Source organism: Myodes glareolus, chromosome 6 (assembly GCF_982192425.1).
Source record: "Myodes glareolus chromosome 6, mMyoGla1.1, whole genome shotgun sequence".
In the NCBI taxonomy this organism is placed as follows: Eukaryota; Metazoa; Chordata; class Mammalia; order Rodentia; family Cricetidae; genus Myodes; species Myodes glareolus.
Genome location: NC_142031.1, coordinates 75,207,171 through 75,351,349, shown reverse-complemented (window position 1 = coordinate 75,351,349; position 144,179 = coordinate 75,207,171). Strand labels below are relative to the sequence as shown.

Here is a 144,179-nt window from a genome sequence, read left to right as displayed (position 1 = left end):
TAGCTCTCTGTACCGAAGTTGAGGTTATTTTGTATAACCAAATGTATCTATATTTGCAAGATTTGCATAAAACAGCGAGCCAGGATTTTCCAAATGATGAATCATAAAATCAGCCCTGAGTTAAAGAGCCTTTCAAAATGTGCAATAAACCACTGGGCTTAAATGTAACACGGTGTTAGAAGTCCACTGAAGTGGCTTCATGCTTTTTATATTACAATTATCAGGTTCAAGAACCTAGTCCTCACTGGGTTTTGATGCCATTCTTATGAAGAAGAATATCCAGATTTATTGAATAGGCTATTAGAATATTTTTGTTTTCCAGTTGTATATTTGTCCAAAACTAGAATCTCCCCACTGACTTTAGATGAAAGTAAACATTGCAAAGATCGCATACACATGTGATATGAGATGACAACTCTCTCCTATTAAGATAGGAAACAATACCCCTTTTTGTTAAATTGTTTTCTTTGGGAAAGAGGGTTATTTTTCAGGGAATGCTTTTATGTAATACTTTTTTGGGTTTTTTTTTTTGAGACAGGGTTTCCCTGTAGTTTTGAAGCCTCTCCTGGAACTACCGCTTGTAGACCATACTGGCCTGGAACTCATAGAGATCCACTTTTTCTGCCTCCCAAGTGCTGAGATTAAAGGCATGTGCCAACACCACCCAGTTTATTTAGAATATCTTAAGTTTATTGTAGTTATTTTGTAATGAATATTTTTAAAATGTATGTCTTTATCATAAACTATAGAATATTGATAAAAATAGCTCATGAAACTAAAGTTCCTTGGGGTCCTCTATCATATTAGCTGATGTAAGGACCACTGTAAAGTGAAAAAAGGCAACATCATATAAAACAGTCACAAAAATGGATTGAAAGATCTTCGAGGCTTAGACATCATCATCTTCACTGTAATTATGTATTTCTTACCCACCTACTAAATGTAAGTTTGTCCTTCGGTATGCAGACATATTTCTTTATAATGTAACAGTTGACATTCTTCTCTGGCAGGTGGCAGTCAAGACAACCGATTGAAGCTATCGTCCAAACTCCGAAGCTTAGATGATATAGAATCTTACTCCTGGCCTTGTTGGCAGAGGGTACTCCTGTTTGTGCATTCTCTTTCCTTCTCTCCCCTTCATGCGCTGTCTCCCCATGCACGGCAGGGGCTGTCCCTGTTCTCTAAAGTCTGTCAGACTCAGTGAAGATTTGATCACTCCAACACAGGTATCCAATGCAAAGGTGCACCAAGTTTCAGCCACCATCCATGTTGCCTGAGAACATTCAGCCAGCTTCACAGATACAGCTCTTAGGATATGCCGCACACTGAGCTGGGAGTGAAAGAATGAAGCAGCTCCTTTCCTTGAGGAACCTGCAGTCTAGTGGAGATGTGTGTATTTTGCATGAAGTACAAAAAAATAATAAGGTGCTGTGCAAATCTCGGGAAAGCTTGGGAGGATGGAATCCTGGGCGGAAACCTGGAAAGATTGTGAGAGAAAGTAACCTTTGAGGGTACAAGAATAGCTCAGTGGTAGAGCACTTACCGACATGTTCGAATCAGTGGCTTGATCTCCAGCACCACCGTCCAAATGTCTCACCCCCCAAATTTAAGTAGAAATACAAAAGATGGCTCTGTGGCCATGGGTACAAGGATTAGAATAAGAAACAACATAGAATATATGGATAATAATATATTCCATTGAGTCTTAATTTGATTAGAATGTTTTTAAACATTGTGGTATTTTCAGTTATATTTATTTTAGATCGGAATGCTATGATCTCATAGAAAGACTAATTGTATTAAAAACAAAAATTAAAATTTTTATTTAAAACCTCAAATATAATCTTCACTGATTCCAGGAGTAATTTAGTATCCCATACAGAAATTTTAATTCTTTTAAGATACTGAGCTTAGTACTTGTGCAAAGTACTTGGTGCACAGAAATCTAAAAACAATATTTTGTTCAGAAATTTGTAAAATGATATTAGAAATATATTATTTCATCCCTTCAGACACTTAATAAATATGTACTAAGTGTATATTACCTTACAGAATCTAGAACCTAGGATTCAAAAGATAAATGTCACCCTTCTTCAGAGAGCACACTGCATAGCGGGCAGGCTAGCTGACTTTTAGACACTGGCCACAGCCTCAATGCCAAGTCCAGAGGAATAGTAAGAAGATAGGATATGTCTTCTTCCTACTGGGAATGGTTTGAATTGACAGGAAAGAGGGTGAGAGTATAGAGATCATAGAAGTGGCATCAGGAAAGGTTCAGAGAGGGGAAGTAGTAAGGAACATTTGAGAGGCAGTGGGTAGACTCATGTTGCTGCAATGGAATTTGTCAATGGAACACACAGAAGAAATTGTTATGCAGGCTGGGAACCCTGGAAACATCATGCTAGAAGCTTGAGCTTCATCCTCTTGGCAATGCACAAAGACTAAATATAAAAGCCAAGAAAAGAAATACTATTTTCTACACTTAAGAAGGATGCTGGTGGCTTATAAAAGAGAGATTCTTTTGATTTAAAGTAATGGGTCTCTCACACATAAAATTACTATTTGTTTCGCTTCAAAGAATATACTCTCCCATTCAACCCATTTCCTGTGGACATTTTTTATTAATTGATGTATTATACTCTATCAATTACGTGGTAGAAGCATTTCAAGTGTGTTTTAATGTGAATCACATTTCCCAAGAGCCTTCTGTGTTCTAGAGTCCTTGATGGCACAAAGTCCAAGCCTGTGGTACCCCAGAACTCTCTTCTGGTGTAGCTTTGTGTTACTCACACCAAGGTATACCATGGGAGCCAAAGCCTGCAGAACTTCTGTGAGGCCAATGAGGATATAGATAGATAGGTAGATGATAGATAGATAGATAGATAGATAGATAGATAGATAGATAGATAGATAATAGATAGATGATAGATAGATAGATAGATAGATAGATAGATAGATAGATAGATAGATAGATGATAGATAGATAGACAGACAGACATGCAGATAAGAGAGGAGGAAAAAAACACAGTACCAGTCTAGAGCATAAAGAGGTCTGAATGAAGTAGATGGAGATTTGCCTTCCATACAAGTAGGACTCAGGGACTGTGCAGCAAAAAACACATCTACAATTGAAATCATGTCAGGATGGCCTTATTTTATCCATTTTGTTTAGATGCAGTTAAGGAAGAAATGTCTTTCACGTGAGAAGTTTGAGCCAAGTCCCTCAGAGTTACTTGCCAGTGATGTCATTCTGCCTTAAGGCCACACAGACACAAAGCCTACTTATTTTTAAATGTCACGTATCTGAATGGACATAAATGGAGTGGGAAAGAGCACATGCCTCTGAGCCAGGAGTCTTGGGTACAGTTTTCTACACCACCATTCAAATAGCATTGGGGCTGTGTGAACTTGGGAATGCGGAGTCTCTCAGAGGTGTCCTCACTCATCTGTAAAATGGGGCAATAACATTTTCTTCGTAGTAGTATTAGCTGGATTGACAATGTATTTTGTCACTGTGCAAAGTCAGGTCCTCAAAAGACTGAAGGAAACACAAACACTACACTGCAAAATTCACAATCTGTATGTGGATCGTAATAAGGAACAGAGGCTTGTTCTCATCTTCTGAGCGTGACTTCTCCTGACCTCACTAGCTAAGGATTGACCCCCAGGGTCTTGTGCTTGCTTGGCAAGAGATCTACCCAATCCCTCAGCATAACTTCTCAACCTCGTTATGCTCCGTTGAAGTGAAAATTGTAGTATTTTGGGCCACTTCAAAAGAGTAAAGCCATTTTGTCTGAATAATAAATTGTAATTAAGTCCCCAGATGATTTTAGGAAAAGTGTTTCTGTAACAATGGGGTCAGTTGTGACTGAAAACTGCTGGTATTCCAGGGAGAAATCTGATTTTCTCTTCTATAAATTTAGATGAATCTAGATCAAAACTCCTTCATTCCATTGGTTTTATCCTAATATGTAATTTTCTCTCCCCAGATACAAAGACTTGAATTTATCTCCTTTCCTGTTCTTATTTTCTTGGTGCCTTTGTACATTTCTGAAGCCAAGCAATATGAACAACACGGTATTCTGTCGCTTCCTAACCGTCAAGCTCAAACAGCTCAACCAAAATCCAAGGGAGTTCTGGCTCAAAGAGACTACTAAAGGTAAGATATTTTCCTACAATTTGGAAAAGAAAATACCAAAATGAGAATTCAAATAGGTTTGAAACTCAGATGACTGGGAACTTAAATTTACTTGTGTATCTGTCAAAGGAAGGGAAAGGCATTTTGATTTGTCTGGTGTGGGGTGGGAAGGAAAGGAAAGAAAGGAAACTTAAAACACTTCACCTCTGTGAGAAATTCACCTTCCAAGCGATGAACAAGTTGTGCTACATACAGAGTGTCATTCACAAACTAAAGGCAAACTGATATCTGATCAACTCTGGGCAGCGTTTTCAATACCGGGTGTGAATGTTCTTGAAGAAGGAGGTCATACATATACTCCAGCCATGCCTCAAATCCAGACAGAAATTCAGGACTGCAGCAATGTGACTCCCTCCCTCATTTCACCAACAGATACATTCAAGAATCTATTTCCTGCTTATCTTTACTTCAAGACAAGACATAAAAGTAGTGAAAACAATCACAACAAAGTGAACAACAGTACCGATGAATGATGTCAGATTTAAAAGGGGAAAAGAAGGGGGGATGGATGAAAAGGAGATAGTAGTTAAGAACTGAAAATTGTCATGAGAAAATAAAAATAGGTAGGTGAAATCATTAGCAACAGTAAGGATAGACAAGCAAGATTCTGGAGTGGAGGAAGTAGAAATGAAGCAACAATAGTCTTGAATAACTAGATATTCCTAAGCAAAACATTAAGTCTGGCCCCACCTCTTCAGGCTAGGTATAAAGGTCAGTACAAAGTGGGCCAGAGAACTCACTCAGCCACTCAGGGAAACATTTCAAGACACTGACACAGGCAAAAGCTTTCTGAGTGGGACTCGAAAAGTAGCAGGAATTGACAAATGGGATTACATGAAATTAAAAAGCTTCTAAACAGCAATGGATACAATTAATTGAAGAAAGAAAATGTCTACAGAATGGAAGAAAATCTTTGTCAGCTATTCGTTTGACATTGGTTCATATTTATAATATGTAGAGAACTAAATATGAAATGCCAAAATAACATACAATGAAATCAATGAATAAATAAACTCATATTAAATAGACATTTCTCAAAGGAAGTACAAACAGCCAATAAGTATGTGAAACGATGATCAACATGTTCATCCCTCAGAGAAATGCAAATTAAAACTGCTTTGAGGTTTCATCTCCCCCCAGTCAGAACAGATCATCATCATCAACAACATCTGCCAACTAGCAAGTCCAAGATAAAACAATGCTCTATAGTGAGCCCATCAGCACCACAGGCAGTGCTGGTCAAAGGGGTCACAGACTGGGAAAAGTGGGGAGTAGTGGGAAAGATCGACTTAGCAGAGAGACGGGTCCATAGAATAGAAAGTGTGAGGTGTGGGGGCGGGGGAACACAGACATTTCAGAGAGAGGCAGGGCATAGTGAAGTGAAGCCACTGTAAAACCTTCCATCAGAATGCTACAGTGACATTAGGCTCATGCCGGTGCATCAAGAAAACAAACTGGAAGCTCGAGGTGACTGCAGCCACCACAGGACAAGCTAAGAGAGCCTCCGAGGATGGAAACACGAAAGCTCTTAAGTCATGAGGAGTTTTTTTTGGTGAAAAGAGAGAAAGTAAATTGGATTGTGGATTTGAACCAAGTGGGATTTAAGCCAATTTGCCTTAAGGTAGAATTTCCCCAAGGTTGTCTGTATTTAAACACAGCGTCTACTATTACTTGTGTGATTGATTTGTTTAAGATGTAGACCCTCTCTCTATGAAATAGCTTATTTTAAGAGGAAATTAACAACCTAAACAGCAATATCAGTGTCATGTGCTGGTTGTGTTTTTTTCTTTTCCTCATACACATTAAAATAAACATTTTGCAAAATGGAATCACTTAAAATTCCCGCATGCCATTGTTTCTTTGTATGCATTAGAGGTGAGATGCTTGTAGGCTATGAGGAAGGTAGAACTCTTGTCTGGCTTCTGCAGTGGTAAGAAGTCTCTGACAGACCTAATGGAGGCAAGAAATACAGTAGAACTATGGACAGAGTACTATGTCTGCAATGGGGCCGTGACTGGACTGAGGGGAGGGAGGAGAGGAGAAAGGTTTCTTGGATCTCCTAGAAAGCATAGACAGGATCGATTGCTTCTGCACCCTTTCTAATCAAAGCAATTCACAAAGATGGTCTGATTCCAGACACAAACAATTAGACTCTACCTCCCAATGGAGAAACAAAAACCTTTGGGTCACATTTAGTCTACCACAGTTTCCATAACCAGATGCTAAAGGCTCAGGATAGATGAGCACAGCATCAGCAGCATAATTGACAGGGTTCTAGTAACTTGAGATGCCATTTCTGCACTCCTTTGAAGACATACCCTGCTTTATAGAATTAGGTAATGAAGAAAGGGGGAATTGCTGCAGTTTTACTCTCTGACCAGCTGAGAATGCCAGTCTCAGATCTTGCCTCACATGTCTGCTCACACAGCTCCTAGGCATTACCTTATCTGTGTAAGGTAGAAGACCATACTTAGATTATATATGGAAAGAACTGACTAATGATCAATTTATATTATTTCAATATAAATAAAACACAAAATACCTTATTTTATTCTTAAAGATGCTCACTGGGATCAACCACTCCAGCCATCTGAGCAAACACAATCAGTAGAGTAGCAGCTGTGCCTTATCGTCGAGCTGGAGGGAGGACTCAGACTTCACTTATTAATTTCTAAGCATAGAATTAATTAATATGATAGTATTTCACTGAAAACTAATAGTATGATATTGGCACCTCAAAAGTATAGAAATGATGGCAGTGTCAACATTCCAGTAGCAAATGTTTAAGAAGCAGTGGAAAGTTCCCAAGTCTACCTAACGCAATAAAAGGTTTTATTTTAAAAACTTCATTTCTAGTTTGGAAATGATATTTTCCCTGATTATGTTTTCAAAGTCTATACATTCAAAATTCCTTTTAAAAAAAATTTCTCTGTACCATTTCGTACACAATGTTAAGCTAATTTTATGTGCTACGACATAGCTCTAACCCTCTGCCTGGTGGTCTTGAGGATGAACTCTGTATGGCATGTTTCATCTTTGTTGCTCTCCGTTAAACTCTTTCAGCGAAGGGTAGTGGAGGTGGAGAACAAGGCTGGAGAAGGAAGGGCATATTCCTTCTTTGTTTCCTTCTTGAACCTGTTTTCCCCACCTGCTGTCATCTGTCTCTCTCTGTTGTTGTGGTTCTTCAGGCACTGGCAGTTGATGGGATTTTCTTTGTTTTCTGACATTTATTAAAAGCCTCATCACAGTTCCTCAGAGACATCAGTACCAAATGAGCAGTGCCCTCTCCTCAGAGGCTCAATGTTCCTTCAAGAATTGAAGACAGCAGGAATAGGTAAATAGTGATTTAGTTTCAGAGATCAGAGCTGCACATCACAGGGGCTCCATGTGTCCATCTCCAAGCTTTGGACTCTAGCACTTTCTGTCTTCCATCCTACAAGGTGTAACTGGTTCCCCAGCTGCACCCTGCGTGCTTCTGTAGTGATCGCCTTTTACTTTTAGTGCTTGTAATAAATCAGTGATAAAAGCATCCTGCTTTCAAAATAGTTATGGCTCTGTCTTATTATTGGATCTTAACAAATATGTATTATTTACTACATGAAATACATTCTTAATAAGTCAAAAATAACAGTATGGAATTAAGAGCTAACAGAAGGCAGAAGTGAGAAAGGCACATATCTGACTGATCTTCAATCAAAATGCCAAGGGTATATAGTGTAGAATAACCTCAATAAGAAGTATTGGGAAAATTCTAGTGGAAGAAAAAATAAATTTATGTGTTATATACTAAAACATGTAATTAAAATTGATTAAAAATACAAATATAGTCTTAAAAATTTGTATGGATTTTTTTTATTTTATGTGTATAGCTGCATTCATTTGTGCATCCCCTGTATGCAGTGTCCACAGAGGCCAGAAGAGTAGTGGAGACGCTGGAACTTGAGTTTCAGATGGGTACTAGCTGCTACGTAGGTGCTGGTAATTGAACCTGGGTCCTCTAGAAGAGCAGCCAACACTTTTCACTGTTGAGCCATATATCCACACCTTGAAGCTTTAATAGCACTGTAAAAATACTAAGGGAATACTTTGAAATTGATATGATTATGATTTGATGTTGATATGATTTGGGATATGCACCCCAAAACACAGGGGAAAATAGGTAAATTGAATTGCAGCAAGCTAAAACCCATTTGCATAGGAAACAACCAACAGAATAAAGACAATCTATGTACAGAAAGAAAAAAATTACAACCCGTATGTCTGATAAGCAATCATTCCTCAAAGTATGTCTGGAGCTCAACAATCTCACTTACAAGAAAATATGTGATCCTATTAAATGTGGGCAAGAGACTTGGCATTTCTCAAAGGGGTGAGGGCATACATGATTAACAGAAAGAGAGTTCAACAGCATTAATCATGGACATTCAAGTTCAAGCTCAAGAAGATAGAATATCACACTTTTTAAAATAGTTATTATGGAAAACAAACAGTATTAACCAATGGTAAGAACACAGGACCAAGGGACCCTATGTATTTTAGCACTCCCCCATTTGTAGCATCACTATGTGCAATAGACAAGACATGACATCAAGACACAAATGAAGAAAATGTGAACACACACACACACACACACACATCACAATGAAGTACCATTCAGACATAAAAGAGAAGTCAAGCCTGTCATTCACTAAAGATGGATGACCTCTGTTGTTACTTTAATTGGCTGCCTAAACCTGGGAAAGTGAGTCTAAAACTGAGGCAGAATAAAGTCTCATGCAACCGGCAACTTTATTCAGATCATCAGACAATATTTACTCTATGGGTTAAGCATTTATTCCCTGCACTAGGGAGGCAGAAACAGTCATATCATTGTGAATTTGAGGCCAGTTTGGTCTAGAAAGGGAGTTCCAGGACAGGGCTGTTACACAGGAACCCTGTATCAAAAACAAAACAAAATTAAAACCAAACAACAACAAAATATCAAACAATTCCCCTAAATAGTGTCACCCCAGTAAAGTATGCAATCAATCATAAAGACAAGCTTCATGTAGCAAAAACATGCTTCCCACAGAGGCACATGAATAACAAAAGTTGAAGTAAATTCATTTCAATCCCCTATACCTGGGAGGAGCACAAAAACCCATTCTAAGAACAATTCTGTGATTTGAAGTAACTGAGGTCATTAGACTCTTCTCTTGCTTTCCTAGAGTTTTCACAGAAGTACTCAGACTTCCCCTCATACAGCATCATTTATGAACCATTATCTGACAACCATCCAGGACATTATGTTAACTGAAAGAAGCCATAGACAAAGAGATATACCCTGTCTAATCTCACTTCTTTGAGGCATCTAAAAACACCAGTTTTCAATGAGATCAAATTATTACTAAAGAATGCAAAATGTCTGATGCTCAGGCTAGGATATGGTGGGGAAAGAGAACATGCTGACAGAGGGTTCAGAGTTTTAGTTCAGTGCAATGAACTTAGTCTGCCTCCATACCGCAAGTGCTGCAAATGATGATACCCAAATTTACAAACTGCTAAGATAGTAGATCATAAACATTTTTAGTGTAAATTATGTGAATGAATGAGCATGGAACTGAGTCTCATGTAGTGATTTCATAATGTAGAAGCACGTTAAAACCCAATGTTATATAATGTAGAAGCACGTTAAAACCCAATGTTATATTCTGAATAAACTACTTTTATTTGATAACTATTCCCTATTAAAGATAGAAGGATGTGATTAAAAAAATCCAGAAGTGTTCTACGATTAGATAGACTGTAACATTAAAATCACACACAACACATGAAAATAGACTTTATAATATTGATATCTGTGGTTAATCTGCTTATTATTTTCACAAATATAAATACAGGATAAATAGAATACATATAAAAACCAGGAAAATATTAGACTATAATTTCAAGTAAGTTTTTTCTAACAAATATAGCAGAAAATTCATATATATAATTTTTATATGCTAATAAGTCAAGCAAGGGCTTACAGAAGAAAAAAATTCAGACTTCAGGGAACTGAGGTTGAGGCCTTGCTGGAGTGTGTGGAGTGCGAGACACAGATTTGTTATGGTTCCAAGGCGATTAGATCTACCATTTGGGGCTTTTTTGGCCTACTATTCCTGTGGGATGCAGCAGGGGTACAGGAGAGGGTGAGTGGTACTGTGTGTATTGAATGATGTCTTTTGCAGACAGAATCCTTCTCCTTGACTGAGGGGCTCTTAATAGTAAATGCAGTTGGCCATGCAAGAAAACCAGCTATAGGTGTTAGCCATGGGTGTCATTGGCTTCAAAGGTGCTAAGAGGAGCCTCAGGATAGAGAAAGTGGAGGGAGTACTAAGAGAGTTTTATGAAAAGTTCCATAATAACTTGCACATAAATAGACCCATGAGAAGACAAACAAGAACATGATCACCTCTGCTGTCCCAGGGGAACACATCTGAATGACTGCGTACTCACAGGAGAGACTTGTCTGCCATTGGATATCCATCTGCACTCCTGAAAGTTTATGCAACTTTAACATGTTATCTCCTAAAAGTAAAAGTAAACCATATGTTTAATTCATATTTTGCTGCTTTTTACAGTTTCTAAAAGCCTTTCCTAGCCATGATTCCCTTTGGGACTAAACAAGAAATCAAGGAAGTAACCACTGCAGGCGCTGAGTTAAATATATATTTGCAGATGGAGAAAATGGGCCTCAGAAAGTTCACATAACCAGTATGTTATGTTTGAAAAGGTAAAGCTTACATTTGTCAAAGTACATTTTGCCATATCAGCCTATTTTGTGCCAAAGGGTAGCACTAGATTGGTTGAGTTGCAGAATCCAGAATGTGTGTGACCAGATATCTACTTCTCTCCCTCTAGAAGGGTTTTCAGAATTTTCTCTTTAAATATCTGAGACCCTTGAAAGAGCATTGAATTCCTTTACACAGATAAGATTTAAGTTTCTGGGAAAAAAAATTGATCATTGACTTTCTGTTTTATATTGCAGCTCCAGCTAACACTTCTTTAATTTTGTTTGCTTATAATCCCATGAAAATATATATTGAAGAACATTCATGGTTTCTTAGGAATGGGAACATGAGGGGCCAGCAAAGGATGTCTCACAGTCTGTGGGGAGTGGTCAGGAACAGCAACAGGGTGTAATGGACCCGAGAGTGTGAGTGACAAATGACAACACACATCCTAAATGGGGAATCTATTACCGTGGTGGGAAATACTTTAAAATGCTGCACTAATTCTTGGGTCTCCCTTGCCCTTATGAGTAAAACAGGGAAGTTGAAGAGGATGACTCTTTATCTAGCTCTTGCTGGGTGAGGACTGACACTCTCAGTAAGTAAGCTACACTGCTACTTTTGATTTGTATTATGTGGATGACTATTCTGGAGAGTTAAAATGTGTACCATTTGATGTGTGTCTCTAAGATGAACCACAGAGACCACTTCAACTTCTTAATGATGAGAGTGGCTCAGCAGGAGTAAAGTGACTTCTCCAGTAGTTTGGTATAACCTATAAGAAATTATGTTTTCAATGAGTTAGGACATGCTAACACATGTGAGCTAATGCCCATACTTTCCTGAGGCCAATGCATTTATTCTGTTACTCCTAGAAATGACTGTTGGTTATCTGAGGAAGACTTGAATGTCAAGATGTGACAGTTGGCATAGATATACCGTCTCTGTACATACAAAACTAAAACGTAATGGAACTGCTCTATGTGTGTGGCTTATTGACTTGCTTAGATGACATCATCTTTGTTTTACCAAAACATTGTCTTACAAAAAAATGAAACCATCTAGATAACCATGGACCACCCTTGTCCCCAAAATTTAATAAATGTGATTACTATGAAACATTCATTACATATTATATACATGATTTTGTCCCTACAGTCTTTTTAACATGTAATTTTTTGCTGTATACAAAAAAGTGTGATAATAGTTGGACATGAAATAGACACAGTCTTTATAAACTAATTTATAGGCATACAGAGAAGGAAATTGGTAAAGCCAATTAAATACAGTCTATCAAGTGTGGGCCGCTTTGGGAAGGACACAGGATGGATCCTGGACAAAGATGTAATGTTAGATAGTATGTTGTGGAAGAAGATATGGAGGCTCAAAAGTGTGGTGAATGAGGACTTACTTAGTCATGCTTGGCATGAACTGAGATTAAGAGTGGTTGAAACAATATGTGTAAAGACCTAGTGGTAACAAAGACCATTGTAAGTTGAGGAAACTCAAGCTAAATGCACATGAATATTGAACTGGAAATGACTGAGGATAAGGGATAATGGTCATATTATGCTCACTATTCACAACCATCTGAAGGCAGTTGGACTTATTCCTTTAAGTCAGTAGAGTAATTAATATGTTAAGTCAAGGGCATAATTAGACTTGTTTTATAAAGTTGATGTTGCATTCAGTGTGGAAGTAGATTACCAGAAAACATAGCATATGCAACTGTTACACAGCACGGTACTCATTTTCTTTCTATTACTGTAACATAGCATCACCACAAGCAACTTAGGGAGAAAAGGGATTGCTTAGCTTATACATCTGAGATTTCATTTAGACTTCCCATGCCACAGTCCATCATCAAGGGAAGCCAGGGTAGCACTCCAAGAAGGAAGCTGGAGGCAGGAACTGAAACAGAAGTCTGAAAAAGTACTGCTCACTCACTTGCTCCCATGGATTACTGCTTCTTTATAGATCCCAGGACCACCCACCTAAGGTGGTACCGCCCACAGTGATCTGAGCCCTTTCACAATTTTTAATTTAAAAAATGCCCTAGAGATACCCTACAAGCCAGTCTGATAGAGGTCATTCTTCAACTGAGTTCTTCTCTTCCTAGGTGACTTGAGTTTGTGTCAGATTGAAAATGAATGAACCAGCCCAAGTAGAAACAAATAATGACCTGAAAGATGTGTCAAAGTCATCAAAAGATAAAGCCTGGAAATATTGTTTCTGATTAGAAAAAATTGAACCTCTTCAAGAAGGTGGCATCCAGTCAGGTAAGGTGAAACAGTATTACCAACATTTGGTAAGGTGCAAATTTGAGATCAGTCTTAGCTACATAGCAAATAACAGGTAAGCCAGCTTTATGATTCAAGACCTTATCTCAAATAGATAGGTAGGTAGTAGGTAGGTAGGTAGGCAGGTAGGTAGGTGGATGGATGGATAGATAGATGATAGATAGATAGATAGATAGATAGATAGATAGATAGAGATGATTGATGGATAGTATCCAGATAAGTATATAGGTAGATGGTTGATAGAGAAAGAGAGATGGTGGATAAATATAATAAGAAAAAGAAAGAAAGATTAGGGAGGGAAACAACATCTGAGATTTGTCTTATATATGTGAGAAAGTTGGAGGTTATTATATCTGTCCTGGGAGAATGACATCAGTGAAAATAAAATACCAAAAAAATGTTTGGGAATGGTGAATAAATATGATTTCAGTGCAGTGACATATATTATGTTGAGTGACAGAAACTATATCTCAGAATTTCAGTGTAGTAATATATATGCTGAGTGATAGAAACTTTATCTCAGAATGTAACCTGGAGCTGTATGGAAGAAAATATAATAGAAAGTCAGAGACAATTTTTTTCTCATATTTGCAAGTTCGGACTTTTGAGAATTAGAAAGATATGATGCATAGTAAAAATAAAGACATCAAAATGTTGAATGTTTCTAAAGCCATTATAAACATTGGATAGACACTGATGAAGAAATGATGAAGTAGTTGGGTGGGTGAGAAAGTAGTGCCACAGTCGTCCTGTTGTGACACAGGGGCCAATGCTTTATGCCTGTGGGGCTGCGGGCTGGCAATCTGCTCCTGCCCACACTTCAGTCAACAGTGTTCTCAGATATAAAACAGACTGGCCTTTGAGTTCTTAGGAGACCAATGTAGTTGTCCAATACTAAGACCAGAAAATGAATTTCTATGCTTTCAAAATACAGAGGACAGAAAAATTTACTAAGAGCAAACTAATTTTGTTTTTATGCATAATAAATCAAAATTTAATGTTTGAAATTCTATGTTGATTTTAAGGGAGAATATAAAATTCCTCTTTGTCTTTCAGAGTCTTAGATTATTGGGTAAACTATTTTGACTATACATGTAAAGAAGACTATATATCTCAAAAATTTAAAAGTTAATACTTTCTTCAATTATGAGAGCTTTGAAAAATATTGAATATTGGAATTATTTATATTTAATTAAAAATTTTTCCCTTTAGCTTTCATAGAAAAAAAGAGGGGAGAGTAGAAGAAGCACAGTAATTTCAGAGATATCACAGTGGCTCAAACTTGGCTTTTCAAACATATAATGTTTAATGTTTACCTATTGCCTCCAAGAGGGTTCCTTTCTGGGGACCGGTGACTTCTCATTGGCTGCTGAATGGGCGTACTCAAGGGGTGACATGGAGGGAAAATTTGTCATTCAGCTGGAGATTTGATGTCCCAACTAAAATATTTCTGCATTGCTTCATAAATAGAATTGTATCTACTAAGAATAAAGTCAATAATTAATTCTAGAGTTAATATATTATTATAAACTATTCAATGTCATTGAGATTAAATAAATATTTTAAATATTAGTTATAAATACTATTGTGAAAACCACAAAAAGCTTCTCATGAAGCTGCTTAAATATATTTTAAAAACTTCAAAGCATGATAAATTTTAGTAAGGAGAGATTTTTGTATTCATGACTAATTGTAAATAAGAACAAAATGAGCTCATTACTTTGCTATGCCCCATTTTTATTAGGTAAGAGAAGATATGCAATTTATGTAATAACTTGTATACACTTGGTAAAAGTGTATGAATGAATCATAGTGATTTTTTTTCGGATTTAACAGAAAGGTGGGACAGACATTAGAATTTGTCTTGGTGGGTATGATTCTAGTCTGGAAGGCTTCCTCATCTTTTTGGTTGGTACTTAGTGTTTAAAGTTTTTATTTACGTAGGTGTGAACTTTTTAATACTTTATAATTTTTTTAATAAAAATAATTTTTTATTATTTGGAGAGTCTCAAAAATTCTAGTTTTAAGGTATAGTTTTTAATCAAAGTATTTTCATTAGTTTTTATTAAGCCTATTAAACAGAGAAAGACCTGGGGGGCTCAGCATTGGGTCATCTTAACTGAAGTCTTAGCAGAGGCACGGTTGTGAATTAGCAGTCAGATGGCATCCATTCTAAGTGTTAGTGTTGCTCATATAAAAAAGACACTAGAGAAAAGGAGAGAAATCACCCCTTACATTTTATTCTCTAACAACAGGGAAAGTTAGAAATAGGGCTTTTCAAGTCTCATTCATTTGAGACAATAGTTCCATCTAGTGGACATTTGACTTAGAAACAAACCCTTGAATCCAAACACTAGTTTTCTCCCCTAAAGAAAATAAAATAGAGAATAGTAAATTTATAAAGAAGAAGGTAGACATCTAGAGGATTAACAGAAAAACAGAAAGATTTATCTATAAATAAAAGATTTCATGTATTTAGGGATGAACTTTTACATTATTTATTTAGGAATGATAGTTACAGATTTGTCTAATTTTGTAACTAAAAAGAGCCAAGCCACACAAAAGGCCTGGTGGGACTGTGGCCAGAAACAAACCAACTTGTTTAAAAAGTGTCTTGTCTAAAATGTTAGTGACTGAGTTATTTATTCATTACTCACTCCGACATTGTTTACTGTTAATGTGTGGCAATGAGTGTGCTTTAGTGGAGTGATTCAAGTGGAGCTCTTGCTGTGGAAACTTGACAATAATCCAAAGTGAGCCATGGGGACGATAAAAAGAAAAGAGAAAAGCACTCCACCTCAGGTAACCACCGCTCTTTGAAGCAGCCAATTGGCTCAGATGTTTAAGTCAAACATCAGCCATGCCAAAGATTCCAAACTGCTAGCCCAGTTGAAATCCGTATTGGTTCTGTTGAATGTTTGATGTAGGTGGGTCTTATTTCTATTTGTTGCTTTTATTGGTTAATAAAGAAACTGCCTTGGCCCTTTGATAGGACAGAACATAGGAGTAGACAGAACATAATGCTAGGAAGAAGGCAGTGAGGCAGTCGCCATGACTCTCCTCTCCGAGACAGTCGCAGGTTAGAATTCTCCTGGTAAGCCACCACCTTGTGGTGCGACACAGATTATTAGAAATGGGTTAATCAAGATGTGAGAGTTAGCCAATAAGAGGCTGAAACTAATGGGCCAAGCAGTGTTTAAATGAATACAGTTTCCGTGTAATTATTTCAGGTAAAGCTAGCCGGGCGGGCGGCGAGAAGCAGCCCACCATTCGTACTACAAATGTTGGTTCTACACTATCCCCAAAAGTGGACTGAAAGACTGTAGTACAACTAGAGTACTGGAAATATAGAACTCTACAGTGACTATTTTTTGTGGGCATCTGAATCCGCTGTCAGTAAACTTGAAACCTAATCCTTCTATGAATGGTTCTATGAAACAGATTCAGAATTATTTTTATTCTGAAAGATCAATGGTTGGTCAGATTATTTACTTCTATTTTGTTTCAAAACAAAAATGTTTGCACAAGACAAAATTTTAAAAGCCTACAGTCTGAGTTCTCATGGCAAGATCTGGAAGAGACGTGATGGTTCCTGATTACATTGCTGCACAAAGATGACTCAAGCCACAGTTTGCAACCTGACCAGAGCCGCCATCCTAGCTTAAGGGAAAAATCACTGCATCTGTTTTGCATATGCTGGGACCAATCTAGCCTGGGTTTAGGCTTATGAGCTACTATGTCTCTAAGGATTCCTATAGCTTCAGGCTGACAAAAATGCCAGCTTGCAATTCTAACCAGTGACATGATCCCTGAATGTCTTTCCTGTAGGCTCCAAGAGTTAAGCCTTGTCTTTTCACTTGAATGGACAGTGTATTAACTAAATGTCTTTGTTGTTAGTCGGTATTTTTCCACATATGAACTGCAAAGTAACTGTGTCATGAATACTCCTGAATTCAGAAAACATCTCATGAACTGATTCTGGTTAAAGAGAAAAACTTTGAGAACAGAATGCTATAGATTAAAAAATTAGAAGGTGACGTGAATCTATGTAAGCAAGTAGAATAAAATCCCCAAGAACCAGTAAAGCAAAGACAGAGAACAAAACCCAGATGTGGCAATGGGGTGAAGAAAACTCTTTGGTTCACAGAAAAATCTAGTGGTTTTAATAAGTGGTAATTTAGAAATCCTACTTAGTACTAATGCTAATGGCTAGAAATTGCTCGTCTACAGGCCAGGGAAGACACTGGGGATCAAATCCCAGGGCCTCACACAGGCTAGTCAAGTATTCTACCATGAAGCTTACTCTGTCCCTCATACCAGCTTCTTTTATGGCTATTTCACTCATTAGAGAATTTTATTGAGCCGTTTTGGGGAGGAGAGATTGTTTTGAGACAGGGTCTCACTGTACATCTCTGGCTGAACTGGAATTCACAGGCCTCCTGCCTTTGCTCCCAAGTGCTGGAATTAATAGTAGATATGAATCATCTTGTCCAGTGTGCTGGCTAGTATTGTGTCAACTTGACACTAACTGGAGTCATCTGAAAGGGGGAAACCTCAATTAAGAAAATTCCTTCATTAGATCCAGCTGTAGAGCATTTTCTTAATTAGTGATTGATGGAGAAGGGCTGAGGCCATTATGGCTGGTACCATCGCTGGGATGGTGGTCTTAGGTTCTATGGGTTGCAAGCTGAGAAATTCATGAGGAGCAAGCCAGTAAGCAGCACTCCTCCATGCCCTCTGCATCAGCTCCTGCCTCCTGTCCTGTTTGAGTTACCGTCCTGACTTCCTTCAACAATGAATACAGATGTAGAAGCATACGTCAAATAAATTTGTTCCTCCCCAGGTTGCTGTTGGTCATCGTGTTTCGTCGCAGCAATTGTAGCCCTCACTAGGATGCTAGCTAGGACTGGATTTACTTTTTACTTATTATTGTAGGTCAGATCTGCTGTGGCACACATGTGGAGCTCAGACAACTTGGGTGTGTGTGGGGGGGGGAGGAGTTGATCTCTACTGCTTTTTTTGTTTTGGTTTGGTATTGGTTTTTTGAGACAGGGTTTCTCTGTGTAACAGCCCAGGCTCTCTTGGAACTTGCTTGAAGGACAGGCTGGCCTCAAACTCACAAAGATCTGACTGCCTCTGCCTCTGAATGCTGGTATTAAAGGCATGCGCCACCACCCTCCTGCTCTTCCACTTTTATGTGGGTTCTCAGGTTGATCTCAGGTTTCCAGACTTTCTTGGTAAGTCTTACTTGCTGAGCCATCTTGCCTGCCCATGTCTATTGTTTTTGTTGCCGTTGTGAATTAGATCCTCTCTTTAGCTTCCCTTTGAACAGCTGGTTGCTCATGCATAGAAATACCCTGAGTGGACTCCAACTTCGTATTTAGTCGCTTTATTGAATTTTTTTAAGTTCCATGAGTTTTTTTGGTTGAGGATTTAGTGTTCTTACATGAGCAAGGATAATATTTCTTCTCTCTTTTCAATTTAAGTGGATTTTATTCATTTTTCTTGTCTATTGCTTCTGTTGGACTTCTAGTATGCTGTGAACAGAAGTAGTATGCGTGGGAATGCTTACCTTGTGTAGAAACCTCATTTTGGACCAGGCAAGGCTTCAGCTGCTCCAGTGAATGCAATGTTTGCTGTGATCTTCAGCAAAGATCCGTGTCTGTTGAGATGATGATATGTTTTTATCTTTTATTTTTGGAATATTGCACTGATTTACTTGTGATCAAGGAAAAAGAACTGGCGCTTATTCAGGAAAATCATGTCAAATACTTTCTTAACCTGGGTTTTTGACAGACAGGTGGCATCCTTTGTCTATTTGCTTATTTCTCTATCTTCCTTCTTTGCTTTCTTCCATGTGAATTAAGTCTCTATTATGGCCCAGGCACTGTGTGGTGGTGAGAGAAATGAAGTCTAGTAAAAAAAAAAAAGTTGTTCTGCTCCAGATCTGCCAGTATAAATCACTGAAAGAGCCAGGAGAGTTTGATGCAGTGGTTAAATTTCTTCACACTGTGTTCTAGAACCCTGTGAACAGAGAAAGAAAGGGTGGGGACAAACATGTAGTGAAGGGCTGATCAAAGGGAAAACGTGATTGAGTTTGATGTCTTTGAAGGAGGAATTCACTTGTTTATTCAATCAATAGATATTTACTGTGGACCTGCTATGCACATGACTCCCCTCGAGCAGGCCACCTTACTGCATTGTAACTGGTCTCTCCCTTTCAACAGGCTTCCCTTTCCAGAAGCAAACTTATGACTAACGTGCTGAAATAGATTTGACTGTGAATGAGAAAATGTTAAAATTCAGCATTTTTCTACTAAAGACAAAGGCTTTAAGAAAAAGATTACTCAAGTCTCCTGTGCCATTCTACAGTGTTTTTGAGCTGTGAGTAATAACAGAACATACAGTAAGTCACTTCCCTAGTTAAGGGGCAGGTAAGGTTCACTCTTAAGGATTTGTGTCAATAAAGCTTTGGAATAATGTTAGTCAGGGTTCTCTAGAGGAACAGAACTGATTGAATGAATACATACTAAAAGAATTTATTAAATAAACACACTAAGTTAGGAGCAACAAGTTTGGCTTATCTGAGAGGCTGCAAACCTTGGAGTACCCCAACCTTGTGGGTGCCTTAGCAGTCCCAATCTGAGCCTGGAAACCTGGGGATTTCCTGGAGAGGCATGGTCCTTAGTCAATGCTGGAAGCCTAGACTAACAACCCAGTGATCCTGTTATTTACAGCAGCAACACGGTAAATCTACTCAATTCAACAGTAAAACGGAAGTCCAGGCAGGCAAGATGAAAGGGCAGTGGAGGAGAAGGCAAACGATCTTCCTTCGGCCGTGCTATTTTATCTGGATTGCTAACAGTGGGTGCTGTCCTCATTTGGGGGCAGGGTATTTTTCCACGTGGGGCAAGGCAACAAAGGAGTTCTTCGGTTGGGGCTTCTGCTAGGTGATTCCACTTTCAGGCAAGCTGGTATCACACCCATCATCCCGGGGATGGAGGGCGGTGTTGTCAATGCAGATCTGCAACCTTTCACACTGAGTTTCTAATCCAGATTCTGTGCTATGGCCTGAGAATTCACAATTCTAGAAAGCCTCCAGCTGGGGCTGCTACTGCTGGTGATCACGTTGAAACCAGCATTTGTAAATATGAATGATGTGCTTCCTTACAGTGAAGAACTCACACTGAAATGACAAAACTGTGGCTTGTGGTGAAGTTCCTAAGTTGGCATCGGACCTCTCTGCTACTAAGAAAGACAGGCAGCTTGGCCCAGACAACCTACCTAGGATGTCCTGTGCAGAGTGACAAGTAAGATGCAGCAGTGTTTCAAACCTGGCTCGTAGATGCAGAAAGTTGACTGTAGTGTTAGGCAAGCCTGGTTAGGCTATGCCAGGTAAATGGAAGATGTAGAAATATAAACTGGCTTCCGTTTTCCATTAAATAATGTCAAGATTCTCGGTGGTGAGTTTGAAGGCCTGCATGTTCCCCAACATGAATCACTTTGAAATTTGTCTTTGGACACAATACATTTGAAGAACACAGTAAGTTGGGAACAAGGACAAAAGGATCAGGAAGAATAGACTTCCTGGTGATGTAATAAGTGGTCTGAGAGCCATATGGATTCTTTTTAAATCAAAAGAATCACCACAAGTCAGCAAGCTACCCTGGGCCACGCATTATTTAAGCACCTCTTGATTAAATGGCTTACGTAGCTCCAAATGAATCACCGAGTTCACTGGAAGCAGAGCTGACTCTTTCAGCTGTTCCTCCTGTTTTGACTGCCAAATACACCTCTTCAGTGAACAAGTTTTACCCAATGAAATACCAGGCAGTCCAGGACTTATAAACTGTCTGGTTGAAGGAGTTTCTAATATTTATCTCTGAGTAACCAACTTTTCTGGCAGTCTACATTACTCATAAGTTGTTCTAATAATATAAATAATCCACAAGCTAATTTGGGAAAACAGTAAGTGATGGGTCATACTTCAAGTGGAATCAGTTTCCTACAACACAGTGATTCTGAAAGGGAGCACAGTGGTTCTGAAAATAAAACTGCGTAGGCACTGCATAAATAACATAGGAAAACATTACAGAATCTGATTAGGGATGCTGTTGGAAGTGGCTGTGCGAGGAGGGTGGAGTTCACCCTTCAAGTTTCTTTAAGAGGAAGGTTGGAACTATTGAGTTAGCGCTCAGCTCCTCTCATTAAAAGGGACTTAAATGAAGACTCCTGACTGAGAAAGGAAAGCTAGGCAGGCTGGGTGAAGGAGGCTTCTGCTAACAAGCCTGGTATGGGGGCTCACACAGAGAAGCAGCACAATTGATTCCCTTTGTTGTTTTCACGTGGATGGATGTATAGGAGAGAAGGCCCTGATGGGTTAGTTAAGGATATCCCTAGAAAAGGAGCCAGATGGTGTAAGAAAGCCTAGCCCAGATCAATGTGACATGGTCTCTGCAGCACCCTTTAGTATGGCTCTCACTGGGAGAAAAAAGAAATCTGTTTGTTCCCCTTGTGGTTATGTGGTGTGAACGTCTTGAATGTGCCCATATAAATGCAAAAGGCTAAGACCAATGCAGAGCATTATTTGATTGTGCACACAAAGGGCCTTCAATTAGCCCTCCTCCAGGATGTCAGGATTTTGATGGTGCCATTGTTTACTCCACATATAAGCCAAGTTAGGTAGTCACAAATTACAGACGAACTGCTGAAAAAGATTGACTAGAGTTCTTTTATGCCCATACTGTGAGTTCAACAGCTTTGAGTACCTAACAGCTGTGTTTTCCAAACATGGAGGGTCACCTGGTCCCAGTGGTTCATTCCCCCATTTACTTTGCCTTTAGAGGGTACACTCATTGGTTTTTATAGTGGAGTCCAAGGCCAAAGTTATAGTTAAACGTGAATATTCCTGATTACAGAACCATTCTCATGATGCCGAGGATAACATGTCCAGATGTCCAGATTTGATTCTCACTTTTAGAACAAACATCTTAGAAACACCTCAGAACCAGAAAAACTGAGTCTAGAGACAAGGTGACAGCAGGGTGAGGGTCCCATGACCAGAAGTGATATAGGCCGTGTGGCATTGGCAGCTCACCTTTGTAACTGCTTAATGTTTGTGGCCTTGAAGACATTCCTTAATAACATTGGAAAGAATAACAAAGGAGGACAACTGACTTCTCAAAAATCTTAGTTATTGACACTGAAGCTATACCAACTCTTCAGATTTTCCAAATCAAGAATTTTGCTGCATAATTGATTGACCTCTGTAATTCAACTTTTCTCCCTAACCCCAGGTCACTGTTTTCCAAATTTCACTGAGCTGATGCCAATTTATTTATCTGATCCTAGTGGCTTTGCTGGGGATATATAGTGCAACCCTCCCATGAATTTCTCTTGTGCTTTCATTTCAATTGTATTTAAAGGCATAACTGATTTTCAAGGTTGTTTATTTAAATTGTTGAAGAGTCTTCAATACTATTGCCAATACTAGGAAACCTGCATGATTCTTTTTCTAGAAGAAACATGCTAAGCCATAAAAGTAATGGAATGATGCCCAGGAGTAGGCTTCTTAAGATCAGGACATTGCTACCAATTTTGTTCTAAGTCTTGACCAACATAAACATCAGATCCTCTACTTCTGAGGTGTTTCCAAGATGTTGTTTGCTCTAAAAGTGAGAATCAAATCTGGACATGATTTCCTCGGCCTCATCTCATTAGAATGGTCCTGTTATCAGAAATATTCACGTTTGAATATATGTTTGGTCTTGGCCTCAGCTGTGAAAAACCAATGAGTGTACCCTCTAAAGACAAAATAAATGGGGAATTAACCACTGGGACCAGGCGACCCTCCTTGTTTGGAAAGCACAACTGTTAAGAATCCAAAATTATTTAATTCTATGACCATCACCACCATCAAAATATAAGCCAGAAGATAGGGTGGGTTCAAATCTGAGGTACGAGAAGTAAGATTTTGCAAATAAAAATAAAGGAATAAGAAGAAAACAAATCTTTTACAATAAAGCCTACTTGTCCTCTTGGTGTGAATCCAGGATCTTCCTAATCTTTCCTTCTTCTTTTCTTAGCCTTCCCATCTAGTCTATCTCCATTCTTTTGAAACCTTTCTGGCAGGGACTGGCAGGGACTTCAGTTACCACACTGGGCTAGGATTCAGGTAAGAAAATTTTCATTATCCTTCTTCTTTCAGATCTTTCCAGACTTACTCTTAATCCTGCTACAGCCTGCCTGGAGGAAGCCCTCTTCCCACTCTCTGTCTATTCCCTGGGTCTCAACCTCTTGATTCACATTCAGGGTATCCCAGTCTTCTCCAATTACCTTTCAGCCTTTTGTCCTACATCATCTCTACCCTTTTATATCACCCAACTACCAGTAGAAGCACACTTTATCAGAGACCCCACAATCACCACACTTGTCTAGAATCCAGAGTGGTCAACAACACCCAAACAATGGAACAGCCATCCAACAAAGACAAAATAATATATTGAAACACCAAGGAACACCTCAAACATCATATTTTCAGACGCCTTGATCCCAGAGCAAAAGTACAAACATGAATAGCCAAAAAATGATACCACCTCCATAAGCCAGTAATCCTACTGCAATAGAACATTAAAAATGAAATTTCAGTAAAATACAAGATAATATATTCAAAACAGTAATTACCAATATTTTCAAAGATCTTTAAAAGTATATGAACAAATGCCTCAATGCAGACCATGAAAATGCAGTGGAATGAAACTGTGAAAGTGTTCCAAGACACGAAAGTAGAAATAAAATCACTAAAGAAATGCAAAATGAAAATGAAAAACTCAAGATGTAAGCAAAAACCTCACCAACAGATTATAAGATATGAAAGAAAAAATTTCAGGATCTGAAGACAAAATATAAGAAATGGGTAACTCACTCAAAGAAAATGTTAAATCTAAAAACAAACAAGAAAGCAAGCAAACAAAAAAAAATATCCAGTACAAAACATCCTGGAACCTTAGGGTACTGTGAAAAGACCAAGCCTACAAATAACAGGGATAGAAGAAGGAAAAGAAACCCAAGTCAAAGGCACAGAAAACATTTTTTAACAAAATTATAGATGAGAACGTCCCCAATCTAAAGAAACAGGTGCCTATTGAGGTACAAGAAGTATATAGAACATCAAGTAGACAGGTCCAGAAGAAAGCTCCTAACCACATGTAAAAATCAAAGCACTAAATGTATAGAACATAAAGGATATTAAAAGCTACAATGTGAAAAAACAAGTCACATACAAAGGCAGGGCCATTAGAGTAACACCAACCTTTTGAATGCAGACTGTTAAAACCAAAGAGCCTGGTCATAGGTTCTCCAAGCTCTGAAAGACCACAGATGACAGCCTACAACACCCAGCAAAACTGGCAATCAAAACTGATAGGAAAAGAAAAACATTCAACAATAAAAGCAAATCTAAGTACTTTCTACTTACCAACCCAACTCTACAGAAGTCTTGGAAGAAAAACTTTATTCTAAGGGGTTAGTCACACCCAGGAAGACACAGGAATAAATAATCTAAGAACAGTAAATGCAAAAGAAAAGTAAAATACATCATAGCAAAAAATAAATAACAGGAATGAAAAAAAAACACTGTTTACTAATAACTCTCGATGTTAATGGTCTCAATGCCCCAATAAAAAGACAGAGTAACAGACTGGATCAGAAATCCATCTTTTTGCTGTCCAGGAAACATATCTCACCATCAAGGATACACATCACCCTAGTTTAAAAGTATGAAAAACAGTATTCTGAGCATAGAGACCCAAGTGGGAATTAGATATAGCTACTTCAATATCTGAAAATATAGACTTCAAATAAAAGCTAATCAAAAGAGATAGAAAGGATATGATATACTTCTTAAACAAAAAATCCACTGAGAAGATGTTATAATTCTAAACATTTATTTATCAAAGACAGAAGTGTCCATGTTCATAAAAGAAATACTACTCCAGCTAAAATTTTAGACTGGCCCTTACACAGTGATAGTGGGAGACATTAATACACTTCTGTTGCCAATAAGCAAGTTATCCAGACAAAAACTAAACATAGAAACGCTAGAGTTATGGTTTATTTGAATGCTCACCTTTATAGACCTGGAAGAAGGAGGGAGGACCTTGGACTTCCCATGGGGCAGGGAAACCTTACTGCTCTTAGGACTAGAGAGGGAGGGGGAAGTGGGGAGGGGAAGGGAAAAGGGAGACGGGGTGGAGGTGGAAATTTTTAATAAATAAATAAATAACAATACTTCACAAAAAGAAAAAGAAATGCTTGAGTTGTGTGATATCATAAATCAAATGGACCTAGTAGATCCCTTCAGAACATTTCACCTAAATACTAAAGAGTTACTTTCTTTTCAGCAACTCATGGAACTTTCTCCAAAACTGAGCATGTATTAGGACACAAAATAAGTCTCAACAGATATTTAAAAAAATTAAAATAACACACTGTATCCCATCAGACTACCTTGGTTTAAAGATGGACATCAAGAGTAGAAACAGCAACAACAACAAAAAAAAACCTGTGCAAACTCACAGAAACTGAACAATTCACAAGTGAATCAAAATTGGATCAAGACAAAAATCAAAAAAGAAATAAAGAATGTTTTAGACTTGAATGAAAATAAATATAAAACATTTCCAAACCTATAAGACACAATGAAGGTAATTCTAAGAGGTAAGTTCATTGAACTAAGGGCCTACATCAAAAACAAAATAAAACAGAAAAACAAAAAAAGCTAGAGAAATATTATATTAGTAACTTAATGAAGCATCTGAAAGTTAAAAAAAATGAGAATAAATAATACCCCAAAAGAATACACAGGAAAAAAAGTAATCCAAGTCAGGATTGACACTAATTAAACAATACAAACAATATTTTAAAAATCAATGAAATAAAAATTTAATTTTTGAGAAAATTAATGACAAATGCTAACCCAAATTAACCTAGCTAGTCATACATAGAAGATCCAAATTTTTAAAATGAGAGGTGAAAAGGAGAACATTACAACAGACATCAAGGAGATTCAGAGAATCAAAGGACATACTTTGAAATCTGTATTCTACGAAACTAGAAAACCAAAAAGAAGTGGGTGAATTTCTTGATATACAAAAGCTACCAAAGTTAAATCAAGATGAAATAAGCAATTTAAACAGATCTATGACCATTGGTGAAATAGAAACAGTAATTAAAAAAAATCTCCCAACCAAAAACAGCCCAGGGCTACATGGATGCAGTGTGGAACTGTGCCAGACCTTCAAAGAAGAATTAATGTCAATATTACTCAAATTATTCTCTAAAATAGAAATTGAAGCAACATTTCCTAATTCTTTTTTAAAAGCCACTATTTCCCCGATACCAAAACCACACCAAACAAAAAAAGAGACTTATAGATCAGCATTTCTTCTGAACATAGCTACAGAAATTCTCAATAAAATACTTGCAAACCAAATCTAATAACACATCAAAAAGATGATCAACTTGACTTCATTCCAGAGATGAAGGGATGGCTCAATATATGTAAATCAATAAACTTAATTCACCATGTAAGCAAATTAAATGACAAAAACCATACTATCATCTCATTATATGCTTAAAAGCCCCTGGACAATGTAATATCCCTTCATGATAAAAATCCTGGAGAAATGAGGAATACGAGGGACATACCTCAACATAATAAAGACAATTTGCAGCAAACCCAGCACCAAAATCAAATGAACAGGAGAAACTCATTTCCACCAACTCAGGAACAAAACAAGGATGTCCACTCTCTCTGTACTTATTTGATATGATACTTGAAATAGTTACCTTACAAGGTTGAGAAGGCCGAGGTACAGAGTGTTCTTTGCTTCATATGTGTGAGGTTCCCATGAGGATGTACAATGTGAGTATATGTTGTATTTATGTGATCAATATCATAGATACATATTGCTACACATACATATATATGCACATAATAGGTGTAGTATCTATAAACAGAACATGCAAATGTGTATGCCAATTATATATGTAGGTGGGAGTGTGTGATGTGTGGGTATATGGTGAGAAATGGTTCCTCTCCTAAGGAATCACAAAGACGAGGAGTATAACTGGTTAGTTCGTTCAGTTTGACACAGATTAGAGTCACCTGGGAAGAGGGAACCTCAATTCAAAAAGTACCTCCATCACATTGGTCTGTGGATATATCTTCGGGGAGTTTTCACGTTTCATGATCATGGGAGGGCATAGCCCATTGTGAGTAGTGCCATCCATGATCAGGTGGTCCTGGGTTTTATTAGAAAGCAAACTGAACAAGCCAGAAAGCAAACAAACTGAGCGAGGCAGAAAGCAGAATTTCTCCATGTTCACTACTTCAGTTCCTTCGTCAAGGTTCTTATCTTGAGATCCTGCTCTGGCTTCTCTAAATGAACTGTTACCTGTAAACTTGATAAACCCCTTTCCTCCCCAACTTGCTTTGGATCAGTGCTTTATCATAGCAGCAGAGAAGTAAACTTAATAGAGCGTTCCTCACGCAGTATTCTCTCTTAGAGCAGAAGATGGGGAAATGAATACTATGAAAGGGAAACTGGTCACACGAAATGAGTCCTAAAATAACTGAAAAGTAGAGATTATAGCAACCTTTTTTTTTTCTTTTGAACCCTGTAACTTGGGTGCAAGCAATTGGGCAGAGGAAGAAGCCTCAGGGCAGCTGCATCTTTAATGCTAGAGAATGGCTCTCTAGGAACTAGAATCATGCAGATCTCAGGAGGATGAGTGAGAGATGGCAGAAACAAACAAACAAGAAAAAGCAGCAACAGGACCCGAAGTTGGGCTGACAACTTATTCTGCCCTCCCCTCTGAATATGGATCCATTCACATGTAGTTCAGGAAGCAGGCAGCAGGGCCACTTAAAAGAAAATAAGAGGGTATGTAAGTCGTGACAGCTAGATTCAATATTACCCTGCAATATCTATTTCCTACCACTGTGGAACAATCTTTGTGCACTGTAAACACGTGTTGCTCTCATTGTTAATAAAAAAAAAAACTGATTGGCCGCTAGCTAGGCAGGATTTGGGAGGCAGAGAGAATGCTGGGGAAAGCGCAAAGTCTGAGAGTCTCCAGCCAGATGCTGAGGAAGCAGGAGCTGTAGAAAATAAGGTTAGAAGTCATGAACCATGTTGTAGAACTTAGATAAGACGTAAGACGAAACTTTAATTATTCTATATGGTATGCAGCATTTTCTCTAATTTCATTTCAAAATTGTCCTCTATGATAGAACTTAATGAACACCAAGTGGACCATTACAGTGAACAGAACTTTCTGAAGTGTCCTAGAAAGCAGAGCTGTGACATTCACACACCGAGACTGCCCTCTGTGTTCATTGTTGAATCTTGGCTCCGTCACCTATTTGTCCTGGGTCTCTGGGAAGATTACGGATCCTCTGTAAGCTTCATATTGATCACCCATCACCAGAACATAATTATACTTCTCTTGGTGGTGTTGGAGCTCAGTGAATACACTACAAAACAGAAAACAAAGCCTAAAGCAAACAAAGCAGAGTGAAGCCAGCAAGGAGGAGGCAAAGCTGACCTATGCCCCAGGTGATACCAGACCTGCAGTTTCCTTCTAAACTCACACTGCAACCAAAACAAAGGAAACACATGCTTTCCTTCATGTGATGTCTTCAAGCCAAAGATCAAATTCTCCAGGATCACCAGACTCTTGAAGTGTGCCTACTTTCATGTTTCCTTCCCCAGACAGGCGTCATGACCTCCTTTCCTTTCAAAGCAACACAGCTATTCCTCACTAATGTCCACAAAGTCTCTGTGAAAATAAAATAGAGCCACAGATATGAGGATATGAACCTTATTATGATCCCAAGCAGAGAAGTCTCCAGACATGCTGCTGGGGGAGAGTGATTTAGGAAGATTGAGGGATTAAAATCTCTCTGGAACAGTTAAATTCTTCATAAAGGGTTCTCTTTTCACACTTGTAGGTCAGTCCCTCACACTGGGAGAAAAAAGAAATTAGTTCTTATTAACTTAGGCTATTCTCCCTCAAGGTCAACACTGATGCATTCTTGTTAGTGTTCAGAACCTTGTTAATTGGTAATAGCATGGGGTCAAGTTGGATAGTGAAACCATGTTTTATTGCTGCAGGCATTCGTTACTGGCCTGTGGAGTGTTTTCTTGTGTGTACATTTTTTATTCTATAAGCACATCTTATTTCATAGACTTAATTTAAAGAGAAACAGACCTTACAAAGAATTTTTTTAACAATGTGAAGAAATGGAATTCCAATACGCAATATACCTTCTTAGAGATGACAGTTGCTTTCTTGAAATACTTGAAGGGACACTAGCCCACTCTAGCTAACACGTGGCTTCAAACAGACCCATTTCTGGGGGCTCCCGTATGGCAGACCCTGCCCTTCTCTCCCATTCCCTCTGCCTTGCTAAAATTTATTAGATTATATTCCTGAAGCTAGCCCCCAAGATCTAGTTTCTTATTTGACCAGTCCCTGCTCTTGAGGCTGTCCACCGAAGCAATGAAATACTGAATCAAGGTATTAAAGTTCAGCAATCAAAAGTCTCCTTTGGCTCACTTAATTAACTTGCCAAATTATAATTAACACCAACATGGGGTTTCCCATTTTACCTTGATAAACCGTCATTTGCATATGGGCCTTGTCTGCCTCCTCTATCAAGTGGCAGTCCTTTGTCCTCCAGGACAAATACCCCTGCCCCATTTCCCTTGCTCCCTTCCCCTTCTCTCTTGTCCTCTGTCTCTGATCTTTGTTTCTTATTCCCTGTTCTCTGTCCCTTTCGGGCAAATAAATCTCCTTTATGCTAAAAATTTGGTCTTGGGGGTCCTGAGCCAATACTTTGCTTTCAATACAAGAAGTAACACCCAAGGATGACTTGCCTTTCTGAAAAATGGCAGCATAAACAAGGGGCTTGGAAACTAATGTGGCAGGATCATTCTGCTTTTCTTAAGAGTTAAAGTTACAGCATACACAAAGCTCAAATGGAAAATACGGAAAATGCTTAGTTTCCTGAGACTTTTCTTTTTAACCTCATTATGCAGTGTGTACCCACAAAGTAAAACAAAATTTGTTTGAGTTAGACAAGCTGTGTAATTTTGGAAGGGAAGTTAGACAGATCCGGTTGTTTTATTTGCACATGCCCTGGATGTTCCCAGCTTTCTTTAAGTTCAGCTAAAAGTGTGAGCTATTTCCAGATCTCACACGCTTGTCATGAACACTCATTCTTACAAACAAGAACTCCTTCAGAAGTCTGATCGATCACTTTGTAACTCAACTGCAATAGGACTTAGGTGTGTGTGTGTGTGTGTGTGTGTGTGTGTGGTATATATTATTTTCAAGTTAATTAGGTTCAAGAAGTCATCGTTAAGTTTTCTTAAACCATTGCTCAAATCCACAAGATGTCAATGAGAAAGAACCTCAGTGCATGTATCTGGCAAATCTCGCTAACTACATGTAGACAGAAGGAGGCCATAGCCATCCTGTCGGGGCATTACCCTTTCATAATTCATCTTATATAGAGACGAAAGAGGCTCATAACTTCTGACAACCTTAAAAATGATCCATTGGAGGACAGTTTCATGTTTATCATTTTATTCAGTTCGGGTCACCCATTTAATCAGGGGAGTCTATAGGTCTTTTGATTGTCTGTTCAAAATCATTAGTTTCAAATTCAGTAATAATGAACATATGACCTAGTCCAACTGTCAAGCCGACGAAGAACTCAGTTAGCAACTATGAAAAAAGGCTTTCTAACAGACACTATATAATGTATTATTAATTTTTTGAGATGGAAGATTGGCTGATGTCACATTTGTGTTGCAACTCAGATTGGTCTCCAACTCATTGCAATCCTCCTGCCTCTACTTTTCCATGGAATTACAGGAATGTTCCACCTTTCCTGTCTTAATATCTGTTATTCTAAATCAGCGCATAATGTCAGAGTGCCGTAGCTGGAGTCAGGTAAGTCCTGGCACCATCTTCGCAAACTCATCAGCATTTAGTTGAACAGAGTTTTGAGGAGTGGTGTGTCGTATAAGCAGCTGCCCCGTTTCATTTGTGGAGAAAAGCTCAGCTTGGTTACAGAGTGTCTTGCTGCTCTGTTGTGTTTCAGGGGTCCTTATTTTTCCTGTATGTAGGCCACAGGGAAGATATCCACGAACAGGTCTCAGAGGAGAACGTTGGCAGCTGTCCTGCAGAAGCAAAGTGGCCACCGCTGAGAGTCCACAGCTCTGCTTAGCTAATGTGCACATCTATTGGTTGAATTTCCATTCTGAGGAGAAACCTATAAAAGACAGTAAGAAAATGATTCAGATTAAATTTTATTTTTCTTCTGGCTTAGGGATAAATAACATAAATTTCTGGGTTGACAAAAAAGAAGGAGAGATATTTTACTCATGATCTCTACACACACTTATTCAGAAGCCAAAAGGTGGATATAGACGGTCATCGTTTCAAGTACTAACATATGCTTATCACTGAGGCAATCATTTATGGTCTAATACTAATTATGAATGGAGAGGAACAGTCTACACTAGAATTCTCATTATCTCTGGCATTGCAGTGGCTTGGGCGTTTGCTTGTAAAAGTAAGTCATTTCTACTGTTATCAGTCAGTCCCAAGTCCCACCCCCTCCAAAGAAAAAGCACTTGCCAAGTGTTTCCCTAGTACCTGCCTGCAGTCTAGCAGTTGAGAGGCAGGAGGATGGTCTAGACCAACTGGCACTACGTAGCAATATTCTGTCACAAAAAAAATAAAGAATAGATAAAATGGTGCTGACAGTATTATAAACGCCACAGAAAATGCCATAATTCATAACATTTGTTAGTGCAGTACAAAGACCAAGATAAAAGTGTTGACCTAGTTTCACAGGCTTTGAATAGAACAGCAGAAGTGAGCATGACGAAGTAGATAGAACCAGGGGTTTACACGTGGCGACAGGAAAGAGGAATAAAGATGATGTCATTAAAGAAAGACAAGAACCTGCACCCAGTAACTGTTGGAAACAGATGCAGTGGTCCACAGCCAAGCACTGGGCTGAGCTACTGGAGTCCAGTTGAAGAGAGAGAGGAGGGATCATATAAGCAAAAAGGCTCAAGATCATGTTGGGGAAAACCACAGAGACAGCCAGTCTGAGTTAGTGGGAGCTCACGGACTCTGGACTGACAGCTGGGGAACCTGCATGGGACTGAAGTAGGTCTTCTGAATGTGGGTGACAGTTATGTGGCTTTGTCCATTTGAGGGACCCTGGCAGTGGGACCAGGATTTATTCTGGATGCATGAACTGGATTTTGGGAGCCCATTCTCTATGGTGGGATACCTTGCCCAGTCTTGTTACAAGTGTGGCAGGGCGGTGGTGGAACACTTGGTCCAGCTTCATCTTGCTATGCTAGACTTTGTTTCCTCCCCAAGGGAGGCCTTACCCCCGCTAAGGAGTGGATAAGGTTGGGATGGGGGAAGTAAGGCGACAGGAGAAGAGGAGGTACCCACTGGGGTTGGTATGTAAAATAAAAAAATATTAAAAAAGCAAATGTCTCATTTATTTATGATAACATAAATGTATTGAATATTTATATTTGATATCCTGCTTTTGGAATATCGAAGACACGAGAATCTAACATCTTTGTAAATAACAAGCAAAAGACTGTGAAGAAAAGGTCAGCTTTTTCCATCTAAAGAAACATCTCTTTGAAACAGATAAAAATCTTTGCAGAAGACCTCAACCAATCAAAATGCAGAGAACAAGTGATGATGTGGTACCTGGTTCCTGTATCTAGGATTTAGTGATCCTAGCAGAAGAGGGGGTGGAAAAGCATGTAAGAGTCAGCGGAACAGTGAGTTTTCTGTGAGACTGTGTCCTAGAAATATCAGAGGTTATCCCCATGAAGTCTCATCAGATGGTTGCCTAAAATTGACCTGAACAAAGATGATACCAATGCCAGGCTACCATAGAAGGAGGAAAGTTCATGGAGCCACAACTCTAGGCAAAGAACTATAGGCAACAAAGGTATGCTGAGAATGGGAGAAATAGCCTTCTCCAGAAAAAAACCCCCAATAGGTTTTCTGATACCAAATGGTCAGCCTTGAAATCATATAAAATGATTAGCATGATATAGACTTAGCAGGTTATATTTATATATTTGGAAATATATAAACAATATATTATATATAAATATATATTCCTAAACATATGAATACATTTACATATTTATAAATTACTGTTATATATTATACACAGAGGAAGATGTAACAACGGTTAAAAATATAGGCCATGAATTTGAAAGGAAATGAGAGGGTACATGGGAAAAATTAAAAAGAGGAAAAGGAGAAGAGGAAATGATGTATTTATATCCTAATTTTTCAAAAAGATTTAGAAACAGGTTTCAGAAAAGTGTGGCCATAATAAAGAAGCTAATGGAAAAGGTGCCATTTTAGCGAGGAGGAGTGAGTGATTATACACTCCTTCAGAAAGAGGATGCAGAAATGTTATTATTACACACTCCGTAATGAGGAACAAGATACATGTGGCTATATGATATCACAACATTTCTTATTAAAGTAAATCATAATAATGAAGAAATCAAAATTAGAAGCTCTCTGTACATTGAGAAGATAAATAACTTTAACACTGAAGCATAGTTTACCCATGTAACTGGGAGTGTTAGGACCAAATACACTAATGGCTCCTGGCTGCAGGTGCCTTTTGTCATTTGGCCAGAGCTTTTGTGAGCTAGGTAGAGCTAAAATTTTTATCATCTTGCTTTGGAAAGTGGATGCGTCCATGAAATAAGGCACAGCATAATAGGAATTTGAAAAAAAAGTCAAACCTTTTTTTTTCCTGAAGGGAAGGAAGAGTTTTCCCCAAACCTAGTCAAGTTTTCCCAAACCTCCTTCCCATTTGAGGTGCAATAATATACATATTGCTTTCTTTTCAAAAAGTCTTTAGTTTCTACTTAAGAGAATATGAGCAATTTGCTAATCTAAGTAACTAATTATATGTCATACCATTTATCCATCTGTCTGCCTTTATCATCAGTTTATATTCTGTCATATATTATCGATTACCTATCATCTGTCTATAGTATCTATTAGTTACTTATTGTTCATGTATTTATTATCTCTCCATCTATTACCAACTATCATTTATCATCACATCTATCTACCTGTTATTTATCATCTATTTACTGTTCATCTATTATCAAGCATCTACCAATCACCTATCATCATATCTATTACTAACACACCTATCATCTATTACCTTTCATGTAGCTATCTAATCCTGTGTATCTGTCAATATATCTGTCATCTTCACCTCTTTATCTACATATCAATCTAAAATCTATCAGCTATCTATACACTATATATCATCTATCACCTCCTATCAATGATCTATTATCTATCTTTCTAATATCTATCTTTCATCTATCTGTATGTATCATGTATCTGCCCATCTACTATCTATCAATTTATAATATGTCTATCCATCTGACATATACCTATCACCTATATATTCTCCATCATCTACCATTCACCCATACATCCATCTTCTGTCATACAGTATCTTTTAATCCATTCTCTATCCACCTAGCATCTATTAATCCATTATCTATTCACCTATCACCTATTTATCATCTGTCTATTATATATAATCACTATCTGTATTTATTCATCTACTGGGTGCATGTATGTAGTTGTTTACAATCAATGTTTAAAGAGGAATATATTTCTTACTTTTGTATTTATATATACTTAAATATTTCTTTAGCAAATTCACTACATTTATTGATAAGTCGAACTTTTGATAGATTTTCTATTTTAATTACTAGTAGAATAATAAAATATATTTTATAAGGAAAACTATCCCCAATAATATATCTGGTGCCTGTCTTTTGAGGTTCTTATGTAGTCTATTTGCAAGGTTCCTCTCCTTGTCAGATATCCTGCCATAAATGATAACTGTGGGGGGCTAGCTTTATGTAGATTTGAATATGAGGAGAAAGGTTTCTTTTACTGAGTGACTACTTTCACACCAGGGCCCTACAATGTGGGAAGAACTCATCCAGTTACCAATACAGAAAGAAATTATGCTTAATAAATGATTAATACACTGTTGGGATATTTGAGAATGAATCCCACTAGGGAAAGGGAGAACGCTATAGCTTCACAAGGGTTTTACAGAAATGACAGTGACTATTCAAAAGACAGGTATTCCTGAAGCTCTGTAAATTGGGTTCTGTAGGAGGAGGCTGTTTGTTTGTCCCATCCACCCAAAACCAAAATAACCACACAGATGCCATGCCATATTATTTAAAACACTGCTTGGCCTATTAGCTCTCACTTCTTATTGGCTAACTCTTATATCTTAATTTAACCCATCTCCATTAATCTGTGCATCAGCACAAGGTCGTGGCATACCAGCAAATTTCAACTTGTCTATCTCCAGCAGCAGCTCCATGGCTTCTCTGTGACTCCACCTCCTTTCTCCCAGCATTCAGTTTATTTTTCCCCACCTAGCCCTGTTCCCCTATAGCTCTGCTATAGGCCCAAAGCAGTTCCTTTATTAACCAATGATATTCACAGCATAGAGAGGGGAATCCCACATCAGGTTTCCTCACTGGGTTCCTCCCATGAGTTTAGTCTAGAGACCAGTCAGCTGTACTTTTACTGTATAGTCCTATGGGCTTGTAGTACCAAACAAATCCCTGATACACAAATGTGGACCCCAAAGACCCTGTCTAAATGTCTCTAAACCTTCTTCAGGATACATTCAGTCTCTGCAAAACTCAGGGTCCTGCAGGAGACATTGTCTGTGGGGTGGTGAAGGTTGGAGGGAGAAATCAGATTGTGCCAGATGCACTCTCTTAAAACCCACAGGTAAGAGCATTATGGTAGCCTAGAGGGTACCTGTGGGCTCATGCCAAGGCAGAGAACTGACTTAGAAAGAACATACTAAATCTGCTCTGGCTCATCCCAGGAATGTTTATCAAGGTGAAGAAAGGACTATAACAGTTTCTAAGCACAGTTTATAAAAAAGTGTGCAGCTCTCTATTTGTTCTTGAACCTGACAATGATTGTTTCAAAATTCTACTGGTACTGAACTTTCACCATTCATCACTTATTTCCCTTTTGCAATGTAAGAAGCATTTCCAGGTAATATGGCAGCCTACAGGAATCTCTACGTGACCCAGTGAAGGGAAAGAGTCAAACTGAGAGACAAAATGACTCTCTTCAAAAACAGAGAGTTGAAAGTTCACAAAGGTAGTAATAGGATATTTTTAAAGTACAAAGAAAATGAAAGATATTATCCAGGGAACAAGCCAGTTGGGTGATTCCCCTGAGCAGACAGAGAAGCAGAAGTCTCCTCCAAAAGGTCAGCCAGGACTGCTATTTAGAAAGATACTGATAGTCCTATTCTCAGGGCAAGCCCTGGGCCTCAACAGCCTCAAAGTCAAATTGTAGGTTCTAGTGACACGGAGATCTCTGTAATATGTAAGAATCTCATTTTGTCACTCAGTATGGCTTGGAGAACAGGGGTCAGGTACCATCAGCAGCAAGGACCTATTGTTTAAAACAGCTGCCCTGGTGACATTAGCACACAGAAATATCACAAGACCCCAGAAACCTGAATTTAATTTGCCACAGGGTAGTAGACAGCCTCTGAAGGTTGTTGTGAAATGTTGGAGGATAGATGTTGCCAAGGGTAAAGTACCTATCTCTGCTGTAGGCTTTCAGGAGCAGATCCCATGAATGGCAATCACCCTGAAGTCTGATAGTCCTGAGACTGAGGTCAGGCAACAACAAGAGCCATCTACTTCTGATCACTGCTGTAGAACCTGAAACCTCTGAAGCCCAACAGTCTGCTTGACATTCACAGCTGCATCATTCCCTCAGGGCAACTGCACCCTTAGAAAGACTTGGAAGTACAAACACAAGTCCCCTCAACAATGACAGCCCTGGAAAGACTAAATATCATGTGAAGAGTAGTTAAACAAAGGATAAATAGCAGGAAATTCATCACATCCCACATAGCAAATCAACCCCTGATATAGACAGGCCAGAAGGAACAGATCAAACAGTAATCCAGCCACACAGACACAACCACACAGTTATAGAAATTAGTAAATATTTCCCCAAAAAATCTTAAGTGTAAATAATCTCACCTCATCGAATCAAGAGACCCAGTCTGGATGACTGAAGTACAAAACTAGATGCAATCATCTCTTGTCTCCAAGAGACAATGCTTTCTGGTAAGGACATCACAGACTGAGAAGCAGAGGATGCAAGGTAATATATCAAGCTACAAAAGAGAAAGAAAGACAAAACTCTACACAAACTAAACAAAGGAAAGAGAGAGAAGACCCAAATCAATAAAATCACACATCAAAGAGGGCATATTACAACAGATGCCAGTGAAATCTAGAGGATTTCCAACATTATTTCAAGGACATATTTTAAAAACTTAAGTAGATCCAAACAAACAACAAGTTTGAAGCAGTAACAAAAGACCTAATTATAAAAAGAGATGCAGGACTGGATGGATTGATAGCAAATTCTACAAAAACATTTAAAAAAGAGCTAACACTAGTATTTTCCATACTGTTTGGGAAACAGAAAGGGAAGGCACACTACCAAAGTCATTCAGTGAAGCTCATATAACCCCAACATCCAAACAGAATAAGAACAAAAGAAAGCATATAATAAGCTATAGTCATATTTCCTTCATGAATGTAGATGCACAAATTCTCAATACATTCTCAGGAATTCAATAACACATTAAGAAGATCATATAACAGGACCAAATAGGCTTCATCCCAGGAATACAAGACTGATTCCACACACAAATCAATAAATCTAAAAAAACTTTAAGTCAGAGATCGCATGATCCAGAAAATACATTTAATCAAAGTCAACATCCGTTTATGATAAAAGACCCAAAGACAGTAATAATAGAATGAATATACCTCAATATAATAATGGCATTTTCAACAAACCTATAGTCATCCGAAGGGAAGGAAGAAATCCTGATGGGGAAGAGTGGCCAATAGAATACATTATGACAAACAAGTCAAAGGAAGGACGAGAAAGCACATCAGAATGAGGGAGGGGAACAAATAAGAAAACATAATGAAATGTATGTTTTAAAATGCCACAGCGAAACCCATTACCTTTCATACTAAATTCAAAAATAAAATTTTAAATGTAGCCTTGTTTGTAAATAAGAACAAAATAAGACATATGAAGTTGTTTCCATATAAATAGCTAAGATATTTTTTAAAACCCTATAATTTTCATAACTGGAAGAATTATAATGGAAGACATTGGGATAAAAATTATTACCTTTATTACTTCCATTATTCAGAAGTCAAAAATAATAATAAACTTATCAGCAACCAGGAACAGGAAATTAATAGCAACAGTATTGGCTGATCTTTAAGTTATACATGCAATTAATAGTACACAAAATATTCACTTTTTTGTAGAGCAACCACAAGACCAAATTTTCAGACTTCTAGAAATATATCTATAGAAAACAATCATTGTATTAAAAAAGATACTTTAGAAGCAAAATCATAGATTCAATTTACATGTGAATCTAATTGACCCCCATAATCGCAGAGTAGCACTATTAGGAGAGGTGGTTTTGTTGGAGTGGGTATGGCATTGTGGGAAGAAGTGTGTCACTGTGGGGGCAGACATTAAGGTTTCTTGTGCTTAGGATACTGCCCAGGGTGTCAGTCAACTTCCTGTTGCCTGCAAGATGTAGGACTGTCAGCTACTTCTGCAGCACTACATTGGCCTGCATGCTGCCGTGTTCCCCACCGTGATGATAATGGACTGAACCTCTGAAACTGTAAGCAAGCTAACCCAATTAAATGTTTTCCTTATAAGATGTGCTGTGGTCAAGATGTCTCTTCACAGCAGCATAAACCTAAGTAAGACAGAAATTAGTATCAGAGACTGCAATATTCCTATGATAGGCCTGACCATAATTCTGTTTGGAGTAATACGAACTTTGGGAGCTTGGGTTAGGAAAACAGTGGAATGTGTTAAAAACTCCATAATGGGCCATACTAGTAGCAGCATGAAACACAGTGGTGCTGAATGTGATTTGATGAACTGTGGGGGTTACCTCAAGAGGTTTCGGAGAAGAATAATTATAGTATGTTGCCTAGAGATTGTTACTGTGATGTTTTGGCAAAGAAAGTGGCTGCCTTTTGCCCTTGTCTGAAGAGTCTGCCTGAGGCTGAGGTGAAGAGTTTTGGATTAATTCCATTGACATATGAAATATCAAAACAGCCTAGTATAGACCCTGTCATATGGCTTTTAGTGGTGACTCTAATGAAGATTTATAATGTAAAGAAGTAAACTGAGCAGGGTAAATTACAAAATGTAAATTTTGAGGAGAAAAAGAACACTAGGAAGTGGAATGGAGCTAAATCTATGTTCAAGGAAAAAAAGAACACTAGGAAGTGGAATGGAGCTAAATCTATGTTCAAGGAGATAAATGGATTAAGAAATAGAATAAAGGGAACAGTGACTTCAGGGCAAGAGCCCACCCTGCTAAATTTCTAACTTGTGAGAAAAAAAAAAAACTAAAGAAAAGCTAAAAGCCAGGCGGGATATACCTTTAATTCCAGCACTGGGAAGGCAAGAACTGGAAGAGTTTGAGGCCAGCCTGATCTAAACAGCAAATTCAAAGACAGTCAAATTTAGGCACTAAGAAAAACAAGCTGGTGACATTTTAGAATTGAAATTGTAATTGAAGTAATTGAACAATTATGTTCCAGTGCCAGGAATCATCAGAACTTGGCAACTTTAGCCATATGGGTCTGGCTTTAGAGTTAAGGATAGAAGAAAAGAGTTATGGAATAAAGCCACTGAGATCAGGCATGTGTCAGGGGTATCCCTGAATCTTCATGGCCCAGTGGAGCCATTGTGTGAAGCTGTGAAGGTGAAGCCTAGATTACCTTGAGGACCCCAAAATATTAGAGATGCCAGAGTCATGGGATGTCTGCTGAGGAAAACTGCTATCAGAAAATGGAACCAGCATAAAGGAAAGAAGTGTGTTGCTGTCAGCAAAGGTGGAAGGAATTGGAGAAGCAGAGATTGGAGTCTCCCCAACTGGTTTTCAGTCTTGATTTAGTCCAGTATTTCCTCACTATGCCCTCTTCCCTATATATTGAAATGGCGAGGCATATCTAGTGTCATTATATGTTGGAAGTATGTTATCTGCTTTTTGATTTTTATTTTGCAGGGGATTACAGTCAAGAGATTGCATGAGTCTCAGAAGAGATTTTGGACTTTGAAAAAAGTTTTGACCTGTTTTAGACAATGGGGATTTTTGAAGTAAAACCAAATGCATTTTGCATTATGATATTCTTGGAAATTTATGGAGGCCCGGGATTGTAATGTGGTAGTTTGAATGTAATTGAACCCCAATGTAATGGTCTGCTCTGTTCTTTTACGAAACAAGCCACACCCACTCCCTCCCCAATCTGCTGAGACAAGCTGATCTTCAGCTACCAGCCTGAGTCCCCTTCCTTTTTGCTCTTTCTCTCTTGAAGAGACAGCTTCTATCTCTCCCTTCTTCCCACTTCTCCCCTTTCCCCTTCTGTTTCTCTCTTTCTCTCTCCTTTTCTGTCTCTCTTTCTCTCTCTGCCTCCCTCTCTGCTCTTTCCCTTTCTCTTCTTCCCTTCCATAACCCACTAAATAAATATTCAACTCCACTCTGCATGGTGCGGCTATTTGTCTTTGTCTCTCACCCGCTGGGGCAGTGGCTCCCTTGTGGCCCACTGCAGCCACTTGGGGAATTGCACTGTCCCTGCCTGGGACTGGCTGTTCTTGGGACCCATTGCCCATGCCTGCTGCCACTTCGGGGGACCTGGGACCTGCGGTGTGGTCTCATGGCCCGCTGCCCACTGCACCACTTGGGGGTCTGATGTAGGAGTCTCCTCTGTGTGCTGTGATTACCATTAATGAATAAAGAAACAGCCTTGTCCTGTTGATAGGGCAGAACTTAGGTAGGTGGGGAGGAATGGACTGAATTCTGGGAGAAAAAAAGTGTGGAGTCAGGAGACACCACGGATCTGCCCTTGGAGATAGACATACTTTGCTGGTAGGCCACAACCTTGTGGTGATATACAGATTAATAGAAATGGATTAAATTAAGGTGTAAGAGTTAGCCAATAAGAAGCTAGAGCTAATGGGCCAAGCAGTGATTTAATTAATACAGTTTCTGTGTGATTATTTTGGTTCTTGACGACCAGGACAAACAAGCAGCTCCTTTCTCCAAGAGGAATCCCCAGAATTTTACTTTTACCATTACACCTATAATCTCATAGTTAGTGGCAGTGTTAGGAGGTAGGGCTTTGTTTGGGTGGTTATGACCTTGTTGGAGGAAGTTTGCCTATATGAGGGTGAGCTCCAGGTTTGCTATGCTCAGGATACTGCCCAGTGTGTGACTCTCAGCTACTCCTACAACACCACATCTGCCTACATGCCACCATACTCCCTGCAAAGACAAAATGGACTGACCCTCTGAACTGCAAGCAAGCCACCATCAATTTTTCTTTGTAAGAGTTGTCATGGTCATGGTATCTCTTCACAGCAACAGAAACTTAACCAAGACACTATGTATCTATTAATGGGCAAATGAGTTTTGTACAGGATAGAATATTATTAAATCATGACATAATAAAACCCTGTTGTCTATAACAGAATGGATAGAACTGAAGGTTGTTTTGTTAAGTGAAATGAGCCAAACACAAAAAAACAAATACAAGATGTTCTCTTTTACATATGAAATGCTTAACTCTTTCATCTCAAAACAGAAGAGAATATGGTAGTAATCACTAGGTGCTAAGAAGGGTGGCTAGCATTTGGGAGAATATAGGAAAGTGGATAGTGGATATCAAAACACAGAACTGTGGGTGACCAGAACACACAAGAACTTCTTACATCTCGTGAAGAGCTAGAATATCTCAAGGATTTCATATAATGAGAAATAGTAAGTGTACAGAGAGCTAACCATTCTGATTGATCAGTGCGAGCCACACGTGTGCAGAAATCCCACACTGTGCCTCATATATAGTTACATACTTGTTAAGAAAAAGAAATAAAAAACAAAATAGTCACACATCTAGGGGTCATTCCTGATTACAGAAGTAAAATACTTTAAGTAGTTGTCACATTAAAAAAATAAATACATGAATACTAAGAAGTGATTTTTGTTTATATGTTATCAGAAGGTATTTAATTTTTTCACTCACTTTTTCTTCCATCATTTTATTCCTAGTAATTCCAATATAAACATGTATTTAACATATAAATTTGTTAGTCAGATGCTAAACAAGGACTACTATCATTAAACAATCACATGTTTGTGATGGCCAGTTTTAATTGTCACTTAACACAATCTAGAATGTAACTGGGAAGGGACTCTCAGTAAGGAACTGTCTGGGTTAGGTTGGGTTGTAGGTGTGTCAGTGAGAGATTTTCATATTTAGGTTAATTGTGATGAAAAAAGCCACTCTGCACGTGAACAGTACCATTTCATGGGCTGGGTCCTGGAGAGAATGAAAGAGAGAGATCAGTCCAGTGTTTTAAAACTATGAGTCAAATAAATCCTTTCTCCCTTAAGTTCCTTTGATCAGGGTACTTTATCACAGCAACAGGGATGAAACTAAGACGATGTATAATTAAAAGATTTAAACCTATGATTTCTTAGTAATCATCACCGTTACATTTTTATATGAACATTCTAAACAACTGAGTTAAAATTAAAAGTCTAAAGGGACTCCCAGCTAAATGAACCAAAGCACAGCAAGATGCCCTAGTAAAGATAATGAAAGCATAGGAATCATTGTGATGAGGACAAGTTCAGAGACTTGCTGAATACAACCTAAGCTGAGCTATGAAACAGCTACAGAGTAGAAGGGGGCAGTAGGAACATGAACAATTAATTCTGAGTAAGGAATTTATCTAGTATCCCCAACCCACAAAGAGTCATCCTCCTGCTGTATCCAGACACAGTCAGTGACAGGGCTGTGGGGAACAGAGAATGACAAGCTTCAACAGCAGCTATCCTGAGAGGCTCTGTGGGCATTTCATACATGAGTTAGGGAGTGATATGTTTACTAATATTATATACAGTTCTGTGTCTTTTCTTCGTGATAGTCTAAACATCAGATAAAGAAAACACAATGCTTTCTGTTTGTGTTCTATAGTGGCTTTTATGCCCTCCTTTGGAGCAATTGTGTTGTTTGTAGAATGAGTTTATTACTCTTAATCATAATAAAAAAATTAGAAAAAGGCATAACGCATACTGTGAGTGCATAGGAATTATTGAAAATTAAACATTACCTAAATAAGAACTCCCATTCTCCTTTTTAGCATTTCTGATATAGTGATGGGAGTGGGATTTCAAAGACATTGTCGATTGAAATTGAAATCACAAGGTTTGCAATCCTGTGTGTAAAAGAATCTAAATTTAGTGCTAAATTGCACTGTGAAATTAAAATGATACTAAAATTCTCCACTGCTCATTTCCTTACATATGAGGTAGTATAAAGCAAACTTATGCTAGAGTATTGCTGAGAAGATTAAAAGAAACAATGTTATAAAACCACTGAAGTTGGCACATTACAGGTTTTTTTTCTTTACTGTAGTATTATCCTTGTAGACACTGTTATGTTACAAGTTTATGAACCAAAAGCTAACTATATTTTCTTAGGCAGCTATGTCAGTAGACCTTATATGACCAATAAGTTTCATTTTACATGTTTTATTTAGATAACAAATATCACAACCAATTCATATTTTATGTGATTATTATTTTCTGTGACTTTGGCTTTTGATGACTTTGATAGCAATGTGTAAATGATTGGCTGGTGAATTCTCTATTGTATTGTATCGTCTAGTGGCTAAAACTGTAGCACATGGAGATAATGGCTTATTTTCATTACAGATCAATAGAAAGTGAAAAATTATACCATGTCACATTTCAATGTCTTTCAAAACTATAGACATTATGCAATAGTCCTGTCTTAGAAATATGTCTTTCTAATTAATTTCTCCATTAAAAAGAAACCCAAAATTTTATTGGTGATATTTGTAATCTATCTGTAGTAGAAAACAAAACAAATCAAAATTCTAGTTAGTTGTCTGAAATATACCTGGATATTTTACTAGAGAATCCCCATTTTTTAATGTTTCCTAGCATTCACATGATGTTTTGGCAAAGAATGTGACTACATTCTACCTGTGTCTTGAGAACTTGAGTGAAGTTGAATTTAAAGACAATGGACTAATTTGTTTAGTTGAGGAAGGAAATATGAGCAAGCTTGCAGTTTCACATACAGAGTGCAGGCAAAGAAACAGCTCTGATTTTTCAGAAGAACAGCTCCACTGATAAGAAAGATGGCACTCGGAATTAGAACCAATATAAAATGTGACTTCAAAATAAGACCCACTCATTAAAGGTTCCAATTTATTACAATTCAAATTTACATGAAAGGAGAAAGCCTGAACTGAGAACATCCAAAGGAGTTAGTGGAAACGCAACAGAGAGCTTTGCCAGGCTCAGAGCACAGAAGCTGATGTAACTGTGGTCTAATTGCCCCAGGTTACATCTATTGATGGCAGCAGAGCTTGGCAATGTAATCCACACAGTGTTGGGTTAGAGGCAGGAAAGACAGGTTGCAAATGTCATGGAGTTCTGCTCCATTCTGTGGTTTCAGAGAGCAGCTGAGGTCGGGCAATGTGTGGCAGGATCAAAGTCCCTGCAAGCAGGTCTTCAGAGACCATTTGGTAAAGCTGTGAAGGTAGAGCCAAGGTGGCCACAGAGACTCTAAATATTGGAGATGCCAAGAACATAGGATATTTGTCACAGAGACCTGTGGGCATGTATTGATACTGGGCCAAGAGAGAGGCAATGTGCACTGCAGATATCAGAGCAGGAGGGGTGGAGTATGTTAACAACTAAAATTATCTCAACTTGGAATTCAATGTGATAGCATTTCAAGTACAAGTTAAAGCTACAGAGCTTCTCTTGAGGCTTCTAGAAAAATACACATCTCTGAAAATGAACACTAGAAGGCTTTAAATGGATGAGAATAGCGGAGGGACTCTACTTATAATTCCATTCAAAATACCCACTCCTGGAAGACCTAAAGGTACTGTTCAAACAAGCAGAAAGTAGGGCTGATTCTAGAGAGAAGGGGAGACCAGTAAAGCAAAGAAAAATGAGCCTGACAGGCATTTTCTAAAGGGTGAAGCAGTCCCACACCCGTTTGGATTCAAAGGGTTATTTGAGCGGGAAAAACATACAGAACACCATCCTATATGACATCCAAGAAAGGAGTCTAGTCACTGGAGCAAGAGAGAGAATGGAGGAATTCCACTGCTTTTTAAAGAAAAAGAGACCATGCCCCAGTAGACTGTTATCTCAACGGCTATTGACTGAAGGAGCAGAAGGAGCTTCTGCATCACTTCCCCATTTTGTTTAAGTAAGAGAGTTCTAAACCTACTACAGAATTATATACAATAAGAACAAATATCCTATTCTAACTAGCTTAAGACTTGTATAATAAATAACTTGGCTAAGTCAAGAGAAGAAAGTAACTAAATTTATCTAGTCTTCAACCCCATCAAAGATCTGAGAAGGGAAATAATATTACCTGAGTAATTAGGATGTGCAATCAAACAACTTCCAAAACATGCCACAAATCACAGAGACAACTGATTACCTGGGCAATCATCCAAAGTCATGGTTGCAGCATTGAAGCAACCATCTTTGGCTAAGGCCTAGAATAACTAACAGATTATTTTTAAAGGCAAGAAAATTTTCAAAACCATCTTACCTCGTCTTGGCAAGATTTGACAGTTCTGCTTATCCATTTCTGGATACTATGTATTTTGTCAGTAGTTGAGCAATGGGCAGTTCCTTGCCCAGAGGCTGGTTTTGCCAAGAAGACAAGCTCCAAGTAGAGTGTCTTTGGTGCTCAACAATCTCTCAGAAAGCCGTGACATTTTAAAACAAGGTTTCCTGGGCACTGCCGTTGGTACAAACTCCAGCTATGAAGCATTTGTGGGCCCAGATGTTTGTGTGCCCACTCGGGGTCGGGAGCAAAGTAACTGAAACCATGCCTGTGGCTGGATGCTCCCTGCCTACCAGGAATCAGGTCCACTAGGCATGCTCAAGTGGGAGAGCCTGGCTGATTCTCACCGACATACACAGAGATGTTTCCAGGCTGCATAGTGCTCTCTGCCTGGTAGATTTGGCTGTAACTCAGATGAAAAGCTCATTCTCAGAGTTAAATTGCTGTGTGTGACTCCTACCTGGAGGAGGGGGGGAAAAAGTCACGCAGTTTTAAAATGCCGGTTTTCTGGGCTATGCTCCTACCACAACCTCTGTCTCTTGTGGGAGACAGAGAATTTGGATGGGGTTTTGTGAGTAAAGTGCTACAGCTTGCTTGATGGCAATGTGAACTGCTGTGTGCCTGGAACTGTATGCGACTCATGGGCACCAAATTGCTCTGAGGCTGGAGCGGCTCTGCCATGCTGAACTGTGTTGACCTCAGGCAGGAACTATTATAATTATCATAATAACAGCACAGTTAAGGTTTAGACTGGGAAGGGAACAGACACTATCATATTACCCCTACATGGCAGAAGCTAAAGTTTTTAAGAAGCACTTATCATTTTAAGAAGTGCTCCTGGATAGCAAAGAATTAAAGATTCACAATAGGACAGATTCAGACATAAAATACCTCTAAATGGGTCACACTGTTGAATAAAGGTGCGTAGTAGGCTTAAAAGAGAAAAAAATAAGGAGTATAGAAAGTCATAAAATAAAGTTAATGTTTTTTAAAAAAATGGTAAAGTCTTAAAAGAGACAGAGTACAGATAGTCATAGATTTAAAAAAAGCCACGTAAAAATGGAAAATTCACAGAGAGTCTGGATTCTGTGTTTTTTTGTGTTTTCTTTGAATTTTTGACTGTAAAGGAGCTAAGTACAGAGACACATTTCATTGTATGGACTAAGCTAATCCAGCATGTATATTATAAAGGTATTATTACTTCAGAATTTGGGTCTAAGGATATGATGCTTTGGAAAAGAGGTTCTTTTGTTTTCATAGAAGATGAGAACCCATGGATTGCTTCCAGACCAATAATATGGTTTCATGGACCCCGCCCTCCTGAAAGGTTGCTGTGAACACCTTCAGAAAATTACTTCACTGAACTGGTGACAGAGATGAACCTACCACATAGGATATACCATGAAAGACCTGATTAACAGCACCCCCATTCAGCACAAAGCAGTTTGGAAAGAAAAAACTGCACCCATATTCCCAAATATTGTTTATAAATGTTCTTTTACATTTAAAGGGGGATATGATATAGATATGGATAATTTGCATTGGTATGGATTTTGCTTTAGTGATATAAATTTAAGGTCAATTTTGTTATGTGTATATGTATTTCTGATCTTGTTAATGGATAATCATCAATAATAGAAAAGCTTTTAGTCATGTTAGTTAGATTTTTAGATATATAGAGATATATTTCAGTTAGGTAGGCATTCTTCATATCTTTCAAAGACTATGGAATACGGCATTTAATGTTTTAATAACTTAAGGCTTTTAATGACAATGAGACACGTCTGCTCCTGGAAGCACCAATCTACTTCAAGAAGAAGAGGGGCATCGAAGAGGCTCCTTATGGAGTTTGATAGATATTTGGGCAAGACACTGCTCTTGCCTGGACTGTTGCATAAGCTGGACACAGAGAACCTGCAGAGAGAGGACTGCTGAACTTGCCTAAAGGTGAGATGATCCTTCAGGGTTCCTGCTTCATGAAAGAGTCTGCAAGACATTCTGCAGGATACAGAAGAAAATGACTAAACTATCTTTGAAATTTCCAACTTGATGGAAATTTCTGCTGGATACTATGGGCCTGTAGGCTGAAGATGGATGTCCCAATGGTACAAAAAACTCTGGGTGACTGTACAGGCAGCAAGATGTCTCTGTCAATTCTAGAGTTTTGAAAGATGCTTGTTTCTTGTTTATTTAAGTAATATTATATCATTCTGGAGTCTTTGATGGAGTTGAAGAATTGATAGTTACACTTTTCCTTTGTTAAGATAAAAGATAAAATAGATCTAAATATTGTAACTGCAATCGTTGCTTGATACCTGTTATATGTCATTTTACTATGTTAAAGCCTTCCTTTTTGTTTAAACAGAAAAAGGGGAAATGGTATAGGAGGCCCTTCTGTATTTGTGTTGGTTGCTTTCATTGGTTGAATAAAGAGACTGCCTTGGCCTTTTTATAGGGTGGCCCTTAAGTGGGTGGAATAGACAGAACAGAATGCTGGGAAGAAGGGCAGAGTGGCAGACACCATGATTCTCCTGCCCAAGATGGACACTGGTTAGACTCATGCTGGTAATCCACAGTCAAGTGGTGATACACATTAATGGAGATGGGTTAATCAAGATGTGAGAGTTAGCCAAAAACAGCCTAGAGCTAATGGGCCAGGCAGTAATTTAATTTAATACAATTTCTGTGTCATTATTTCGGGGGTTAAGCTAGCCAGGCGGTCGGGAGCTGGGCGGCCAGGATGAAAAGCAGGTCCGCGTCCTCCTACAACAATTTTCAGTCTTGAGTATTTTGCATTCAGTATTTTTCCTACTTTACCACGTGCCTTGTGGTTACATGTGGAGGAAGCATTGTGTGAGATGGGTACCATGGGCATCTGGCAGAACACAACAGACTGTTTCCTTAGAATCTGGCATCACATCTCAAGGGAATACCGTTCTGAGCTTTGGGGTACCTTTGTATGCCAACGACATTTGAAACATCTGCTTTGCTGGGCTTGGTGATGCACACCTGAAATGCTGGCTCTTAGGACACAACAGTAGCGGGAATTCAAGCTTGTCCTTAGCTAAAGAGTGAGTTTGAAGCTATTAGTCTACCTGAGACCACATCTCAAAACAAAATGAACAAGAGTCTGCCTTGACTCCTCTTGGGCTGCGGGTGTGCACTTGTCCTTTGGGGTAGAATTAGAGTGCTGTTGATGTTACTGGGTATGGCTCCACTTTATGTTTTCATTTCTAACTCTGACTTTGAGCCTGGAATAGGAGCAGAAGAGAGAACCAAGGCACACGTTTCTTTCATCATGTCAACATTGTCTGGAGGAGTTCACACCAGACCACCAAATTAGAAGTGTGTGTGTGTGTGACAGACCTTCACAGGAAGTCCTCCCTAGTACAAACAAATATTGAATAAGCCTCCCCCAAAATCCCACTCGTATGTAAACATGAAAGAATGCCCATTAAAGCTGTGCTCTTACCACGTGCCTTTTGCTGTACATGTGGAGGAGTCTGGTTAAGAGCATTCCACTGATAGTCTGGCTGTGGGAAAAATAAAGCATTGTTACAGAAATACAGACTTCAAAAAAGGCATCGTAGCACATTAAGATATAATTATACAGTGTGGATTTTATTAAGCAGTCAACAGTCAACACACAGAAAAAGTCATCTTGATACAAACCTTTGCCAATCTTCCTCATCTCATCCCCTTACCTCAGCCCCCCTGCACATGCCTGGCTAGAGTTCCTGCAACTTGGAAGTTATACATTTTCTGTCTCTTTCCTCCTCTCCCTCCCTTCTTTCCCTCTTCCCTCTCTTGCTTTTTTTCTTTTCTTTTTTCTTTCCTTTCCTTTTCTTCCCCCTCCAACCTCTCTCTTTTCAATCTTGATTAATTTTTGTCAACTTGACATAAAGTAGGATCACCAGGGAGGAGGGAACCTAACTGAGGCATATTGCTTCTATCAGCATGATCTTTATGCATACCTATGGGGCATTAACAATTGATGTGGGAGGACCTAGATTACTGTGCACAGTGCCACCCCTGGGCAGTTGGTCCTGGTATAAGGAAGCAGACTGTGCAAGCCTTGGGGAGCAAGCAGCATTCCTTCAGGGTCTCAGCTTTAGTTCCTGCATCCAGGTTCCTGCTTTATGCTCCTACTGTGGCTTCCTCTAATGATGAACTGTGATGCAGACATGAAAGTCAAATAAACCCTTTCCTCCCAGAGTTGATTTCAGTCAGTGTTTTATCATAGAAAGAGACAATATCTACAACATCCCCTCTTCCACCCCCTTCTCTGTTCCCTACTCTCTCTGTCATGAAATGATGTGTTTGGATCTTTGAAGAAGTATAAACATCTTTGAAATCTCACAATCTCATGCAAATCAAATAAAACATATTGCTGTCAATAAATACCTTTTTTAATACCTTCATTTGCAGGCAATAAGAAAGCCATGAACAAAAAATACAAATTTAATATTTTCTAATGGATTGTGAAAGAGTCCACAGATATCTTGGGAATTCAGCAAGCAGTTCAGTAGGCAAAGCAGGACAAAGCTTCCCTCGCGCCGAGACTTTAAAGAAGGTAGTCTCTATATTATACAGCAGTTACACTAAACAGATTAGATTTTTTTCTCACTTAAAATTTCCTCCTAAGTTTACATTTAAGTGTTGGCTCTCAGGGAATAAGCCAGCGGCATTAAATAAATTATACTTTTTTATGTTAGCTAGTTTTATATCAACTTGACACAAGCTGTAGTCATCTAAAAGGAGGGAACATCAATTCAGAAATTGCTTGCCTAAGATCTGGCTGTAGGCCATTTTAATTAATGTATTGTGGGTGGGGCCACTCCTGGGATAGTAGCCCTGGGTTCTATAAGAAAGCAGGCTGAGCAAGCCAAGAGGAGCAGGCCAGTAAGCAATACTCCCCCATGGCCTCTGCATCAGCTCCTACTTCCATGTTCCTCCCCAGTTTGAGCTCCTGCTTTGGTTTCCCTTAATGGATTGTCATTCAGAATATATAAATCAAGTAAACCCTTTCTTTGCCAACTCACTTTTGGTCATGTTGTATCACCACAGCAGGACACTCACTGTCCTAAACTGCCAAGAGAGTCCCAAGTCACCGTCTTTGCATTTAGCTTCCTGGAGTGAAGCGTCACAGCTCTTCTAGTTCAGAGGGTTGGTCTAATTTTCTGCTCATACTTACATGACATCCTTTTTTTCCCATTATCCCACAGATAATGCAGGCCTTGGACTCAATTATTTAGTTCTATTCTAAATATAAGGCAAGGAAAATTAGCCAGTTTGGAGAATTCACAAGGTGGCCACAACAGCAATCTGTAGTGAGCAGCAAATACAAAACTCAGTGGAAAAGCCCAACTATCCTAGTTTATTTAGTTCAGTTACCAGGAAAGGCAGCCTTCATCAAGGCCTAACCCACCTCACTCCTCAGACACCCAGGCTCTAAGCTCCTTTGGCCCATGAAAGAGCTACAAGAGGAAATGAGATCAGTTCTAATTCTTTATTTTCTCCTTTATTTTAAGATGTCTCAAGTAACACATAGGATAAGTGATGTACACCCTGGCTTGATATTCAAGGAGAGCTGCCAAAATGAGGTAATAAAGTGTAATCTTACCAACATTATTAGATGCGATTTAATTCAGGCTTAGATATAAATAAATGATTCTTTTAAAACTCACCTTCAGACTTTGTTACACTGATTTCATACAACAGAATACTGCTTCAAACGTAAGCCTTTACATTACCTTCATCAAATATTGGCCTTTTTTTGATAAATTTATGATCTGGAGTTCCTTGCCTCTTCTAACCAACAGGGATAGTTTACTACACCATAGGACATGAATTCTTCCTTCTTCCTGTTAATGAAGGCTTGACAGAAGCAGCCAGCCATCTCCACTCCTACATGAAGTTGAATTATTCTTGTACCTTGTATTTCACAAAACTATCCGATTTCTCAAACTGTAGAACTCCTTTTCCTTATGTTTCCCACAAACTTAATTTACTTCTACATCCTTGTAAGAAAGGTTTTAAAAGAATGATGGCTGAGGTTGAAAAGCCCTAGAGGTGTATGGTAAAGATGGATGAGCAGGAGGGCCAGTAACAAAAACAGAGTAGATGTGACTAACAACTGGCCACATCAGGGAAAGATGTGGGTCCAAAAGGAGACATCACTAAATTCCAGTGCCCTTCTGCCATTGAATAGACTTCATCAGCTCCCACAAGAGAAGGATTTTAGTTATGTTTTCACACAAAAGTACCAAGGTTTCAGGTAACTGGGAGAAAATAATTTATCTAAGTGCTTTGCTAGGAAAACCCCACTTCCAATATCAGAGTTGGGGCATGGTTACAGACATTGTTCATAAAACTTTTGGGCAGGGAGAGTTTTCTGGTCATTCCCTGATGCAGAAAATATATGACCATTCCATACGGATGTACACTCTGCCCAAGCTGGCAAAGCAGAGAAGAATCAAATACGGTGACCATAGGGGTGAATATTTTGCTCCTCAGGACAGCAAGAGTGCTCTGGTACTAACTCATTCAGGTTGACAGGCCAAATCCATTCCACTCACTATTCTGGCAGACACAGCTGCAAAGGAGAATTTAGTGAGCTACTTTTTCTTGAATCTTCCAAAAAAAAATTCCTTTTAACTGGAAAGGTCAAAACTCCTGTGCATGTACCTAGAAATATTCAGAGTAATTCAACACCAGTTTATAACCAAAGAGTGCATCACAGTTGTTTGATTTGGCAATATTTAGTTTGTTCATCTTATATGTAAAAATGTACTTTGGGTGGTATCATATGCAATAATTGAGAATGGCCTGTATAAATAGGTTTGTTTAAGAAATTAGAGTTCAGTTTGATATCTTTTATTTAATCTACTCATATCCCGATGTCTACAGGTTCAGTGTCCCAAGGATAACTATAGTGGACATGGACCAGGGGAACATTGCAAATAAGAGGTTAGGTAAAAGAGGTGCTCTTATTTAATGTCCACCAACAGACATTCCTATAACCTCCTATGCCAGAAGAGGAAGTCTCACTCAGTCCCATGTTCCCATGGATGCTGTACTGGCTCTGTGGTTTTTGGTACTCATGGGATCTGCAGATGGAAAACCAGGCCACAGTTACAGGCTGAGAGACACATCTGGAGAGAGCAATAGTGTCAGCTTACTGCAAGTAAGTAAAACTGAGAAGTCTCACTGACACTTGCTATATACAACCAGTCTTTGTTTACATTTGAATGTTTAGTCTAATCTATCGTAATACTTGGTCAAAACAATAATTGTCAATAAGAACTTAGGTGTGATAGAAATGTCTCATGAAATAAGTCTTGTACAAGATGGCACTATCATTAAGGAAATTGGGAATACTTGAGAACACCTAAGAACTGCATTTCTCAGGTGCTTGTGGGTTTGTGAAGGGATCTGTATTTGCTGGAACCTATTCTGACACACCCTGTACACCTGTGATATACTCTGAGAGGCACATGGGTTCCATGACCTCTGCAATTCCCAAGTGCTATCTATTCACTGACATTTTTAGGAATAGTGAAAACGTGGATGGTTCTGAACCATCTACTGCATTACTAGAAAAAGATTTCATTTGGACCATGGGAAACGTGGGGAAAAAAACTTGTAGATTAAAGACTAGAGGATTTGTGTATGGGCCAAAATACCCATTTTAGTTGCTTGTTTTTTAGTTTTCCTTTCTCTATTTGACAAAATTTTATATACAGAAAAAAGATATTACCTACCAGGGGATTTAAAATTATTAATTCCCAAGTTGATTTTGACCCAGCTATGAGTGACCTGTTCACTCAGAAGTCCAAGGGTGGGTGTGTTGTCAGCAATGATGCCAACTGAAAGGGACTGCCCTGTCTGTGATATGTTGATTTTACCTTGAAATTCCCAAAGGCAAGTTAGAAAGTCAGATAACTTTAAGTGTTGTACAAATTTGTCAGGTCATACCATTCTCTCTTAGTAAATCTAGTTGGATATAAACACAGACACTTCCACCACTTGCTAAATGAAATTGGAATTGGTCAGCGTGCCATTGAGACTCTCTCTGTGTGTTTGCAAAGTATGGTATGTGTTGACACGGGACAGCAGCTGCTCTGTGACATTCTGTACAGTCAGCACCGTCTCCATGCCTCTCTGCAGCACAGCACGATCTCCACCTGATAGATGAGGATGCTGGGACACAGACAGCTATGTTGCTCAGAGCCACACTGCTTTGCTTTATGTCTTCACACTGTTTAAGGCCCAACTTCATCTTGCAGAGTCAACAGCCTGGGATCCTTCCTACCTGATACACCCAAAGGGAGCTGGCTTTTGATATCTTAGTCAAACCATTGACAACCTACATCCCATGTTCTGCATCCCCACAAAGTATGATCAATACACTTAATAAGACCAAATCATCTCCTGCACCTTTTTATAAATTCTATTATTATTTTACAACAATGAATGAGACATTAAAAGTGTTTGGCTACCAGAGCTTGAAAGAAAAATTCTGCTAAACTTAAAATATTACATCTGAGGATGTTTCTTTGCTTATGAGCAAAATTATGCCATATTGTACTTAGAAAATTGATTGTTTTATTGACATTAATAAAAAGTTACAAATGTCATGGGAATAAAAGTTATTTGTTGGCCATTCTCCTTAATGTTAAATAGATGGATATTTGCTCTTGACTGGACCAGAGCTCCGTAACAGGAAGTACATCAGCAAACCTCAACACTGAGTTATTATCAATCTGAATTTAATATAATAGGCATAAAATATGTAAGGAAAAAATAATTTGTGTTCAAACAAAAAGAATTAAAGTAGCTTCACATGTAAGAAATAAATGAGAGAGTAATTTGTTCACTAAGAACACTTAGAATTTTTCACCCATTGCTGTTACTTATTAGAATGAATAAATGATTTTCATAAAATTATCTAATTATATTTTGATCCCCTTTAACTTAATTTTTTCTTTATTGCATAAAATAATTTTGAATTTCTTAGAAATGGTTCTGCCAAAATAACTCACATGTAAAATTGAGAATTTTATGTCTGTCTTGGAGAAAGTGTCAAGAAAGCAAAATTTAACTCACAATCTACTGTGAATTAAGAAGGAAAGAAAGATAACATTTTAACTTTTCTTAAAAGACTTAAACATTTTGAAGCTAAATGGCCATCTTAGCAGGTGTCACACCAATTCCCTCCTGACTGGAAGGCATGGCACAGCCTTTCAAGTAAAATGCTCTAGCTATTCTAAGTATAAATCACATTATTGAAGGTGTGTGTGTGTGTGTGTGTGTGTGTGTGTGTGTGTGTGTGTGAAGATATCAAGATAGAAAGAAAGTCATGAGAGGAGAGAAAGAAATCTTATGGGAAAAAACGTTAAGGTAGAAAGAATACGGAACAAATACAAGGAACATGAGAGGAAGAGAGTATTTGAGAGGAGAGGAGCATCTGAGAGGAAGGGAGAATCTGAGAGGAGGGGAGTATCTGAGAGGAGGAAAGCATCTGAGAGGAGGAACATATCTGAGGAGGAAGAATATCAGGAAGTAGAAGAAAGGTGAAGGAGCTGCAGACATAGATTTATTTATGAAAATATAATGAAATCCTTTACATTGTATGTTAGCTTCAAAATTATTTGAAAGGTGACATTAACTACATATTCTTTAATTAACATCAGTATTTACTCATTACAGGAGTTTCCTGAGTCTACTCTTTATATATTTTATTACACATACCTTGCTTATTTAATACACTGTTCATGAAACCCACTTCCTTGAAAGTGTACCAGTTCCATTAACTCTGGAAATCCACCGAAGAAAATCTGGGATTTTTCTATTCGTGTGCATTTAGAAATATGTGTGTCTTGGAAGGCAGACACATTCCAGCACAACTCTTCAAAGAAAAGGGCTTCAGAACAATTTGCCTGTATTTGCATAGTATGTACTTAAACTCTCAAATCTACCAAGATAAATATTATAAGAAAAAGACCAGAAGAACTCTTATTTCTTAAATAGAGTGTCATGGGTAATTCTTTAATACACTTTAGTTAAAAGGAATGTCTAGTAGTTTTTATCTCCTTATAAGAATGTATGGAAATTATTTCATCCCCAGTAATAACCTCTTAAAATACCGGGTGACAATCCCCAGAATTCTAAAGGGCTTGCGGTTTAAAAAAAAATAAAATAAAATAGAACACACATATGTTTGGCAAAGGTTCTTTGTTCTATACCTGAGAATTCAGTCTGTCTAACACGGAGTAAGAACTTATTTTTCCTTTCTGATATTTTAATTATTTTTTTAAAAGATACTATCTGTGCTTTTCCAGACTAAAGCTTTCTTAATCTCTGTTCATGAATAATTCCCCATGGTAGATACAGAGATACCTATGATTATAATTTTATCTTTGGTTGTTAGAAGAGCCAGTTTACAAACCTTTATTTTTGAGCACACATTAGGAGCTCAAAAGTAGAGCCACACAGATAGTTTTTAAAATTTGTCTTTACTTATTATTTTGTTCCATCATCCTTCATGGACCAGTGGCCAAAGTCAGGCGCTGCTATGGTGGAGTAAGTCAATTGTATCCATGAAGAGCTTTAATGTCTGAACACTATTTCAAGTTCTAAAACAGAGCTAGCTGGCAATAGCTCCTAAGTGAAGCACAGAATTCTGCACACCACACACATTTTATGTGGCACTTGGTGATGTGTCCATTAGAGCTGTTCAGTTAGGAAATAAATGGTTAAAATGTAAATTAGGGTCATTAGCAATAGAGCCATCCAAACACATCCAAAATAACATCTTTGCTCTTATGAGCCATTGTATACCTGCCACTGTCTGCATCAAACCCAAACTAAACTACGTACCCAGATACTTGTCCTTGCAGGGGAAAGAAGGATCGAACTTTACATTTCAATTTGTAGATCCTCTATTTCCTCACAAAGTTCACTTGGTGAGCTGGAAAGAGGCTGAGGTAGTGGATGGATGAAACAGACATCTGTCAGCAAACTGTTGATCATCTACCCAGAGAGGGGAGGAGCTGAGCTAGCCTGATGGCCGGTGAGTCCTTCAGTAAGAACTCTTTTCCAAGCTACTCTTACTGTGACTTGCAGAAGGACTCAGCAGTGGGATAGGAGTCTGTCTCTAAGTCTGAAGATCTGAATTCAATGCACAGTGGAAGGAGAAAACCAACTTTTTCTGATTTACACACAAACCATGTAACATATGTGTTTGCACATCTACATACAAATAAATAAATGGCACTAAATTAAAAAAAAAAGGCAAATGTCTACACTTACTGCAAAGCCAACCAGAGGCCAGCAGCTACAGTGGAATGGCCCTACTGCTACCATTCTCTGAAAAGGGCTAGAGTTTAAAGTGTTGTAGAAATACACTATATCTATGTGAGACTCTCGAGACTCATTGCTGACAGAATCTCACACCAGGGCAACGCAGTTGCCACTCTCTTGACTGAGTGATCTTGGGTGAAGCCCCTCAACCCATCTAAAGTTCAATTTCCTCTTTTATGAATTCATCTATGAACAGTGGAACTGAAGAAGCCCATCTCCATTTTTCCTATTTGGTTTTCAAATTGAATCACTCTAACTAAATAAGAAAATCCTTCCTACCATTTCAATCGAAAGACAGACAGATCTGTCCAAAGGAACATGAACAGCAAGCCCTGTGCTCTCCCATGATCACTCCACTTCCTGCCTCTGCCTCTTACCTGGTGCTTGTGACTTTCCACCTTTGTTCTCATCTCCGCACGGCTGCACCTGCCTGTACACTTCCTGGAGCCCTCAGAAAGTGAAGCGCTCCCGATTGTCAAGGCATCCTGAAGAGCCTGTGGTAAAAATGAAGCCCACTGTTGATAGGAGGTTTACAATGACCTTAGCAATTATTTCATAATTGGTACAACTCCCTCCAGTACAAGAGGAAGCATTTCTTTTTAATGCTCACTACATGGCTAGCTAGCGTTTTTTTTCCTTTTGGTTTTCTGCATATGTGCATACTTTCCAAATCTCTGTCTTCCCATAATGATGTGTGTGTTATTCAACCTCCACTATGTTGAAGGGGATTACTATGTTGGCCTTCCTGTCACCTAGCTAAAGAAAGAAAAAAAGCAAGAGTCTTCTGCAGAGTCTCTTTTTCCCTCCAGTACATGTTCTATCTCTGTAATCTTTCTATTTGGGGGCATCAGAGAGAGCAGACATAGCCTCCGTGGACAGGTCTCCAGAGCCTCTGAATCCACAGGTCTAACACGGGACCTAAGAACACTGCCGTTTAACCACACCATGTCCCCAAGGCAATCCATACCACATGGCCAATTGTACAGCCACTGCCTCTAGGCCCTGCTGCATTTCTCTTCTGTTCTGGCATTTTCAAGCACTCTATTCCTTGGCCTAGCCAGCCATATTTGTGATTTATCAAAGCACTTATTCATGATGGTGTGGGATGGTATGTGCTATACCTTTAAGAGGCAAATAGAACTTGTTTTTGCTAGTGACTTCTCATCCTATATCACCAGCCTTATGCTCATACTTAGATTAAGCAGGAACATAAACTCTTGTTTAGAGACTTACAATTCACAATGAGTTTAAAAAAAATGATGCTGTTGTGACAGACATTCCCATCCGTGAGTGTCCTCAGCACCACATTTTGACAGCTTATTTGTTAGTCAAGAGAGTACTCCAGGCATAGAAAGGGTTCATCTCAGAGGTCTATGACTTCACTTCCTCTGTGCACAGCTTGCAGAACTTCAGTGAGGTTAATGCATGACCTTGGCGGCAGAGCACTCTCCCCACCACTACACAGTATGGTCATAAAGCAGGCAGGAAAAGCCAGCTTGTAGTATTGAACAGATGTTGCCAGACTTGGAATTCCCTAATAGCATGTCTTGGAACTACACATACCACCCAGCCTGACAGAGTGTACATTTCAGAACTTTTCAGGAGAAACAACTTATTTTTTTCTTCCTCCAGGAGGAAATTAGAGAAAGAACAAAGTTGTTCAAAAGTTGGGTTTTGCCTTAATTTACTAATTTATTTACAATGGTATTAGGAATCCTTACAAGTGTGAAACAGAAGTGGCACTCGATCCTTTTGTGACATGCACAAGCTACACAATTCTAGGAAATATCAGGAGAGCCGAACATAATTTCATGCTGTGTAAGTGATAGTAGAGAGGATTCAGAGAGGGTTTCGCAAATGAATGGCAATGATCGATCAAATGTGCCAATTCAGTGCCCAGGACCCACATCTAGACAACTTCTGCAGATACCTTATTTTAATTTCCTGGTTTACCCCTCAATGCTATTCAGGAAATTTTAAAATGAGTCATGCATGAAACGTGAGTTGAATCAACATTTGTTGGTGCTTTCCAACTTCCTTAAACCTGTTCTAGATTAGTCATTTTCACTCTCAGTTCTGATACACTAAATGATCCCTGTATTCCCAAAATGATTAGGTGGCAGACAGTTCAATTTTGCACAGGATGGCGCTAGCTGACTAGTCTCAATTCTCACTCTGGGTAAGTATCTAACAATTCTGTAAGAACTTGGTATTGGCAAAATCCTGGGGTATTTTCTTCCAAGTAAATGAACTGAGTTGAATATAAGCACACATTTGAAAAGTTTATATTAATTACTTGTGTTACTGTCTCTTCCTGTTTTCATTCTTAACCTTGTGTCTATTGTGAATGAGTGAGTTAGCAAGAAGCTAAAGGTTGACTCTTATTCATGCTCTGAGGGATACTCAAATATCTCCATATTTATTATAATAGTAAAAAAAAAGAAAGAAAGAAAAGCATTCATCACCAAATACAAACACATGACCTTTTAGGAGCCCTGGAGCTTAGTTGGTAGCACTCACATCAGCCTATTCCCTATTCTATAACTCTAGCTTCAGGGGACCTAGTGCCTTCTTCTGGAACCTGAGGGCAGTTCAAACACATGGAGCACATAAAAACAGAAAGGCACACACATATAAATAAAAATAAACAAGCAATTTAGTCCAATAGTAGTAACTGCAATATTAATAATGTGTATCTCATTAGATACTAATACATGTACTAAATGAGTAAGAAAAATCTCAGAAATCATCACTTTATATCTAAGCTTTTAAGGAACAGTTTCAGTTAAGCAGTGTGGGATGAAATCTCTTGAGGTTTGAAGCATTCTTTTATATTTATCACGATTAATCATGAGCAATAAATTATTCATTATGTTAATGTGATGCTTGTTAAATGATGATTCTCAGGCCTAAAACTGATTATTGCATATGTTGTTTACTTACTAATCTATTCATTTAAGAACTTTGTGTGACAAAGGCCCTGTTCTAGACACTCAGGAAACTTCAGTGACCAAAGCAGAAAAAGTCTGGGCTACATGATGGCTGGCTTCTACCAAGCCTCCTCCATGAGGATGCATAGGAAAACTGTATATAGCTACTTTGCTATGTGAATAGCTAATATATAATATGTTTTATGTTTTTAACCAAAAACTTTATTTATCTTCTACTTTAAAAAGAAGCAAGACATATTTATGAGCCCTTAATATGTCCTATAGTCACACATTGTATTTACTGTGGCCACCAGGGTTCCTACTATGCCCAAACCTAACTCAAGGAGCTTACAATCAATGGTGGATCAATAGAGCAGAGATGATAAATGATAAGTGTACATTATTATGTACTGAGTAGCAATAATAAATGCAAAAAAAATCAAAGATTGTATCTGGAATGAGGGCATATAATTTTAATTGAGATGTGAAGAAAAAATTCTTTGGAAAAGTTATAATTGCGTAAAGACATGACTTTTGTTAAATTATTTTTTCTTAATGAGGTTTTATGTTTCTAGGTACCAAATTATAAAGTTATTTTTTTCCTTAGAGATATACCTGCCTGGCCTGGAGCTAGCTATGGAGATCAGGCTGGCCTTGAACCTGAAGCACGTCCTCGTGCTTCGGCCTTCCTGAGGTTAGAGCTGTGCACCATAACTGCCTATTTCTTTGAATTTAAAAATGTTCTGTCAACCACAATCACCAATAGCAAATACTAATGTGCATATGGAAATGAAACAAAATAGAAAACTCTTGTCTGTTTATATGCACAGGGCTTTTGTTTTGTTTTTGTTTTGTTTGGATTTGGGGGCTTTTCGTTTAGTTTTGAGGCTTTCATATGACAGAAATGAACTTTTTTGCATTCGTATGGCAAAATGAGCTAGAATTTCACATGTAACTGCAGTTATCCTACGTCCTCTGATTTCTGAGGAGTAATTTTTCCAGTAAAGGATAAAAAGAAAAAGATACAGAATTAATTGCCCTAAAACTTTGTGTCTGAACACTTTCTTTTTCTCTGAAGGATGAAATGCTGATTGAAAGTCTTTCTTTATTTTCCTGTTTTTTTTTTCTTGAAGAATGACTCGTGCTATAAGCAGACCTAATGTTGAATCTGGTTTGCAAGCATCCTGTCGATGATGCCAGCGTACAGCTCACCTGGGGTCTTTATTAGCACCTTTGAGCATGGGCTGATGTGCAGTCCAAAGTTACAGGACTGAACACAGTGCGAAGGCCGTCAACTGCTCTCTTTTGCTATAGAAGATCACTTCTGTTACTTTGGCCATGAAATCCCTAATTGAGTGATGTAGATTTCAACTCTTCCATATATTTCAGCATTCCTGTGTTTACCCTTGGCTTACCTCTTGAAATAACAACAATATGGGGTTTTTGTTTTTGTACTGAATTAGTGTTCTCATTCCCCAGAATATCACATTAGTTCATTAATCGATCTACATAAATATACACACACATATAAACTTATGCACACATATACACACAAATGCACATACACACATATGTACACATAAACACATATATGCATATACGCAAACATATACACGTCTACACACATAGATATCACACATGCACATATCACACATATACACAGACAGACAGACATATATACACATACACACCTACACATATATACAAACCCATACACACATAGATATACGCACGCACCCACATATTACGTAGACACATACAGATACACACATACACACATACATAGAAACATACGCACACATTCACATTCTCATCATCATCCCTTTACAACAATTTAGTTTCTCTTCTGAGCTTAACCATGAAGCCGCGTGTTGGCACCCCAAGCCTTGCCTCTTTCTGTCAGTTCCTACTCACAATGGACTTAGGCTGGCTCCCCAGGCATCAGACATCTCAGTCTTGAATCTGGCACTAAGCAGACGTCCATGCATCACGCATGCATCACACCCAGCTCCACAGCCTTCATTTTACAGAACAGCTTGCTTCCTCAGGAAGCTTTTGTGGTCGACCAAGAGATACGTTATTGTTCACAAACACCCAGTGCCGTTATGTGGTTCTTAAAAAAAAAAATCCTACTGACGTATATAATTTCTCTTTGTTTCTCCTTTTCATGGTCCTCTGCAGTGACACAAATTCCCCAAAGCATCCTAGTCAAACGGGACTGCCAGCTGTGGCTAGGTGTTCTGTGTGAACCAGAGAGGGACCTCAGGAGCCGTAGGATGAGGCACACATTCTGTTGTGACACGGCAGGACTCAGCTGCTGTGGAGTTTATCATTTTACCCTCCATGCTCATTTCACCGCCCCCTGATCGGCTACCTTATTGAGTCGTTTAATTTCACACGCATAATGTTCTTTCTTCCTATTTGCGAGAGCATTGTTTTCCTTCAGCAGCAAATTCTCCTTCTTCAGGGCTCGCAACTCTTCCCTTAGGTTTTCCCTTTCCTTATGAAGAAAAAGACAAGAAAACACGACCCAGATCAAAAACTCCCAAAGAGAAGGATAAGGCAGAAATCCGAAGAGAATGGTTCTTTCTGGCAGACAGCCATCCACCACACATATACAAACAGGACCCGCCAGGTTTTCTCTAACATTCCTTTGAGCAATATTCATGGCCTGGAAATATTCACAGCCTGGAGGTCAGAGCTACTGAACATACTTTCCTTTATGAAAACTTAGTAATACTGTAGTGACCCCAGAAAAATCATGAAAACTCTAATCCTCACATTCAGTAGTCAAATCAACAGATCTGCAGAGCAATCTACCCCTATTCCCAAGGGACTACTTAAAAGCATTTAAAAGGAATGAAAAGAAAAAGAAATGTTACTGAAATAAACTGATGCTAAGTAGCTCAAGGCCAGTCCTGCACCATTCTATATCAGAGACAAGGACCAGAAATCTTAGACAAATAAGGACCTTCACTGCAGATAAATATTCAGACCTCAACATCGCCACAACTACCCTTAAAAGGCAGAAATCCAGCCTTCCAGTGGCCAGCACGCTCAGTGCCTCGGACAATCTCCAAGAACTTCACCATTTTACACACTTGAAAGTCCTGATTCTCAGCTCTCAGCTCTTCATTCTACACAGTAGGTAGCAAAATTTGGTGGAGTAAATTGGATCCTTAATGAGAATCCAGTCTAGAAAAATAAATATTGCAGAATATAGCTCAAGATGAGAAGTAGCTAAAGCAGGGGATTCAAATATCATTTTAGTCACATCCAATATGATAACTAAATTTAAGAAATCAATTTCAGGCAACTTATTTTCTTTAGAAGCGAAAATATCTCATCACCACTTGCTCTAATAGGTTGAACATACACATTTAGATGAGTCAATCACAAGAATATTATTTTGTTATATGAAGAAAATGTTCCCAAGTCCATGAGGAAAAAGTTACTGAAATTCCAAGCTAGGGTGTAGCTGGAGGAGGCAGTGTGTGCTGCATGCCAGAAAGGGGCTTGTCAGAACCCTGTTTCCTGCTTCACCCTGTCTGTAACCTCAGCAAGGTGAGACAACCTGGGTTGTGGAATAGGAGGTATTGCTCCTGGCAGGAGCCAAGATGTTCACAGAGACACCCAAGTCCTCCCTTTGACTTTCGGACTACTGAGATAATGTCTCCAAGGATGTGGGATTTCCCCCAGGAATCTCATGCTGGGAATGAAGCCTGGTGCTAGCCCAAGAGATTTTGTAGGGTTTGGACAGTTTTTCAGACCATCTTGCAGGCCAGGCTGAGGCAGGACGGTGACAGTATCTGCGAAGAACTGTGCCCCAGCCAGGACTGCTTAGCTGCAGACGCTGCTTCACCTCTGTTGAAAACTGAAACTCATGTCAGGACCCTGACCCTGAAGGTGTTCTTGAGGTCACTGGGCCTCTTTATTGTTCTTCCCAACATGGGTACACCGACTAAATCTCATCTCTCTGCTTTCCATGATTAACTGTCCCTTTAATTTGTCTCTTGAGCACAAGTGGCTGAGACAGGACACCTGGAACCAGACTCGTACCCTAGAGGTTCTGGTAACAGTCTTGTCAGACTTCTACCTTCACTATGACAGCAGCAAGACCACACATGAGAATACATATGCTTGTTACTATTCTTACTATGCTTCAGAGGGTTGTCATTAGACTTTAACATCCCCTTTATATACGTCATAAAGTCCAACTCCTGAGGGAAAAGCCTGCACCAGAAGAAACTCCTCTCATTGTCCCTGTTCACCCTTGCAGCGTAGAACCTCGGTTCAGGACACCCTGTTCTTAGGGCTGACCTGTTCAAGGCTGGGTTTCAGATATTGAATGAGATAATGAGTGTGAAGTGACTTTTAAAGTGTTCTGTATACCCAGGTGTGGAAAAGAACTTCTGCCATTCCAGCACTTGGGACGCTTAGGCTGGAGAATAGTAGGTTCAAGGCCAGCCTGGGCAAGAAGTCAATTCTAGGACAGAAAGGTAGCACTTCTGGGGTACATGGTGAGACTTTGTCACTAGCAATAAAAGGAAGTCACAGGAGAGGCTACAAAGCCCTGGAGGGTGCTCACCCAATCAGTTTCGAATTTCCTGGCCACTGAAGGCAATGCACATCCCCACCCACTCACCCACCTTGCTCTGTGCTCTGAGCCTGCACGTGGCACCTTAGAGAGCTGTTTTTAAGCACTCTTATCTTGCTCAACTAGAGGCCAGTCACTGGCTACCCACCTCTAGCTGCCTGTCGCCCTCTGTCATGCTTTCCTTCTGTTCCTTCTCTATGGTGTGGATATCTTCTGTGGCCGCCAATTTCGTTTGCAGCTCCAGGACCTTAGGGGATCATGGGAGGGAAAGAGTTGCAGATTATTACACCACGGTCAAGCCCAGTGCACTTGGGAATAGAGGCGCCCCACCCCACCCTGTCCAGGAAGTCCCAAAAGGAAGAGCTCTCCCCTAAAACACATCAGCAGAGGGGGCTTCCTCCATACAAAAGCACACACTTTCTTCCCAAAGGGCTTTCTACTAGTCCCTCCTTTCTTCAAACCGCCCTACTTTCAAAGGATGAAGGAGCCAGAGAACAAACTGTAGGGCTCTTTGTTCCTGGCCTCTGGGAGGCAGGGGGCAAGACAAAGCCTCAGGTGGTCAGGAAGTGAGTAGGGTCCTCTACAAAGGGCAAACTTGCCAGGATATCTGTGGTTCTTCCTCTTGACAAATTAGAGCCCTGCGCTAGAACCTCGGACATGATGCTTCCTCCAATTTGTTCTTTTCTCTGGATTTACTGGCCACCCTGGGACGCTGTGGTAACATTCTTTCTGGGAACACTGGCATTAAAATTTGTAGCCATAGACTGGTCCAAGATGTATAGAACAAGGTATCCAAACTACTGCAGTGGGACACAATCTTCTTGCTTCTACATTTAATTCTTATCAAATGAGGAAGAAAATGCAAGAGATGTTGCATTACTGTGGTCAGTTTCCTTCCTTTTGAATTATTTAGGGGAATTCACTTTCTCTCTTCTGTCTTTTTGAAAATGGAATACTTTCAAATGATAACAACTTTTACCGATTAAGTAAAAACTTCTCCCAAAGGTTCCTTTCTGGTTAAAAAGCTTCTCCACACGCTTTAAAGAAAGCAGAAGGGGGCATTCCCCTTCCATCCTGGCGATTATTACTGTTTCTTTATGAATGGAAGCTAGCTGATTCTCTGATAGACATTTCCCTGACCTGACCTTAGCCTCAGTAAGAACTCAGAGCTGGGAATGCTCACAGGAACTCCTGGACAGAGCCAAGGCTACATTCCAACAACTTACTGACATTGTATCTATCCTCAGTGCAAGAGGCCAAACATTATGGTGGAACTCTGCCCCTCATTTGCCATAGGTAGGGATTCATAAAAATCTTTTGGCACCCTACTACGAGTATTAAAGAAAATCCTACATGAAGAGTTTCTTACCTTTCTTTCGTATAACTCTTTCATATTTCGGAACTGCTGGTCCCATTGTTGATTGACTTCCAGGAGCTGAAATTATTAAAATTTGGCAATTCAACAAAAGATTTCCATCCATTTGGAAGTTTAGGAAATGTGAAATCGTAGTTTGAGCTTATTGAGATTTTAGAAGTCATGGATGAGGGCAGCTCTTCTAGCAAGTTCTGGTTGGGTTGGCATGATTTTGAGGCAGGTTAAATAGAGAGAAGGCAAAGAAGGCCCAAAAAATGATGGACAGCATAAAGGAAGACTGTGGAAGCTTGGGTATGAAAATAACACAAGTGTCTAGGACTGCCCTGGATAGGAACAACTGGAGAACTGCCGTACACAGGTTGCTTATGTATTGCCAGAGCATAAATTACAATTATGATGATGAGAAAGAGAGAACTGTAAAGATGTGTAGAGAGGAGCCCTTCACCCCAGAGTTGTGTGGAAGCCTCTTTCTCCTTGGCTATGCTAAGTTAAGACCTCCAATGTTTACTGTAAGGAGTCTATATAAAGACACATTTCCTATTACACAGAGAGGTTTTGAGTCAGATTGTTAAAACAGCTCAAGGCCCGAGTGTCAATGGTTGTCCTCTTTTCCTGCTGTAAGTCCACGATTGTCTAGCAATCCCCCTAGAAATTCCATTTACAGTACGGTGTATGCCTTAGCCTCTTCTGTGCAAACTTTATGAGCCACTGTTTATTTTTATCAGCGTACAGTCCTTCCAGGGCTCCAGGAGGGCCATCTTGTAACCTCTCTTACAAACTAGATGTGTGTGTGTGGGGGGGGGGGATTCTGTGAGTTTAAACTTGAATCACCAAAATACTATGCATGGCTACCACTAGGAGAGTAAGCTCAGCTCTCCTGTGAGGAGCCCATACTCACACTTTGGAGTGTGCCTTTGTCTTTTTCAAGAGTTTCTCTTCCTATTAACCCCCTGTTTAAGCCTAACTTCCTTTGCAGGTAGACTCCAGTTCTTATTGACTTATTCTGAATTCTTTTCTATGGTGAAATCAAAGATCTGACTTCCCCTAGTGGTGGTCCCTACAAGCTAAGGAAAAATCTCAAGCTCTAAGTAGTAATGCTGGGCTGTATCCCCGACAGCACCCCTGATGGCTATTTCGGTGGACACATTTTCCTATTTTCATAACTGGTTCATGAATAAAGATTTATTAAGTGTTAAATCATGTCTTGACAAGTCAGCTGAGGCATTTATTAGAAAATCTCAAGTTTTCTTATTTTAGTTTTCATCTTTGTTTAATTCATCCAGAGTCTGATTAAACTCTGTAAGTATTTTTGTAAGAATTATTATTATATGAAGAGTCTCTTTCCATATTCTCCTGTTTGTTTACTATGGCTATTAGAATGAATTCTTGTGACAATTTTTTCAAAGAATTTTTGTTTAAGTCCAAACTCTACTAATTGGCAGTCATTTACTTGCAGGGGCATGCTTTAGGATGTAAATATTTTTTAAATCTTTAATTTTATGATTATTTACTTGCTTTATTTTTTATGATTTATTTATTTTTATTTTATGTGTATTGGTGCTTTGCTTGTATGTATGTCTGTGTGAAGGTGTCAGGTGCCCTGGAACTGGAACAGAATTGTAAAGGCAGTTGCAAGCTGCCATATAAGTGCTGGGACTTGAACCTGAATCCCCCCGAAGAATAACCAGTGCTCTTAACCACTGAGCCATCTTTATAGCCTATAGACATATTGTTGATTCCTCCTGGATGAAAGAACAATAACATCTTTCTAAACTTGTAAATTTCCAGAAGTAATGGCTTTTGTTCTCAGACAATATTATAAATATATTCAAATTTTTCTGCTAACCAGAAGGAAGAAATAACATCCTGGTCTGTATTTCATTGTTTTCTAAGAGAAGTTCACAATTCTGTGTTCAAAAAAAAATCTCAACAATTAGCAGCATGAGGCAGACATCAAGAAGGTAGTCACCATGTCCAAAAAAAAAAAAAACCCAAAAAACAAACAAACAAACAAAAACATAAACTGTCTACCCAAATGCAAAAGAACAAAAAACAAAAGCAAACAAACAATCAAAAACAGCAACAAAGCCTAATCCAAAATGGCAATCCCTGTGGTGAAAAGTCTGACAGTTACAAGTAATCAGCTGTGTAGTAGTCTGCTCATTGCTGTGTGTTTGGTTCATTGCCCAGAAGGACTATGCCATGGTGACATCATTCTGCAACAGGTTAGTGATTTTCCGGGGCACAGTGCTATCCAGCATCAAAGAGGAAGAGAAGGTGCGGAAGCGGAAAACAAGGCAGATGAACTGTGCAGAGTGAGTCAGCAAATAAACCCAAAGTGGGATGCCTCGACTTTGCTCTCCTCCTCTGCTGTTGAGAAGGGGAAGGAGTTCTAGCACCCATTAGACCCAGAACACAGCCACGGTACAACTGACAGTATCTGCTAATTCCCAGTATCACCTCAGAAATCACCTTTCTTCTTATGTTATTTATGTGCTTTCTATTTAAGATTAATTTTTAATTTTTATTATATTATTTGTTTAATATATATATTTATTATATGTGTTTGGGTGTTTGGCCTGTATGTATGTGAACTGCATGTATGCCCAGTGCCCTTAGAGGTCAGAGGAAGATATAGGATCCCCTGGAATTGGAGTTACAGAAGATACGAACCATCATGTGCATGCCAGGAACTGAACTTGGGTCTTCTGAAATAGTAACAAGTATCTTTACAACTGAGCTATCTCTCCAGCCTGGAAGACAGTGTTTTATAACCCACACTCATTTAGGTGCTTAACTCAGGAAGTCACTGAAATTAAATCCACTGTGCATAAGGTTTTAACAGTTCAAATCTCATCATATATCAGTTTGCAAAGTCATGGTCAATAAGCATCTATGATGCAAGTGGTAAGTACATCAACAATTGGAAAAGACAGGTTATAACTACCACATTAATGACATCAACACTTTTCCATTCAACATAGCGCAAACCATGATTTCTAAAAGCCTTATTTTCTCTTAAAAATAGTGTAGTCCAGTATTATAGAGATAAATACTCTGTTTAATGACAGAGATAAAAAGAAATTAAAGATATCTTGGTTTAATTCTCAGGCATAGCACATGGCTATGTGACTTTATCCAATATTTCACATTACCTCTTGTCTCTGTTTTTCCAAGTGCCTAATCTTTTGTTCAAGAGAATTTGTTGAGTTCTTTCTTCTTGATGGAGCACACTTTAATAAAAGAAAGCAAAAGATTGAGATTAAGCAACCTATAAAATAAAGAGAAGAGGTTGGTTCTGTTCTTCAAAAACCTCATGCAGTTAGCCGAATCTCGTGTTTTGCAAAAAAAAAAAATTATTTGATATGGGGGTTGGAGATATGTGTCTTTGTGATACAGCATGTGCTTAGCATGCACAAGGCCTTGAGTTTGATTCCCAGCACTCAATATACGAACTTCTCATCACAGTGACAAGATATTGTACCAACCTAATACACTATTTACTATTCATTTATTTTAATTAATTACTAAAGCAATTCACAAATAAATTGTAAATTAGAAAGTCTAATACATACAGTTAAAATGCATCAAAATGATTAAAAATGTGAATAAATTTATTCCTTCATGGCCATGGCACAAATATGTTGTAGAATTGGGTAGAAATTATCAGGCCCTATGTATTTTAGCCAGCCCTTTGGGGCAGAGCATTAGAATACCAGTTTAGATCAGTAATAAATTATGGCATAATGAGAACTAATAGCCTTTGTCTTCAGTTACTTTCCACCTAGGGATTGAGATAATTATTCAAAAAAAGGGGACTGAATTTCTAGAAACTGCCCACCATCTAGTAAATGGACCACCTTCAGGAAAGTTCACAGAGAAGACTACCTCCTTGCTGTACCTCAGTAGTCTATGTACATCCCATCCAGGTCACTAAATAATTCAGTGAACTGGGTAATCAGGGCAGACCTGAATTCTCTGCAGTTTCAGGCACAGCAATTACCATGAACCTCAACCTCAAAAGTCATTCATAAAGAACTAAGAACCTTGTCCAGACTTACTGGTCCTCACCAAAGTGGTCAGAGACTTTCAAGGTCTTCTTTCACTGGGAACAATTTATAAAACTAGTTTTCTGGCTTATCCATGTCTCAGTGTTTCAGGGTTTGATGGTGTCTTGCACAGAATGGATGCTGTTCTTTGTTTTTTAAACTTCTCTTACTTTAGGGTTGTCTTCTCATCAGGCCACATTTTAAGGACAATCTTCTGTTGGTCAACACACAAGCTTAGTACCTCAAGAAGCATTTGGCTAAATCTGAAGTGTGACATCAAAACCTAGGTGGGAGCAATGTCAGGCAATATAACTGAACTTTCTCTTTTGAGGGTGAGTCTAAGAACTGGACCCACTCTGTATTAGTGCTGTAAGGCATGAAATATCCTTTGTCTGGAAAGTCCTATAGGCTCATCTTACCTGCATGTTGGCACTTAGCAAGGCAGAGGTGCCCTGAAGTTGATTCTAAACTAGTGATTCTCCCTAGGGGCATGACAACATCACAGGGGAGCCTGTGAAGTGTAAAGCACTCTGAACACTATTCTAGTCAAAGATATTCACTTTGTCAAAAGTGAATATTCTAGTCAAAGATATTCAACACGTTTCTTAACATCAAACATCATGGTTGAAAATGCGAACTTTAGGTCCACTAAAATTGTTCTGCTTGTGATGTAAAAATTTTAAGTAGCAAACATTTGGATGGTCTTGCTCCTGTTGTTCCATGCATCCTCTATTTCCATAATTTCTCTATGCAAAAACTGTAAAACATGTTGACTCTGAAATTTTATAAGTAAGTTTTCTGTACTAAATATTTAAGAAAACTTACTTGTAACCATAGGAATACTAGCTGACAAGATTCTCAAACAACAATGCTAAAAGAGGTCACTGAAAGGAGATGACAGCGAACACGAAGGCTAGGAAGAACTTGTGGATGAAACACATCACCAGTCATTTCTAGAGAGGTTAATCGGGATTGTACCATAGCTTGTACACCTTGGGTACAAGTTAAAACCAAGCAGAGTCAATCAAACACAAAGGAATTCATGTTTGGAGTGAGTTTTTGTGTGTATTTGTTATTCATTTTGGTTGCTAACAAAGGCATGGGTTATCACAGTCCATGCAAAGATATTTAGTCATTAGGTTCTAGGAAGGGCCTTCTACTAAAACAATTATTCATTCTAAACAATTCCTTATTATTATTTTCTGCAGAATGCAGTCCGTGTTGAAAATATCGGGGTGTTTCATCCCCTATCAAAATATCCAAGTCAACTGCTAAGTTGTTTAAGTTGTAACATAACAAATTAAATATCTAAAGGAATAGATGGATTCTATTTAGTTTCTCAATATATCTTGGCTATCTGTTTAAAGAAACATATGAAAATCCAGTAAGTTCACTCAGTTGGTGATAGCACAGGCCACTGAGATAAATAACTAAGTTTGTTCCCGCGGGCCCACACAGGAGAAGGAGAGGACTGAGTCTGGCAGGTGGTCCTCTGACCTCCACAGTCACTCCATGGCACATGTGTATGCACAGATTCAAAATAAATCAATAAAAATACAATAAAACATTAAGAAGGTACAATAATTAAGTCATTGAAATACTGAATGTTACTGTAGTAAGTGAACAAAATTATAGCATCAACTGAAGATATTAATAATTAACGTCATTTACTGCTAAATGTTCTATTTCTAAACACATGTTTACAATATTCCTCTTAAATTTTATACCAAACTAAACTCTTCCTCATGAGAAGAAAATGTAAAACACACAGCAGAGGAGAGGAATCTGTGCAGATGTGAGGCTGTCATTCAGTGGAAGCAGCCTGTCCCAGTGAGTTCAAAGGCAGGGCAGTGGTCAAATAACACTGGTTAAAATGCAGAGTGGGTCTTAATCATCACACTATCTACCATCGTGTTCTTGGTTCTGGGTGGGCACCTAAGCATGATGCATGTTCTTACCTCCACATGCTCCATGTAAGGTCCTGCTGCATTCATTCCAGCCATGCCTGGGGAAGACGAGCAAGCTGTCTTACTCAGAGTCTTGTAGGGCAGAAGAAAAAAAAGAGAAAAAGAAAATCTCTTGTGGTGCCTTTTAGGATGAGAGCACCCAGACTTTGAAAACCATAAGACTCTGTTATCTCATGATAGAAATAACAAGTTCTCAGTAGCAGAAGTGACTCTATGCTAATCACACAGAATAAGGATGCAAGAGGAGAAATGTGATTTTAGCTTTTATTGGCTTCCATGCAACAGGGATTTCCCAGGGTGTCTCAAGTCGGCAGGCTGTGACTAAGATTTGTGACAGATTAGTCTGGCTGTGTATGTAAATTGTGCTTCTTCTGCCTTTCTGGGCAGTTTCTCCCACTGGAGGAGGAAGTTCCTACCCTCAGAATGCCTGGGGCAAACCTGGCTTTTCTTCAGCGCCCTGACTGCCACACATCTATTGGATTTCCCGGAGCAGTTAGGTCACTGTTGATTTTTTGGACAGCTTGATTTCTTGCTTCCTACGGGTATGGTATTCTGGTAATGCCTTCTAAATGTGAGCTGAGCTGTGTGGAGCCCAGTCAGTCACGTGGACCTGTGAGTGCTGCTTTTACAGAACGAACAGGAGAAAACGTTCTGTTACAAAATAAAACGCATGCGGCTTGCACATCGAGGGCTCTGGATTGGCAGGACGCTTGCTTTCAGGGTTAATATTAACTTTTCCTAGACCGAGTTCAAATATTCCAGCAAGGCACTGTTTTAAATCATTAAATCTGTTTTCTCTAACATTTTGGTGGACTCCTGTCTTGTTACAGACCTTTCAGCTAATGGTGCGACCCAAGAGTTGCAGAAAGGGCTGTGCGGATGGAGAGACGGAAAATGGGCTTTGGGCCGTAAATTCTGGAGTAGAAACAAGAAAGAATGCGTTGCTGAAAGGAAAATGGAGATGTCTTTAGGTTCGGACACCTGACTAGAGCCTTTGGTGGAGAAACCCACATATAGCTAGGCAGAGGTAAAGAACTGTGGAAAGGCAATGTGTGTCCAAGGTCTGTCCATTCTTCTTCTCCAATTCTCTCATCTTTCCCTGCTCTGTTCCATGGTCACCATACTGAATTATCTCTGCACCCCACAATGAGGCTCTCTCTCCTTTCCCTTGTGCCTTCCGACTTGCCTCTTCATAGCGCTCCCCATACAACTGGTGAACACAGAACCCAGTCAATGCCTCTCTTGCCCTTTGAGTTTCTCCTTTTTCTTCTTCCCACCCAGAGGAAGCAATTCTCCAAGCTTTTCACGTGTGCATTTCTTTGTTCCTATATCCATGTCTGCATCCACACTGCCCTGGCAATATTCAACACATCTCACTAAATGAATAAATTGGTGCGTATCCGTTACACTATGCTCCAAATTTGTGAGTTTTCATAAGCATATTTCTTTACCTCCTGCTATTTTGGGGGGTCTATCTTGAAGATGAGTGAAAGAGAGTTGTGTTGCCTTAGAGCAATATCCAAAAATGCACGTGGGATTCAATGTGTTCCTGCACAGCTCCGAAGGTAAACATTACAACACACATGCTCACTTTAGAGGATAGAAACAGAGGCTGCCTAGATACTTACAGTTGTCCACACCAAGACATGCTCATCAAAAATACAGAATATCTTTAATGTAAAAGTAATTTTATTCTAACACGCATGCATTCGCCCTGACCCCTGCACCCTGCCCACCCATACATGTGCTCAGAATGAGTTGCATGTAGTTCAGCGCTGTTTATGCTTCTCTGCGTTAGGTTGCACTAGTGTAGTAGATGCAGCAACGTTAACCCATGAACACTTTCTTCAAATGCTATCCTTGGCATCTCTGTCCCTGGGGTCTTCGCTGCCATGGCACCCTGATGTAGATGCATGGTCCTTATGTGAGGTATGATGCTGTTTATCATGTTGAAACACACAGTTCTGCAATTCTCATCCCAACTCCTCTGTCTCCTCTGCTGTAGGGACCGATAGAAGACTGAATTTCTGTGAGTTCTCAGTCCAAATACATATGAAGAAACAACTTTTGCAGAGGAAAACAGGAATTTCTGTAGGCCTGCTCCAGGAATGAGAAGAGAGGGTTTTGCTCCTCAGGCCTTGGGACCTTGGCTCCACCCCTCCTAGGCATGGCTTCCAGTCACCGTTTCTTTCTGGAGAAGTTTCACTCTCTGAGGTGACTTTCAGAGAAACTAAAGTGTCACTTCCATGTTTCCAAAGCAATTTTAAAGAGTCCTCTATTGTGAAATTGCTACAATAATATCTTATGTAGGAGAAAATTAACCTAAGGAATTACCAGTCATTAATCTGCTGCTATCATTGGTATTGACAGTAATTCTCTTGGTCTGAGAAGAAAACATTTAGGCCCACACATTAGGCCTGAAGGCTTTGACAGGCTAAAGGAACAGACTTCTTATAACACCTCTGCTTTCGGAATCCATGAGTGTGGTTGCTGAGAAGCCTGTGCTGTCTCTGCAGGAGAGGGAGGAGCTGGAAGAGACAAAGGTTCCAGTTGTCGTGCTAGGTTGTCTGGCTTCTTCTCTCAGCTCTATCATGCATGGCTTGTGACCAGACAAGATACCTCAGCCATCCGAGGCTCAACTTCAACATTATGCAATGGGATGGTGGTAGCATCTTTTCCTGTAGTGGCTATCTATGGTAGCAAAAATAAAAGCTTGGATAATGATCACACTGTGATGCTTAAAGTGTACCAATCAAGCAGATTACATGAGAAATGAAAAGGACCATCCACAGTTTGTGTGTTACTTACTGTGCCCTTGAAAATTATTGAGTTCTAAAGGAAAATAAGCGAAAATCCCTGCTTACAATATATTTACATATACAGTACATGTGTGTACATGTCTACAGATATTCACGAGCATACATACAAGTTCTTATGTACACCAGTGTTCCAGTGTTTGATGAACATATCTAAGCTGGAGAGTAAGTGGAAACCAGCGAGTAAGTGCTAAAGTCATTAAAGCAAGTAACAGCTCACAACAATGGTGGCCCCTTCTCCACCATTAATAGTCATGGAAGGACTTAATGCCCAGGATTGGAGAGAGGGTGAAAGCTGAGCAGTAGTGAAATAAAAGGACAGCTTAATAAACACTATGGGGAAGGCCAGAGCCAGACACAGAAAAAAAAATTTTTAACTAGCGGAGGGCTCATACATATAAGTCTAGCAACAGACACTACATAGTATTTTCAATTTAGAGTAAGTACTTCTGACCTATCATAGAGCCTAAAACAGAGCAATTATATAATCAAAGTGTATTTCTAGTAAAAACAAGCCTGCACATGTATAATGTGCATTAATTGGGAAAGATGGGCTGCTGCACACAAATTAATATATCTTAGCAAAAGTAGTATTTAAAATATGTACCGTCTATGCCAAGCAACATATTTAAGAAACAGGAGGTCAAGAACTCACTCACCAACTTCAATGCCCCTTGTTAACAGCCATCTTGCCATCACTACTGGGTATGTCAAAGTCACCTTTGTTTCCATGTGCCTAAAGCTATGTCTTGACTCCCTCGTAAGACCCATTTTCCCCAAGGTAATGAATGAATGAATGTTCTCCAGATCCCAAATCGTGGAGTCATCTTTAACTCCCCTTTGGATCTCAGTGCCTGCATTCAATAACCATGAACATTTTTTTAGACTGTCAGACTCCTAAGCAATATCTTTCCATTTCCATAAAAACAGAGAAATCTCGGTTTGATGGCCGATGACTGACTAAATGGCAAGAAAATATATATGTTTTTTCATAATTTGCTCAGAACGGGGGCTTACACATTGGCACCCTGGTTTTATTCATAGGATCACTTCTGAGACTATGTACAACATTGACCTATCCCTGGCTCTGTCATTTGATAGTCCCATTAGTCACTAGGGATGTTGCCTTAATTAAGGTGCTTAGAGTCTTTAGACTGACAGCAAGCCATCGTTGTACTGAAAGACCCCAAGGGCTGTCCTGATTACCCTCCTGTACCCCATGCATCCTCCCGTTATCATCACAGTAGCTCCTGTGAGACTTTAATGTTTATGTTCCTCATCTGTGCAAACCTCCCCATCTCCACCCAGTGACATCCCATTTGACTTAGAGTGAAAGCAGAACTCTTTTTAAAATTAAAATTTTAAGTTACCCTATGAAATAATGTTTCCTTAGGGTAGTTTATTCCTCAAAGTCACTTTAATTTGTTCTATTCATCACCCTCTCCCACTGTCCTCCCCCATGCTCCACCCCTAATTTCTGTTCCTCTTTATCCTCTGCAAATTGCTGTCTCTACTTCCACATCACACATACTCTGTTCCCCTTGTGGCACCCTCCTCCATCCCTAAAGATCTCTTCTTCCCTTTTATGCTTTCAAGATTCTCTCTCCACACATACATGTGAATGCACACACAAAAATACACAATCATATAAAGGCCTGAAACTAGAACCTGCATATGAACTAAAATGTGACATATGTGTCTGGGTTTGGTAATTTCCTTTAACGTGATGATTTCCAGGTCGTTCGTCTCACCTGGAATGACACAATCTTATTTTTTTCTTGTGAGCACATAACATTTTGTTGTGTATATGCATGGTTTCTTTATCCTTGAGTCTGTAAATGGATGGTGGTTCCATTCTTTAGCCATTGTAAACAGGGAAGCAATGAACATGGCTGAGCAAGAGTGTCCGAGGTATGCTGAGCTAGTGTACAGCAATGGTATGGGTAGATGATATTGTATTCTGTCTTTACTTTTCTGAGAAAGCCTCACACTGATTTTCACAGTGCTTCTTCCAGTTTCCGCTCCCAACTGAAGTGAATAAGGCTTCATTTCCCAAGCACTCTTGCCAGAATTTGTTCTCTTTCATTTTCTTAATGATAACTCTTCTGACTGGGGAAACCTGGAACAATTTCCCATGCAACATGGGAAGAATCTCCCTCTGTTTCAAATATACACTTGTAAGTTTTGCTGCACTTTATGTATAGAAAAAATAGCTAGCTTTCACTGACTAGTCTATATTCTATGAAAACTCCCAATTTAAATGTCTCTCAGTGTTCCACACTTAGCAACAACCCCTCTCCTCCAGATCAGAGCTGGCTACATCCTCCATTGTACTCTGAAGATATTTGATGACTCATCCACCCTATCACTTAACATCACGGTTTACTACCTTACTCCCCATATGCAAACCTCCTGAAGATGGGGTTGGTATTTATTTATTGTTTAGACATGGACACAGCATAACACCCTCAGGGTAGGAATTAGCGTACCCAGAAATGAATCTGTCCCTGTAGCAGCCTCTTCCAGTAAGTTCTAGCTTGTCTCCGCTTCTCAGAACACTGCAGGATGCAGAGACACACAGAGTTGTATGTTTTGCCAGTAAACCAGAGGTGGTCAAGTAGGAACTTAAACATCAACACATTTAAGTTATTCTGCCTTAATGTACACATTCAACTTGTAAATGATCACCTTTCCCCTCCACACTTCATTTAGATCAATAATGTTTTAACTCAATATAAATCCTTAAAGCATCTTTCCTAATCTTGCTTGAGATTGAATGAATAAACATAAGTGAGCGTACCTATGTGAAATCTGTCAATGACAGTGCCGTGATTCTTAGTAACAATTCCTCCACTGCACATACGATCTTAGTAGCTGAAGCAACATGCTGCCACAGGAACGATGACTCCTCACAGCACACACTTCTCCCCCTTCTCTCTTTGCTCAACAAGCATTGCCATTTGCTTCATGGCTGGTTAAGCTTAGACTTAAAAGGAAAAAAGTCAGTTCCATCCAGCCAAACAAAACAATGCTTCTCCCTGAATCCCACTGTGTTCTGAGAGGTAAAGGCTTTCCAATAAGAGACTGATACACAAAGTTCTGAAATGTGTTTTGTTGATGTTGGAAAGGCTAAAATCTTCTGTGCAATTTATTTTGAAATAACTCAAAAAGAGACATTGGTTGATGGTGGAAAGGGGGTGGTAGATGCATAAATATTTGATGCGTAAGTAGATTGAAGTGTTAATGGTAGACTCAGGGAGTGAGAATATCAGTGCACAACGTACAATGCTTTTGACTTCGATGTACATTTGAAACTTTCCACAATAAACTGTTATACGAAGAGTCTGAATTTAACCTTCAAAACTACACCAATAATCAGACATTATTTTAACTACTATTATAAAAGCAGTGAAAACTATGTGTACACAAAAATGAAGCATCTAGATTACAGGCTTCTAGGGAAGACTGAAAAAGTTTTTCTGCACATCAATGGAATTTTGTATCAAAATAAGCCAAAATCAAAGGAAAACCTTTGACTATACTACCACGAGATAGGACAACATTTGTCAATATCTGCTTAACAATAAATGAAAATTGTCTCTAAAAAATTTTGCTACAATTATGAAATTGTGGGTGTGACACAGCACATGTGTGGGGTCAGAGAAGGTCAAGGGACAGCCTGCAGAAGTTGATTCTCTCTTGTCATTCAGGTCATGAGGATTCAAGCATATTGGTTACCTTGGCAGCAAGTTACCTGAGCCATCTCTCTGGTCCTTAAATGTACTTTAAATAGTAGTCAGGGTATTTATTTTCTTCACTGAATAAAAAAATTGCTATTTATTCCCAAATCCTACAGAAATGTTTCTTATGTATTTCAAAGACCTTTCCTTGTTCTCTCTGAAGGTGTAAAATGAGTTAGAAACTGTCTTGAAGTTCATTTCTAGATAGAAGTGAATATTCGCATGCTATATACATTCCTCAGTGTGCCTGAGTTTTTTCTGTTAATTTTTCCAAACTCATTATAAAGTAGTTTTCAGTGAACCTTGAAATAAGAATATTTATTTAAGAAAGAGGGCTCATTGAGGTGTTAAAATCGAGAGTCCAGGTCAGGTTTGGAGTCTCCCAGAGAGTTCTAGATCTGGCAAAACCAAACTCATTGATAACTTAACACTAAGCAAACTTTGTATCAAATTTTGCATCAAATCTGCCAAGAAACGTATTTTGTGTGCAATTGTCCTGAGCTAACACTTATCCTAACTGTTATGCAATCCCTCCATGGGAAAGGACACTCGTATAAATTTGCTTAATTAAGTCACTACCTGTCCCAGAGAAGATGCAAGTATAATGACCACTATAGAAATCAGGGTAATTCTTTCTGCTCTAAGGGTTCAATCAGTTGAAATATCAAGTCTCCAATTTATCTTACAAAAATGATTTTCTGGGTCCCATGTTTCTAGTTTAAATGGGCTTTTATAACTGATAATTTCTGCACATAATCCCTTGGCCTTCTGACTTACACCAGGTATAATTTCCACACAGAAATGACATCTGATTCTCAGCTAGGCAATGGTTTTTCTTTTCCCTACAAGTGACCCCCATGCAGCCGCACTGCACTCCGGAGGTTCTTCTATGTTATATTCATTTTCATTGGGATGAGGCTCCTTGCATTCTTCTCTAGCTTTCCCATTTCCTGCACACAGTGTGTCGATCTGCTCATTTCTCTTGCAGGTCTCCACCCTCTTTACTTATTCTTGGCAAAAGAAGCTGAGAAGGAGAACTTTGCATTTGTCTCAGAACCTTTCAATTAAATTATATCTCTTCTATTCCAATATCCTCCAAACTTATCAAGTCTTAAATGTGCCTTCAGCTCCTGCCCAAAGAGTTCACCTACCATTGTAATGATGACTCCAGTCAAAGGAATCCAGAGAGCTGCCTTCCATGGTCCCTGGCCCACTGGCCCACTCCTATCTTACTCAAACGGAAATTTTCTTATATTTTCCATTCTGCCGTTATCACAGTGAAAGTGTGAAAGTGTTTGTTTTGTTCTGAGTAGAGGATTGCCTCCTTCTGAGTGTTACTGCATAAACCACAGTTCAGCCACTTCCACAGGAGACTAAGCTATTGACGCAAGGAATCAAATATTTGAAAATACATTCAGAGGACAGTCTAGTGGGTGAAGAATGAAGACTTCCAAGGCTGTTTGTTCTGAGAGAGGAGAGGGAGTGTTATACTAGTTGAACCAAGGATGGTGCTGTGTTCAGGAGAAGTTGCTCACAAGAGGCTGGTGTCACACTTGACACCAGTCTGAGCTCACCTTGTAGAACCTGTTCCGCATCTGGACAGCGTTAAAGATTAAATGGGTGAATGCAGAGAAATGTTTTGCAAATTGATGGGCTCTGAATAGTTGCTTACTAGAGAGTTCCCAGAACCCGGACAATAGGAAGCTGTTAGAATGTGATGATGCATAACTCTGGGAAATACTGAAAGTACATGATAGCATGAGGAGCCTGCACCACCAATGTTGAGAAATACATTTCTCGTCCTCAAAGGAGGAAGTCACAGTGTGCAGTTGCCTTTGGGACTTCAGAGGACATACCTTACCTTAAGAATGAGTGGTACAAGAAAGGTTACCTGACAGTGCTCCAAAAAGCAGGCATCTAGGTAAGAGGTATGTGGATGAAAACTGTCCGCAGACAGTAGGAGAGAAAAATAAGAATGATGAAACCACAGCAGGGCAGGGAGATGGTGTGAGTGGGATGGTTTGGGTACGGCATGCTCTCCCCAAGCTCACCGGGCTAAAAACTGATAGACTTTGGAAGTGATGGAGTCCTGGGAATCTCTGATTAATTGATGGTTATACTAGTCCTTGGATATATTTACAATATGACAACATTGTTAGGAAGTGTTGGAAAAAAATGGTATGAAGCCTATCTATAAGAAATAGGTTAGTAGGTACATGTTCTATCTATAAGAAATAGATTAGTAGGTACACATTCTATCTATAAGAAATAGGTTAGTAGGTACATGTTCTATCTATAAGAAATAGGTTGGTAGGTACATGTTCTATCTATAAGAAATAGGTTAATAGGTACACGTTCTATCTATAAGAAATAGGTTAGTAGGTACATGTTCTATCTATAAGAAATAGGTTGGTAGGTACATGTTCTATCTATAAGAAATAGGTTGGTAGGTACAAGTTCTATCTATAAGAAATAGGTTAGCATGTACATGTTCTATCTATAAGAAATAGGTTGGTAGGTACAAGTTCTATCTATAAGAAATAGGTTAGTAGGTACGCATTCTATCTATAAGAAATAGGTTAGCATGTACACATTCTATCTATAAGAAATAGGTTAGTGGGTACATGCTCTATTTATAAGAAATAGATTATTAGGTACATGTTCTATCTATAAGAAATAGGTTAGTAGGTATATGTTCTATCTATAAGAAGTAGGTTAGTAGGTACACACTCTGGAAAGATACTCTTGCCTCTAGCTACACCCCCTCCATAGCTTTCCTCTTTCTAGCCACAATAAGGTAAGCAATATTGTTATTCTGTTACCTTCTGATATATTGTTCTGTCTCTGAACAGCTCAGAAAAATAAAATAATATAAAAAAAGAAGCTCAAAAAAACCAGACAAACAAATCTTTCTTCTTTTTAAATTTCCTCAGTTATTTGTCACAACTACAAAAAAAATTATTATCATGAGAACATGACACATTAGCTTCCCCTGTAGATTCTGAGAATGATTTGTAAGAAAATTCTAGAGGTAGTTTATTCTAAATCTCATCCTTCTATGAACCATGTTAATCAACAGACTGTTTATTGCTGACATCATTTAAAAAAACTCTACATTGTAATATATTATATTCATATGATTCCAAACAATTTACTTTTTAAAAGCATATGACCATTCAGTGAGATGGCTCAGTGGGTAAAGATGTGTGTCCACAAACCTGATGACCTCAATTTAATCTCTGGGACCAATATGGTAGGAAGGGAGAACAATACGTTCAAGTTATCCTCTGACCTCTGCAAACTTGCGTTATTTTGTACATATTTTGCACACACATGTACAATGTGGTGGTTTGGAAGAAAATAGCCCCAAAGTGAGTGACATTATTAAGAAGTGTGGCCTTATTGGAGGAGGTATGTCTCTGTGGGGGCAGGCTTCAAGGTCTCTTTTGCTCAAACTTCCCTCAATGTGACTATCCATCCACTTCTTATTGCCTGCAAGATAGTCCTCCAACATAATGCCCACCTGCATGTCACCATGCCCCCCTCCAATTAAATGTTTTCCTTATAAGAGTTGTTGTGATCATGCTGTCTCTGCACTGTGATTAAAACCCGAATTGAGACACACAGAAAATTAAATTAAATGTAACAAACAAAAATATTAAAAGAAACCCATGACTAACAGAACACAAAGATACACACTAAAACTGATGTGATAAAGCTTATGAATGAAGTATAAAAACAAAGGCTTACACCAAAGCAGAGAGGGACTCACCCTGTGTGGGAGTCTGAACAGGATTATAGATGTTGTGAATGATTGGAACAGGGATAGAACACTTCACCCAGTGGGCTAAGACACAGGGCTTCCAGCAAGACACGGCACAGAAAATCTTACAGCCTGATCAAGGATATGGAGTGACTTTTTGAGAAGTGGAAGGACATGCACATTCTTAGAGGTGGCAGAATATGCAGGATGCAACCATTTATTGTGGGGAAAATGTTTGTGAGTGATTTCACATCCTCAGCACTTTATAATTTTGTAGATCCTGACAATAGCATAAAGCATTTCTGAAGCTTAATTTCTTATTTGTAAAACAAAGGTAAAAGTGGCTCTGATCATCCTTGTAGCTGTCAAATGTTTATACACAAATATTAGACCCTTCCGTCAGTGTGTGCAGAGCAATTTCTGCATCATGAAAAGACTGCACTCTGCTGCAGGGAAAGGGAAACAACTTTCACATTTCAGGGCTTATATTTTGCCAAAATCTATGATGTGAAACAGAGGGAAAGGGTTCAATGCCTCAAGATGCTATGAAAGCAAGTTTGAAAGATTCTTTGGGAAGGACCAGAGTCAAGAGAAGATGGTACTATTCCAAGAATGGGGACACAGCACTGTACAGTGCAGTGACCCTGAGGAAATCAGTAAGGATTTTGAGTAAATTCGGATAACTAGATAACAAGGGATCACAGGACAGACGTTTATGTTCAGGTGAGTATAAGCAGGAGAATATTGAATTCACTGGGAACTAATGATATTAAAATGTACACGTTGACTTCCATTCCCTGGATACTCTGCCAAGTCACATAGAACTAGCTTTCCTCCCTCTCTATTTCCTTATGTCAGCCAGCTATACCTAGCAACATTCTCTGCCTGAGAACCCCGTAGCTACATGGGACTGGGACTTAGGTAGGTGATTTTCACTCTTCTTGTTCTCCATTAGAAATTTTCTAGTCTCATCCCATCTTTGTAACAGCCAGCTTCAGGGGTCTGTTTTCCCACTGTACCTCTATGTTCCAGGAGACTTTGTCAAATCTTGAATAGGACACATCTTTCCCCTTCCTGTGGACCTTCTCAACTCCAACTTTTAGCACATCCTTGCTTTTTCCTGTTAGTCCCTGAAACTTAGAAACACTTTCTACCTGGGACCTCCAGTGGCCATACCTGGCAGGGACTCAGGTAGGCAAATCACATTATCCTTCATTACAAACTCTCCATTCTTACAACCAGCCCAATCACAACCTGCTTACAGGTGCTCCTCTTCCATTTAAATTTCTCTCACTAGAAGCAACTATTCTTAGTTCCTATCCAGGGTCCTCCTATCTCCTTCATCCTTGTCTCTCCAGAAAATTTGTTGCCTTACTGTAATCTATTTGTAGGATACTTTCTTCCCACCACATCTCCAATTCCCTGCAGACTCCACCTCTTGGTGTGAACAGGATCCCCTGAGCTCTTTCCTGAAGCAGTCTCAGCCCTTTTTCCTAGCCCAGCTCTATACCTGTCTGCCATACACTGCTCTGAAGATGCACTGTCTACCAGGTATTGCACAAGCACCACAACCTGCCTCCAATGAAGAGAGAGCCACAGAAACCAAGGAATGAAACGCCAACCCAATAGAGACAGCACTAGCTACCAATATCTAGAATAATAATATTCCCAGCTTCAGATTCCTAGGAACCATGACAAAAATACATTCAATAGCAAGACAACATGTCACCACCTGAATCCAGTAACCCTACTGCAACAGGCCCTGAGCAATACAGTACAGCTAAAGCAGAAGACGAGGACTCCAAAATAGCTATTATGAAGATGATCAAAGACCTTAAAGAGGATCTGAATACATACCTTAGTGAAGTCTGTGAGAACACAAGCAATAGAAGGAAATAATGGAAACCTTTCAAGACCTTAATGTAGAAATAGAATCACCAAAGGAAATGCAAACTGAGATGAAACTGGAAATGAAAAATTTACAAGGTCAAACAAAAACCTCAGATGTAGGTCTCAACAACAGACAAGACAGGTAACAGACAATCTAAGATGTTGAAGACGAGCTAGAAGAAATGGATAGCTCAATCAAAGAAAATGTTAAATGTAATAAAAATCCAAGCACAAAGTATCCAGGAACTCTGGAACACTATGAAAAGTCACAATCCATAAACAATAGGAATAAGGAAGGAGAAGAAATCCAGATCAAAGGCACAAAAATATTTCCAACAAAATTATAGAAAAAAATCTAGCTAACCTATTAAATCAAAGAGAACACCAAATCGACTGGACCAGAAAGGAAATTCCCTATGACACATGATAATTGAAACATTAAACATATGGAAAAAAAAGAATATTAAGAGCCACAAGTGAAAAAGACCTAGAAGCATATAAATGAAGACAGATTAGAATAACACCAAATCTTAATGAAAACTCTTAAAGCCAGAAGTGCCTGGGGAGATATTCCACAGACTCTAACAGACCAGAGAAGCCAACCCAGATTAGTATATCCAGAAAAACTATAAATCATATAAAATGGAGAAAGAAAAACATTCCACAGTGAGACCAACATGAGGCAGTATCCATCTCTACAGGGGCACTTGAAGGAAAAGTTGAATTTGAAGAGGCAGACACACCTAAGAAAGCACAAGGACTAAATAATAATTCCAGACCAGCAAATGAAAAGAGGGGAAAAAGCCCACACCATAGCAACAAAACAACAGGAATAAATAAACTCTGTTCATTCATAGTTTTCAACATTTTTTGGTCTCAATTCTTCAACAAAAGCATAGACTAGCATATTGTATTAGAAAACAGGTTCCATCTTTCTGCTGCATTCAAGAAACATAGCTTAACATCAAGGATAGACCTTACCTCAGGTTGTAAAATGATAGCTAAAGATATGCCAAGCAAATGCATTTAAGAAGCAAGCCTGTGTATCTATTTTAATGTCTGAGAAAACAGACTTCAAATGAAAATTAATAAGAAGAAAATATGAAGGGACACTACGTACTCACCAAAGAAAAAAATCCATCAAAAGGATAATGCAATTCTAAACATTTATACACCAAACACTTAAAAGAAACACTGTGACAGTTGACATAACATATTGACCCTTAAACAGTGATAGCGGGTGATTTTAATATACCAGTCTCACCAATAGACAGGCCAAGCAGACATAAACTAGACAGAGAAAAGCTGTAGTAAAATAACATTATAAATCAAGTGACCCGAGGAGAAATTTATACAACATTTCACTCAAACATAGAACAATATACTTTCTTCTGAGCAACTTATGGAACTTTTGCCAAACTTGACCACATACTTGGACATTAAGCAAGTCTCAACAGATGTAAGAAAATTGAAATAACACTCTATCCTATTTGACCATGTTTTAAAACTGGGTATCATCAATATAGAAGTATAAAAACATTGCAACTGAACACCTCATCGCTGAATCTAAAATGAGTCAAGACAAAATTAATAAGAAAATAGAGAACATTTTAGAATTGATTGAAAATGAAAACAAAGCATACCAAAACTTATGAGACACAATGAAGGTAGTTCTACGAGACAAGATCATAGCAATGCATAAAAAAGATGAGATTTCATGCTAGCAACTTAATAGTACACTTGAAAACTGTAAAAAGGAAGGGATAACATGCAAAAATAGTATATGGCAATAAATAATCAAAGTCAGAGCTGAAATCAATACAATAGAAATGACAACAAAAACAATGCAAAGAACCACGAAACACAGGTTAATAATTTTAGGAAATCAATTAGATTGACAATCTCTCAGCCAAGTTAACTAAATGATAGAGAGAGTAGCTCCAAATTAATAAAATTAGAGACAAGAGGAGCATAACAGCAGACCTCTAGGGAATTTAGAGAATCATAAGGACATATTTTAAAAATCTGTATTTCAGTAAACTATAAAATCTAAAATAAATAGATAAATTTCTTGGATGTAGGATCTACCAAAGTTAAATCAAGATTAGATAAGCAATTTGTACAGACCCCTAGCCTCTAGTAAAATAGAAGCAGTAATTAAAAGTTTCTCAACCAAAACTAGGCAGGGCCAAATGCACTCAGGGAAGAATTCTACTATACCTTCAAAGATGAAATAACACCAATACCTCTCAAATTATGCCACAAAATAGAAACAGAAGGAACATTGCCCATTTTTTTTAGAGATCACAACTGCTCTGATATTTAAACTGTAGAGAGCTCCAACAGAGAAAGAAAGTTGTAGACCAATTTTCCTAATGACCATAGAAGCAAAAATTCTAAGTAAAATACTTGCAAACTAAAACCAAGAAGGCATCAAAAAGCTCATCCACCATGATCAAATAGGCTTTATCCCAGAGATACAGGCATGAAGTATATGCAAATTGATATAAACAGACTAAAAGAGAAGAACCACAAGATCATCTCATTAGAAGAAAAAGCCTTTGACAAGATCTAACACTTCTTCACATTAAGTCTTAGAAATACTATGGATACAATGGGTATACTTCAAAATAATAAAGGCAGTTTACAAAATAATCAATAGCCCTCCTATTTGCCAGTGAGAAACAGACGAAAAAAAGAAATCAGGGAGACAACATATCTTCCAAAGTAACCTCAAAAAAAGAAAAAAATATATTAGTATAACTCTAACCAAGCAAGCGAATAATAAAAACTTAAAAAACGTTGAAGGAACAAATTGGAGAATATATCAGAAGATGGAAAGATCTCCCATGGTCATAGATAAGTGGAATTAATACAGTGAAAATGGACATCCTACCAAAACATATCTACAGATTCAATACTGTCAGCCTCAAAATTTCAACATAATTTTTCATAGAACTTGAAAGGACAATTTTCAGTTTCATGTGGAAACAAAACAAAACAAACACACAAACAAACAAAAAACAGGATAACTTGGCAGTGGTGACACACGTTTTTAATCTCAACACTTAAGAGGCAAAGGCAGGCAATACTTTGTGAATTCGAGGCCAGCCTAATCTACAAAGTAAGTTCCAGGACAGGCTCCAAAGCTACACAGAGAAACCCTGTCTCAAACAAACAAACAAACAACACAAAAACAAAACAAAGAAACAACAACAACATCAACAAAATCAGGATTGCTAAAACAACCCCAAACTGCTGGAGGTAACACCATCCCTTATCTTGAATTGTATTACAGAACTATAGTAATAAAGACAGCAAGCAGGATATTGGTGTGAAAACAAAACATTGACAAAAGAAATTGAGTTGAAGACCCAGTCTTGAGGCCACAAGCTTAATGACATGCAATTTTTGACAAGAAAACAGAACTACACACTGGGAAAAAGGCAGCATCTTCAGCAAATGGTGCTGCTCAAACTGGATAGCTATGTGCAGAAGAATCCAAGTAGATCCAGATCTATCACCCTGCATAAAACTCAACTCCACATGACTGAGGACCTCAGCATAAGCCTGATTCACTTAATCTGATAGAAAAGGAAGTAAGGAGTAGTCTTGAATTCACTGACATAGGAAAAGACATTCTGAACAGGACACCAAAAGCATGGACACTAAGAATAGCCCTTAACAAATGGGACTTCACAAAACAGGAAAGCTTGTGCATGGCGAAAGACACCATCACTTGTCCACAATGACAGACAACAGACTGTGAAAAGATGTTTACCAATTACACATTCAATAGAAGGCTAATATCTAAAATATATAAATTACTAAAATAAACCGGACTTCAATTAAACAACCCAGTTTTAAAAGGGGTTGCAGAACCAAAGAGAGAGTTCTTGAAAGGTAAAATAGAAATGTCTGAGAAACACTTAAATATGGCCAGTATTATCAGTATCAGTATCAAAAATACCTTGAGATTTCATCTTACACCAGAAAGGATGGCCAAGATCAACAGAACAAATGACAACTTATGCTGGAGAGGATGTGGGGTACGGGTAATACTCATTCATTGCTGATGGGAGGGCAAACTTGTACATCCACTATGAAAAGCAGCTGCTGAGGAAGCAAGGAAGCCCTCTACTCCAAGTTTCAGCTATACGCACATGGGCATTTAATGAAGGGACTCTATATTCTTCTCCAGAGATACGCTGCTGTCTTCATTGCTGCTCTATTCATAATAACTAGAATATGGAAATAACCTCGATGCCCTTCAACAGAAGAATGCATAATGAAAATGAGATACATTCCCATAATGGGATATTATTCAGCTGTTTAAAAGAATCACAGAAATGTGTATGAACCTAAAAAATATCATACTGAGTGAATAACCCATACTCAAATGTCAAATTGTGTGTGTGTGTGTGTGTGTGTGTGTGTGTGTGTTCTCTTACTTGTTAGTTTTTAAGCCTTTGGTAGACATACTAAGATCAATATAACCATAGAAGTTAAGTATAGAGTGAAGGACAAAGGGTGTTGGGGGGAAGGATCCACCAAGAAAGAAGAAATAGAATATATAGTTATGGAGAGACAAAGAGGGGAGTAACTATCACTAAGGATTATTTGAGGGGTTGAATGGAAACTTACTACAGTAGAAACTACTCCAAATTTATACATATATGAAATAAATTAAATGGGATCACTAAATAATGGGAGCAACCAAGCCCCAGTTAGACTTCTACCACCAAATGAAATCTCTAGTGTCAGGAATGGGTCACATCTACTTAAGAGGTTGATCAAACGGGACGTATAGACACATATACACAACCCAGGCTATTGCTTTCTCTCCAAAAACTGATGGCAAAACGTTTTGCTAAAAACAGCACTTTCTCACTGGACATGGAGAATTCAAGACGGTCCCTAGCTAAAGCCTTCATCCCAACTGGCAGTGTTCATTGTACCAATAGATTGTAAGAGCAGAGGGGATGGAAGACACTAAAGAAACAAGGATTTCTAGGTACACCAGGACTGATGCACACACGGATCCACAGACTGCCGTAGCATGCCCAGGGCCTGCACAGGTCTAAAAGAGGCAGGGCCCCAATGCTGAGATGCTATGCATAAGCCCCCATCCCTAATCCAGAAACTATAAACAATTGACAGCTGTTAATAAAGAAAATATTATTTTTCTCCAAAGAAGTCTCCCCTAGATATACAAACCTCTCTGAAAGGCCAACCTCATGTCCAGCAGTAGATGGCCAACAAAAACAAACTCAATAGTACTCTCCACTTAGCCATTTTTTTTTTACCTTATTGGTCTTTTCTTTCTATATTATGGTTTTTGATTTTGTGATTTTATGGGTTTTGTCTCTGAAGGTGTGTTTCTCATGCTTTTTCTTTATTTTTGTTTTTGTTTTTTGTTATTCTCTGTTTGCTTGTTTTATTCTGGGTTGATTGTGTTTATATTTGTCTGTTTATTTTCTAAAAAAGAGAGAGAAAAGGCACAGAGTTGGATGAGTGATGTGGTGACGATTTGGGGGGATCTGAGAGTAGACATTGGAATATACTATGTGGAAAAAATATTTTTATCAAAAAGAAATTCACGTATCTCCAAACTCGAAGTTTGAGGCAGAATAAATGGCTTGGCAGTTAAAAGGATTCACTGTTTTTCCGGAGTACCCCAATTCTCAGCACTCCCACTAGGAGACACACAACTGGCTACAACACTAGATCCAGGTGATCTAACCCTTGTTACTGACTTCGTAGGCTGTAAGAGCACAATCCATGAACAAAGCTGGGTGAGAAGAATTTTTGAGAACTTCTGAGAAAATTCCAAAGAAAAATGTCAAAAGTCTTAGACCGTCCGTTTCTCCTTAATAGGGTTTGTTTTTGTAATGTGTTGTCAACCCACTCCCAAGTATAATAAAAGTAGGTTTACTTTAGATCATCCATCATCTTACCCATCGTTATTCAGATTGAGATTTCCAAGCACAAGTTGTCCTTGTGACTGTATACAGCATAAACCAGTGGCTCTAAACCTTCCTAATGCTACAACCTCTTATGTTATGGTGACCCAATCATAAAATTATTTTCATTGCTATTTCATAACTGTAATTTTGCTATGGTTATTAATCATAATGTAAATATTTGTGTTCAAATATTAGGTGATCCCTGTGAAAAGGTCATTCCACCACACACGTGCACACACACACACACACACACACACACACACACACACACACACTTTGTTCCTCTGTTTGTTCCATCTTATTTTCCTTTGCACTGTTTCCTTTAGTCATCCCCTGGTTCTACTAGTATTGCTCAGGATGTGTTTATAATCCCTAGCTCAGGAAACTGTAACACACATGGCTCCACACATAAGTACTTGGAAATCTGTGTATGTGTGTCACTCTTGTGGAGGTGCCTATTGTTGCCTCTGTAGCTGGTGCTGTGAACCGAGGAGAGTGGAGTCTAAAATGAGGTGGACTAAAGTCTCATGCAACAGCCATCATTATTGAGGGCATCAGACAATTTATATTCTGAGGTTACCCCAAGGGTTAGGGAAAGTCATTTCATTTGAGTTCAGGCTTTATACAGTCACAAAGGCAAGGCCACACCCAGTAGTTCTTCAAAGGGTCATGACCCTTTGAACGGATCAAACAACCCATTCACAGGTGTCACCTAAGTATGTGAATTTATGGTTGCATATTATCTTTGACAGTAAATGTTTGTTTAGTGGCACCTAGTCCCCATTTTCTCTACAGTAAGTATTTGTGTCTGAGTTTTATAGTCTTCTCTGTGAATCCTTAAATATTTTCCTCATAGAGTATTAATTACCAATAAGAACTGAAACTATGTTTTATAAAATCTAAGGTATTTAGCCTTGAACATCAGTCATGAGTGCAATAGTACTCACATTGAATCTTACAAATGATTGTTAGAGACGGGTTCCAGAACTGTACAGCTCCTGGTGCTTTATGAAGCATTCCTAGAAAAGCTGTCTACCACATCCTCACCTCGAGCTTAACCTCTATTTGCATCGTGGTACTGTTGTGGGATAATATTTTTGTACACTGTGAAGATGTGTCTTTATCTTGGTGTTTTCTGGTTAGTTTAATAAAGAGTTGAATGACCAATAAAGAGACAAGAGAGAACAGACAGGACTGGAGGGGGGGGTCTACATGAGGGGAGATACCAGAAAATGCTGAAGAAGTCAGAGAAAAGGTACAGAGCAGAGGAAACTGAGCCACATGGCAGAATGTAGATTAATATAAATGGGTTAGTTTAAGTTATAAGAGCTAGCTGGGGCCAGGCAGTGTTGGTGCATGCCTTTAATCCCAGCACTTGGGAGGCAGAGGCAGGCAGATCTCTGTGAGTTCGAGGCCAGCCTAGTTTACAAGAGCTAGTTCCAGGACTGTTTCCAAAGAAACACAGAGAAACCCTGTCTCAATAAACAAACAAACAAACAAAAAACCCCAAACAACAAAAAAGAGCTAGTTGGGGAAAAGCCTAAGGCCAAGCTTTCATAATTAATAATAAATCTTCCTGTTATTTGTGAGCTGGTAGCCCAAACATAAGTAAAACTACATAGTACCACAGAGAAACATCTTCAAAGGCAAGAAAATTAAAAGCCCAAATAATTCCTTTCATTAGTAAAGCCCCCCCACCCCGCCGTACCTTTTAAAGCAATGCAGAAGGAAATAAAATCACCTGCAAATAAACATGGGCAAGAATTGTACTGAGTTTAAAAGTGGGTCAGTCACATTCCCTAAAGATGCCTTCACTGTATTCGGTGTTCTTTCTAGTAGCAGGACTCTTTCTCACTCTCCTGCAAACCCTGGTGCTGCTTCAGGCTTTCTCCTGGTAGGGACCTTATACTGTCTTGTACTTGTACTTATTCTTATACTTACACTTACACTTATACTAAGCTGGTTCATGTTACCTTGTCAGCCATCAGAGAAGTTCCTGGCTAACCATAAAAGATTTGGGTGAACAAACTGTTGGGTGTGTATTGAGAAAGAAAGTGTGTATTAGGAAAATAGCTTCTTACCTTTGGAGAATGGACACTCCTATGCCTGGATGTGGCCTCTGGGGTGCCTGCTATCAGATCCCGGATTCTGTCATCAAGCTCCATGCTCTCACACCTGGCAAAGAGGACACGGGAAAGTCATGTGCGATAAAGGGGATTAAGATTATCCAAGGATGCAGTGGGCTTACAGGTGACAGGAAGGTGGCGTTTGTGTAGAGGGACTCTCTGCAATCTTTCTTTGCCAACAGGTGCAACCAAAGGCTGTACTCACAGTCACTGTTACCTATATTGTAGCTATGTTAGCTTGAGTTCAGGATTTTGATGTGTTCAGTGAAATCACACCTGTAACACCCGTAGGACAGGACCAGGCTCACATCAATCAGATGACATACTAACTTCTGTGTGTGTGTGTGTGTGTGTGTGTGTGTGTGTGTGTGTGTGTGTGTTTATGATGTGTGTATGAGTTTGTATGACTCTGCATGTATTCATGTCACAGAAAGTCCATGGAGGTAGGAGGTGTTGTTAGGTCTTCCTTGTCTGAGGCAGACTCTCTTTGTTGTTCACTATTGTGTATGACAGGCTAGCTGGTCCACAAGCTTCTGAAACTCTCAATTCCTCCTCCTATCATGCCTTGGGGATACTGGGATTATAGATGTGTGCTACTGTGACTGGCTGCAGGTGGGTTCAAACTCAGGTTCTTATGCTTCTGTGACAAGGACATTGTCATCTGAATCTTCTTCCCAGGCAAGGCCTACAAAGCATAAGAATAAAATATTTGAAGACGAAATGAATACAGTTTGAAGAGAGAATTAGTAAGATGTAATATGGACAAGGAAAATTCAATAAAACATAAATGAACAAACCTGGAAAAGTTAGTATGATAAAATGATAGTATAATGTACTTTTAATTAGTTATCTCAGGAGCCAAAGAAAGGATTTGCTAGGGACACTATACACAATGACTGTGAAATTCCAGAAATATTACTTCCATTCTGTAACCATTCTTAACTATTAACTTTTATTCCTGCCTTATTATTAACTTTTCTTCCTACCTGAGTACTTCAATTAACCTAACAACAAATCTCAGCAGAGGGAAACACCACTTCATAGCTTAGAAGTATGTTGAAGCTGTGTAGGAAGAATCTAATTCTGCTTCATCCGTGAGCACCACTGTAAGCTGTACTCCAGCGGTCAGTCACTGGTGGCACTGAGAGTTTAGCATGCCCTTTCAGTACAAGACCAGTATTCTTGTCTGTTGATTGCGAGCCTGACCTTTCCAGGCTGAGACACTGCTCCAGCCTGCAAGATCATTATTCTTTCCCATTTGCATTGGCATGAAAGAGAAATCTTCTCATTAAAATGCAACTCACATTAACTGTAGCATTTCTGTATACATACATACATACATACACACACAGAGAGAGAGACAGAGAGAGAGAGAGAGAGAGAGAGAGAGAGAGAGAGAGAGAGAGAGAACCACATGAATTAAGAAGGAGTTCTAAAATGTCTCCAAATGAAATTAGCAAGGAGATAGAAGGCCTAACAGTATGTCTGCAGGGCAGTGGCTGATGGGGCTGTCTGCCCAACCTAGTGTTTTCTTTCAGAGTAACTCCCAGGAGGAAGCAATACCATTTAGGCTTATGATAACACCTGATATTATTGCTCATAATTACTAGACCCAAAGTAAGCAACTGACCTTACTGCCCCATGTCTACAATTAGCTATCTCTCTCTTTTGTAAACAGCAAAGATAATTTTGCTTGTTTTCTGTTATTTGTAGCAAAAAAATCTATAAATAATGAAACTTGATCTTCACATTTCCTTTAATGTTCCTAGCAGACTGTGAAATGTCTGTACCTTACACTGTCACATATACCCTGCTCCACCCTGCTGTAAAACAGAATCTATTGAGCCACTGAGCACCTTTCATATCCAGAAAGATTGAATAAGCACAGTACAGATTTTAAATCTACTTTCAAGGTTCCCACACTCTTCTAAGAGGATTCCTCAAACCCTTCCACAACCATGTTGGTTTTTGTCACTAACAAATACCTGAAAGGAGCAATGATAAGAGCAAGGATGTTGTTTTCGTTCAGTGTCTCAGAGGTGTCTGTCCATGGCCAGCTGGACCAATCAGGGTGGTGTTGGAAGGGCAGCAAACATGGCAGAGCCTTATGGGGGCTCGATGGCAGAAAAAATGATGGTTGTGTCAGCAATTGTCCCCCCACTTTCCCCGCCATTTCATCACACCCCTAGCATTTGGATGGGGCCCGTGGACAGATCTTCCCTTGCAGACAGACCTGGAGCTGTGCTTTGCTAGTCCTGCAGGTGTCTCTGAAATCAGTCAACTGTCTATCACAATTATTCATCACAGAAACTGCCCCCCAACCTTAGATTCATCAGGACTCTACGAAGCAGTAGAACTGGAGCACACAGACAACCAAGGCCTCAGGTTGCTTCCTGACTTGTATGGTGATCTGGACTTGCCTGCCAAGAGGCCACACTACTTCCTAGTATCACAACCTTTGGCAGAAAAGCAAGTGGTTCTGAGCATTTTAAGAACACAGGCAGAGGGATCCCTTGAGAAGATCCACTCTGAGGTCCTGGTCCTGAAATGTTCTGGTTCTTCGCTGCCTTCCTGACTTTGTCTTCTATTCTCTCTTCCCTGTTCTTTCCCACGTTTGTTTCTTCATAGTTTATGGAAAATGTCAAACAGTTCCCTTTTTGGGGCCTGACTGTAAGCATTGGCTTTGTGGCTCTTGCTTACCCAGTTTACTTAGGTCTTGCTCAAATGCCACTTTATTAAGGATGCTTCTTTTCACTAGTCACACAGACCCACTTTGTACACTCTGTTACAATTGTCCCTCAGTTCTGCTTTATTTTTTTCTAGAGTTTTGATTATTTTGATATGGTTTTAAAGTTTCACTCCCTCCCATATCCACCTCTATATGTTCTATGAAAAATGTTCATTTACTTTTTTTTGTTTTTTTTCCCCCAGCAGACCTAGTACCTCCATGAATACCGGTTATTGAATAGAGTGATCCCATGGTGATATTTAATTGGAAATACTGATTAACACAATTATAAACATTAAGTTGGATGCTGTCTAAAATGCATACAAATAACCTCAACATTCATGGGTCAGCTGAGGCAAAGCATGGATCATCAATCCAGGAAACCATAGTAACAGCTTCAGAATGGGCACTCAGAAACAGTCATTGCCCTCGAGCATCCCTGTATATTCACCTCCTCAACTACGTGTTAACTGCTGCAAAGTCCTGACATCACAGAGGAAACCCTTATGAAGTGATGATTCTCACTGCCTCTGCTTAGTTGCTTGACATGCATGAAACCCAGAAGTTCCCTTCTCTTTGCATTTGGACAGGTGGATAATTATCTATGGGTCTACCCCATAGGTAGGCCTTGATACATCTGTTTGATATAATCATGGTTGGAAATGTGTCTGCCAGACTCAGAACCAAGAGACATCCTCTCTCAGAGGTGGGTTACAGGACATTCTGAAGATGGTGATTCCTTTCAGTAGCCACACATCATTGACTTTGGTCACTGTAGGAAGAAGAGAAGGAATAGTGAAGGAGAGAATCACATGGTAGTGGCAGGAGTCAGCGAGTTTGGCCACTCCTAAGGAGAGTGGGGAGAGGGCATGCACAGCTGGTGCTCGGCTTCCAGTGGAATGGAAGGCGAAAGGGCACACATAGCTCTAGGTATTGCATCTTGGGTAGCACTTGTGTTAATCTGCTTTTTCTCATTGCTGCCCGTGTCTGTGCCACTCTGAGTATAACCTAGAACCTCCATATGAAGCCTCTGTGAAAGAATTCAGTAGAAGCTAAATAGATAAATGCTGTTCAAAGGTCAAACATAATGGGCCCTAGTGTAAGTCCCTCTCTGATCCCATTGGCTTGGTTTATAAAATAGGAAAACAGTGTTTTACTGGGTTTAGGTTTGGTGATAATACAGCACAGGAGAGGTGTTGTTGCATACTCCCAAATAGAGCTTTACCATTGTTACTTTATTCTAAGGATGCCACGTGATTACCAAGTGATGTCACAAGTGAATTTGGAAAGAAGGACTCAGAAATTTAGCATACTGCTAAAAAACAGGAAAAATAATTTAAAAAGCACAAAAATTTAATTTTGTATAGAAGATAATAAAATGATTAGTGACATTGTTGAATATAAGAAGATTTATTTAGATTTTGTAAAAATATTAACACTTTTTCAAGAATATTATCTAATCAATGTAAGAACTAAGTAGGTGAAAATAATTTGTGCTTTGTTTTTAATTAGTATAATCCCTTATGCTTTATGAATTCTGATGTTCTTGAAAACCAAGAGAAATGCAAGCCTGCTTTTTCTCTATAGAGTCACAATCCTGACAATGGGGGCAGAAATTGTTAACCGTGATAGATGCCTGTTTTCTTTTTAAGTCACTAATTAATTGTATCCACATAGTTATATCCTTATTGTAACACAATGAACTGTGGTTTGCAGTGGAGTGTAAAACAAAACAAAAACCAGAGAAGTTGGAGAGACACTCCGTCTTTAAGGGATCTGAGTTTGTCCCCAAGAACAACAAAACTACATCACACCAAACACAATCTCAGCCCTGGGAGGGCAAGGCCCAGGTTCTCCACTCAGCTACCTTAGTCTAGTTGCTGAACCCCAGACTGGTGAGAGAGCATGTCAGAAAGGATGAACAATGCCTAAAGAATGAACCTCAGGTTGTCCTTTAACTTTCATATACGCATGCATACAAATCTGTCCCCCACCACACACACTCAAGGCCACTTAAAAGCAAAATTTCATCACGTAATTATTATAGGAATTAGTGGAGAAAAGTGAGGACAGTCTGTTAAGCCAATTTGACAATGAACTTTTGGGAACTAGCTTCTCCTGGCTTCTATATGACTATGAGTTGTTTCCCCCACAGAGGTCTATTCTCCCAGAGCCCAGTGGACCACCGGAGAGGAAGGGGAGAGGATGAGCAATTGCCAGGAATCTTTGGAGTTCTTCTGCTTTCAGAATTAGTTCAAAGGTTTTCAGTAGAAACATCTTTAAAACATTTAAGACATTAAGCCCCCAAATGGCTGTCTTCAATGCCATTGTTTACAAAGCTCACCCAGGGTTGTTTAATTATCTAAATTTTATTAGTTGATCTGAAGCAAGCCATTGCTAGCCTGTAGAATCATTTCTAGTAGAAAACCCTCTCTGGTAGAGATGTCAAAAGCTTAGAGAGTCAATAATCAGCTGTATATATTACAATATAGCTTAAGATGCTGTAGATATGGATATGCTATTTAATGTTCCATGCATCTTTGTGTCCCCATTAGTCATCCGTTTGACACTTTATCTTGGAGTAGTGCCTTTTAGGGAATTATTCAGAGATGCCTATAATGTAATGACAATTAAGAGTCATTATTTTTTAAATTTCTGTTGTGTATGTGTGATGTGGTTAAGGGTGTTTTAGGCCATAACAGATATGTGAAGACCAGAAGACAGCTTTGTGGGGTGTACATTATTTCATATGCACATAGTGATCAAGATTACCAACCTTGAACACCACAGATGCTTTCCTATGATTTTTGTCACTAATTCTCTAATAAAGTCAGTTTAAAGATAACATCCATAAAATATTATATTCTTTTCAGATGGTAAATATTTTCATCGGAGCATAGGGTAAAGCAGGAAAATTGAATAATAAATACGATTTGCAAATTGAAAAAGAAATCCTCAAATATTGCGGTTTATTGCCTGAAAAGAAAGCCTTGTATCTAATCTAAACCTTTATTCTAACAGTTCCTTGTTAATTGCTAATATATACACCTAATTCTTCAAGCGCTCTGTGACTGAACCAGTTTATCTTTTGGTATACCTTGTTTATTCATGAGTTGAGTAAGACCCTGGGCAGTTGCTCATTTTAGTCTGTGCTTGAGTCATGCTTTCATGTTAACATTGGTGGTACACAATGAACATACAACTCAAACTGTTTCCTGGTCACATGATATAACTGTTTAATTAGCACTGGCATTGTAGGCAAATTCCTGGAGGAAATAATTACTCAACAAACAAGACAGAAAACCATACTTCTGGGAGTCACCAGAAGACCTCTTAGTTCTTCTCATATGTGACAGAGAAGCCTCTATCAGTAGGGCAAAGGACAGACAGCAAAGCCAGGACAGGGATTCAGAATTAGTGCTTTTCTTCCTTTGGGTCCACATGTCCTGCCCACTTACTGCTAGAGTCGCAATTTGAGCTTTTATCTTGTGTTGCAAGCCTTGCCTTCAAAGGAAAGATTTTGGAGAACAAAGATTCAAGTTTGAGACAAGGAAAAATAGGCAGTAGTTTCTTTTTTAATGGAAATACTTCCAGATGCTCAAAGACCACAAGTACATAACCTAGACAGAGAAGTGTGGTCCCAAAAATCCTGAACAAGTCTTAGAGTTCTGCATGTTAATTTTTACTAGTATATGTTGTGTAACAGCTTCATTTGAAATAAAACATTGTTTTGGAGGGAGCTCATCAAAACTCAGAAAGAAAACAAGTGAAAGGTTTTAGGAAGTCCCTGAAACTGACAAAATTCACTGGATTCCACCCTCTCTGAGCTTGCACTCATAGCGAGGAATGTGAAAACTCTTCAAGACCAGTGGGACTGTCTGGAAAGAGGCCCAGGCCAGCTAGATTACCTGGAAAAGACACTCTTTCACATCTAGGATGGCCTGAGAATTGTGCTATGTGCTTCAGGGTTCCAGCTCTTATGATCTGTCACCCTTGTTGGGGTGTTTGGTGATGCAGCTACGTGAGTAATTTTTGCTTTTGTATGTGAAGCCTTACTTACATTTGTATTAAACCCTAATCAATTAATTGGTTCACCAAGCTGGGCTTCGATGGTATTCTGACTTTTGTTTGTTGTGGATCCCTATCTAGGATGAGTGAATTTCCATTTGCTTCTCTCCAAGAATGTTGTCACAAAACAGTATGATTGATATTTACATATGTTCTTGGATTTGGGGGGGGGGGGAATTAGTCAACAAAGAAATTGCATTGGTGTTTTAAGTTATTAAGTCTTAATGTTTTAGTTACCATAATAATGGCAACATTAAGAGTTGTGGCTTGAGAAGTAGGAGAAGAAAAAGCCTTTTCTCAGAGTCTTTAAAGTTTTTTAATTTTACATTTATTTGTTTACAGGGGTCACTTCTTTTCACCATGTGGGCCACGGGATACCATTTTGGCAGGCCCATTGACAGGCACCTTTACTGACTGAGTCCTTGGATGACCCTCAGATAATGTGTAAAATAGTATTGTTCTTGGGCAAGAAGAAACATTTCCAGAGTTTTATCCAAGGTCATGTGTTTTTAATAATGTAAACAACACTCTAAAATTGTATTTCATTGCTGTGATTAAGGTCCAGGTGACCAGGATGTAAATGTTATTGCCCTTCTGCATTCTTGGCTGCATCCTTATTTATTGCCTATATTTTGGATCATCCAGGTCACTCTTCTGATGTTGCGTATATTAGTCAACCTTCTTGTGACTGTGTCTAGAAGAACCATCAACCCCCAGAAGACCAGACTAGGTGCACGTTGGCTCCCTTCACTGTCTGGCCTTTCACTACCTTCCTCCTTAGAGTGGGAAATACTGCATTAATTTAATGGTGTCTCTAGAGGGCGCTCTGCATCTAGTTCATTAGGAAATCGTTGCTTTTGTTTCCCTGAGGTTTTCATCTTGAATTTTAACTTCAGAGTTTGAGATGTTGAAGGATGGAGGGAGGATGGACAGAGGAGCAGAATGTATGCTTTCCATGTGAATAAAAGTTATGGCTCACTTATTTTGCTTAATACATTTTTAGAGTTTTAATAAAATATATTTTGGTTCAAAGTACAGAATATATCATGAGTTAGCATTTCTGCTTTGTGCAGAGACCATGCTAATCTTTAAATTACCACAGTTTTAGTAAATGGTCAACCAAAAAGAGCATCTCTACTTATTTTTCTTAATTAAGTATCTGTGTAACCACAATCCATGTTGGATATTCTGTACAGCAGAATTACCTGCACTGTGTAGATATACATTATGAACATTTTAGAAAGTGCTTGATAAATATATAGAATTACCCCACATATAGTAGCAGTCAGTGATTATTTGATTGAAAATGTTCTGTAACTTTTTCCACCTCATCACAGAGGCTTGCTCTTAATAGCTTGACAAAAGGATAGGGGACATAGTATCTGAGATCAAAAGAATTGTCAAACCAATATATGTAAACTGAAATAATCTATATTATTTTCTTTGCCATGTTCATATGGATATGAAATTTATGAACTTAGGATTTCTTTTTGTTCTAGAAAACAGGGAACTCTTTAAGAACTTGTTAAATACTTTCAACACCAAAATAAATGAAAGTAAAGTTACAGTTTAAGGCTTAAGAGTAGCTCCATGGTAGTGTGCCGGCTACACATGTGCATAGGGCCAGGGTTCAGTTCACACCACAAGCAAAGGGGACTGTAGTCAACAAATGAACTGTTAATTTCTATGTCAATAACATTGTTTGATGAAGAATGGGATGTTTATATAATTCCATTGTATCTTACTAAAAAAATACTTGGTATTAAAGTAAATACTAAAGAATAACTTAGAGAATCTTTGGGCTGAGGAGATGGCTCAGTCAGTACAGCACTTGCTATACAAGCATGAAGACCCAAGCTCGACACTCATGTGAAGAAAAAAATAAAAAAGACAGACATGGAAAGAGCCTGCAGTTCTGTTCCTGACAGGAGTGGCGTGGCTACAGGAGGCTCCTTGATGCTTGCTGCTGACCAATTTAAGAGAGATTCTGTCAAAAATAGGGTAGAAAGTATTTGAGGAAGATATCTGATACTAACCTCTTATCCTGCACATACTTGTGTGAACACACATGTGCACTCACAAACATGCATAGTCACATGTACTTGTACACACATGAGTACACACATTCACATACATATATATGCATGTACATGCACACACATATACACACAAGTACAAACCCATGCACACAGGAATGTACAAATGAGAGAACCTTGGGAGATAGCTGCAGCTTACACAAATAATAGTCAAAATCATCAGAAAATTCCAAATTATAATCAGATAGTAGAACACATTAAAATACAATTCTGAGGAAACTTAAGTGTAGAGAAGCTGAGAGAATTGCTACAGGGCATTAGTTTGTAATGTCCTGGAGGTTTATCATGAATTCCAAGGAAAGAACAAAGAAGTGTCATAGACTACAAGACAGAAAAGACTGGGGACAGTAAATGTCAGACTCGAGACTAGATTGAATCCTTTCTAATCCTGTTGGAATGAAGGATTGACAGAGTAACTGGTAAAACTTGACTCCTGGGCACCTATTATAAGGAGGAGGAATACCCCTCCATGGATCCTACACATCTTTCTTACAAGTCTCTTTCCCTCTGGGGACATCCTCAAATTAAGATTGGCACCTTACCCTTTCCTTTCCCTGTGTCTTGTTTCCTGTGTTATTAGAATCTTCTGGGCAGGACTCCTACAGCAGCTTCCCTAAGTCTCTCCAACCTCGTCCTTGCTCTTGTAGAAACCCTTGTCTCCCCTCCTGCCTCCTCTCTCATCCTCCAGGAGCTTGCTCCGTCTCTAGCCATAAATTATTTTCATTCAGAGTTAGTGTCATGACTCCTTCCCTGACTTTCTAACCTTTTTTCTCCTCAGACGCAAGAGATTCCATTAAGCCTTACTGTCTTCCTGCAAAAAGCCTGACTTTGGCACAAACTTGGCCATCAGTCTCAACATCCAGACAGGGGCACGCCCATTGGCTAATTGTCACAGATTGTAACAATGCCTGCCACCACACAAGCAAATAATCCCCAAATTCCCTTATCTCGATGCTTTCTCTATTCCCCACTCTTGAATGTCTTACATCTCTAAGCCTTCTTTGCCCTCTTGCTCTGGCCCCTTCTTCTGGTCGTATAGAGATTCTGACTCTTGAGCATGGACAATAACAGATATTGTTGTAAGTTGTTCTACTCTAGAAAAGCTGGCCCTGCAGTTAGACTGTGGCCTTCTTTTTCCAGATCCAAGTATGCATGTTTAAATGTTTCCTCCAAAGTCTCTGTGCTGTATGAAACTGTCCACCTGACTCTGTGACTGGGATAAGGAGAGCAAAAGAGGACAGCCCAGGATGGCAATAAATGCATAAAAACAGCAGAAATGAAACTATTCCCAACAGATATGACTACTGATTATCTCATACTCCTTCCCTTGGTTTTTATTACCATCTTTAAAAATGACAAAATGTAGTCACAGATGCTTACTTCTCTAAATAATCCCTCTCTCATGTCTCTAAAGACTTCTGCTAATGTATAAAAGCTTTTAATCTCAGAATTTATAAGACCATTGTGTAAACTCCTTATCTCAGTATTATTTGTAAATCTATTGGATGTGATTTAAAATATCTATAAAATCTGTAACAAAGTTAACCTTAACACTTGTAACAGAAAGGTTGATAGTTTAAAAATTTATACACAGAAAAATTTATACACAGAAAAAGGAATGAGAATGAAGGGGAAAGAACTTGAGGATCCAAAAGATAGTTTTGGAATAAAAACAAATACTTTTATTAATCTTCCTCTGCTACAGCATGCTTGTATGTAACTTGGATTCACCTCTTGTTTAGGAAATACGTTAACAGGCATGAGTGTGTGTGTGCGCCTGGTGGACTCACCTTTTGGCGTAAATAGCAACCATGTGGCTTGCTGCCATTTTATCTGATGGCCTCATCAGAATGGAAGCAACCATGTGACTGGCAGCCAATTTTACTAAGGTTAAAGGGAGATATAACTTGTGCCTTTTGCCATTTTGGTTAAGCTGGCTACACGGTGTAAACCAGCTATGGCAATATCCACAAAACAATTGGTCCTGTGGATTCTGCTTGTGTGCCTAATTTTTCAGTCTAAGGAGGCAGCAGCAGGCTTCCAAGATGGTTTAGTTTATCTCCCTACATTAAAAAGACAACAGCAGGTCTCCAAGATATTTTGGATTAGGATGGATTTTTGTCTGATGGTTTTTGCCTTGAGAGTGAAAATGACAGGTAAAGATAAAATCGTGAGCAAGGTTTATGGAAAATAGAATTTAAAAATAGCATATGCTTGATGATTAAGGTTTGTAAATTCCTAAAGTTATAATGGTCTACTCCGGTTAAAAGAAACTGCCTTAGAGATGTAGGTTTGATGACCTACATTTCCGCTGTGTTTAACACCAGGTTAAAACTAAAAGTTTAAAATTAATCAACAGAGTTGTGATAAGTTATTAATCTAGTCTTGGTAATTGGAATTTCATTATAGTCACAGACTCGAAATTTCTTTTGGTCATTTTCTACATATACTACTTCTTATTCTGTCAAATATATGTCAAACATCTCTGTCAAATCTATATATCCAGCCCTCTGGACAGAGGAGTGTTTGCTTTTATTCCAAAACCATCTTTTGCATCCTTAAGTTCTTTCCCCTCCATTCTCGTTCTTTTTCCTGTAAGTACTACAATTGAATGTTTATGCTTTTATGGTGTTGATAACTGTGGTAGTTTGAATAAGAAAAGCCCCTATGGCTCATATATTTGAATGCTTACTGAGTGGCTCTATTTGAAAGGGTTAGGAAGTATGGACTTGTTGGAGGAAGTGTGTCACTGGGGTTGACACTGAGGTCTCAAGAGCCCACACTGGAGCCAGTGGCTATCTTCCTGCTCCCTACAGATCCCGATGTAGAACTCTCAGCTACTTCTCCAGCGCCATGTCTGTCTGTGTGCCTCCAGGCTTCCCTCTGTGAAAACACCTCTGAAACTGTAAGCAAGCCTCAACTAAATATTTTTCCTTTACAACAGGTTCCACAGTTGTGGTGCCTTTTCATAGCAAGAGAATGCTGGCAAAGACAATAACTTCAGGATTTACTTTGCTCTGGCTCAAAGGTATCAATTTGCTCAAACTGTTTACAGGCTTTTCTTATTAACTGCGTTTTCTACAATGAGGATTTCAGTGAAGATTCCAGGCAGTGGTCATACTAATATTTCTAAAACATATCTCCTTTGTCATCTTTAAAAGATTCATGCAAGTTTTTAGGGAGTTGTGACTTGGACCCATAGGTCCTAGGGCCCCTTCCTTCCCTTCCTGTTGGGTGTGTGTTCTCTTTGTCTTCCAGACCTCCCAGGCAAAAAGTCAAACCTGGACATAGCAAGTAAAGATTTCCCTTAGCTCCTTAGCTTACCTTCTGCTCCTACTCTAACTCCATCCCAGTGGATTTCCACTAGACTCGCAGACACCATCCAGGAATCACTGGTGACCTTGAATCTGTTTCAGAACAGACTCACCTCCCTAGCCACAGGTGATCCTGCAGAACTGGCAAGTCATGGACTTGCCGGAAGTCAATGTGAACCGATCTGAAGAAGTGAAAATGAACTGGCTTGCAACTATGCCCTTCAAAGTCAACTCCAATTTGGGATTCTTGCTGTGGTCTTCTCTGGGGCCCTGACTTCTATGCCTCCCTGGTTTCTATCCTTCTCAGAATCATTGCTCCTTGTCTCTTTGGATCCCTTCAGGAGAGTTTAGTGAAATTACCCAAAGGTCGGGAAACCATTTCCTCAGGTCTCTTACCATCGCCTGCTGGTTTGACCCTATTTTGACTAGCATTCATGACTTCTCTCTTCTCATGGCCCCAGTCACCAGCAATTAGCAAAGAACTCATCCTCCCTTAGTGTCAAAAAAAAAAGCTGAATGTTAGGTCCAAAGCTGCCCCCCAACCCCTCAAAAAAAGGGGTGGTACTGACAACTTTGCCCTAAACAGAAGAACTTGGCCCGGTAAGCAGAACAATTATTATCAGATAAACAAGACTAAAAGTGGGTTCACCAGAAAGCAGATAAGTTTAGGTGTGTTCCTGTTTGCCAGAAAGCACTCTTAATCTTTCAGGACCCTCCCCCTTAATATTTTCCCAAAGGTCAACAGCCATATGTGATCAGACACCTACCCTGCTGACATAGAAAATGTGCTTGGTTTTGTGCCACATGCTCTTCTCTCTGCCCACCCCTTCAGAAATGACCCTGGCAGTTTGATCCCCAGTAAACCTTGCTGCCCACAGGTTGGCATAGACCAGTAGTTTCTCCACATTATCACTTATAGAGGCCAAGACATTGTCTCTGGTATTTGTGAAGTTAATGCAAATAAACTAACTAAATAAATAAATATGGGATCATCACTAAGTCACTTTGTACAGATCAGCACTAAATATTCCAGAAAAGGAAGAGGAATATTCCCACTGTGGTATTTAAACTGCAAATTTGAAACAGTCAACATAAATAGAAGCTCAGAACCGGAAGGTTTCCACCCCCTGCGGACCTCTCCACGGAACTTCTCTTGCAAGAAGTCTGCCCTCAATATACAGGTAAGGCTCCATTTTCACTAGAAAAAAAAAGGAAACTAATAACTTTCTATAAATATTCTGTGTGTATGGCCCATTACATATGATTGCATATATATTTACTATTTTAATGAATTCTAGATAAAATAAATGTGCATAACATTCTTTTTTAATTACAGATTTTATTGAACTATTGACATTGTGACATTCTACCTTGGAAAACATCACATAAGTGGATATTTTAATGCAAAATCTGCCAAACCAGTTATTTTCTACTCACTTCTGAGCATAAAGAAAGGTTTGCTCATTCCTAAATAAAATGCCCCAAAAGGAGTCCTCTTTATCGTTCATGAAATGTTGATATTGTTCACACATGGCAACTATCACATGATTTTCACATGAAGAATCAGAAAAGAAAATATTTGTTGCAAAATCAATTGCCTCTTTCCATTAATTTTCATAGGCTTGACATAAAGGCAAGTCTCACATGTGTAGAAATGTAACTACACAAAATCTGAAAGAAATAGTTCTAAAAATTGAAGAGTTTTGAATATGTGGCAGGATAGAGGAGCTTCATGTAACTGGCATTTCCAAGAGAATCTCCTTAGGCCAGATAATGTATTGTTTAAAAACGGGGATGGGCAAGGGAAGCAGCTTTGAGAGTCCCTTGCCTAGCAGGTGCAAGGCCTCAAGCTTCACCCCAAGCAAAAGACAAAGGGGACCTGGGAAGCCTCTGGAAGTCAGAACCATCTTCCCTCTTACAGGTAAGGAATCTGAAGCTCACAGTTCCAATCACCTGCCCAAGGCAAGGTCTGAGCCACAGCATCTGCCAGGAATTAAGAATGCATTTTCAACACGTAAAATGAAGACACAATTTCCCGTTTATGTTTATAGATTCTGCATCTATAAATAAGAAAATGATAAAAGTCCATTTTACATTTGTACTGATAGATGACCTACAGTAGTTAGTAAATTACCTAGAACTAGGGTTTTAGAAGAGTCATGAAGCTGTATGTGGGCGTGGTCTGTTTTCTTCTTCCAGCAGGCAGATCTCACGGATGGAAGGAACTCGGTTGGCCAGGCTTGGTGGCAGGAGGCTTTAGCTGAGCTATCTCACCAGCTTCATTTTCTATGTTTATGTTTTTTCTTCAAAAATGGGGAGTTGGGATAATATCTTATATTTTACTTTTCCTGAGCAAGGCATCATCAGACCATGGAAAGATTTTTCTTTTGTAGTTAAGAAATTACATCTTAAAATGTTCCTATTTTCGCCAGATTCTCCGGAAAAGCCAGTATATGAAATAAATTCCTAGTTAGAATAAAAGTTTAGGTCAAGAGATTTGGGAACAAACACAAATAGATTTATTTATATGAGAGTTAACTTCAAAAGGCAATGCATTTACTTGAAGACACTAATGACAGGTGAAAGTCGATTAGAAAGCAGTGAGCTATTGTCAGTGTGATACAGAAACCACCCTCAAAATCTTCAGGCGGATGGATCGTAAACCTGCGTATGGGCTTTAGCGTTAGACCTGAGGTGCTCTGAAGAACATGGGTCAGAGCTAAGCACACACAGGGTCTAAACTAAGCCTCATTAGAAAGCTAAACACACACAAACACTGGGACTCGCCCAAGAATCCTGAGGAATTTGAGGCAATGTTCGGGAATCTTTATCTAAACTATGTGGGCTACAATGAGGAGGAAAGAAGACTTGGCTGTGTGGTTCTGGTGAACAAGGAGACCTAGGTAAGAAATCAAAGACCTTCTCCCCGGGCAGCACAATACCCAACTCTAGTTTCTGTAAGGAAAGCCTTGTTTAATGGCACAGATGTCATATACCGTTACCGAGGATCAAGTCCAAGCAAAGACAATTTACATATATATCTCAACTGGGATCCCAGGGCTAGGTGCTTCATTCCCATACACAAAACCTTGGGTTTCTTACCTAGACATCTTCACACACACACACACACACACAAACACACACACACACATACACACATACACCACACACACACACACACACACACACGCACCATAAAAATGAAAGAGAGAAAGATTAAGACTAAAAATTTAAAAACTGAGTATATATGAAAATGTGTTTTTCTAGTTTTAAAAACAGATTCTCTAGAAGTGAAGCGAAGAGTGCTGGGCAATAACTACATTTCTGAGTAAGTGCAGATATGTGGCAAGGCTCTGGGGTAGGAAAAGCTTCACCCAGGTCTTGTTTGCAGTTGTAAGAGAGAAAAGATGCACAGAAACATTTTTCATCATTTCAAATCAAATGCAAAAGCAGAAAGACCGTAAGCAAGTGGATAAACATAAGGATTGGTTAAAAGTAGCATGTGACCTCCACTGTAAAGCATTACCTTTAGAAAGATTAACCTGAAACTCACCGACCTAGACTCTCAGTTACAAAAGGGTTATAAGACGTCCACCGTGAATAACCATTAACACTGCAGAGAGAACAAAATCTCTTTTTAAAAAAATTAGGTTTAGGTTTTATTATCCATCCTACAAATAGTTACTCAACACTGATAGGCCACAGATTTCTTAGTTGTTAGGACAACATATCAATCAACCAAACCGAACCAAACCAAACCAACGAACTGAGCAAAAAACCCAGGGTTGGAGAGCTCATATTCTAAGGATTCTGTTAAGACCAACAAAACCCACACTTCTATCCTGCCTCCAAACAATGCTGTAGTGAGGGAAGCCACAACTGAGTTCTGCAATAAACCTGGCTTGGAAGTTCTAGCTAAGGTGAATGGCAAAGATAAAGAAGGCTGGTGGTCTTGAGTTAAAAATGGACTTACTTGGTGCCAGGAGCATAACTCAGGCTGAAAAATCCCCTGGGCTCCAGTCAAATGGGAGAAGAAACCCGACTCCCCAAAATTGTCCTATGACAGGCATAATGTGGCACTGATTGTACCTAAATGTGTACACACACACACACACACACACACACACACACGCGCGCACACACACACATACTTGCATGCAAGCATCCACATATACAATAAATACAGTCCTTAAAAAAATAGCATCTCCTAAAATAATAGGAAGAATCGCTGGGTGCTTAGTGAGATGATGTACTTTTCTTCTTAGAAACCCCACCTTCCATGCAGGTACTCATGAGGCCATGGATATGAAGCTTTGTGAGTCTACACAACTTTTCCTTCTCTTATTTACATCCCTTTTCTAAGCATGCTCTCCCAAATACATTAGGTTTCCCAACCCTGTCCTGAAAACTCAGCCCATTCCTCTGTCGCGGAAGTGGCTGTCTGCTCTGTGGCTGCTCGCTGACCTCCATTGCTGTTGGCCTCACTCAAAGGTGTGCTACTCTTCCCGCCCTTGCCTAATTCCAGGTGGCAGCAGAGAGTAACAGCAGACCTGTACTGAGGTCATTCTTTTAAAATCTCACCCCTGGTAAAATTGTCCTAAAGACTACAACAAATAAACAAAATCACAGTATATACTTGGAAATTTAAGTAGTTAATATTGACAAAATCAGACAAAGAGAATGTTTCAAGTGACCACAGTCTGGGAACCTCTACGGCACTGAGCCTCAAAGAACTCACATGGTACTCAGGTGTTTAAATTTGTTTTTTAAAAAATTAAAAGACAAAGTATTGAAGAGAATAACAAAAGGGATTTATAGGTGTGTATAAATCTTGTAAGGAGATCTTCTGGATCCTTGCTGAAGGCCAGACATGCAGACCTGCAAAGCAGTTTAGGAGAAAGGAAAATTCTGGAGCAAGCTAGACAGACTGGTAAAAACCTGGAGGCCTATAGCTGGCCTCGAAGAGAATACAGACAGTTCAAAGAAAAAGTGAGCTGGGCATAGTGGCAAATGCCTTTAACCCCAGCACTGGGGAGGCACAGGCAGGAGATAGGAATTTAAGGTCAGCCTGTCCCAGAATATAAGTAAGGAGTCAACATGAGGCCTGTAAGAATAGAAACTTGCCCAGGGTAGCCTAGAAGGATCTCTGGGTGGCTCAAGTGGATACAAAGGAAAAGCCATCATGCCAAAGGCAAGCATAGCTCCGTAGATGGAAGAGGAAGTGGCAGCTGGAAACCAACAGTTACAGATTTTAACCCCTGACAAAATGAGCAGATGAAGTTTCTCACTGAACTGATTCTTATCTCCCTAAATTCCCCTGCACGCTACTGGATCCGATTCTGGGCGCCAAACTGCAGTAGCCAGAAAAGAGGGCTCCAAAAAAGAGAAGTTGGTCAGACATACACTTGGAATCACAACGCTCCAGGCAAAGCATTCTTGTAGCACCCCAAGGGAAAAATCGAGGTTCGGGAAGCTGTGAGGCGACATCAGAGCAGGTGATGTATCTGGTGGCTCATCCACCTTGAAGATTGCTGACCCACACCTGACCTGAAGAGTGATGGCAAAGACTTTTGTTGTTGTTTGTTTTGTTTTTGCTTTTGCTTGTCAAACCAGAACCTTTGAGTGATGTTCCTGCCCAGGGGAAAAAAGGGGAGCCTGTGTAGGCAAGTAGTGCCCAGAGGACGGTGCATGCACACTTTAATGGGCTCTGTCAAAGTTGGGGTGACATATGGCGTTTATTCTGTTTGTGAGACAGGATGATGTGACCACTACTTCTACTTGGCTCCTTTCCCGTCCCCCAAAGGACTGTGATATCCTCTTAAACTTCCCCTGCCTTTGTTACCACCCAAACCAGTGACAGCAACCGCAGCAGAGGATACAGAGCAACGACTTTACCAACTGAAGAAGACTTTTTGCGGAGAAGGCACTACAAGAATCACAAAGTCTCTTTGGTATAATTTTAAAATTAAGTAGAATATTAACAATCTAAGATTTCTCAAAAACTTTATAGGAGGGCCCTCCGTACTCTTTATTTAGAGCCGGTTTCTCAAAACTGTACCTAGTTAGATCGTGCCAGGCTGAGGGGGTTTTCCACACGTCAGAGCAGCGCTTTTCATCTTCACACACAGCTGCTGCGGCAGCTGTTGGGTCTCCAGAATCTGTGCGCGTATGAAGGGGCCCAGCACATGCCCAGACCAGCAGGTTCCCTCGGAGCGTTAGGTAAACCCACAACCTGCAGATTACAGTACCTCCTATTGCCATGGCGGAGCCGTTCAGTGCACAGAGGTGTGACTGGCTGCCAGTTGTGGTTTAAAGATAAGGGAATCATTTGCCAGCTGTTACCCTTCCATCCATTTTCCCACGGAATTTCTGTTGATGTGTTTTAACATCCTTGGAGAGCATGCCGTTCTTTTCCACCCAGCAGAGTTCTGGCTCCCTGGCCTCTCCAGCGAGCTACTTCAGCTCCTCTGTTCAGGCCCTGTTCTGAGAGCAAACTGGAAAAGAACTGAGCCAGGAGGACAGTGTCGGAAAGGGAAACTGATTCTTTGATCTGCGAGGTTAGAGTGAAAACAAAGGCCACTGTGCGATAAGAGACTGGCTGCAGGTAAAAGTGGGACTTGGTGTTGGGGGAGAGAGTCGGAGTTGAAGGTCAAGGGGAAATTTGGGGGCTTTAGAAACTGAGGCTGACTTGTGAATGGACTTGTGAATGAGTGCAGATGAGTAGGGGGCAGGAAAGGAAGTTCTGAGGTGTGAGGAAAGTCCAGAACCCCCTGCTAAGCAGATGTTCCCCCAGCTAGCAACTTTGTTGACCTTACTGAAGCTGATGCCGGAGTCATGCCGCACAGACCCGGAGGCTGCTCCGTCCTGATGGCTTCCTGCGGCTGTGGGTTCCACACTGGGACGTCCCCACCAATACTCAGCATTTTGTGTCTCACGGGTTTGTATTCTGTATCTAAGAATTGCTCTGGATGCTTCAACAGAAAAAAAAAAATCCTAAAATCTAAATAAAAATAGCATTTCTCAAATGAACCCGTGATCATACTTATTCACCATTAGATCAGGCAGATGAGAGTAGAGAGTGTGTGTGCTTATCTGTGTTTTACAGAGAGTGTGTGCCACCATGGAGAGAGCCCTAGGATGCAACCGGAAGAGCTGGACTCTAGGCATACCTCTGCCACCAGGCAGCTGTGGTTTACAGAGTCCTTCAGCTCTTCAGTCCCTGTCCTATTAATGCATACACCCATTCGTTCAACATTTGTGTTGCAAGAATCCCATGTGCATGAAGATTTCATTAGTGCTCTTAACCTCTGAACCATCTCTCCAGCCCCTAGTACTTACTTATTTATGTAAGTTGTTAAAATGTTAAATATGGGCACAACTCAAGACTTCTTGGAAAAAAAATTCTTGAAAAAAACTCTTATGTGCCAAGATATTCAATTTTGTGTTCATGTGTGCTCCTCTTTGATCTTTTTTTTAAAAAAAATAATTTATTTAACTTTTTTATGTGTATTGGTCTGAAGGTATCAGATACCATGGAACTGGAATTATAGACAGTTGTGAGCTGTCATGTAGGCATTGGCAATTGAACCCTGGTCCTCTGGAAGAACAGCCAGTATTCTTAAGCACTGAACCATCTCTCCAGCCACCCTCCTTGACCTTTATATGAAAAAAACAACTATATATATAAGCATCAACTGAAAAGAGCAAAGAGCTCAAACCATGAGAAAGAAGTGGTAAGGTGGGCAGGAGGGTACTTTACATCAGTGTTTGTGAAAGTGGAGGCATATTTGGGCTGTTTTTCAATTTGTTTATTTGTTGCTGATGTTAATATTGGAGATTGAAGAAGAAGTAATCTGGGATGTTCAGAGAATTATTCGTAAGTATAAAGGACAGCTCAGAACCCTCAAAAGTATAAAAGACACATCAGCAATATGGTTTAACTTGTAAAGAGCTCATTAAACTTGGCTTAGAGAAATTTTTGAATCAGGGGGAAAATGAACAAGTCCAGGAGGAGACAAGGGCTCCTTTATGTGGATCTTATTGTAGTGTTTTAGATATTAGTCTGTATTACAGAATGAAGCATAAGAATTAAGTGGTAATGGAGGAAATGATTGGATACACACATGCTATGTATTATATATATACATATATATATATATATGTATATATATATATATATTTAAAACCATGCCATACAAGACTGGTGAGCTGAGTTTGATTCATGGAACCAACATAAAGTTAATGAGAGAACAGACTCTATAGAGTTGCCTTCTGACCTTCACATATGTGTGGCATACCTGCCCACACATAATTTAAAATTTTAAAAAATTGTTCAAAATTGTACGCTGTATTGCTTCATCATTTCTGTAATCTTTAAATGTTTTGTTTAACTGTTCTAACACCAAGTGAGGGTATTGGGAATAAAAGCAAGAGCAAACCTGGAGACTTGGGGCAAAAGAGAGTATAATTTAGAATTATAAATTATAAAACTTAATAGAATCACTAATTGATTGATTGGTCTTTGTCTCTGGCCCAGCACAAATAGCTGGAGAAGTGGCATTTCCCAAGCTATAAAAATGTTGTTTATTGTTTGTAGTCTCTCTGGAACACACATCAGTTTATGGTAATGAAGTTACCTAAAGCTTCAGAATGGGGTCTGGTTGCAGTAAGATCACACCTATACCTTGAGAATGGGGATGTCTCCCTAACCCGCAATCATCTCCAGGGGAAGGGGAGTAGCAGATCCTCCCTGATGACAACACGTGCATAGACTAGGGTGGTCCAGGAAGGGCAAGAAAGCCCTCCTTGGGCCATTGCCTTCCACTCATTGCTGCAGACATCTGTGTACTCCTGGGCTCTATCTTTTATAATAAGTTTAAAAACATAAGTGCTTTCCTGAGTTATGTAAACTGTTCTAGGAAATGATCAAATTTGAGGAAGCCCAACTTAAAGCCACACTTGGCAGCTGAAGATGAAAACTGAAATGGTGGATGCCTGGTTAGCACTGGAGAATTAGTAGGAAACAAAAGCTCACATTTAAAGAGGGAGGGAAAGAGGGAGGGAGAGAGAGAGGAAGAGAGAGAGAGAGAGAGAAAGGTGCTATGTAAGTGGTTTACATAAATCCAGCCAGCAGCATTATCCAGAGAAGAAATGTTGAGTCCAGAAGATGTGGTAATGGTGGGTGTTGTATGTGAGCTCTGTACACACAGCCAATGAAGAATGGGAGCTATCACAGAATGTCCCTCTGGGGCCCTGTGGAATGACTACAACATTACTTACCCCAAAAAAATGTTTATGAAGTTTCCCATGGGTCAAGAACTCCTCAGATACTCTTTAACAATACATTCTAATCATAAAAAGCAAGTTAGTGTCATATCTTATGGTAGTGTATCCAGAGGCATCGACTGTTACATGACTGCTTCTAAAAGAAATGGTTGAAATTTGAGATACTGTCCAGTGAGCCATGTTCTACAAAGTGACCTGGGCTTGAAGTTTCAGGGACAGCCGCATGGTGATGAAACACTATGTGCCTGTGCACGTATTGCCTCATTTAACCCTCACAACTCTTCTTAGATCTATCAGGAAAATAAAAAAAAATGAAGACTTTTCTTGAGAGATTATATGACTTACCTAAAAATTGAGATTTGAACTCAGATGGTCTGACTCAATAAACCACGCTCTTAACCACAACACTGTTTCTAAGTGGTGTCCTGAGATACTGAGCGCTCATCACTTGTCAACAGATAAGTGCCACAGTGTCAGTTTGGCTGAAATTGTGCCACAGCTAATAAATTAGGCCATTAGAAAATAAGAGAGAGGGAATTGAATGAGTCTTTGTGTTCTGCAGCCTTGTTATTTACTCTGGGTTTGAGGATGACTGCTCTCATCAGGGTGGAGAAGATGGAACAGAGAGAGATCCACCACCCCCCCCAGAGGACCCTATCACCAAATAATATCACAATGACTTCAGGCAGCATTTGCCTGCCTTAGAAATAGAATACTTTGTTTGATGTATTTTTTTATTGCATGCATAATTATTTTACCGTTTACTAAATGTAAAACCAATTTACATACTTGTGAGAAGAATATGTCCATTTATTTTATGTGAGGAGCTGCCTTTTCTTTCTTTTATTGAAGACAGATTTATTTCATACAGTATATTCTAATGATGGTTTCCCATTCCCTTACTCCTCTCAGTTCCTCCTCACCTTCCCTCCCATCTGGATACATATTCTTTCTGTCTCTCATAAGAAAACAAACAGGCATCTAAGGAATAATAACAAAATAATACAATGTAAAAAACAAATCAGAATATGACAAACAATGAAATAAGAAAAAGAAAACCAAGGCAGAACAGCGAGAAACGCATATGGATGCAGAGACACACCTTTGTTCACACAGGAATCCTAGTAAACCCCAAACTGGAGCCACAATATATATGCACAGGACCTGTAAGTTAGAAAATAAACAAAAAGAAAACAAAACCTGTCCTACCTTAAAATTATAAGACAAAGAACCCCCAAAGACGCCATTGAGTTCATTTTGGGTTGGTTATCTACTGTCAGGCATGGGGACTATACTTTGGAGTACTTTGCCCAGTGAGACTCCTTTGAAGAAAGCTAACTTTTCCTTTTGCAAAAAGTTATCAATTGGAGATGATTTCTGGGTTAGGGATGGGAGCATGCGTCCACTTCTTTAAGCTCTAGGCCCCCATCTGGTGCAAACCTGTGTAGGCCCTATGCGTGCTGTCTATGTCTCTGTGAGTCCAGATGTGGACCAGCCTTGTTGTGCTTAGATAGCTTTAGTTCCTCGGAGTCCTCCATCCATTCCCTGAGCCCTGAGGTGAGGAATTTGATGGAGACATCAATTTTGGTCTCAGTTGAAAAAGCAGAATACACTAATTTTCAATCCCAAACCAAGAAAGCTAGGTTTAGAAATACAGTTACAGCAGATTCTGATGAATTCTAGGTTGGAAAAAGGAGCAAATCACTGAGTGTCTGGCGGCAATGCATAATGCTATAATGACCTGCAGGAAGAAAGGACCCAGCATTCTGAAACAGGGACACTCATGTATTAGTTACTTTTCCTTCCTCGAGAAGTGAATCTTGGTTAAGACATTAAAGAATGAAATTGAAGTAGATATCAAAAGATGGGAAGATCCCCCATGCTCATGGACTGGGAATATGAAATATTAAAAATAGTCATTTTACTAAAATTAATATATAGACTCAATGTACTCCCCAACAAAATTCCAACACAGTTCTTCACTGAGGTTGAAAGGCTAATTTTGAGTTCATATGGAAACACCCATACACAAACAGGATAACTAAAACAATCCTGAATCGGAAAAGAACAGCGGGAGAGACTACTATTCCTGATCTCAAATTGTACTACCAAGCTATAGCAATACAAACATAGTTGGCACAAAATAGGCATGCTGATCAATGGAAGAGAATTGAAGTCACAGAAATACACACACCTTCCACACACCTGTGGACATCGGATTTCTGATGAAGAAGCCAGAAATACACATGAAGAAAGACAGCATCTTCAACAAATGGGGCTGCTCAAATTTGATGGCTGCCTGTAGAAGAATCCAAATAGACCCATATGTATCACCCTGCACAAAAAAATCATTTCAAAATGGACCAAAGACCTGAACATTAGGCCAGATCCATTGATTCTGATAGAGCAGAAAGTGGGGAATAATCTTGTACTCATGGACACAGGTAAAGATTTTCTGAACAGAACACTGATGGCACAGGCCCTAAAACCAATAATTAGCAAATGTGACCTCATGGAACTGAAAAGATTCTGTAGAGCAAAGGATACCATCATTTGGACAAAGAGACAACCTCTAGAATTGAAAAAGTTTTTTTATAAACTACATATCCAATAGAGGGCTAATATCCAAAATATATTTTTAACTTTAAAAACTAAATATCAAGAAAACAAACACTCATTTGAAATGTATGCTATCAAAGGAGAAAGGGGAACACTAACACAGTTATAAACCAACCATTCAGTCTACAAGAGTGATTTGCCTGTGCTGGTGTAAGAGTGTCACAAGGTTGTGGGAGTAACCAACCAATAACTGATTTGAGTTAAGACCCTTTTGATAAGATAGAACACCCAACATTGCTTGGATGGTCAAGAACTGAGATTGGATAGGCCAGAGAAATTGATGTCAGAGCCTTTGGGTTAGAGAAGAGAGACTCAGAAGAGGATTGTGTTGGGACAGAGGGGTAACAGCCTCTGCACAGCCAACTACAGTGGTCTGAGTCTTCTTCCCTCACTTCAGATAGTTTTGCATCCTTGGCTGAAGAAACCACAAAATTAAACAGGTAGGAGACAGCCCAATGTCAGGAATTCTGAGGTGGTGAAGAAAATTCTGGACAAAAGGGTTATATTTCAAGCCATAGAGGAGCGGCCTAGAAAGGAAAGATCAGAGCTCAAGAAGTTGGTGAGGTGAGCATGGGAGGGTAGATGGTGACAACAAGATGGGCGGAGAGGAAATCTGGCAGACATTATTTTTACTTAGTGAGGGGACACACAAAAGCAGTGTTAGTCACCACTTCCTGTTAATGTAACAAATCTGACAGAAACAACAGAGGGAGGGAGGATTTAGAGGTCTTCCTAGTTTCAGAAGTTTTAGTCTGTCATGGTGGAGAGAGTCTGTAGTGCAGACTGACTACAGACTGCAAGAGATAGAAAGCGGGAGTCCAGGGAGAAGAGGAGGAGAGAGCCCATACCAGATTTCAGTGACTGATTGAATGGGTGTCAACTATTCTCATGACCGTTCCTGTCTTCGTGTGTCCCAGAAGCATGCTGTATTAATACCTGAGCCTTCTTGACTCAATGGGGTTCAGATCCAAAACAGTCTGTCACAGTACCCAACTTCAGTAAAAGGTAGTTATTAACTTTAGTGTTGAATAGCATCATTGTTAGAAAGAATGATGATGGAATTACTTGGTTCAATAGTGAACAATGTTTTTAGCAAAAACAATGTAGGAAAAATAATCTTTCTGGAGAGATAGTCTGGTGTGTTATATTTTACTCAAAAATACATGAACTGCCCATCAAACTCCTTAAGTTTACTAATGTTCTCACTCAACAATTCTGCTATTTGGGATTCACCCTGAAAAACCTGAAATGAACATACCCAAAGATTTAAATCTGTTTGTTACATTGCTGTGTCTAATGTTAAATGACAGAATTCAGGCTGAATGTCTCAAAACAAGCTGGTGGTTAAATAAACATCCATAGAGCCAGATGACTGGATACTCTCCAAATAAATACTTGCAAATTCTCATAACTTCTTTTTTAAAAAGTGAGTTGGGACTGGAGATTTGGCTCAATAGTTAAGACCACTTGCCACTCTCACAGAAGACCTGAGTTCACCCACATGGCTGCTTACAGCCTTCTGTAACTCCAGTTCCAGGAGACTGACGTCTTCTTCAGACCCTGGTAGGCCCAGGGGCTCATGTGGTGCACAGAGAAAAGCAGAGCGAACGCCCACACACATAAAAATATTTTAAAGAATTCAGTTGTAAAATTTTATTAAGTACCCATTTTTAATAAAAATAGTTTTATTCTATGTATTTATAGTGTGCGTGGTTTTGTGTACATGTATATGTGTGGTAACTTGTGCATGTGCCACAGTGCAAAGGTGGGGGTCAGAGGGGAACTTGGAAGAGATGATTCTCTCCCTCCACAGTGTGGGTCTGGAAGAGCAAACTCAAGTTGTCAGGCTTGGTGGTAATTGCTTTTGCCCATTGAGCCTTCTCTCTGGCCCATACCCATTATTTAGTTAAGTTTTTAAATCTTTACTTCAATTATTTATTCTAAAATTGTGACGCATGATTATGTTAACTAACTTGCAATTTCCTTTTTAAATGGACCCTGATTTGAATGTTGAAAATTAGGAATAATGGAAAAGGGTCTAGCACAATGCTCGTTTTCAAGAGCCAATCCAGCAGAGCAGAGGAGTGCGACACCGTGCGGAGAGGAGCTGCAGTGGCTCCACAGCACTGAGGTCCAGCAGGATGACGGCTTTTAGGAGAGCAGCCTGGTAAACTCTGCCAGAAACAAGATAAGCTGAGCAAACACCATCTCCAGCTCTCAGGAGCCGATTATACGCAAACAAGCACACAGGACACCCAAAACAATCTGTTACTAGTTAACTAGGATGAGGGATTAAACTCGAGCTATGTTTGTGGTTGTTTTTTCTTGTTGTCCGTATTTCATAATCTCTTAACCCTTCTGCATATATGCAGCACTTCTTAGAACTGGCGCACACAGAAGTAACTGATGTAAACCATATTCCAACTTTAGTATTAGAAATAAGACTCCTAAAGGCAGAAGACAAGAAGAATCAGAAGATGGCAATGTCAGGTTAGTTTGCACATTCAGAAAAGTGAGCTGCTTAGAGAAATCACATGTGCATGGCTCTTGTTGCTTGTCACTCACGACAGTTAATCGCTTTTCTGTTAGCGGCTAACTAAGCAACATCTAAACAAACAACATGGATATGACTGGAAATGATGAAGAATCATGTACCAAAGAGCCTCTTTCTGTGTAACTACTTTAAATTTGTATATTTCCATGTGATGCACAACCTTGTGCAAACCTATGATGTGATTATGAAAATAGCATTTGGTGGTGTCCGATTCTAATTAATAATGAGGATGCTGTGGGGTGTAAAATGTCTTTGAGTTTTGTTGGTGAGGTTTATGTTTAATTTCTGGCTTACATGTGAGGGTTTATGCCACTGCTGTGCGTTAAAATAGTGATGCACTATGGAGAAATGACGCAAAGGACAACTCAACAATCAGCCTGCATCTCAAAATAAACTTTGTTTTTCACATGCTACTATTTTTGTGGCAATTAAAAACACAGGTCTGTAACTGTAAAGAGATTAAAGAAACTTTAATGATAAGAACAATGAGAAGAATTGGGTTTGAAAAACAAAAATATCCTTGATTTAGAAATATTTCCTAGATGTGAATAAGAAAAAAACGTTTCTAATTTGGTTGGCTTGGAAATAAATTTATGTAGGATTTAAGTCATTACACACCTGCCTAATGGAAGAAGACCCTGGAAATAAGATGCCACATAGACTCTATGTCAATAGAAATCTAGCAAAAGATAAAAATTTCTGAAAAGGAGAAATAAAAATGTATTTCAAATGACTTCTCAGTGTATTTCCTGGTCTCCACAGTAAAGCCATGTTTGAGCAGAGGCTCTTGTGGGTTTACCGAAAGAAGAGAACATAGTCACCTCATTAGGATGCTAATGTTTCCAAGGGTCCTGTCCAAACCAAAAGCAAACTCAGTTTCCTGATGTCCATTCCTTCTTTCTACCCCTTCTTTCTTCAGTGTATTCACACAGCTTCCTGTCAGAAAACTATTAAGAGTTCTGAATTTCTGGTTTCCATCGTGCCCTGAAAATTGGAATTTTGCTAAAACAGTGTCTTCCATCCTGCTGATCGGTTTGGAAGTGCTACCGACTCGAGCCCCTGAGAGGGAGTGCTACTGCCCTAGAGGGACTGGGTACTTATCAGGTTGGAGGAGACAACTGAACATAAATTTTGAAACTTTATACACACAAAAAAAAGAATGACTCAGAGTTTCTAAAAGAAGGAAGGGGGAGGGGAGAGAGGGGAGAAGCTGTAACTCATTCCCTGACTGTGTGTTGTGTGTGACTGCCAAAACCTAGTGCAGACCTCCACATCAGAGCCAAACTTCCATGGCTTCATCAAAAATATTCCACGGAGAAACTTCATTCTCCAGACACACAAAATTCCATCCTTCGAAGAGGCAGTGAGGCTCCTTTCTAGGTTCATAGTGAGTTTGTTATTGGGAAAGGTCTATACTTCTCAACAACATCCCCAAATACCTCCTGGATAACCAGAACAATTTTATAAGTGATTGCCACACAGAGTCCACAGTTTGAGTGAGCACGAATTATTAAAATCTACAAAGGCCCATCACTGCACATCACTAGTAGCTGCTCGGGCTTTCCATACACGTGGGGCCTTAGAAATGGATGATGTGCACAGAAAGCATTGCTACAATGAGATTTACAGAGTCCTACAAAAAACACATGGCTCCGTCAGCCCCGTGTGTCAATTCTCTGTGAATCTCTCCACCAACTAAAGCTGAATTTCCTTTGTTACATCACACATAAGCACATGGTTGACACATGTCTTTCTTAGTTTGTAAAGACAAAGAATTCAATTACACTGATGTCAGAAACCCAGTGTAATTGATGTTTGTTCGTTGGTTTGGAAAAATATAATTTCTGGAAACTGACACAGTTCTACTGCAAATAAAGTAGTATAATTTGTAAAACATTTATGATGTATCGTATTCTTTGTATCATGAAAATATATATATATATATATATATATATATATATATATATATATATATATTCAGTTCTTCAAGAGAGTTTTCCTCTACATAAAACAGATTTGACTTCTCTGCAATAGAGGAAATACCTACTTAAAAGCCCCTTTATTCTACCAGTTCGTAATACATTTTTAACCAAGAGAGGAAGGGGTTAAAAAAAGAGGCCAAAATACTTGCTTACAATGTCACAAAAGAGATCGTTTTAGTTTCTGATTACCACCACCATTGTCCTGCTCCAACCCAAACATCTGCCTGTCACCCCATAAACGTGCTTACACTTCTCTTCCCTTTATGAGCAAATAAATGGGGCTTTAAGAGACTTTTTAAATAGATAGCAGCTGTTTGGCCGCTAAACACTGCATCTGGAAGGGAGTATGATATTCATATGGAGGGAAAAAACACCCTATTGGTTAATTTTCTTAAAGTACACCAATGTTTTACAAAAAGATACTTGAATGCTTTGGATATGCAGAAGGAAGAGCGCAGTATATTGCTGCCAGAAGGCAGGGTTTGCTCCATGAACAGCTGGCATTAGGTTATGTATACTAGGGGGCCCAAGACTGCGGCAGTGCATGAGTTCAATGCCAGGCAATTCACAAGACCTGCCTCTTACCTCCTCCTTCTGAGATGAACTCTGCTTTAGACTAAGATGAATCATTATGGTTTCCTTGCTAGGCCGTAACTGTAATTTTTGGAATGCATAATTCATTTAAGAATACTAAAAATAAATGTTATAACAAAAATCAGGGGAAAACATCTGCTTTACAAAAGTTAAAATGAAGCCTTGTCTGCAGCATCATGGCTGGCTGAGTGAGGCTCCTCATAGAACACAGTCAAAATCTGTGTTGACTTTAGTAATTCCTCACACTGAGAATTAAGGATGTGAGCCAGGCATGGTGGCACATGCCTTCAATCCCAGCACTCCAGAGGCAGAGACAGCGAATCTCTGCGAGGATGAAGCCAGACTGGTCTATAAAGTGAGCTCCAGGACAGCAAGGGCTGTTACACAAAGAAAGCCTGTCTCAAAAATAACAAAGCAAAAATCAACACACACACACACACACACACACACACACACACAGAGAGAGAGAGAGAGAGAGAGAGAGAGAGAGAGCAGCAAGGGTGCTTCCACCTCGTCTTTGCTTTTCCTTTAGAAGGTAGTTTAGCATATGAATCCTGAAACTTCAAGAGCATTGAGTTTTGCTCTTGCAGACTGGAAATGTTTCCGTTAGAAAGGACTTAGTTCAGAAGAGCTAAGGAGGGAGACTAATCCACTAACTGTGCCACTTTCTGCCTTGCTTGCTCTCATCTCACTTCTTCCAGCTTCCGGTTTCCCGCAGGCATACATCAATGCAGTGTATGCCTCCCACCTCCCTCTCTCTGAACCTCTAGCCACATCCACCACGCCGGTTAACCTGTCAGTCATCAGTACATTTTAGATATAATCTAAAATAGGCCTACCTTTCTTACTTTTTCTCAGAAGGACAAAATTTTCGACACTGTATGAAATCAATGCAAACTGTTGGAGGCTGTGTGGTTTTCAGGCATCATTATGCTGAATAGCATGCTATCAGTAGGTCGGAGACTGGCTATCGCAAGTCAGTTAACGCCGCATAAAAATGATTCATTTTATTTTTAAAGCCAAAGGATGAGACTAGAGATTAGAAAAAGAACGGTTAGGGCATGAATGGCTTGTACTTTTTTTTTTTTTCAGATTCTGGGTATCTCCATTTTTTCTCTCACCTCTTCTTGTCCCACATAATTCTTTCATGTTGTTTGTATTTTTTGAAACAGTGTCTCCTCTTGCCTCTGCTGATCTTAAACTCGTTCCACTGCCCTTTAACTCCTGAACTCCTGAACCTTCTGCCACTACCTCCCAAGTGCTGGGACAGGCGTGGCCTCCCCAATTCCTATTCCACTCTTTCTTTATTAATGTCAGAGATTCTAACGTGACTAATCCTCAGTCTACTGCACATAATACCATATTTCATTAAAACTTATTTTTCGTCTGTTGTTATGTGGTGATTCTTTCCCTTAAAGTAGGTAAAATCTTACAGAGGAGGCAAGACACACACATCATTATTGTAGAATGATAACTAGTTCACAACAAAATACTAAGTTTTTTGTAATTGAAGTTAATTGTGCTTATGAAAGACACTGAATTCAAATAGTTTAGAGGAATGGGGAACTATTGTGATATACTTTTCAAAATAAAAACAAGCATAGTAACAAAAATTCAAAGCACACAACTGTCTTATATGTTTTACTTGTATATAACTAATTGACACACACTGTTTGTAAACACATATACAAGACTCCAGGATCATCAAAAATTGATGAGCAGCAAATGTCTGTGCAAACTATTGGGTACCTCTCTGAAAGAAGGAAGTTACCGACTAAGGTTGCCGAAAACTTCATTTGATTGCAAGCTTTTGTTTTTAGGATTACCTCCTTTGTGTGAGCCAAATGCTGTAATTAAAGCCTATATAAAATAAATATCTAATGGTAAAATATCAGCAGGTGTATTGCCTCTTGAAGACAGGAGAGCACAAGTGGGCCAGAGACTGCACACACGTGGGGTACTGTGAGCATCGCTGCTTATTAACTCTACCGCTCTTCTCACTAATCAGTTGTAGACGCTGTTGGCCATCTCTCCTGCCATCAGTTCCCTGGACACGCTTTTAAACAAGAACCCCTCCGCCACAACTATGATCCTCATACTGGAAGAAGCTTATTCACAAACTCGGAATCTGACAATATGTCTCCCGCCCCACAGATGTCTCCAGTGGAAAACCTATGTTAAGCATCTGAGTTTTAATAAGTTTTTAATTTTCTCTCACCTTTAAGGTATTAAAGGCCTGACAAGCTGACTCAACAGGCAAAGGTGCTTAGTGCTAAGTCAGACAACTTAGCTCAAACTCTAGACTCCACAGAAGATGGAAATGAGAGAAGAGACTCCTTAAAATGCCTCTGATTCCCACACACATACAATAATAGATAAAAATCCAGTGCAACGTTTTGTTTAAAAGAAAGGTATTACAAAAAGTAGTCTCCCTGAACAAAAGAATGTTGGTCTACAGAATAAATTCTTACCTGTTTGGCTTCCCCATAGGACCTCATCTGAGCTTCCCTTCCATTTATATTACATGAAGATGAACATGTCCAAATGGCCTGTTTCCTGACCCTGGCACTCCTGCCCCACTTCCTACCACTGCACGTCCTGCACGTCTATGTCCATCTCTGTCCATCTCTATTCTGAAGTGTATGTAGAAGCTTGCCTTTCTCTGACTTCTCACAGCAGTATGTTCATCTGACCTCCCCGTTTTCATTTTGTTTTTGCTTAGTCATGTTTTGAGACAGGGTCTTGCTTATTAGCCCTGGCCTAGTTCTTTCTATGTAGACCAGGCTGGTGTCAAGCTTGTGAAGAGTCTCCTGCTTCTGTCTCCTGTGTTCTCAGACTGTGGGTGTGTACCGTTACGTCCAGCTTTGTGCCCTTTTGTGAGGCAAAATATTTAATCATATATTAGAATGAATTATGCACATCGATTTTCAATTTTTGCTTGCAAGCAGCTGAGGGCGAGGGTGTGTCTCTGCCTCCTGCAAGTAGCTAGCACAGCATCTTGCTCATAAAAGGTGTCAAAAGAGAAGTGAGCATTAGTCACTGGGTCAGGGACTAGAAGGAGATGGGAGGAAAGTCTTTAATGGTAGATAGAATGAAGGCTGTGGCTGAGGAAGGGAGGCAGCAGGTTTCTCACCCTGAACCTGAACTAAGGAGTAAGCAAATCAGGCCATGGAAATAGACAATTCTTCGCCTTATTAGTGGAAGCATTGCTTCTTTAGGCAAATTCTACATGAGTATCAAGGAGTCGTTTCCAACACAGAATTTTCTTTATGGAACTTTACCAAATACTTTAAAAATCAAACATTTTCTATGACCCACTGTGGTTCTTGCCTCTTGAATAACAATGAAAGAAAATGTGCTCAGATTGTGTCCAGCAGGAGTCGGAGCGATGGCTCAGCAGGTAAAAACACGTGCTGTGCAAACTGCATGGCTAGAATTTTACCCCTGACCCCCAGTGCAAGGGGGAGCTGACTCTTCAAAGTTATCCTCTGACCTCCCTACACACACCTTGGCATGCAGCGTTCTCTCTCTCTCTCTCTCTCTCTCTCTCTCTCTCTCTCTCTCTCTCTCCATCCCTGTCCCTCCCCACTGTTTTGTAGTGATGACAATGGTGATGAAGAACACAATAAAATAAGAACTTAAACCGTTCTCGTTTGTACCCACCACCTCTTCTCTTAGCTGCCCCATTCAATTCTGTCCAGTAGATTCTCATTTTAGAGGTCTTATCAACCTTATCATAACTGACAGCAGAAAGGCCGAAGCAGAGTATCTCCATAGGAAGAATGTAACCTCGAAGTAAATCGCTGCTGTTACCTTTCATAATCCTCACATTGGCGGGAGATGGCCACCAGCGTCTCATCATGTTTCTCATTGGTGAGGTGTCGACGTGGAATCTAAAAGACAAAATACATAAATACAAAGGATGCATGGCTCAGATGTATTTCATGAGAAGAAAAGTCTACCAACCTCCGAGAGAAAGCCTTTTGTTAAATGTTAAATGCATTTTCCATCAAAAGCCATGTTTTCCCCCCTCCTGTCTTATTTTCTGTGCTGCTAAGTCGTGAGAAGATAGACCCCAAGTGTGTCTCTGTCTACTTCAGCAAAAAGGGAATGCCCTGGGTGTAAGCAAAGGCTCTGCCTTTTGGCTAAGGGAGAGTCTGATGACAGAGGGAAATGTCCAGTAACAAGGAGAAGAAGTTTGGGTATTCCAACATGCAAGGCATAAACCGTTAAAGCTGTCAGATCAATATGTTTACAATTCAGTTAGCCACACTGTAGGGACAAGCTGTCCAGGAGTGCCTAACTGCCCAGTGCCACCAAGGCCTTTCTTCCCAGAATGCCATTTACTCCAGATTTTGCACAATGGAGTTAGTAATTATTTCCACGATTTTTCAGAATAACATGAGAATTAGTGATATTACAACTAAAAGACACAATTTTTACTTCTCATTTTTTTCTATTAAATATTAATTACAACTTAGTCACCCAAACTGTGTCAGAAGTCACACAGGCAGCATGGTGCCTCAGAGGGTACAGAGCAGACACTTGAATTTGAAAAATTGCAAGACTCATGTATATTTTGAAAGCCAGTTCCTTCAGGCAATCAACACATTTGAAATGCCTCTGGAAACTAATAATTGCCACTATCCCTTTAGAAACTGTAAGGAGTCGAGCCTATGGGAAGCTTGTCTGAGTTTTTTGGAGTTTCTGTTGAATTTTAAAAACAAGCCCTAAAGTCTGCTTGTCCCAGACCTCTGAGGAGAACTCACTTCAGCGATTGGCAAGCTACCTAGACACAGTGTGGGAGGGTGGCTTTTTGTTTCATTTTGTTTTCAGCTTGGGACAGCTGTTTAAAAGTCATCTGCCGCCACCATGGCAGTCAGTTACTAGATGAAAGCAGATGCCTCTGGGGACCATTGCAGGAACTGGACCACCAACTAGTGTAACTTTTTTTCTCCTAATTATGCAAAATTGCACAACTTCCTCTCTTCTTTGTATGATGCTCCAGAGATGTTACAAAATTCCCCGCACTCACTGAGGAGCAAAGCCTGAGATACCTGACAGGCAGGGGCAAGAAGGCCTACCCTGGCAGTTCTAGAATATCAGTTTTACAAAAAAAAAAAAAAAGGTTTAGTAAATAAGTTTATTTTAAAAAATCCTTTAAAGATTCTATTAGTTTAACTAAGACATCAAGAACTTACCAGCCCAAGCAGTCAAAGGCAACAGAAACCGAGAGAGGCAAACAGCCTAGCCAGTCTGCTGCTGTTTGAGTACTACACACCTCGTTCTTCATTTTTATCCTTCCATAGTTGCACATTGTATGGACAATATTTTCAGTGTGAAATAAAAGTATACCTGTTCTAATATGAATTTTTGCATTATAAGTGAAATCTCATTAAAAGATGTCACAGACTATAACATCACAGTATTTGGATTCTGGGAAATCTTGAGAACAGCACGTGGAAGGGAAACCTGAAGACTTCATCTCCACTAAATCCCAGATTACGGTAATCTCAAGGCCCAAGACAAACAATTTTACTGAAATACCCTCCTGAAAACATTTTTCACAGAGCACGCAAAGCTCAGAATCCATCTAGTTGGGTTGCAATGTCCTTGCATGCTGGCAGCCCAGATTGGAGGTCATGAGGGAATGTAGTATAGACACGCAAACACAGAAAAGCTGGGATCCGGTGGGCTGTGCTCTCTGATGGAGAAGCTGCTGCACCCGGAAAGCTTAGTGCATTTTTTTTATTCAGAGAACAGAGAGGCAGGGTTATCGCGTAGAGATAAACAAGGCAACAGGGCTAGTATATACAGCTAAACAAGAAGGCAGATTTAGCTAATATTGGTAGGAGAAATCTCTGTCTGAGAGTAGTCTTCAGGATGTTGACATCTGGGCAGACAGCTGGGAGAAAGCTACCACTGACATTTTCTGCACTCAACATTCCCACTCAGAAAAGAGGAGAGGTTTGTTGTCTCTCTGGGCTTTATCACAAGAAGGTTTTGCCACTCCCATGAGTTTGGGGCATTGGGATCTTTGACATGGTCATGCAAGTGTCAAACAATACACATTCATTTGGGACTTCACTTGATCCCTTCACTAGGTGATCATGAACTTACTGAATTCCTCTTGGGTGGTATGAAGACTAGCAGGCAAACAGAGAAACACCAGCCAAGAGTTCCTGAGCCAGAGGCCCATCTGGCACTAGGAGCATACTGCAACTACCTTTGATTATAGCTCCTTCATTTATTATACGATGTAATTCAAGACATTTTTACCTCATTAAACATTTTAAATACCTGAAGCAGATCTTAAATGAAATAAACAAGCTGGACACCAAAGATGATGACTTTTTAAACTTTTATTGATTCTTTGTGGATCTCACATTATGCATTCCAATCCCACTCATCTCCATGTCCCCTTGGATCTGCCTTCTGACTTTGCAACCTTCTTAAAACAACAAAACTAAATTTAAAAGAAAGCCAAAACCCAAACAAAACAAAGAAATAAAACAAAATAGAAACAGAAACAAAATAAAAAACAAAGAAAAATGAGAGAGAGAGAGAAGAATCTTTTTGTGGGAGCTATAGTGTGACCTGTTGGGTCACACAGTTTACCTACCCTTTAGTCCATTCATCTTTACTTACAAGAGTTTGTTGCCACAAGTCACTCAAAGTTCTGGCTTCTGCTACACTACCCCACCAATAATAGGTTCTCACTGGGGCTCCTCCTGACTATCCTGTTGTTGTCCTGTGTTATGAAGATCCTGTTATTTTGAATCTGTAGGTTTGTTCCCTTCGCATGTTCCAACAGTTCACAGATGGGGTGCATGTTGGGATGGGCTAACTTGAATCACCGATTTTGGGCCTGGGTGATAGCTGGGTGGGTCACTCCACCTAGGTCAATCCACCACCTCAACGATGATGACTTTTTACAAGAGAAATTGGGTTGGAGGTACAGAAGTGTCAACCGTTGTTGGGTACGCATGAAAATGCTATCAAGAAACCTGTCATTTTGTATGTCAATTAAAAAATAAGTAAAATTTAAAAATCGCTTGTGAATGTTAACTAACCAATGTGAAACCAAAGATGAATTGTGTAGTAAATCTCTTAACCTTTATGCATTCAGACAGGACTCCCCTGATAGCTAAGCCTGATGTACTAAAGAATGCAACTTGTCAAGTTTCGACTTTGTTAACTAACTGGTTACAAAAGTAACACGTTAATGGCCACACTGTGCCTAGATCATACCGCTCATTGTACACCTCATGAGCGTGCAGTGGTTTTTATTTTTAAAAATCTATTTGTGTGTGTGTGTGTGTGTGTGTGTGTATAGGCATAATGTGTATGGATGTGTTCATGTGCGGACAGATGCCTGTCTGTGCTTGTGAGGGTCAGAGGTCGTTGTTGGGGATGTTCCTCCATTGCTCCACACCTGATCTTCAACTAAATCTGTGATCACTGATTGGCTAGACAGGTTATCCTTGCCTTACTCCACTGGCATTACAGATGGGCACCATCAAAGCTGCCTTTATAAGTGGGTTCTGGGACCCTGAACTCAGATCTTAAAGCTTACCTGGTAGGCAATTTCCTGACCGAGCCACCTTCCCAAAGTTCTACATTAAAGTTTGATGAATGAGGTGAAGAAAGTCAAGATGAAGAATACTTTCAAAAAGATCATAGGATGGAAATCCCAGAGTTGCTTCCATCCACCCACTCCAACTTCAGTTATGATCTACTTTTTAAGCCACAGAGCAAGAACAGCAGAATGAAGGTGAGCAGGTCTCTGGGAAGAGTCTAATATTCTCACGCCCCTCTGCTTCCTCTTCTGTAAGTGGGGGTAATAAGGGTACCACCTCACATGACTGCCATTAGCTGGAAAATCTGCCTGGAAGGTAATTTGCTCTATACACTTTTAGAAATTGGAACCCAGTATAATATTCCCCTGAGCATATGTAGTATGCAATAATGAAGTCAGTTCAGCAATTGTGCTTGGTCCCTTCTGAGCAGGTAGGTTACTTTACCATCTTGACTCATGATCATATTGACACAGTTTAATGTGTGGAAGTTGATAGAAGTATTATTCCTAAAGCTCTTTTTTTTCTAATATCAGTTAAAGCTATATGAAATTGTCTTGGAGAAGTCATCATCCTGTTGAGAAAAATAGGATGGCAAGCCTTAGAGATCCGAAATCCTGGATTTCTTGTTTTCATATCCCAGTATGGGTCACAGTGAGAACTTTCTACCCTAACGACAGAAAAGCAATCATACAATAACTGCGTAGGAGGACTTGAAAGACAAATGCCAATTAAGAGTAGAGGGTTACATGAGCTTGTCACCAAGAGTGGTTTGCTCAGGTTTTTAGTAGACTATTTACATTTTTTAATTTTTGCAATTTTATGTTATGAAATAGAAAATAAAGAGATTAAAGTTCTATTTAAAATTACTTCAAAATTAGTTTGCATAGTGAAACAAAGTATAAGTCATACATAATTTTTAGAATCAAAAGATTTAGCACCAAAGACCACAGAAGGAAAGATGCTCAAGTGGCTGATGACATCCTCCCAGGCTAAAAGCGATATGTTTCTTCCTTCCCATCACTGGATCAATTTTTTCTCTCTCTTCCGCATCCCACGCACTTCCTGCTCTTCACAAAGGAATCTCTATATTGCTAAAGAAGCAGATGGCGCTTTGTGTTCAACTTAACCAAAACTTGCCTTGGATTCTTGGATGAAATTCAGTACACCATTAAAGATCTTAAGTTGTTTGATTGTTTAAGCAGAAGTTTACACAATTCAGTTCCAAAATAATTCAAATGTGGAGGATAGACGCATGGTTGGAAATATGCTGTGCCAATCAAGTCTATGCTAGGCTGTTGGAATGTGTCAGAATATAAATATCACAAAAGGCATGACACCCTCACTTAAGACAGGAGGTACTTGAAGCTGACAAGTGATTCCATCTCTATAATATGTGTTTCTCTCTGGGGTGTTCCATTTGTAGCTCATTATACTTGCTTAGCAATCCTGTTTCATTTCAGAACCTGCCTTCACTAAATTTAAAATTAAACGTTAACCAGGTTCAATACAATTTTTTTAATGATGCATCCTAGGAAACACTAAACTATCTTCAAAATTTTTATACTCATTTGTATATACAACTGTCAAAAGTTCTTAAAGATACTGTGCTGAAAATACATATATGTTCATTCACATGCTTTTATATATAAGGACAGTTACTGAATTTTTAAGGATATGTAACAGGGGCTTTCTAAGGAGCTCAGAACACTGACTTCTCTCTCAGAGGACTCGGGTTTGAGTACCGGTATCCGCATGAATGGAAGGTACAGCATTCTTAATGTTTAGTTACCTACTTGTTTCTAGTAACTTCTGTGAGTGGCTTTTTACAAATTTCAAAGCATAAAATAATTTATGCCAATATGTTGATGATAATAAGTAATACCAAACTCTAATATTACCATCACAATAAAACAAAATAAGAAGTAATGTGAAGGGAAAACATAGTAGATTATAAATTATAGATTTTGTTTTGTTTCTTTATATGCATTTCTGGCTCGACTCTTAAATTAATTAAATGTAAGCTCTTAAGCCTCTGATTTTCTGGCTGTCAATCTTCAGGAGAATCAGCCTAACTTTGTCATCTCTATGCTCACTAGAAGTCTAAAGCTCTACCACTAACACATGCAAGAACTGACAGTTGGAGCAGGGATTGTGGGGAGGCCCCTCACTTCATAGCGCTGCTGCTGCCAGTCTCCATGTTTGCTGCCTTCAAAGCAGAACGGGGACTTGCATCATCTGAAAACTGCAATCTAATATGTCAAATGTTCATTTGCATGTAATACTTTGTCAAGTCAACTGATAAGAAACAATGTTTCTCCAGAGTGTGCAAGCCACAGACAGTGCCATCCACACTTGCCACTATGGCGACATCCTGGTGACAATGGTTGCTCTGTCCATTTTCCGTCTTATGTTATAGCCATCTTCTTAAAACAAGTTTGATCTTGTCATCAGCCCTTTCCATACACACATAATAACAAATCTCCGTGGTCTTCCATCACAGAGACAGAAGCTGTTAGCACAACTGAAAGGGTCTGGATTCCTCAAATGGGTCACTGGACTCTCTCTAGTGTTCTCCCCAGTCACCACAGTGACAAGTCCCTCCAAGGACTGGGGCTCCCTTCCCCCGGGAATTTTTCTTCCCAGAAAATGCAGTTGCTCCCAGGTCTCTGTAGATCCTTTAGTATGCAATTTCACAACTCCCTCAGTCCTTTTGGCAGCACTTATCGTGATTTTACAATTTTTGGAGTATATGATTATTCATGCCAGGTCATTCTTCCGCAATAGACTCTACATTCTGTGAGCTGGTTGTTCTGTAACAAATGAATGCCCCAGACACAGTATAGTTCTTAGGATGCATAAGTGTCTCAGAAGCAGAAAATGAATGAACTGAATATCAAGTATGGCAGCAGATGGTTTTCTAAGGAACTGTATGGCATCTAGTACAGGATTTAGAAAACATTTCCCTAATAATGCCTTAGATACTATGTTCAGCTTAAATCACTTTTCCTACATAAAGTAACCTATCTATATGTTTAAGAATTCTTATATATACCTAGAGTCACCCATAGTAATTGTGCACACACACACACACGAAAAAGCAGTACACCTGCTTAGAAAAATAAAACATATCAGTTAAGTATGAAACTTACTAAAATTTACAAGTATAAAGCTAACGCACCAGTACAATGTTTCAGACTATTTCAGATAACTTCAATGAGAGCCAAGGCAGGTACTTAGTTTTGTTTGTTTGTGACCAGTGTCTCCCTGTGTTGCTCAGTGTAGCCTCAGGCTCACTATGTAGCTCACATTGTCCCAGAATGCTTGGACTTCCTGCCTTAGCCTCTTAATACTGGATTCTTAAAACAGGGTTTTAAGAATATGACGATGTTGGCCAACAGCAGCAATAAAAGAGTGTATCTTCTACACTTTAATTCATTTACTGTCTCTAGCCAGCAGGAGTCTCATACTTAACTCGCACCAAAATTGCTTGTTGTGTGGAAGAAACTGAAGGGAAGGAAACTGAGACACGGGTCTCATTTACAGTAATGGCTCGAGGGAAATTAAAATGAGAGACCTCTGGCTACACATCATTTGGATAAATCAAAAGAAAGAACCAAAGAGTTATGGTTTGAGGTACTTTTTCCATTTCATGTTTCTGAGAATGGTGTTAAATCGGGGACTTTTAGCACCTGTTTCCTTCTAAGAAGTCTTTTTGCTTTATGACAGGCAAGTTTTGCTACCACAGATTCTCCGCAATTCAGTCCCCCATCAGGGCACCTGCATTTCTGTCACCTGAAAAACTGGCACTTGAGGGATTGCAATTCCAAATGTTCCCAAACCCAGGGATCAGTAGTCAGAACTCAGAGTCCCTCACCCTTGTTTCTAGAAACTGCTACCTATAGACAGCAACAAAATCTCGTTCTAGTACGATGAGTCATGGCAATTGGCGAGCCTACGATTATTGAAATCCTGCTGTTGTGCACGTGGGCTTGAGCCCATCAGTGACTAACTTCTACCCTGGGAAGTAGGTCTTATGTGTGGAATGATCCCACATCTGCAGCAAGGTAAGTGTCCCCTTGTTCTTAGTCTTTCTTCTGCTCTCTCCTGGGAGGTACTTTTGCATTGTAGATTTATATTAAACAATTTCAATTAGAGATCCTCGAATTACAAATTTGAAGTATTTTGATTGGAAGGCCGATTAGACTTAAAATCAAAAGAAATGGCTCTCCCCTTATCTCTTACATTAAATAAGTTAGCTGCCCTCTACACTAAACTCCAGCTGTGAAGCAGATACAATGCTGGCCTTTCTTAAAGGGAGGAAGGAGTCTGAAGTGGTCTTCTGCTCCCCTGACTACTAAAATGGTTTTGTTAGTGCTTCCTGACAAAATGAAAGCTCTACACGCAGTAGGATTTAAACCGTATCCGATGCATCAAAATTCAATAAAAAGTCATAGAGAAAGTAAGTTTCAGGAGACACAAATGTTATCATGTATATAATTATGGATGAATGTAGATTATTGCGCTTAAGGCTAAAGATAGATCTTCTGTATGGAAATGTGCCTTAGGGGAAACTTGTCCTGGGTAATTTCATATCCATGACAGGTAAGCCGGACCCACCTCCATCCTTAGGCCTCTCGCTAATAACACCACTTCCTCCAGATACATTCCCATTCACTTACAAGGGAAGCTGGTAAAGGACAGGCTGAACCAATGGTTTTTGTTTATGAGACTGGAGATTGATCCAGGGATCCTTTTATGCTAGGCAAGCAATCCATCACTCTGCTGCATCCTCCCCTCGGTTTTTTGTTTGGATTCTGTTTCTCTAAGATAAGGTTTTACCGTGCGGCCCAAATATTATAATCCACACTATATTTTTAACAATGAAGAGCTCTATGTGGTTTCAATTATCGCTAAAAAGGCAATCAACTGCACTCAGTGTCATTACGGAAGCTTCACGGAAACTGCCTTGCAGATCAATACTCAGGTGCTCCTTCCCAGAATGGCAAAAATAAACACAAAGAACTGAAGCTGAGAGCACAAGATACGGGTTCTACACCCAGCACCAAAGAAACAGAGACTGTGTCTCAGCACCAAATGATCATAATGAAAGACAATTCAGTTTCTGCCACTAACAGTGAATTGATGAAAGTCATCTGCTTCTGATGAGGGTCAGGATGTATGCTAGGTTCCGAGTCCATTCTTCAGCTCTTATAAGCTGACTAATTACATCTGTAAATCTCAGATTAATTATATCTCATTATTTAAAAATGCTATTTCATGTCTTAAACAAGCATTAGGTATTCTAGTCAGAACTTTATTTTCCTATACTAACTCATATTTAGGCAAAAGTTAATTTGTCTACATTAGATGTGCAATGTTTCTTTTTATGATAAATCAAAGAAATGGTTTTGATACTATTTATATGTTTTATACTTTATTCTACAAGGAATATGTATTTTGTTTTCTGAGAATTTCACGTATGCATATATTGTGTATTGGTAAAATCCAGCCTATTTCTCACTGTTGAAATTGCCCCTGCTTCACCCCTCCCCATTATTCTCCCCCATTGAATATACTTAGTGCTACCAGAATATGTGAATGTAGGACAACCTACTGCTTTTGCTTTTGGATAGGGTGTCATGTATTCCATAGGTAATGCCCTATGTAACATAGGTGTAGGAAAGGGTTTCCAGAATAGGACTCAATCTGCCCAAGGATTAAAACCAACAACTGGTAAGTAGGGCTTCATTAGAATAAGAAACTTCTGCACAGCTAAGGAAACTCCACACAATGGGAAATAATCTCTTGTACATATACATCTGACAAAGGATGAAATCCAGAATATTGAAAAAACTAAAAAAACAAAGTCAAAATAGAAAACAAAACAAAATAAATGACCCATTCAAAAAAAGGGGGTGGGGGTGGGAGGGGACCTGGAACCTAATAGAGAATTCTAAAAAGAAGCAAAATGTCTAAGAAATGTTTCGATAAATATTCATTGTCCTCAGTAGTTACAGAAATGCCAATCAGAACAACTTTGAGATTTCATCATATTCTTGTCAGAATGGCAGAAATCCAGAAAACAACTGACAACAAACGCTGGAGAGCGCACACAGAGAAGGGAGCCCTTGTTATCTGTTGGTGGGGTTGCAAGCAAGTACAACTGTTAGGAAAACCAATGTGGAGAATTCTCAAAAAGCTAAAAAAATAAATAAATATACCATGTGAGCTCGCTATACCACTCTTTGGCATATGCCCAAAGGAATCGATATTCTACTCCACAGACACTGGACATACTGAATGCTGCTCCGTTCACAACAGCTAGGAGATGGGGACAAACTAAATGTCTCTCAATTGATGAATGGGCAGTGAAAGTGTGGTACATATACACTATGGAGTATTATTCAATTACCAATATCAGGAGGATAAAACAGGACCATTGTTAGGATGGGAAGGGTTGCTGAGGAGCAATAAAAAGATGTTAGTAAAATTCAAATAATCACCAGGGAGATGGGAAAAGGGGGGAACTTTAGCAGTGTGGAGGGAGGTAAATACAGAAGAACGTGGTCGGAGAGGAAAGGGGACTAACAAGATGCAAGTGATCTGATAAGGTAGATTGGAAAAGGAGTCTCCTCAGGAAAGGAGAAAAATACAGATGGCTGAGAAAATTCGCAAGGGATTATATTATTATTTACCTACAGAAACCCTATAGTGCATGTAATTCAGTGTATAAATATGCATACACAGTTTTAAAGAACTTTTATCATCTGGGCTGACAGTACCCCTTCCACATAGACCAAAGGTCACCTACCAAAAACACCAATACCAGATATGAGAATCCCTCTTTAGAATTGTTGGCTAGGGTTGTACAAGAGCTTCTCAAAACATACAGCCTATCATTGTTTCCCTTGGTTGTCCCCCTTCACCCCGAGGTGGAGGGTAAGTTCTTATTGCTAAAGATATCATACACTTCAGAAACAGGACCCTGAGACCCTTGATCTAAAACTGACTTGAATGTCCCATTCCTGAGGACTAGCTTTCATGGTACCAGAAGGTGCCACGCAAGCTTCCAAGGCAGGGAAGCAACCAACAGTCCTGCTCAACTATGATGCCTATGAATCACATCAATGACTAACATAGCATCAAAACCTTACAGGTACAGTAGTGGCACACATACACGGGTGGTAACCAATGGCTCTATAATTGGAATTAAGAATTAGTCAATTAGTCAGCAAGAAGGAAACCAAGCCTAGTGCTAGAAAGCTAACTAACTCAATACTAGTGAAATCATGATTATTGGATCAGAGTTCACAATTACTACTTTACTAAACCAGCATAACCTCTAACAGTAATCTATAAATACTTGTCCTTATACCACATCTAAGTCTTCACCCATCACTAAGGAAACTATTCTTTAGAGACTTTAGAGATTGCTACTGAAAGCAATCAAAATGCAGAGTTGTGGAGTCCAGTCACAATGGATACATCTAGAAAACACACCCACACCTTAGGTTCAGGGAACATTGTTGAAGAGGGGAGATGTAAAAGGTTGTAAGAGGCAAAGGATCAGGGAAGTTTGCTGTCAGATTTGTGTATCCTAGTAATATCAGAAGCTATAGCCATACTATCATCACACCAATATGACCACCCAAACATGAGCTGAACAAGGTTACCACCAACAGACAAGGCAAAGTGGGTGAGGAAGTGCCTATGAGGTTTAGGCTCAGTACAAAGAACTGCATGCAACTGAGGAAAGCTGGGGGTGGAAGAGGTGATCCGTCATATTGGTTATCCAGTGTCAAACAGTCAGCTCTGAAAACACACAAGTAACAGTATACAGATTGAGGTTATATTCAGGACTGTATGTATATGCATATATGCATGTGATAACAATTAGTCAAAATAGAGGCCATAAATTTGAAGGAGAGTAGGGAATAATCTATAAAAAGGTCTGATGGAAGGAAAAGGAAGGGAAAATGTAATTAAATTATAACCCTAAAATAAACAAACAACAACAAAAAATAAGGGCACTTAGTGACACTGGGCACCTAGTGTCACTGTTCTGCGTGTCAGGGTGGTGCAGTCTACTGGGGCTTTTGTTGTTGTTATGTTTGTTTGTTTTTCTGATAAGGTTTCATGTATCCCAGGATAGCTTAGAATTTCCTACACAGTGGAGGATGAATTTCTCACCCTTCTGCCTCCTGGTTGCTGGAATTAAATCCTCGGGCTTCTGTACCCAATTTGCTTGTTTTGTTTGGAAATTCAACAACGGAAGCCATTTTCTCAGAAAATTTTGAACAACTTTTCAAGTGAGAATTTGTGAAAAATGGCAAAACTTGGAAAAAAATAAAAGATTATAGCTACACCCCAAAGATGCTACTAAGCACATGGCAAGGGTACCACCCTCTGAGAGTCACCTGGAAACACCTACTGTGCTTATCTATACTTATTCACACCTGAAGGAAACCCTTCTCCCTATTTTCAACTTGAAATGGAGTTTGAAAGACTGGAAGGGGCAAGTTCCGCTCAACAGCCTCTTCTTAGCTACGGTGCTCCCGTCTGCATTAGAGACCGAGGTTTTCCTGTAGAATTTATGCATTTCCGATCAGCAGAGGCAAGGAATACTTAGCCTTGAGTGCTTTTCAAGATAATCTACTAACTGTGGACTGACCATGCCTGTGACAGTTCCTCTGTCACCCAAGGCTCAGGTCCACCAAGGATTCATTCATTTGGACTATGCTACCCATTCACTGCAGCTGTTTTGGTCCTTGTGGTGCTTATATCTTAAAATATGGAGATATTTTATCTTGGGCTTGTTTTAATTCCAATAAAATTGATTTTTCTCATGTTCTGTGCAATTTTCAGGAAAGATATTTTTATTTTGACCTCCTTATTTAAAGCTAAAGACATATGTGTGAAAAGTAAGTTTCTTCCATCTTAAAAATTCATCCTTCATGAAGTAAATATTTTAAAAATTAAGACTAATCACAGTTACAAATAGATGATAGCTTAATTAATTATAAATAAAGCTAAATAGCAAAGCACTAAAGAACAATATTTTTAAGTAGTTAAAATGAGGCTGAAGTTATTCTTCGCAGGAAGTGTTCAGGTGACTAGAACCCAAGCAGTGCTCTTTCCCTGCTCAGGTCTCAGTTTCTCCATCTCTGGATAGAGACCAGCAGCTTCCACAGGGACACAGCCAATGTGATGGGACTTTGTTTTCTCTATACTAGCCCAAGCATTTCCTTGACTACTATGGGGGTTAGAATCCTTTAGCAGAAGTAAGTGAATCCAACACACAGCTTCTCAGGATGAAAAGTTATTTCTTCCTTGTGCCTCACTTATGCCGTGGAAATGGGTGCAATGACTGCCAATCGAATGGGGAAGTCTTAGTGAGAGCCTACAATGTCTTAATTAAATGTGTACTTCATGGAGATGGAGCAGAAACAATCTGTGATACAGACAACAGGATAAGGCCAGACAGACAGACGCATAGCTGGCAAAAGAGAAAGGAGGACATGGGGGAAGGAATTAACTACAAAATACATCGCAGTTGTAAAGTTTGATGTCTCAAAATATCGAGGATAGCTTATCTGAAAAACAGTCTGTAAAAGTAGATCCACTCCATGATGCTTTCTGTCACAATGCCCACAGCCTACCTCTCTCCACTACGAACACAACTTTCCTCTGGAAACAGTTTCACTGCTCATATTTAAACTATTCCCTGAAAATCCGTGTCTAATCTCCTTTGGAGAAACTAACTAAACAGACTTCATCCCTTTATTCTTTCAGAAGACATTACTTTAGAAGCCCTTCTTAGCATGATTACCTGGTAGCACAAGGAATCTGATGGAGTTGTTCCCCAACCATGGAGAACACTGAACAATAATTTCATCGATCCCTATTTAATCAGGATTGCTCAACTCTGGAACAGCCTAAAACCATGACTGGAGTAAAATTATTCACACGCTTACTTAAATTAGTTATCATTCATAGAGATGATCTAAACTGCACTCGTGCAGCAACGTGCTCATCTCAGTAGCTTACGTGGCGGGGGCTGTGAAGAACCTAAGCGGCAAAGTGCTCTAAGGCGAATATTTAAAGGAAACCATCACACATTATTACACTTGGGATGAGTGCCTTGCCATCTCCCACCTAGAACACACAGATCCGTGCTCTGGTAGCCAACAGTTCCGGACTTATAATCACACACACACACACACACACACACACACACACACACACACACAATATTTCAAGAGGAAAGTTGAAGTACTTTCAGAAGAAGAGTTAGAGTATGCTCAAGCAAAATGAAAGCAAAGGCGTACATGGGGCCTTACTCACCATACTCTATACGAAAGCTCCTCTCAGATCTAGGTAGGGCACAGCAGGGTGTAACATGGAGACCTTGTCTTCAAGGCTCCAATCAAATAGTAACTAAGTGGCTTAAATAGAAACATGTATTTTGAAAGGTTAATCCGCCCATGCACAGGGAACTCCCCCCCTCACCCCGTAGCTCTGCTACCCATGGCTATTAATACTCACCTCTCGGTACAAACACAACCTATAGATAAAAGATCCACGACCTATGTGAAATACCACAGAGGATTCCCTCTGAGTCTCTAGTGGTGCAATGGAAACACAAGAAAACAGCATACCTCTTCAGGCAGCTGGGGTCCTGCAGGACATCCACCAGCCCACTGAATGGAAACATTCTATCAACTTTAAAGAACCACCACACACACATAAACAGAAGTTATGAATTAGTAAATTTACTGTAAGGAGCACACAGGTCAAGTACTCATTTCTAGGAATGTTCCTCTCTTTCATCTTACCATTTCTAAGCCCTGAGAGAACCAGCACCTAGTTAATATCTAAATAGTCAGTCTTAAAAGTCATTCAGAAATAAGCCCAAATCAACGGCTGAGTGTTTTCTTATGCTGAGGTGGAATCATATTTATAATCTCCATGTTGTCTAATAATATTATGAGGTTCAGAATTGTGTGCATTGCCACCCTAGAAAACAGTTGCACTAAGCAATGGCATGGCTCTCCAGAGTTAGACAGATATACAGACATTTCCAGCTCAGGAAAAAAATGTTTGCCCAATGTAATCCGTGCTGACTATCGATACCATTTGCTCGCGTTGAATTCATTCTTTAAGCCGAGTAAGTGGTGGCAGGCATTGCTGGGTGAGTCTGACTGTCCCAACCCAGCTCTCAACACAGCAGGCATTCGAGACCAGTTCAAAAGCTGTCATGTCTGTAACCCCACTCTCAGGAGCTAGCTAACTAGGCTTAAAAGAAATGCATATTTACAATTACAGCATTTCAGAAATACCAGTTCTGGGAGGGGGGTTGAAGTCACCGGCGTTTTTAGAATTTTATACTTTTCTATATTTTCAAAAATTTTCAAAAGGAAAAAATCACGTAGCTTGCACAGGCAGGCAAGTAAACCTCTCCAAAAATAAAACAACACAGGAAATAAACTGCCCTTAACTTGAGTTATTTAACACAGCTGATGACACACCATTGTTTCAAGACAAGGTATTTTGAATGCCCTTTGAGGAGTCTTTCAACTGACACAAAATGTCATTTGCCTTGCTTGTTTCCCCATAGGAAAAAATAAGTCCTTGCTCTTTCATATTCATAGGAATATGTCATGTTAGTGTAATGTCAGAACAGCAAGAATAAGTGCGGCCTCCAGCAGCAGGTCGCTGGTGCTAAGCCGTCCTTGCAGGGTGAGACCTTTACATGTAACCAAAGTCTTCCCTTGCTGTTCGCACCACTCACACGATGGAAGGCTGCCCCGAGGCGTGGCACGAACATTATTCCTAAAACTCGGAAGAGTTTTCAAAGTGTGTGGAAGAATCAGCTTGTCTCAAGCCAGGTGTCTCTTTACTGGATGATCAACCACATACATTAAGTGATATGAGAGAAACATAGGAGCATATTTCAAATCTGACAACTCAAGGGGGAAGACATTTTTCCATTAAAAACGAGAAATGGACAAGTAAGCTCCATGGGAAAGGTGTTGGGGGGAGAAGAGTGTATGTAAGGAGTTAGCACTTTTCACACCGTTCTCTCTGGAGAGGGGCCCTGGACTCTCTCTGCACACAATGCTGTGGTAGAGCAGTGTGAGCACAGGTCCCTGAAGTCCCGAATCTCTTCAGTGCATTCAAGCCACGGAACATCAAGGACAGCCTGGGCTAGCCATCTGCCAGCTAAGTGACCAGGGCTGCTCACGAAAGATCGTTCTGTCCAATGACTTTTCTTCAGGGAAAAACAAGGAAATGAGCTAACATTTTTAATAAAACTTCAAGACGTATGCCTAAAGTGACTGTTGAAAAATGAAGCTTACACGCCTTGAGGGCACAAGTGTCAGGACAAGGGTGAGAAAAAGGAGAGACTGAGACCGATGAAGTAAGACAAGACACACTAGTGTAGCACCCGAGAAATAGAAGCTTTAGCCTTTACTTGACCACACAACATCCAAAGTCCAAATCACAGATAGGAAATTGAAGTTAAGCAGACAGTAGATGCAACTGCAGATTATACTTTCAAAGTTTTCACCACCATCAAGTTTCTCTAAAAAGGTGGTAGGGCCAATTTAGCAACACTTGTCTAAAGTAAGTTCAGCTTTTCCAATTGTCCTAACAAATTCTGTCTGTTAGGTGACAGTTTTCTGAGAACTGGGATATCAGACAACCCTCCAGCATCTTCCATGAGGGAGGCCACAACTCTCTCCACACCTTGGCACTGAAGATTTCCACCAGAGATTGATTGTAATTTCCTTACAACCTCAGGGCGTCACCTGTCATACTACTTAAGCCCAGAAAAGGCTACATGAGGAGCCCCAGCTGGACACACCTGAAGGTTGTATTGCAAGATTGTGTTCAGCTGTCTCCTAGATCAAGATGATTTGGGTAAATTTCCTTGTTAGCTTGAAACTTCGAGATGCATAAGAAGGAATGTCATTTTCTATCATATTCATAAAGCTGGAGTGACAGTTGGGCCTAGCTAACTCTAAAGTTTGTGACGGTTATTTCAAAGAATAAAGCAGTTTAATGTATTTTTGCTCCAGCCCCAGCACCCATTGAGTGGGCTTTTCAAAGGCAGTTCAGGGTAGATCCCATGAAATTTAAGAACACATGAGTTGAATCTCTCTAAAGCATCACATTCTGCTTTTGGAACCAACTTTTGTTTGGCAAAATTCTGCCCCAAAGGAGAATACGTCATACCAAGATGGGAGACAGGAGATGGGCATACATTTCCTTCCTGAAGAGGCAGAAATATGGAGATGAATTAGAGATGGAATAAATGAAAATCACAGCTGTCTGGGACCAATGTCCTGTTATCACAGCAAGCAAGCCCAAAGGACATTGTAGCTCTTAGAAGCTACCCTAGGTGTTTATGGTACAGATCAGCCCCAGGAGAGCTCTGACACTCAGCACCTGTGACATTTACCCTCGTCGTTGTATCCTTTCCTGTTCCCAGTGTGCATGGGTATACTTCCTCATTCAGTTCCAGGACCCCTGCCTGTTTGCAACATCAACTTTTCCTTTGATCATTCTTCTCTTACCACCCAGAGAGTATTAACTCAGAGATCAGGGATTTGGACCAAATCCATTCAATTCAGCCACTGAATGATGTCTACAGTCTTCATTTGTGGAATAGCTAGTAAGTCCTGGAATTGTTACACACTCCATTTGAAGGACTATTGTTCAGATAACATGCTTTGTTTTCCACTGAAAAAGAAAGAAGAGAAGTAATTCCCGATGTTAAACTGAGAGATCCACCTACTGTCTGTGACCCTCATTTCCCATGATCTTCAGATCTTAGCTCCAAACTATTGCAGAGGTCATGCACAGAGGAATGGACAGAAAACTTAGAAGTTTACAGATAGATGGCTTACGGGTAGGGTGTGGTTATTTTAAAGTAAAGCTATTTACTAAGTAGAAGCCAGGAGAGGGCCTCAATGTTCTGTCCCAAAGGACTCAGAGAGTTATATTGCAAATGTAAAAATTTTGACCAAGCACTTTGAAACTCATAAAATCTTATGGAAGCCTGTATTGGAAGCTGTTTTATACACAAAGGAGAAAGTCTATCTATTGGAGTTCAATTTAAACCAATGCAATACTCTCCAGTGGCATTTGATCTGACAGTCTTGTTGTGTAGTAAATCTGTTTAAACAATGGTTGTCTCAGTTGCTTTTTCTAAAAATGAGATTGGCACAGCCTGTGTGCCTGTCCCTCCAGGTCAAATAATCTACCATTTTGTATTGCAAATATTAGACAACACATTTTTATTTAACTTACTATTATGGCACAAAATCAGTAGTCTGCTTTTTTAAGCTGGGTGATTTTTTTTTAAAGATTTACTTACTTTTAATTTTGTGTGTATGAGTGTTTGTATGTACAAATTTGTGTACCGTATATATGCAGTACCCACAGAGGCCAAAAGAGGGTGTCAGGCATGAAACTCCAGTTACAGATGGTTGTTAGCTCCCATTTGGGTGCTAGGAACTAAGCTGGGATCCTCTAGAATAACACTGGGTGCTCTTAACTGTGAGTCATCTCTGCAACCTCC

At 39.3% G+C, this 144,179-nt stretch overlaps 1 protein-coding gene and 1 non-coding gene across 3 annotated transcripts; both read right to left on the bottom strand.

Moving 5' to 3' along the window:
- Nucleotides 1-30,888: 30,888 nt before the first annotated feature.
- On the bottom strand, nucleotides 30,889-140,063 carry Tnip3 (TNFAIP3 interacting protein 3). 2 transcript variants are annotated; one of them, XM_048416263.3, is made up of 11 exons: nucleotides 139,937-140,063; nucleotides 125,826-125,905; nucleotides 92,728-92,821; nucleotides 72,463-72,543; nucleotides 69,611-69,688; nucleotides 66,450-66,515; nucleotides 65,229-65,327; nucleotides 62,858-62,983; nucleotides 57,931-58,047; nucleotides 49,662-49,722; nucleotides 30,889-31,596 (listed from the first exon to the last, which is right to left on the bottom strand). In XM_048416263.3, the coding sequence occupies exons 1-11, from the start codon at nucleotides 139,937-139,939 to the stop codon at nucleotides 31,565-31,567; spliced, it is 837 nt and encodes a 278-aa protein (XP_048272220.3). In that variant the 5' UTR covers nucleotides 139,940-140,063; the 3' UTR covers nucleotides 30,889-31,564. The 2 variants fall into 2 exon arrangements, with proteins under 2 accessions (XP_048272220.3, XP_087763395.1); XM_087907269.1 differs by lacking the exon at nucleotides 30,889-31,596 and adding an exon at nucleotides 42,533-42,877.
- Nucleotides 100,597-100,698, bottom strand: LOC146894294 (U6 spliceosomal RNA). Its single transcript, XR_015002524.1, has one exon. It is a non-coding gene; the product is annotated as a U6 spliceosomal RNA (small nuclear RNA).
- Nucleotides 140,064-144,179: the final 4,116 nt, after the last annotated feature.

Bases quoted from the DNA above. Each gene is read 5' to 3' on its own strand.
- Tnip3 (XM_048416263.3), bottom strand. The intron at 65,328-66,449 runs GTAAGAAACTCT...TGATCCCCTAAG, and splicing joins AAGAGTTATACGAAAGAAAG to GTCCTGGAGCTGCAAACGAA. The intron at 31,597-49,661 runs GTAAGAGCACAG...TGTCTTTTATAG, and splicing joins TGTACAGCAAAAGGCACGTG to GTTTCTCCTCAGAATGGAAA.